Source organism: Cyprinus carpio, chromosome A3, assembly GCF_018340385.1.
Source record: "Cyprinus carpio isolate SPL01 chromosome A3, ASM1834038v1, whole genome shotgun sequence".
Classification (NCBI taxonomy): domain Eukaryota; kingdom Metazoa; phylum Chordata; class Actinopteri; order Cypriniformes; family Cyprinidae; genus Cyprinus; species Cyprinus carpio.
This window is the reverse complement of record NC_056574.1, coordinates 17,931,488-18,042,668: the sequence shown is the minus strand read 5'-3', so window position 1 is coordinate 18,042,668 and position 111,181 is coordinate 17,931,488. Positions and strand designations below refer to the sequence as shown.

The window sequence follows — 111,181 nt, the reverse complement described above, 5'->3', positions numbered from 1 at the left end:
AGGACGTTGGTAATAAAAACAATCATCCTTAAGATGTTTTCAATTTCAAAACAAGATAAACTAGTTCTCTATCAATACTATGCTTTTTTTTTCTCAGTGAAAAACGTCGTTCTTTGTGTTATGTAAATTTATTTCTAAGCCCAGCTGGCGGCGGTCCCCTTGGAAACGGTGCTGTGGTTTCCCTAGTTGAAGACCAAAGGTGTCTTAGACGTCTCAATAAAGTATTCATATTCAAGAAGGGGTAAAAGAATGAAGCGGGGATCATGGTCAATTGCATCAAGATAGGCTCGTCTTGTTAAAACAACCCAAAACCAATTCATTTGCATGCTTCTTTGCTGTTTACAAATGTGGAAAGTACTAGGCTATAGTAATCTATGTCTTCCCACATTTGCTTTCCTTCCCATGAAAAAGTCATTTTTATGTTATGCATTATTATTTGCTGGTAAGACTAATAATATCGCAAACGTGGAGGGAATGATAATGCCAGAGTGCATCGCTTTGTCTTAGAATACGCTCATTCATATGAAGTAGTCAAAACAATGTCCTTCCAAACCTGAAGGACATTAGATGTTGTTTGGACAGTAATATTCTCAACATTTCTTTGCGTTCCCTATTGACTTTCATTATATGCAAAATTTAAAAAATACCATTTTTTGTGTTCCACTGAAGAAGAAAGTATAGATTTTGGGTTAACTATCATTTTGATGTGATATGTTTTGGTTATGGAACTGTTATCCTCAAATAGTACCCTTGTTTCCTTGACTAAATATTTTGTGAGCCCACACCTAAAATGTTCCAGTTGTTTTTTGTTTTTGAAGTAAGTTGAAGCCTTGCTCTAGAAGTTCATTGGTGAGTGTGAGGACGTGAGGTAGATGGTGGTGATGTTAATACACAGAACCACAGAGAGATTGCGCGCGCTTCTGACAGGCAGTGGGGCGTGGTGTGCTGTGTGTGTGTGTGTGTGTTTGCAGTGTGTGTGTGTGTGTGTGTGTGTGTGTGTGTGTGCCTGCCTCGACCCACAGCCCAGAGCCTGCAATAACATAGGAGGAAAAAGGGGACGGAGAGGGTTCATTTGGTGGCTGGGAAGAGCGGGCGGAGGCTTGCGTTCGACCCTATTGCCTTTATCCAAACAGACGCAGACCATCCTTAGAATATTATCATGGTAAGACATTTATTTATCTGCAAATGAATCAAATCAGCCTGAAGAGAGACTAATGTGGTCTGCGAGAGAATAACCAGAACGCATCATAGCCTACTCAGTAACATTTTCAATCGCGCTATAGTTAATAATTAAACGAGGTCACTGGAGAAAAATGACGCTCCGTTTATTTTGTGAAATCAAAGATTACTTTTCGTTTATATCTTGAAATTATTGACGTATTGCTGTCATGAAGCGTATTTCCCCTCTGGTGACGAGAGGTTACCTCGTGATTCCTTATAGAATAATATCATGAAGGCATGTATATATAAAATCCACCGCCGCGCTCATTCTTGAATCTTTTTGTTGTTGGGTTTATTATGGTGGGATGAACTCGTTTGAAATACCATTATATTATTAGTTATTATTTTTTATGCATCGGTCTATGTCACTGGTGCGTGACCTTTCAAAACAAGAAATAATATTTTAAATATAGGCTATTTACCTCTATTAAAGCAATAAAACGAGCCAATCTGATGTCATGGATGAACGTTTCTTCTATTAGGCAGTAAGGTTTTCAGTAAGAACATCATTATAGTGTGTGTCCCAAAGCATAGAGAGCTGCCTCGTTTTTGAGGCATCGCATGTGTTCTTGTGGTGTTGCTTAGAAATGCTGTATACTTGAGGCAGCCACTTAGGTTTTGAGCCGCAGCCACAGTCTGCTTCTATATCTGACGCGGCGCCTCGATTCTGATTGGTTGATGCATTACTATTAGGCGCATTGTACTGTTTACTTCCATTTGATTTATTTGCGTCAGTACAAACACATCACGTGGACCATGATAGCTTTTCTCTTTCAGCCAAAGGCGTTTTCTTTCTTGTTAAAACAACAGGAAAAAAAACAAAAATCATTACAAATATATATATATATATATATATATATATATATATATATATATATATATATAGATTAAAGGTACATCTTAGTACTGTTAAAAGTATCGCTATCAGCCTGCTATAACTATATATTCAGTACCTTTTGAAAAGGTACCGCCGCAATAACAAGTGTTCGCACCTTTTCTTGGTACAGAACAATAGGGGGCCCTAACAAAGTGGAAAAATGTTCGATTGGAAGAGTTATTGTCTATCAGGGTACATTATGCTTATTGAACAGTGGATCTTTTTTTTGCTGTGTAAGTTTATCTTTCTATTTGATTTTGTATAATTGAAATTTTTTTTTCTAACAATCGACACCTGAAAAAAAAAAAAAAAAAAAAAATATATAATATATATATATATAGTTTTTTTTTTTTTTTTTTTTTTCTTGGTTATTAGGTAATTGGGTGCATCTTACATTATATAATGCTTCGCAATCATTAGTTAAGTTTGAAATTGTTAAAATTAAAAATCTCATGAAAAGTTGTGGTCACCATTTTAAGTTTTTTTGACCTTTTAAATTAAGTTTTTTACTTTCTGCTTTTTTGTCACAGTATGGGATGTTTCTGTCACTTCATGTCAAAACAACCTGTAACAGTGGAATAATCCGTATGTCTATTGTAATGGTATTTAGTATTTAATGTCCGTGTCTTTATGAAGACTTCTACAGTGTGCTACCATGAAGAAGAAGAAATACATTAAAACAGTGTGTATTGTTTCCCCCTGCAGATCATTCTCAATGGTAGTGTTTGGATCCATAATGAATGAAGGCTACATCAACCATGGGCAGTGAGAGGGCTCTATTGCGTTATTCAAACAAGAAACAACAATGCCTGCAACTACGGAACCACCATTGGGCTCATAGCATTTCTAGCATGCATTTCCTTCATTATCCTTGACATGAAGTTCCACCCAAATCAGACAGTATTAAAGACAGGAAAGAAAGGCAGTGATGCTGGACATTGGGTTTTCAGGTAAAACAATTACGAGCGTGCCAAAAACAGACAGAGTTCAAAGGGGTCGGCAATGATTACATGATCTCTACAGAAGTTGGGCCTTTAGATGTTTTTGTACTATTTATGTAAACATGTGGCAGTATAGTAAACTACATACTTGACATTATTACCTCTAATATATTCTTGTTGTTGTATTTTGTGCATGACTAAACAGGTTTCTGGGCGTTTTTGTGTGTTTGTTTGTTTCTGCTTCTTGGCCAACCAATTGGCAGGAGCACCACCACAGATGAGATGCCCTTAAACCAGGGACGCGGGATCTCGCCAGAGCCTGCCATTACCTTCTCCTTTCTTCTCCATCTTCACCTGGGTAAAGGAGCATAACTGTCTCTCAAACAGAAATGAAAAACACATCGCATTGTCATTTTATTAGAGTAACTGCCATGCTTTTTTCAAATCTAGAGCTGAAATGGCAGGATATCCAGGAAATGCCAGTCGATTTCAGTGCATTATCTCAATAAACATTAACTTGTTCTACATCATACTGGTTTCAGCCCTTAGGGGAACGTGGAACATAGAACAGAATTACTTCCTTTTCCCTTGCTGCCATGAATGAGGATGAGAATAGGTTTGGTGGCGTTGTCCTGATGGTTGTGAAAGAAACAGTGAAAAAAACCTAGACTATTTCTTACAGTTACTGTGAAAAAAGAGTGAAATGTATATCTTGTCGTGATTCTTAGTAATTGTTACATCAGTGTTTCATTAGGTTTAGAAAATACACACAAACACGCACAACCGTTTGGAATAATTTATAATTTTTATTTAATGTTTTTTATAATATTGTGTGGAAATATGATACCCTATTACCATTCAAAGATTTGAAGTTTATTTTTACATATTATATATTGTATCTTTTACTTTTATTCAGCAAGGACACATTAAACTGATCAAATGCGACTGACTACAGTAAAGACATTTATACATGTTACAAAAGATTTACAGTTTCAACACCAAATGCGTGTTCTTTTGAACTTTCTATTCATGAAAGAATACTGGCATGCTGCGTTGTAAAACTAAATGCATGAGATGAAGGTTTAGAAAGTCTTTAATCCAAAACACAGCGGTAACATTGACGTGAAACTCGAACTGGGGAAGGGTGCAAACGAAAACAAAAGTCCATGTTGTGTTGAGAGTGTTGACAAATACTAAAAAATAGTTTTTCTACAAAAAGTTCTTAAAGCAGCAACCTGTTTGTTCTAAAGACATTGATCTCATAATAAGAAATCTTTCTTGCAGCAGCAAATCATTTTTATTAAAATAATTTCTGAAGGATCTCTTGTGACACTGAAGGACTGAAGTAATGATACTGAAAAATTTCAGCTTTGCAACACAGGAATGAATTATATTTCAAATATATATTAAAACAGAAAACAGGTATTTTTAAGATGTCAGAGTGTAAGAGTAGTTCTTTTTAAAAAAAAAAAAAAGAGTTTGATATTAATGTGGGACCCATCATTTGCTTTCCTCTTGTGTATTTCAGGTTGGTTTGACTGTAAGAGCAGTGCAGAAAAGCGTCATGCTAGGGGACCGACATGAGCCTCTTCACTACAGAAGTTGTATGGATGGCAAACCCGCCCGTTACAGCCCTACACCCACCGTCACAAGCACGAGCCTTGGGCAACGACACATACCAGAGCCCACACCTTCACCGAAAACCTGGACTCCAACGCCCGCAACCTACCAGGTGCCAAGTTTTACTGAAACGGTGCCTAGCTAAAAGTCACCTGGTGTGTCAGAATCCATGTGACTGGCTGGCTGGCATCTGGTCTTCAAACTGAAGTGGTGTGACAATATTTCATAGGTAGTACCGTTCTGTGTACTTCTGTACAGAGATGCCGCGGTTACAAGATTATTTCACTTTTGTTCGGAATATTAAGTGTTTATTTATCAGATGGAATGAAACCGTTTGAGGGTTATTAGTGTTGTCTAAAAATGAAAAAGGTTATGTTGCATGTATTATATTTAGAGAGTTATGAAGTGCCATGCATTCAAAAACAATACCTTATATATTCAGTTTCCTAATGCTGTTGGGTACTGTAGTGTAAGTGCAATATCTTGAAATATGGGAATCATCAAAATGTTTTGACACATTTAAATGTTCTCCAACTAAAAGCTAGGTAGGTCTTCCTAAAAGAGGGTGGAGGTTTCACTGTAGATAAGGGTGTCTTATGCATCAAACGTGTGTTAGAAGAGGTTCTTGATTCAGTGTTTGATTATACTAAACGTGTTAAGACATAAAGCCAGATCTTTATTTTGGAAGGATTTTTGTCAGTTGTAAAGTGCATTGAATACTTTCTGACTGTATCAAAATATAAAGATTTAACTGATCCCACTAAAAGATTTCAAAACAAATAATGATTTATTTTATTTTTTTCATCAGAGCCAGTTAGTTGGCAATTTTTGGTGGAATGGAAGATTTTGCAAGGAATACAAAACATAATCATTTGAAAAAAGTTAAACTGGCATTTAAAATACTTTATGGAATGCATTTACAAACTTGGACAATGCACACCAATTTGGTATGTTTTCAGCATTAGAAAAGAAGAAGAAGTAAATACAATTACACTACCATTCAAAAGTCAGTCAAATAAGCTTGTTTTAAAAAGAATTTAATGCTTTTATTCAGCAAGGATACATTAAATTGATCAAATGTGACAGTGAAGACAATTTGTAATGTTACAAAATATTTCTATTTTGGATAACAAATGTTGTTCTTTTTGACTTTATATCCACCAGAAAATCCTGGAAAGTTATTTTAATTTATTGTTTTTTTTTGAATTCATTTTTTTCTTTTAATTTAATATTAGTTTTAGATTAATATAGTATATAAAGCAGCACAACTGTTTTCAACACTAGAGATGGTAGTAATGATGCTGAAAAATTCAACACAGGATAAAATTTTAGAATATATTAAAATACAAAAAACAGTTATTTCAAATTATAATATAATTTCACCCACGATATTACTGTTTTTAGTGTATCTTTGATCAAATAAATGCAGCCTTGTTGAGCAGAAGAAACTTAAAAAAAAAAAAAATGTTACCCAACCTCAAACTTTTTGAACAGCAGTGCATACTGCCAGTGGTTTGCAAAAATTATTTGTTTGGGACACCCTTCAGATATTCATCAGATGGCTGTTGTTTAAAAAAAAAAGCCCAATTTGAGTGACCATCATAAGTGTTTGTTTGCATATGTGGTTGATTTTGGTAATGTTTTTCTGTGTTCAGAGATAGGGCAACATACACAAATGATAGTGATTGTACTTCAGTACGTGTAAATGGAGTATGTCTGTGAAAGTGGTCAGGGTCTTGTGTTTCCTGTACTTAAACCTGCACTCCTGTTTAAAATGCCTCATGGACCAATATTATGGGAGAGTTTTGGAGTGATTCACTGAGGTATGTTTTGCTGGAATCAAAATTTGCACCTCTACAAAAAATATTATAGATGATGAAAAAGGTGTAAAATTAAAAGCCTTTTTGTTTTTCGTTCCAATTGAAGGGACAAAGTGCAAACTGTTTGACAGAAAATCTCTTTCACTTTACTTTTACTGAATGAAAATATCACCATGTTATAATATTTTTTTTTGAATATGTAGTATCTTTCGCCTTTTTGAAATGAAATATTTTTCATTTTTGTTTGATGTTTTAATGTGAGTGTATGTGTAGTTAATAGTTTTGAGTATGTGGCACAAAAGAAAGTGCTGAAGTACAAAGACTGGAACTCAAATAACTTAATCTAAGGTTGATAATGTTTGACCAGCATTTATTCTGCAGATATGTCCTGACACATTGCAAATTGTTGACTACAGGGCCATGGCACAAAACAGCAGTTCCTGAACGAGAAATGAGAAAAGGGGGCCATACTGAAGTCTCAACAGTCATCTCTGGAGGAGTGTGGAGATATATTTAAGAGGCACAAGCACAATGGTATTTAACAAAAATCTAACCAAAAAAAAATTCTTGAATTACCCATCTGTACTAATTTGGTATTTTAGATAAAACCACCTGTAGTCTGATCCCATCTGCCAACCTTTCAAAATGTGTCTCTGATTCTTCTGTAAATTTGATTTTGAAGGCAGGTGAAACGTCCTCGCACTGATTTGTGTAAAGACAATCACGTGGCCTAAAGAGTACCGAGCCATGCATTTCGTTCCCTGGCTTGATTGTTTAATTGCAAATTATTTACACAAACAAACATTCAAAAATGTTAATTAGTCAAAAATCAGTTGACAGATCACTGTAGCTTACTGTGAAATGCTATATATTAACCATTTTATTTTTCTGTTCTGTAGAGTTTGTAAACAAATGTTTTTTTGTTTTTTTTTAATTAAACGGCAGGGGCATTCTGAAATAAATAGGTTATATTTCAAAGGCAGGCAACCTTACAATTTAATTTAAAAAAAAAAAACAAATGACCATGCTAACAGCACTGGAAAAACCTGATGAAAAGATGAACTGAAGGAGTAGCTTTCAAGTAGATTAAACCTGTTTCTCTTCAAAACAGTTACTGTTCCAGTTGCACTTTTTAGGACTGATCTTTTAAAACTTTCTGAACCTGAACAATCGGAGTAAACATTACCAGTGCAGCTCAGACAACCCCTCGTCCTTTCAAGCATCTTGCCATTATCCTGGTGCAGCACCAGGTCCTGTGTCACAAGAGAGCTGTGGATGTGCATCTGCTAGCAGCTAGCTGATAATCTTGCTTATGGCCTGTAAAGAGGGGAAGTCATCATCGCCGATGTGTAGGGTTTTATGGGTGTTGAAGTCTTTCAGAGCCAGCACCTGCTTACAGGTGGGACACACTTGGCAGTCCAGCTCGAGGCTGTTGCTGGTGGTGCCTGTCTGCCAGGCTTTCTTTTTGTTTTTTTTTTTTTTTGGTTGGTTGCTTGTTGCTTTTTCTAGAGAGTTTTGGTCTCCATGGGCAGTGAGAAGCTCCTGTTGCTTGCGAGTGTCTGGTAGCAGAACCAGCAGCTCGTTGAAGACCCTGTTGAAATTCTCTCCCAACAGCTCCTGGCAGCTTTTGTAATACTGGACAGCAGGTATTAAACCCTGCTCAAGAGGAAAGAGAGGTTATTAATATCCAATACAGGACAAATATTAGAGATCAATGGAATAATATTATTATACAGGAGTAATATCAACTACCATAATATAACACTGGATAAAAAAGAGAATTGAAATGATCTAGGTACCTGTCTAAATTGGCCTGAATATTTTTTGAACTCATTGAACTTGGTTTCATCATTTTGAAGGAAATTCTTAATAGACTGAATAAGGTCCATGTTTCTCTGCTGGAAATTTTCAGGTATGAGGTAGGATCCAATAGCAGGTGTCACTCTGAAAGAAAACACAATGCTTAATAAGATAAAACACTTAAATCACTTCTTTATTTTTTACATGAAATAATGCTAAATTAATCAATTAGAATTTTAGTGAATTTTAAACAATTATCTGTTGTCAAATTTGAATATTTTTTCAAATGTTATTTATTCTTGTGATGGTAAAGCTGAATTTTCAGCATCATTACTCCAGTCTTCAGTGTCACATGATCCTTCAGAAATCATTCTAATATGCTGATTTGCTGCTTAAGAAACATTTCTTTATGTTATCTTGTAATATCTTGTATTATTATTATTATTAAATGGAAGTGTAAAGTAAAATAAATGTACATTAAATGTTCGATTTCAGCAATATTTGTATATACAGAGACCCAAAAATGGTGCAACTGAAAATATTGTTAAACAATAAGATTATCCGTACATTGTCTGGTTGTCAAATAAAGATGAACTGTAACTGTGGCTATACTGATATGACACCTGAACTTCAGGAGAACTGCCAAAAAATAAATAAAAAATAAATAAATAAATTAAAAAAAAAAATCATAAATGGTAAACTTTCATATACTTAAAATATAACAATGACTCAAACAGGGAACACCCCCCACATCACGTTCTCTAACCTATTAACAGCAGGCATTGATGATTCCTCCACATTGCTGTTGAGCGGGATGCCGGTGAATCCTGGGGGAGGTTTGCTGACAGCAGGCCCAAGGCCAGGAGGAGGAGGCGGCAGCGCACTCTGAGTGCTCTTCAATGGAAATGCACTTTTAAAGCCTGAAAACATAAGTAAGCACTTATGAGCAATGTCATTTTGGGCACTGCCTCTTTTAGGAAAGGAACCTGCTTACCAGGTGGAGGTTTTCTGGAGACAAGAGCTGGAAATTCCTCCTCCTTGGGTGGAAGAGGTTGGTCGGTTACCGGCTGCTTTAGAGGGGAAGGAATATTTTCAGGAAATGATGTACAGTACAGTGCTTCTGCTGGCTTCTCTGTGAGTCCATTTATAAAAGAGTTTGTTTTGTCTGGTGGCTTCGTCTCAGGAACATTCTCTTTGTGAGCCATTTTGGACACGGACTCGGGAGTGTGTGAGGGAGAATCCAGGGATGAAGTTGTGGCTTGCTTCTTTTTCTTATTGGTTTTGGGGTTGGGCTGAGATGAGCCACCTTTTACCGTCAACAATGTGGAGATGTCAAGCATAGTCGGTACCGTGCGGATCTCCTGAGCCGTTTTACCGGTCTGGGGGTCCTCGTCATCCGATGAGGACGGACATTTGACTTTAGGTGGAGCTTTGTGGGTTTCATTAGAGGTGAGTTTCTTTTTGCGGCGAGATGAGGAGGCAGTGAGAGGCTGAGGCACACTTCCACTGGGCGGCGGGTCACTGGCGGACAGTATGGATGAAGATACCGTAGGGGCTGTTTTGGTGGGCAGAACCACAGGTTTATTGGAAACCACCACAGGTTTGCTTCCGGCTTGAGACCAGGCTGATGTTGTGTTTGATTGAGGCTTCAGTGGTTTGATCTTGGAGACCAGTGCAGGAAAGTCCTCCTCCTGGAAGGACGAATGTTTCTTGGGTTGATTTGTGTATGCAGGCGTCATTGGAGAGGAAACAACCGAGCCAGACAAGCTTGGGAAATCATCTTCCTTCAGGGAGACAGAAGTTTGTTTGATCTTGCTGCAATGAAAGGAAGACACTGTAAAATACTGATCAGATTCAATTAAACTCAATGTTTAAAACCAGATTTTTAAGTGGTGCTTGCCCCGGATGCTGGAATGTTTTTCTTGCTGTTGCATATACCCTCCCCCATGAGCCCACTCCAAATCTCAAATCAGATAATCTGACCTGCAGAAATTACTTGGGTCGGCTCTCTGACATCATTTCCTGATTTGTTCTGCATTGTTTTGCATGTTGATTGCACCATACCACTTTGATTTGGCAGACATAATAAAAGATTATGCCAAAATATCTAAGGATTCATTTTCAAGCATTCATAGGCTCCTTTCTTTCATTAAAGGGGTCATATGATGCGATTTCAATTCTTCCTTTCTCTTTGGAGTGTTACAAGCTCTTGGTACATAAAGAAGATCTGTAAAGTTGCAAAGTCTAAAGTCTCAAATCCAAAGAGATATTTTTTATAAAAGTTAACACTCATCCACGCCCTCCTGAATCAGCTCGTTCTAACACACCCTCACATCTCTACGTCAGTATGTGAGAAAATTTACATAACACCGCCCAGATGTTCACGCAAAGAAAGAAGGCGTACCTTTTATTCTGTCTGCTGCCTCTCTCTGAGTCGCTCTGTGTTTAATTGAAGTGAAACTTTGTTTGTGCTTCCAAAAGATGACATGACTAGAAATCAGTGGTTGTGTTTCAACACTGTTCCAGAACAGCCCAACCCATATATTCCGATGTGTGCTGCACATTTTACAGAGGATGAGGACTGTTTCCTGAACCAGTAGCCTACAATGCATCTGTGGCACAACGGCTGTTTCTATAAAGCTGGGCAGTTCAAACTTTGCAGGGACAGTCTGTGCTTCTGACTCACAGCCTGAAGGTATGTTTTTTTATATTTAAATAATTTGTCGATGATTCAAACGCGAGTTCTGAGCAGTAGGCGTGTTTGTTGTTTCTCAGATCACAAATGCAGACATGGTTTTATGTTTACGCAGCGCGATACGCAACAACGTGTAAAAAGACAGATGTTCTTATAATCAGTAATTACGTCCCCACTGGATGCAACAAATGCCTCATTTGTAACGGGTTTTATTGGTTTTGTCTCGTCTAGTGGTGTCCGGATCGCGAACGAATCTTTCTATTTGACCGGATCTTCTTAGTGAACCGGTTGAACCAGTTCACCAAATCGAACTGAATTGTTTGAAACGGTTCGCGTCTCCAGTACGCATTAATCCACAAATAACTGAAGTTATTCGGCTCATAAACGTGCCTCATACTCCCTCTGACGCAAAATAAACCAATATCCCGAGTTTTTCAGGTACTCCTAACAGTACGTTGACTGAACTGCTAAAAGAGAACCGATGATGGGATGTGCATGAGCAGAGCAGCTGGACTGAGTCTCGTGCTGCTGGGACATGCATCACAGTATGTTAAGGGGCATAACATTTCCGTCACACGCTTGAGGAATTCGGTCAATCACAGCGCACTGGATAGCTGGCCAATCAGAGCACACCTTGCTTTTTTAGAGCGACGAGCTTTGTTAAAAAAAAAAAATCGACGCATTTCAGAAGGCGCACATTATATGGAAAATAATGTGTTTTTTGAACCTTAAACAGCATAAACATTGCATTACACCAAATACACAAAATATTGTTCTTTTTAGCAGCATCATATGACCCCTTTAAGATTTCAGGACAGCTGTATCAGCCTGACATTTTGAATTTATGTCCATTTAAAAACAAATCAAAACAGAGAAACATTAAAAACACTGAAAGCAGTTGTTTTGCATGTTTGTTCCACCACATGACTATGATTTGAAGGACAAAAGCTATTTTTATATGTAATAATAATGATTTTAGATTTGAGTTTACTTATATTCTATTATAAAATATATTGATTTTTGAATTAGCATTTATTTTTATATTTGTAGTTTTCATTTTAATTTTAGTCATTCTTTTATGTGATTGTCAGCTTACTAGTTTTGTGGGGGGTTTTTTATACATTTGTATTTAGCTTTAATTTAATTAACATATTTTGTTTCAGTTAGTTGCCAAGGCAACATTTCTAATTTTCATTTAAGTTTAAGTTCTTCAAATATTTACATTTTATTCCAGCTTTATTTAAATAAACAATTGCAAGACAGTTGTATCAGCCTGACATTTTTGACTTTTTTGATGCCCACCCTTTGATATAAATTTCAATACAGACATTTAAAATAAATACAAATTCACAAAGCGCTGTATTTACATGAGTGAACAAATCTTAATCAATACATCTGGACAAAATAGAGAATCAAGAATGCAAACACTAATAAAATGAAATTACATTAGCCTTCCTACATTTAAAAAAAAACAAAAAAACTAACAAACATAAAAAGTGACCCATCTTACTAAAAACAGGACAAACATACCTTTGAATAGGGGCTGGAGGTACAGCTGCCCCTAAAACTGGGAAGTCCTGAGCAGCCAAAGAAGCATTACTCTTCACTGATCGAGCTGAAATATATTCAAGCATGCAATTTCATCAACTTCCAAAATAAATAAATATATAAACATTCAATAAATTACCATATTTTTGACTGCCATACCTTGCATTTCGTTCGTCTGTTTGGCAGTGCCTCTGTTGTTTCTTATGTCATCAGGCTCCACCTTCTCTTCTTTGCGTGGCTTCTGAATACTCCTCTCTTGCACATGGCTTCTCTGTTCCTGGTGGCTGGCCATCGACGCTCGCAAAGCAGCAGCCATTTCTCGGTCCTCTTCCTCTCTGTGGACAATAACTCTCTCAGTCTTCCATGAGCTCTCTTGTATGTTCTGTTAGAATGCAGTACTGATGAAGACCTACCGATTATATCTCCAGCTCCTGACATGCTGCTGTCCTCCAGGGGCTCGTCCTCTTCCTGGTCTTCCCTGTCTGTTGAAGCGATCCACTTCCTCATAGTCATCGCCACCAACTATCAGACATAAAAAAGACATCCAAATTGGCTTGATTAAGGCATTCGGCTCCTAAACTACATCCATCTCACAGAAAGAGCAAATTCAGCTTTACCGTCATTTCGTCGCTGCTGTCTGTGTGCATAGTTGAACTGAATGTCGATTTGGCGATTCTGCCTTGCCTCGGCCCGGTTTTTGCTGTGGGCAGCAGCTTTGTGAGCCTTATAGTCAATCTCTGTGCGGAAAGCGTGAGTGAACTGCTCTGTACTGCAGCGGCCCTCCTCGCAGAGGTAATGGCTCTCTCTGAAGTGCTCACTTAGGTACTGGTAGTCACTATAGGGAAAAAATATAAGTCAATTTTAAATTAAAGTACATGGTTTAAATTGGTTTACATGCACTAATTCTAAATTACATGCTTAATTATTTCAGGTCTACACCATCCCTTCCAATCTGATTGACATGTTATTCGAAACAAGCTCAACTGGATGGATCGAGGTGTTTACATGAAAGGATTTGAGCCATCAACTAGATGTATGCAAACATAGCCACAGTGAGTTGCATCTGGAAATAAATAAATGTTAAAGGAACACTCCGACTTTTTGGGACTTTAGCTTATTCACAGTATCCCCCAGAGTTAGATAAGTTCATACATACCTTTTTTGTTTATGAGTGTTCTGTAAGTGTTATTTGACGCACCCACCGCTAGCCTAGCTTAGCAACAAAGACTGGATGCAAATGGATAAAGCATAGTAATCCCAATAAGTGACAAAATAATGCAAACATTTTCCTATTTACTGTATAGTCACAGCGTGTACAAATAACAAGGCTATATGAGACAGAGACCATTTTAATCGTATAAATACTGGGAACTATATTCTCACTAGGCGTAGGAGCACAGCACGTTAGCTACGTTACTTGGGCAGAGTGGCTACTTGGGCGGAGTGATTTAGCGCAGCACAACGAGACGCCCTGTTGAGTGGTTCCGTAAACAAAACAAACGTGACTAACTAACTAGACGTGACTCGTGATCATGGCTGACTTTGAGGAATTGTCAGGACTCAGAGGAAATTTTACTGTGTATTCAAACCAAGATCCAGAACCATATAGTTTTGAGCCAGAATACACACACGAGGAGTTACAAACTTTGGAAGCTGTAAGACAAGATGCCGAACATATTTGATGTCGAAGGGAGAATCAGAACGAACACGGACTGGTGGTGTAAATTGTGGAACATGGCAACCTATGACCAGGACAGAAACCGAGTGCCATGAATGGGACTGGGTATTGCCATTCCAATGTCAAGCTTGATGACAATCAAAATATTTGCGTCACTACCACGGAAGATTTCTCTGCCCTAATACACCCGGCAGTTGTCGTTTTTTTTTTCCCATTCATGACAACACAATAATAACAATAAAGGGGATACACGGAGCCCCTATTTCACGGTGTCACTACTACAAGGTTATATTACAATTAGCATGGCACTGTTACAGTATGGCTAATGTTAGTCATCTCAAAACATAACGGACACTTACCGCAGCAACAGGTGATCCAATTTGTCCTGTCTTTATTATCGATGGGATGGCTGTATCCCTTTAGCACACGTTTCATGGTCCGTGTGGCAACTTGCATTTTTTCAAAATGGTAGTCTACAGTAAAATGTTCAGAGCAAACGAAATACTTCGTTGATGGTGTTTACAGGTGTGTTTGGAACTATACCCAGAATAAGGCCATCGATTCATCAGGTCAGCGTTTTTTGGTGGGAATTCTATGAAACATCATAGTATTACCTGGTCTCCCCTGCTTATTGGCGCAAGCTCTTTACAATAAAGCGAACACCCATGATTGTACACTATAATTTACTATCTAATTGCTGACTCTATTACTCCAACTCTGAGCGAACTCTCTGCCCACGGCGAGTCTCGTGTGCTGCGCTAAATCACTCCGCCCAAGTAGCCACTCCGCCCAAGTAACGTTAGCTGTGCTCCTACGGCCTAGTGAGAATATAGTTCCCAGTATTTATACGATTAAAAATGGTCTCTGTCTCATATAGCCTTGTTATTTGTACACGCTGTGATTATACAGATCACAACATGTAAATAGGAAAATGTTTGCATTATTTTGTCACTTATTGGGATTACTATGCTACCATTATCCATTTACATCCAGTCTTTGTGCTAAGCTAGGCTAGCGGTGGGTGCGTCAAATAACACTTACAGAACGCACAGAAATGAAAAAGGTATGTATGGACTTATCTAACTCTGGGGGATACTGTGAATAAGCTAAAGTCCCAAAAAGTCGGAGTGTTCCTTTAATAAGTAAAAAAAGTGAACCAGAAAAGGTCTTTTACCTGTAATACTCCTGAGCTCCATCTGCATCACAGAAATGGCAGAAGAAATGATCTCGCCGCAGGTGCTTCAACAGCTCATCGTTGTCCAGGTATCGATCGTCGCAGAATTTACAAAGCGGATGCCCACGATGTGAAGTATCATCCGGGTCCCCTTGTGTTCGATGACGAGCCAGCTCTTTCCGATTGTACCACTTCCGCTCGTACGAGAATATCTGCACACAGAGCAAACTATTCACTGTAGGAATAAGGAGTGTGCAAACAAAATAATAATTTATTAAAATCAATACTCTACCTTCAGGTGCTTTGCACATAACTTGCAGCAGAAGAGTTCGTGTTGTTTTCGCATGTGTTGCTCTAATTCTTCAAATTTGGAGAACACTTTTGGTTCTGGGCATTGTGGACATTCATGCAACAAAATCTTCCTGCATTTGTTGTAAAAGATAAAAAGAGCTTGTAAAGCAATAAACTTCAAAATATTGTTGATTTTAAGCTGAAAAATAGGGCTGGGAAATCATGTCAAATTAAGAAATATCGTGAAGATTTTAATGCACTTTTCTTTTCTTTGGCAAGTAAACTGCCGAAAGATAATGTCAGAGCTGTTTACACTATCCATTTCAATGAGTTGGTTCAAAACTAATTCCACTCATCTCTTGTCAAATGTCAAAACATCTGTAAATTTTTATAGATTCAAGTATTCTCACAACATAAATGTAGTAAGTATTACAGATCATTATTATGAATTGTTACATTATTGTTAGAATACAATGTTTTGCATTTTCTCTTTTTTATTATTCAGAAAAAATGTGGGACTCCAGCCTTGATTATTTTCAACAGAATTCATCTTGTCATTTTATTCATACATTAATCCTTTTCAATCTACAATGAATGTTTAGTTCAAAAGAATACAAAACACAAACGATATATATATTGCATATTGTCGAAAGGCTCAAAAACAAAATTTTTCTCATCCCAGCTGAAATAAAAAAAGTTCCTACCTGAACTGTGCATACATCTTTCCATCCGCAAAATATATGTCATACTTCTTCTCACACTGATACTGATGAATGTGCAGAGCGGCAAAGGGTTCAGGTTTCTTTATGAAGACCACCTGGAAAATTAGAATAAATAAAAGAATGGAAGACTTCCTTACAGAGCATGAACAACGTTCTAAAAGCAAAATATGTTCAATTTTGAGGCTTGCAGATTAATGTAACTTGTGCTTCAGACACAGGCAGATCAGAGAGGACTGTCTCATCAGTCTGTCAGAGAAAGCACACGTCCAGCAGAGTCCAACGGGAGCTATCTGAAGCTGATTACATTCTGCTGAGCCTTCCCAAAATCACGTCTATCTAATTATTAAAGCACACACACACGCTTTTTGAACTCTGTTCCTGATACGTCCTCGCCTGTCATGCATGCGACCGTGAAGGAACTGGCTGTCACGGGAACGTCAGGCGATAAATCACCACTTCTACGCTAAACCAGCTCACTTATAAAACTAAAATCAAGTCTCCAAGTTTAACTACAATCAAAATGAGTCAAGAAGTCAAACAACTAGCTCAAGTTAACTTCTGAAAGATGATACACCTGAGCTAAACTCTCTCTTGACAGCTCGTCTGCACTGCTAGCGACGCGACTAGCACGGCCGCTCCCATTACAGATGGACTCGCTCGTGCACCGGGCGCGGTGTAGCGGTGTAGCGGTAGTGCTGTGTGTTTAAACGGTGCGTGAAGCGGCCGAGGCCTGCGCGAGAGGCGGCGGTACCTTGTCGAGCTGCTCCCGGCAGACGGCGCAGTATTTCTGCTCGCACAGCACCCGCATCTTGGTGGAGCAGCGGTAACACACCGGGTGATCGCACTTCCCCACCGCGAACATGTCGATGTCCTGGCAGCACAGCACACATGTGCTCTCCGCATCCTTCTTAGGGGTGTATTCCATACTGAGAGAAGGCACTGGCTGTGTGTGCTCGCGTTTTCTCGGTTTAATCCGTGTGGAATTGCAGGGCTTGTAAACGACAGCTCGGGTAGTGAGGCCGGGTGAAGCGCGCTCCTGTGTGCGTAATCGTTCGGCGCAATGCATTATGGGGACCAACATCCGTAGACAGGAAGAGCTTTTATTATGACGCACCGGACTTTTATACCGCATACCTTGCGTGAATCAAATGCTAATAATATTATAATTATATTAATATGATTGATTATTATTATAAAGATGAAGAAATTCGTAATTATATTAATATTAAAATCATGTAATTATATCAATACGATTTAATTAGATGAATTAATAGAACAATAATATGTTAAACAATATTATGCATTATTAATATAGTTGTAATGATAATAGCAATAACAATAATGTTAATTATATTAATATAAAAATATAATAATTATATCAATATGGTTTAATTAAATTATTTAAAAAACAAAAATAATTTATTAAACTATTATTTATTATACATATGACCAATCATATAATTAAACTTTTGGCCTATTTCATCTCATAAAACAATGTACAATATTATTTTTGAAATAATATATTGACTTTATACATAGTTAAAAATAATTTATAATAATTACCAAAATAATATTAATATTTTATAATATTAAATGTTCTCATCTTTGTTACTCTGTATTGTTTTACATTATTTTCCTTCGTAACACAAATTAGAGCATTCCTTAAAACTGAAACTGAACAAATAACATTTAGATTACAAGTAAATAATCACATTTTAATTTCAGTTTTTACAAAAATTGTATTATTGACTGCAGTCATCTGCTCAACCACTTATTATTGATAAAATCTTTGTTTTATCAATAACAACCCAAATTATATTGCCCCAGCTCATATACACAGTGCACGTGATACCACTAATAGTCTTCCAGCACCATAAATGCATGCACACAGTGACAAATACTCCACAAGAGTCATACATATATGTGCGATGAAACTTTATTCAATACAAAATACATAAATAGAGCATCTGCAGGTGAAATCAGTGGCAGAAAAAATATCAGAAAATATTTGTACACATAGAAATACATTTATATATGCAGACAAAAAAGCTGCGGTGACAAATAGAAACAAAATAGGGCAACTTGTTGTCAATTGCAAATATTTATTTTACCTCGACCAATCCCTTTTATGTGCAGCCATAACAAATTTGATTAGCATAATTAAAATAAGAATATTTATTTCCTTGGCTAAACAAACTTCCCTGTCCAAGTTCTACAAATATTCAAAATTCAAAAAACTATCAAGTAGTCCATACACAGGACCATACCCTTTTCTTGTTTTTTCTTAAAAAGAAAAGAAAGAAAACCCTCATTCTGTGATCGATGAAACAGTGTCAGCTAAATAGCTCAAACAGCCTTGATTTGTGAAGATCAAATCATGGTAGCATTGTTGTACTACTGTTACAGATTGCGTTTTTAATTAAAGTCACTGGATTCGACCCAGTTATCTGCTGCATTGGTATAGATGTATGGGGCAGTTTAAGGGCATAAAAGCATTAATTCTCATTCGGACAAGTAAATAACATCCCACATAAACTGTGCAATTCATTATTACATCAGCATTGGCATCAGAAATAACATCCCACAGGTGAAGCAGTAAAACAGATCAAGCTGATGGAAAGAAACATTTAAAGGCAAACAATAAAAATAAATAAAAAAAAACTGGTGTGAGGCACCAAATCAGCATTTTAATTAGGTGACATCTGAAACAGACAAAGGTGTTGTGCATTCAATAACTGAAAGCCTTGGCAGAATAGTGTAGCCTAAATAAATGATATGAAGAGTCGTCTTTAAAATAACCGCTGCAAAATTTAGAAAATGTAAACAGTTAAGACGATTCACTACACTTGTGCAGCCAGATGGTTAAAACATGTTGACTCTCCCTCAACAGATATGTTCTTCTTAAAACATCCCTTAAGGAATACAGCATTTGATCTCTTGAGGTAACGCTTACCTAAGTGCTGTGTCATTGAGACTTCCTTTGATTTTAAATCTACACAGAAATATAAAATTCAATAATATTGCTTCAGTTAGCAAATATATATGTGAGCTTTTTAAAGAGAGTGATGCAGTGCACAATAATAATGGAATGTCTGTTGTAAGTGGTGTTGTTTTCTGAACCCTAATGCTCAGTTACTCAGACAGACTGTGTGAGGTGTGAAGTGCGAGGCTGATTTATGCAGGTGCGGTCTTGAAGGCGCTCCATGCGTGGAAACAGCGGGTGAAACAGTGAGGCTCGTTGCCCTTGCGCACCAGGCGCAGTTTTCTCGGTTGCTCTGTATCCTTGGACCTCATGTGCTGAATATAGACCTGATTGAAGGGTGACACAAATGTTAAGCAGACACAAGACAGGCCAGAAGGCAAGTGTGTATGTGTGCGAAGATTAAAAACTAAGTGCAGGTGTAAAATAAAATTGCCAATCAATGTGTGACTGACCTGACAAGCCTTCAAGCTCAGTTTAATCTCCACCTGGCTTGTCTGTGTGCCTACCCACATATAAACCTGCAAAACAAGCAGACAAACAGCTCAGCAACAACAAAAATCGCTGCCAGGAGAATCTGTTTGACTGCAAGCATGAAGCTCTACCTCTTTCCCATTGTCCAAAAGCATGATGTCGTCATCGGCCAGGTCATCCTGACAGAAGTCTGAGCACTTCTCCGATACAGCAAAGTAACCCTTCTCATTGGAGCACCTGAGACAAAAGGACAAATCTATTATTACCTCAAAAGTGTAATTTATTCCTGTGATGGTAAAGCTGAGTGTTTAGCAGTCACATGAACCTTCAGAAATCATTCAAATATGCTGATTTGGTGAACAAGAAAGATTTCTTATTATAAGCAATGTCGAAATCAGTTGTGCCGTTTAATGTTTTTGTGGAAACCATGTTACCTTTTTTTTTATTCTTTGATGAGAAATTCAAAAGAAAAGCATTTTTTGAAATAGAAATCTTTTGTAACATAAATGTCTGTGCAGTCACATTTGCTGAATAAGAGCATTCATTTCTTGCTAGAAAAATACCCGACTCCAAACTTTTGAACAGTAGTGTATTTAAATAACTTGAACTGCAATGAAATACTCACCTAAACAGTCTAGCGTATTTCATGTACTCTGCGTCTTCATCATATGGCTTCTGTGAGCCGATGCCAACCCAGAAGAAATTTTCTGGCTCTTCTCCTTCATTTATCACCTGAAGAAAAGTGAAAAAAGAAAACAAATTGTAAAAAAAAAAAAAACAATCAAGATGTAATGTGCATGTTTTGATGTTTATAGACGTGGTATGAACCTGTTTGCTGTAGGTGTCGTCAAACATGTTGTTCATGATGTCCTCTGCCAGTTTAGCTTCATCTGGGTCTGCTGCTCGGCCCACCCATGTGTACACTATACCCTGGTTGTCTGTACTTTCAAATGGCACCTACACAAATAACGATTGAATCATTAACTGTTTATAAACCACTGCAAGTTATCTTTATTCCTTTATTATTACCTGACGATTTATAACACATGAATATGTTGTAGAAAGTACATTCATGTTTACCTTCAATATAAAGCAGAATTCAGAGTTGAGGTTACTGGAATCTGTGGCTATTTGAATAGTCCTAAAAATGCACCAGAAGCACCACATATGTCATTTTTATTTGATTTTAGATATAGCAGATGAAAATATGCTACCTGGACAAAACACAGTATAGTTACCTGGTGCATAGCGCACTTCCATTTGTCCTGATGTGGTATAAACTTGGCTGCACACTGTCCACTTTTAGCTTCCTCTTGCCTTTGTGGATGATGAACTTCCTCTTGAAATGTGACAAGAACTTAAGATTCTCCTGCTGCTGGGTCATCCTCACAACCTGAAATATACACAAGATGATGACGTCTTCTTAAAATAAAACGTCATGATATAACACATACATGAGGATTACACAGTCAAGGCAACAGGAGTCGCTTCAACAGAATGAGGATACATTACATAGCATGCACATTAACCATGTAAACATGTAATACCTCCAGTTTGCCTGGGAACAAGCTCTCAAACTTCTTCTGTAGGCTGAAAGTGAAGGTCAGCCAGCCCATGTTGGAGGCCTCACGGCCCTGCCAGAAGTAAACCACACACTGGAAGTCTTCTTCAGGCTGTTTGTCCTCATCGTCTCCTTCTCCTTTCTCTTTGTCTTTCTCTTGATCATCCTCATACTCCACTGGCACCCAGTACCTGAGACAGACACAAATATCCCATTTTTTCATCGAAACATGAAAGTTGTAGGTATCTAAAAAAACAATAATAGTTATTTTTAGTTAGTACAAATCAGTAACTTGCAAAAATTGACACCAGCACATTGAGGATCAGATTCAATGGAAAGGGTGTGCTGTTTTTTGTTTTTTTTTGTCTAATGCAAGGGTTCTCCACTCTGACCCTTGAGTTCCACTTTACTGTAGATTTTAGCTCTAACCCTAATCAAACAGAGCTGAATAAGCTAATCAAGGTCTTCAGGAACACTTTAAAGTGACAGGCAGGTGGGACTGATCAAGGTTGGAGCTACCCTGGTCTAATGATTTCACCTACTTAACAATCATTATTCTGTCCATCTGAGAACTGATGAACATTACAACCCAGCTGCAATTCTTGCAGTTAATTTTAGTGAAACCCTCGGACCAACCTGCAGAGAAATACGTAGCAATCCTGAGTATAAAAGTGACCAAATTCCTCCTCTGGTAAACGGGCAAACTTCTTCCCCTCCAGAACGAATCCCTCCATGCCATCCAAATCCTCGTTCCACTCCTCCATCATCTGCTCCGCCTGTCAGAGTTACAACAAACCCACAAAGATATTGATTTTTACAGAATTGTAGCAGAAAATGAAAGGTTGGGATTAAGGAGCTGTTAATTAAGGTCTTACCTCTGTGAGAGGCATTGCTGGCTGTCTAGGAAGGAACAGAGCTGTTAGGTCAGCCTTCATCTGGTCCTTCTGCTCCGCATCCTTCTTCACCTTTCCAGTCAAGCCCTCTTTTTGCTTCACACTCTCTGCATTCCTGGTATAATCCACCTTCAACACGTCATCCCAATTCTTGAACTTGGATTTGAAGACCTGTTGAGTGTAACATGGTATTGGAACATTCATTTAAAATGCAGTTTCATTTAAAAGGAGGACTGTAAATAATCTTTTATTTTGTCAGTTTTACCTGGCACTCTGTGCCCTCCAGATTACGGATGACCACAGCATGTTTTGGTCGATGGAGCATACTGCACACCTCTTGGCCCAGCTTCAATGCAGCTGCCCTCACAAGACGTGAGGACTTACGGCCAATCCAAATGAAGACGTCAGACCAGCAATCTAAGATGTAGACACCTTTAGTGTCTAAAAGACCTTGTACCTAAAAAAGCAAGACATTCCACTTGTTAAATGTATTCAGGGACGATACCATACTAATAATTAACTGATATATTAAAAAAAAAAAAATAATAAATAAATTATTGTAAAAGAACTGTCTTAATTTTTTAAAAACAAAATGTATTTATATTTTTGTCAAAACCATGTTCAGGTTTCTCTGGTTAATCCAAATTCAAAAGAATTTTTTTTTTTGATAAATTCATTGCATTCTTGCTTGCTTTTTTTTGTTAGTACCAAACATTTGAATGGTAGTGTAAATTCTAATGATTTTTAGCAGCATAAAAATTGAGTATGTAAATGACAAATCATAACGGTCTAAACTCAGCATTACCAGTCTGTGCTCTGGAACCACATCTAGTTTGAGCTTGTCCTTGTGCTCCACAGAGAGTTTGTAGTTGATCTGAGGAAGTTCAAGGTATCCCAAGCCCAAACCAACCTAACACACCAAGAAAGTACAAAATATTTTACAACAAGTGCTTTTTGGAAAGAAATGCACAACAACCAATAGACCATTCCCTGACCTTATAGAGCTTGGGTCGGACAGGAGTGAAGTCATCTGGGACATGTTTCTTGATTTCCTCCGGCTGTCCCCCAAGAATTTCCCAGAATTCTGGAGGTTCTTGATTATGCATCAAAGTTGTAATCTCTGCTTTGCTTTTTCGCTCATTTTTGTTGATCTTCTCAGCAAATAATCTATAAATAACATAAGCACTTCTACAAATCTGAACCACAAGAGGGGGGAAGACAGCTTATTTGTTTGCATCTTACCTTGCTTTTGTAGTACTAGCAAGTGTTGCATTGCCTCCTCTCCAAATAAATATTTCAAGACCAGTGTCCACCAAAAAGACAAACTTAAAATTGAAAAAAAAAAAAAAAAAAAAAAAAAAAAAAGATCAGATTGAATCACTCCCACCAAAATACATAACCGAACAAACAGCACATTAAGCTCACCGAGGATCGAGTGAGGATGCTTTCAGAGGCACAGACTCTAATCTGATGTTCTTTTTCCCATAAACCCTGTACAACCTGCCCAAAAACACAAAACAAACAGGATTAGTGCAAGTCACATCAGGGATAAGCTGGAGAGGCTGTCCTGGGTGTTGTTTTTGGTGGGGCACCTGGTTGGGTATTGAGTGTCCTCTACGGAGTAAAATCCACTGGCAGTTCCACCCTCAATATAAGAAATCTCATTGTTGAACACCTAAAATGACACATTGCAGAAAAATATAGCGGAGTATATACTGACAATGCAGAAATACATCATTTTGTGCAGGAAAACAAAAAAGTATGTTTTACTGACTGCAGTGAATTCTTCACTCTCGTCTCCCATCTCCTCTCTGATAGTCCTGCACTCAGCACCCAAATAATTACGGAGGTTGACAGCATGGATGGCAGAGCCGGCTTTCTTATCAAGGGTAGCTTCCTGCCCGATCCAGTAATAGATCTCCCAGTTCAGGGATCCATTGTCATCTAAGAACGCCTGTAGAAATGCATTACAAAGCATTCATTGAAAGTAGGGATGCAGACAAAAAAAAAAAAAAATCATGTCCATTTAACATGAAAAAAAAAAAAAAAAAAAAAAAAAAAAAAAAAAAAAAAAAAAAGTACAGGCCTGACCTTGAGAACAATGTAACAGTCTGCCTCATAGAACTTTCCGTGGAAGGCCTCGTCCACCTGGATGGGTATAAAGTTTTCTATCTGCCAAATTGTAACACCAGGGATCTGCCCCACATCCTCCAAGAAGAACTCTGAGTAATCCAGCGGAGGTTTCTCTAGTTTCTTGTCCCATCGTTTGGTTTTTAGATCAGAGGATTTCAAGTCTCCACTCTCCTAAAAGATTGTGAGACACGTGAAGACCAGGAAGGTTTTGACATGTACCATTATAAAAGTTCCACCATGAGCTCTGCTGCTCTCTTACCTCGATGGATTTGTTCTTCTCCTGAGCCACGTCTGACATTCCCTTCAGCACCTGTTTAGCCTGATCATCCTGGGCCGAGTCCTTGCGTCTCCTTAGCCTCATCTTTCTGGCCATGTGGTCTCTTGGGCTATTTCCTGCATTACACAAACATCATATTGCAATTTCAGTTGCATTACACAGTTACAGTTTGTTTTGTTACTTTAAATTCAGCATATTGAGCCAACAACAGTTAGGTATGTGCAAACAACAACAACAACAACAACAACACTCTTAGAGAGAAAAAAGAGAAACATATATTGTACCTCCACCAGCTGCTGCCACAGTGGCTGGAGATGCACCAGCCAATCGCAGTTGGTTCTGCAATGAGAAGTCTATGTTGTACCACTCAGCTGTCCTGTCCACTGGTTTAGGGGGCATTACTAGATTTGGATTCTCACGGACATCCAAAACCTAAAAAAAGAAATCAGTGTCAAAATAAATTTATTCAGCATTTATTAACTGTTTTAACATATGCATGAGTGTTTGTTGCATTACTCTTATAAGTAAGTACATTAAAAAAAAAAACAAAAAAAAAAACTATGCTAACATTTAAAAGGTCGGGGCTGGTAAGATTTTTTTAAAATGTTTTTAAAGAAGTCTATTATGCTCAGCAAGGCTCCATTTATTTAACCACAAACACAGCAAAAGTAATTTTATTAAATATTACTACAAATTAAAAGAACTGTTTCATTCTAATATGCTGATTTGGTGCTCAAGAAATATTTCTTATTAATTATCGATGTTGAAAACTGCTTAATATTTTTGTGAAAACTGTGGTTGTTCAGGATTCTTGTTATGTATAGAAGGTTCAAAAGAACAGCATTTGTTTGAAATGGGAATCTTTTGTAATATTATAAAAGGAAAATAATCTTACTGGCCCCAAACGGTGGTGTAGGTAATAAGAAGATGATTTTTTTCATTTTTAATAAAGAGTTCATACCTCAAGGTCAGTGAGGAAATGAATGGCCTCTGGTAATGTCACAAGGCGGTTCTTGTTCAAAACCAGCTTTTTCAATTTTCCACACCTGAGCAAATCAAAAAGCCACATATTATTAATATCAATATCATTTATATTGGTTTTATAAATTACGTCTTACTACCAATAAAATGTCAGTTCTCACCGGCAAAGTCCCTCAGGAACAAGCTCCAGATTATTATTTGCAGCCATGAACTCAACCAGGTTGGACAATTTTCCTACACCAGATGGAAGCCCATCAAAATCGATTTTGTTTGATTTGAGTTTCAGATTCTTCTTCTTAGGCTTATTGCAAATGGCAGACTGCATATCACATTAAACAGGGAGAAAAAAAGAGAGACAAAATTAGCAACAAGTCATCAAATATATCAATGTAAGCTAAATGACAATACTACTAATGTGATGAAGCATTTTCTCCTGCACATGCACAAAAGCACTTTCAAGGCAATGAGGGACTTACAGGCAGGGATGTGAGCTGATTCCTAGAAAGGTTGAGCGTCTCGAGTTTAGTCCACTGATCTATGCACAGTGACAGTTCAGATATCTGATTGCTGCTCAGATTTAGCCGTTTGAGATTAGCCAGTGAATACAAGCATTCTGGTACCCGAGTCAGATCATTGCAGGACAGGTCCACGTCTACACAGAAACACACAAGATTCATTAAACATGGAGCAACAGCAATTACAGATACTGATGATTGTTTTAAAGAGAGCAAAGTAACACCCCTGGATCTCTACCTGCTAGATTGGTGAGGCCCTCCAGACTTGTGGGCATATTATTTTGAGTACGCTGAGTGTTCCTTAAATGGAGGGTTTGAAGGGCCACCATAGCAGGTAACTGCCTGTTACGACAAAGGCACACAAGCGAGAAAGAGTTTATCAGAGTCAATGCTGGTAACACAATGATGTCATCTTCTTTGGCAGCGTACAAACTGCATAGACAGAAATAAATCAAATTGTAAAAACCATCTGTTTTACCTCAGCTGTGCATGCATAAGCGGATTATTATTGAGTATGAGGGTCTGCAAATGGACCAAGCGTCTCAACTGAGGAGGAAGACTGTCCAAATTATTGTCACTTAGGTCCAGGTACAGCAGATCAGTGAGGTTAATGAACAGCTGATTTGGTATGTTACCAATGCTGCAAGAAAGAGCAAACATCAGAGATGAGTATCAGATTACACATGTGTTCACAGAAATCCATTTAAATCATTATCATTCATAGTCATCCAGTAAATTACAAACACTAGGAAATGTCTTGGGGCCTTCAAATACATTTGTGGACAAAATGTGGGGGCCGTGGCGGTAGAAAGGTTGAGAACAACTGATATAGATGGATGCTGCATTGGGTCTTTTTTCAGCATCTTGCACCATGTGCATAGCATTTCTAAGATGGTGTGTGAAGTTAAAAATAGTTCAACTTTTAAAAACATGTCTCAAGATCCCTGCATTTTTTCCATTCCTTCAGTAGCACTCAGTCTAGCTATTACTGGGCACAAAAATGCATTCTTTGAGTAGGCGCCCAAACCATCCCCAAGATCTCTTCCAAAACGCCATGGTAACAGATCACAAAATTGTTATATATGTATGTATGTATGTATTTTTTTTATTTGTTTTTAATAAAAGTGTGTTTTCATGAGTAATCATTATTCCTCACTTCCGAGAACATGAGTACAAAATAGAAAGACCAACCTATTGTGACCGAGGTTTAAGACTAACATGTTCCTGGAGTTCTCCAAGTCTCGAGGGATTTCTGTTAGTTGGTTGTAGCTCAGATCCTGAACAGAAGAGGGAACAACACATCTAAACACACATAACTTTTACTATAATACAGCACACAATCTATGACAAATTCACATAGTTTCACTTTTCGAGACACAGCCCTTTTTACATAAAATTACATCATGCCTGTAATTTTGCACTTAACTGAGATACATACTTCATCCACCAAAGAGAGAAATAAACAAAGTAATTATCTACATACCAGCACAGAGAGATCATCCAGCTGAAAAATATCATCAGGAACACCAGAGTTCTTCAGGTTGTTTGCTCTGGCCACAACTGCCTACAGCCAAACAACAAGGGCAGGTTAAATGCTTGTCTGAGAGCACTGAAAATATATATAGTAGAACTGTGGAAAATATTGCGGTGTTGATTAAAAATGCAGTTCAAATATTTGGGGTAAGTAACATTTTCGAAAGATGTCTTATGCTCACCAAAGCTACATTTAAATATTTTTTAATTTGTAATTTATTCCTGAGGATTTCTAAGTAAGAATCCATCGCTTACTCAGGTGAACATTTTCATGATTCTCTGATTAATAGAAAGTCCAAAAGAACAGAATTTATTTGAAATATGTGACCCTGGACCACAAAAACAGTCTTAAGTCACTGTCTGGGGTATATTTTTAGCAATAGCCAAAAAACATTGTATGGGTCAAAATTATTGATTTTTCTTCAATTTTGAGTCATAAGTAGAACAGGTATATTTGTTTTATTACCATGAAGATATTTTGTAAATTTCCTACCATAAATACATCAAAACATAATTTTTGATTAGTAATATGCATTAAGAATTTATTTGGACAACTTCAAAGGTGATTTTCTCAGTATTTAGATTTTTTTGCATCCTCAGATTCCAGATATTACAATAATTGTATCTCCGCCAAATATTGTCCGATCCTAATAAACCATACATCAATGGGAAGCTTATTAATACAGCTTTCAGATGATGTATAATCTCGAAACGTTTACACTTAAGACTGGTTTTGTGGTCCAGGGTCACATATAATATTCTAAAACATTAAACAAAACATTTCAATAAATATTTTAGAACATTATAAATGTCCTTATTGGCACTTTTAATGCATCCTTTCTGAACAAAAGTATTTTGACCCCAAACTTTTGAGTGGTAGTTAATGTTACGTTAATATTTATATTTCCTTATGTAAAATGTAAGCAGAGGATAATGTGTTTGAAATATTTCACATTACCCTCAGGTTGGGAAGACCTGACAGTTCTCCGTGCAACGTCGTCAGGCTGTTGTGACTCACGGACAAATGTTCCTGATTTCACACAAAAGAGCAAAAAAAAGACCCAAGATTGAGCATTAGTAAGTTGACAGTCTAATTGCGAAACGTGAAATTGTGACTCAGCTGTATGATTGACAATCACCAGTTTCTGCAGGGAGGACAGTTCCTCTGGAAGATAGCAAAGCCCCGTTCTGTTCAGCTTCAGCCATCGCAAGCTGGTCATAGACTTGACATGCTCCGGAGGATAATAACCCTGTTTTGTTCAGAAGAGGTGATAGTATTATTGTATTATATAATAAGATCATGATTAGGCTTTTTGATGGATCTGCCACACTGATGTAATTTTCCAAACAGTCTTACTTGCTTCAGTCTGAAGCCTAAATTTGATCTAAAACAAGCTAAATCTGGTACAATGATGTCATTTCATTGATGTCACTTAAAAATGATGGAGTGTGTTTGCTATGGCAACAACATGAGCCTGAGCTAGAAAACTTGCATGCTGTTCACACAGTTATCTCAAGAGGAGTACATCTGCCTGAAGTGGCTTTACATAAGACCAGAGCATCGGTACACATTTACTTAAGCGAACCAACACACTTGAGAGCATGTGTAGTGTAATACCGGAACTCGTGTAAGAGAATTCTGTACTGAACATATGTAATGCTAATAAATCTTCTTTTTTATATGCATACTGATAAACTCTCCAGTCTAAAAGAAGCTGCAACATGTTTTTGAAAGCCAGTGCGTCGGCAGCGCAGTTCATTTATCGAGGCCAGACGCGGTAGAAAGTGTTACCCAACACATCTGAGTCGCTAACAAACTTCTAGTTATTTCCTTGCTGTCACACAGCTTGACTTGAGCGCGACCAATTTTGACAAGTCGCAGGCTAACGCCCAGTGTTCGTCTAAGCTAGCACAGTTAGCGCTGCTAGCTCACCATCTCAAACCGTTTTCACACGCTAACTAGCCTACATCACTTTCCTCGCTTGAGCGAATGATTTATTAACAGAACCAAATACAAATAGACGTATTAAAGCTGAATGCTTACCTTAAAGTCATTCCCACTTAGATCTACTCCCCTGATAAAGGGGAGAACTCCGGTCGCGGCCATGTCTAGTTCAGGATATGGCAGCAGTCGCAGCTTATTTCTGTTTTGGCAGCGGCGCCTGCTGGTGCATCAACACTCCCCCGTCCTCCGCTCACATGGTACAGCCCACTAACTACTCAGCGCTACCAACCACTCACAAGGTTATTTCTGTTTCGAAAACTGCTACTTAAACCCGCCCAAAACGTGCTAAGCTTCACCCTGCTGTAGTTGACTCAGACCTGACGCACTGCTGAATCATTTGCAGAGCAGACACACTGAAAGGGCCTGGGACGAAGATAGGATGGGTTAATAATGTGATGGTTGGTGGTCAGTAAATTTATTTTTATTTATTCTGGATGGAATTCGTTTTTTTGGGATTTTTCTTCTTTGTTTTGGAGGTTTGGAGTAGCATTTTATGTTATATTTATGCATTTAGCAGACTTAAAAAAAAAAAAGAGAGATTTACAAAAGCAATTATTCAAAGTGTCAACAATATATGAAAGTATATGTAATAATGCTGTAGGTCTTGAAATATGTAAACAATTTACTCATGAGGATAAATGACTACACACACAAAAAGGCGAGACACTGCAGGTGAATAGGGTAAAAAATTACATAATAGTTATCATCTTACCAAGTTAATTGATTACATTGATAATTGCAAACATTTTTTGTATTACAAGTTTTCTAAAATGTTATATTTCAATATGCAAATGAGGCATTATTTAATGAATTATGCACTAATTTGCATACATTTCTAGTACAAAAAAATCTGAACACTGGATGAAGTCAGTTCATAAATTCTTGTTTAATTTTTTTTGACATATTTGAGTCAAAAGTTTTTACAGAAGGAATTCTGGGTATCTCTTCTTGTCACTCCATAATTCAGAAAATACTTTGAACAGCTGGAAAACAATATATTTTCACCATTTTGGGGGGGAATAAAATGTTGTATATCAAGAAAATTATGTATGAACAAATCCCTCTGTAAAAACCTTCAGAATATAGACAGGAATACATATATAAAGTTCGGTGTGCGTAAGTGTCACTGAAGCTGAGATTTATGGCTCAGTGTTAGAGAAAAAACTAATTTTGAGAAAACGGCCTTTAAAAATATGTCTTGTAATTGACATCTATTGACACAAATAGATAAAGTGCTATAAAAGAAACAATTAACACTGTGTTTTGGATGTTTTCTTTCCATAAGTCTGAAAAAACACTTTATGAAAAGCCAAAAAGCCCAAAATCTAAATACTGACAGGTGCATGAAAAAACTCTGTTTTTGCCTGCAGTTTCTCCCCTTAAAATAACTATTTTCCACAATACAATTTAGTATACATATTTAAAATATACATTTGATAAGATTGATTTCATTAATATACGTATTTTTCATTTTACAAAAATTGCATGAACCATTTATTTTAATCTGCCCTGTGGACATGTGACCCGGCTCATGACATATTCCACAGGTTCTTGGCCTTTTGGCAGTGGGAGGTTTGTTTGAGGTAGTGCTGGCCTTTTTGTTCCCAGGATGTCTGGCACCATTTCCTCCAGAGAAATCTGTGGCTGAAAAAGTGACAGGAAATGGAAATTATTAGCAAAAAAGACAATATTGAAGAAATTATTGCCAGATGAAATATTTACATATCTTGGAACTCATATAAAACAATCCCTAACTGTTGTTTTCCTCCTCCACAAAATGTAGCTCAGTGGAACACAATCAAAGCCAATTGGGACATACTTGATGTTTAATATGTGACCTAGATTTTACAGCACAAACCGACATAAATAGAAACCAAGCGACTGACAAAATGGATCAAAAATTGTCGCATTTGATTTTAATATATTTTAAAATGTAATTTATTCCTGCGATGGTAAAGCTGTATTTTCAGCATCATTACTTCCGTCTTCATTGTCACATGATCCTTCAGAAATCATTTTAATGTGCTGATTTGATGCTCAAGAAACATTTCTTATTATATTATTATGTTGAAAACGGATTAATATATTAGAGGAAACCATAAAACATTTTATCTGGATTTCCTAAAGAACAGAAAGCTTCAAAAAACACCATTTATTTGCAATAGAAATCTTTTGTAACATTATAAATGTCTTTGATCACATCCTTGTTGAATTTCGTTTAAAAAAAATCTTACTGACTCCAAACATCTGAACAGCAGTCTATGTATGAATGATCCTCTTTGACATATTCTGATCATATTTTGCCCATGTATAATACTTTTTCAGAGCAAAATATCATAGACAGGCATTATACCTGGAGCCACATTTTGGTTTGCCCACCGGAAGAACCCACACTGCTGATCACGTGGTTTCCCGCAGGTGTGAAACATTCGTCCCTTGTTTGGTCCATCTTTCATGACGGTCCTGGTCACTGCAGGCTCATTACAGTTACACACAGTTTCACCATCATCACCTCCAGGTACATTGCCAAAGCCAGTTGAGGGCCTGGGAGGCTTAGAATTCTGTCTCAGGGGTCCTCTGCTCCCTCCGGTTGGTGCTTGCTCAGCCGGAAGATCAGCCCACAGGAAGAACTTACAGTCTCCTGTGTTGCACTTGTAGAACTGACGGCCTCGATTGGGACCCTCTTTGCAAACAGTGAGAAGAATGGCATTCTGACCACAGTTACACACAACGGCACTGCCCTGGGCTGAAACTGGTGGTCGTGCTGCCCGTGGAGGTGGCAGAGTGGCTGCTGGAGGTCTAACATTCTCCACACTGGATGGAGGTGCTGAGGTGGTTCTAGGTACATGATGCTGATTTGATCCAGAGCTGGTATGTGCCCGAGAGCCAGAATCTGCTTGTCCTCTTCGGATATACTTCGTGTTTAAGATGTCTTTGAGAGTCTCATCACATCCTCCGATGCATCCCACAAATTCAAGGGGCATCATAGGTGGCAAACTTCCCCTCCTGAATTTAAACTTAAGCCTGTCAAAAATTATATGAATAAAACCAAAAACAGTATTTAAAATGCCCCTCTTTATTTTGTTAATACACTACCTATATTATTGTCCATGATTTTTTTTTTTAGTGCAAATTGGTTTACATTAGATAATGCAGTACAAATCATGAACTAACAAATGAACTGATTAGCTCAAAATGTACATTGGAATGCAGTTTTTCCTATTGCTCGTGTGCCAGTTATTATCCCTCTGCATACCATAGGTTGCAGACCTCAGATCTAGGTTAATGTTATTTTATAAATATGTTTTTGTTGATAATTCATGTTCGTTCATAGTACTGAAAATATGATTTTTAAATTTAAGTTAATTTACACAACTTACACAATTAATATAGATAGAAATAAATATGAAATGCTGTAAAAGTATTTTATTTTATTCCATATTAGCTACTGCATGAACTAATGCTAACATATAAGAACCTTATTGTATAAATGTTACCAAAAATACACTACTGTTCAAATGTTTGGGGTCAGCAAGTCTCTTATTCACACCAAAGGCGTATTTATTTGATTTGAAATACAGTAAAAACAGTAATATTGTGAAATATTATTACAATTTAAAATAATTGTTCCTATTTTAATATATTTTAATATTTATTTTATTCCTTATTTTATGGCAAAGCGGAACTCTGAAAATCAGCAAGATTTTCAGAAATCATTCTAATATAATGATTTGATGCTTTAAGGAACATTTCTTCTTGTTATTAATTTTAACAGTTTTTACTGCTTACAATTTTTGTGGAAACGGTGATACATTTTTTTCAGATTCTTAATAGAATGTTCAATTGATTAATAGAAAGATCAAAAGAACGGCATTTATTTGAATTTGAATTTTTTTGTAACACTGTAATGTCTTTACTGTCACTTTTGATCAATTTATTGCATCCTTGCTGAATTAAAGTTTTTTTTTTTAAACGCAACTGACTCCAAATCTTTGAACTGTAAGTGGTTCAGAATATTAAAATGACGACAAAGCAACATAAGAACCACAATCCTTACATATGCACTGGATGTGGACGGCAAGTTGGACAAACGCTTTCATCTCTCTTGACCTCCAGAACTGTGTCTGGAAACCATACGGCTGCTTTACAAGCTGGATATCCCATGCATGAAAGAAACATCCTGCACAGTGTGATTTAAAAAGGGTGATCAAAATAAATGAATAAACTACAATCCATTTCCATTTCAGTTAGATTAACACATGTTGTCTCACCCTGTGCTGTCTTTCTTCTTCTTCAGCACCATGTCACGGTTACACTGAGGACACTTTCGCACTGGTAATGGTATCTCCATTTCTCCTTGCTCCTGTTCGGTAATCTCCTGAGCAGGCCCCAGATAATTTGACAAAGCCTCATCCAATCTGCAGAAAATATGACAAAAACACTCAATTCAAATTTGAATGTAAAATGTAATTGGCGACTACTCAGCTGTACAGCTGGAACAAACAAAAGTAGAGCTATATATCTTGTTGATCTTTGCAGTTTAAGACAAACTGAGAAGAAGTGATGCTATAGTCAGACTCACTTTTTTGCCATCCTCACGGACTCAATAAAAACAGCCTTGTATTTTGCCACATGATAACTGAGGACAGAAGTTTTGTCCTTTCTGCCCTCTGACACAAGTTTAAGGTCCGCCTCCAGCTCTGCTCTCAGGTCTGGTTTAGACATCTCATACCCCATTGAGTTATACCCTGAAACAATGTTACACTCAATTTCACACAAATCACAGGTATTAAACCATTCTTTGAAGACTTCAATACTACTAATATGCTGATTGCATTACCTTCAACGAGACCCATGCCAAGTTTTCCAGGAAGGAACCTCTGGTCAGCTATCAACCCTACATACTTGCGACTCTTTATGGTCTCAATGTGTTCAGCATGTGTTGCATCAGTACCTGCAGCAACAGCTCAAGTTAAGTGTCACATTACTAACTCTTTTTTTTTATAAATGATTTAAAATATTCAAGGTACAAAGCTGGACTGATAGGTTTCAGTACCAATGCCATGTTTCTCCATTAGCGATATCAAATCGGCCTCTGTCAGAAGCTGTGGTGGACTGGTCTGTCCTTCCACCATCTCAATCGCTGTGGGCTGGAACGTGGTGTCAGCTGTATATGATGGAATAAACTGTGCAAAAAAAAAGAGGCATATAGGCTCCAAATTACTTCTAGTGAAACTGCAGGAAAAACTGGTGTGACATAATTTCAAACAAAATCAGGCCAAAAAAATATCCACAATGCTATGGTCAAATAGTTTCTTAACTGAAAACTGAACTCTATATGTTTAGCTTTACAATGTTATGTTATGTTTTGAGCAGTATCCACCTTATTGTACCACTTGTCATAAGGGTACACTTCCAGATAATTGCGAGCAATGATCGTCAATCCACTAGCAGAGAATCTCTCTTCTGCTATTTCAATCTCGACCGTCGCCTCTTGACCCTGTGCATCTTTGGAGCAACAGGCCAGAAAGTGACGTACAATGAACTCATACAGCAGCTTTTTATTTCCCTTAAAAAAAGAGAAAGAAATATAATTAAACACCATCATGTAAGTTCGTATCAGTTATGATGGTCCTAACAGAGAGCTTGCTCACATGTAAACTGTTAGTGTATTTGATGGGGTGAATGGGAGGATGGGCCTGATCTGATTTGTTTCCATTTCGAGGTGTGGGCCCACCGCTTTCCAAAATGCGCTGAGCAAAATTTCCCCATTCCTTGTCTTGTGTCTGCTGCTGAACCAGCATGGTTAGGTTCAGGTTCTGTGGAAAAATGTTGGTCTCAGTACGAGGATAACTGATGAACCTGGAAGGAAACAGACAGGCTGATTTGTGAAGGGACACAACAGACACACTGTAGACCACAGACCTGTGGTTGAAATAACCGTTAACTTACCCTTGAGAGTACAGCTTTCTTGCGATTTTCATCGTTTTATTGGCACTTATCCCCAGGTTTCTTGAAGACAGTTTTTCAAGTTCCTGAACAAAGATGGTAAGAATAAGAATAAATTAGGTATAAATTACATTTTAAAACAGATTAAAATAGAAAACAGTTATTTAAATAGTAATATTTCACAATATTACGGGTTTTACTGTATTTTTAGCCAAATAAATGAAGCCTTGGTAAGCATAAGAGTTTTCTTTCAAAAACATTCAAAAGATGTTAACAAACTCAAATTTCTCAAATGATAGTGTATGGGTGTCATGTCGGAGTGTCCACATTCTTTTCTCTTTATTTCCAATTTTTTTAATGTAGAAAATCTGTCAAGTTCTATATTACTTACCACAGTGTCAAGGGGTAAAGGTCGGAGTTTGCTTTTTGGTTTACTTGTTACAGATATAACTTTTGCCATGGGATCCTAAAGAAAAGATTAAAATCAAGCAGAAAACTTATGATGACATAATAATGAACTACAAAGATTACATATATGTTTCGAAAAAAAATCTTAAGGTAAGCTGAAGCACACACCTTTATGCACATATGATGAAACACAAGGCATGCAGTGTGATTGAAAAGACGATGTCTTTTCCAGCTGAATTCAACCGATTCTTCTTCATTAGGCTCATGGACAACTATCAAAGAGATATTTCACATGCACACAATAAAGTGTACGTGACGACACTACAAAGCACTTGTTGCATTTGGAGTACCTTTGATTTTAAAGAAAGTTTCAGGGGTGAAGGCTTTAATGGCTTTAAACCGCTCTACCACAAAGCCAAGGGTCGGGAACTGACAACTGCCATAACTGATGAGCTGATCAGAGAGAGATTCTGGGAAAATCTTCTGCAAGCGCAATGTCTGGAACCTGGTAAATGATGCTCCTGAAGGAACACAACGTACATATGCTAAACACTGTGTAAAAGACAGCAGTTTGTGTTTAATCCTCTTTTATTTTGAAATGCCTACCGATGCGGAGATCCAGCTCCTGTCTCACATCCACCGCATCACTGACGTTGATGTCCGGCTCAGTAAGGGTCTCACAGGCTCTCCTTATGGAGTTTGGGGTGATCTCAGAGAACCGTGCACGGAAGACCTGAACATTTGGCTCCACTTCATTAAAAGATATCCCATGTTAAAACGCTGTTAGGAATATCGACAGCATCATTACGGTGAATAGCTAGAACCATGATGCACTAAACTAACCTGCTTTGCAAACACCAATGATCTCAAAGCCGATATTTTCTCCTTCTCTGTCGCAATCAGTCCAAATGACCAGAGCTTGACACTCTCTCACCTCTCTCTCCAAAGTCCTCTGGATTATGCAAATACATACGTTAAAATATAAAACACAAGCACCTTTTCAAAAAATAAATCCAGCTGAATGAATGTAAATGAATACTTTGATCGGTATAACGTTCTCAGGGCAGTACTTCTCCACCTCAGCATCAAACAAGAGGACTGGATTACAACTATGCCTGTGAAACAGACCTCGTGATAAAGTTTATATATAAACTGAATTAGTTATTATCTAAGAGATATAAAGAAATATAACTTTTTACCATTTCTGAAAAGGCCCTTTGAATTCAAGATTCAAGAGATGTCCTGATACAGATGTCATGCTTACAACCACATTCTGTGAAAAAAAAAAAACACAATCAGCAAATAAAGACTATACTTCTATGTACATCTTTCTCAGTAATTAATACAAATAGAAATAAAAATAATTACTTGACCAAACAGGTTGTATTTATACTCATATATGTAGTTGTAAACAGAGTAGCCTTCTCTCTGTCAAGAAAACAAGATTTATTATCACTGATGATGATGATCATTAAATAACAACTCGTTTGATAACTATAAGATCTGACATTACAGATCAAAGTAAAGTTAACTGTATAACAGTCAGCACTCACTCTTCTCCACCTCCCATTTGACATGATCTCTGCTATGCCCTTAGCTGCATCGTTTTTCTCAGCAACACACAGCACTTTCTTAATCTGAGTGCGCCTTATTACGCTTCCAGATACTTGCCTATAAAATCGACTGCCAATTACTCTTGATCTAAACAAAACCTTCATAACTGTGATCTAGCGGCGCGTGAGTTACACCCATAGACAGTAAAAGAAAGGTTACACCCCTAAATTACACCCCGGACATTGCATCAAAATAACAGCATAAAACCCTGAAAACCTGCAAGTTAACTGAGATACAACATATCAGCGTAAACGTAATGTCTTTGGGAAAAAAATATCTCTGTAAAAGTTTTAAATTAAGTGCGAACACAGCAGACGAATCAACTCTGAGAACTGTCATAAAAATACCAAGCAATGTGTTAGAACCTCGTTGCTGTGTTGTGTATTTTCCCAACAAAATGTAATGAACTAAAAACAAATAAGTTAAAATAGTGAATTTTCATATATATATGAAATAACGAGTCTTGTCCTACGATATGAATAATAATTTCTCCCCTTGAACAGCCACACAGCGCGTCATAAGAAATGCACTGTCTGTGTCTCACAACCTACTCAGACACCTACCTAGGCAGCATATTACGGCATCTTAAGATCTTTGCGAGTCCGCTGACTAGAAGACCCTAACTGCTGTCTAGCTAGGCAGCTTACTAGGTTTTGAAACACAGTTACTTCCTCATCAGGACCGTCACATGGGAAGGTTGCGATCGTTTAAACATGGCTGCTGCTGGAGGATGTCAGGTTATTGAGCGGCAGGAGTACATCGAAATAGCGGTGTCTTCGTTTAGATTTGTTATATAGATGCCGGATTATAAGTAGGTTTATATAAGCGGCGACGATTGATAGATGTATGAGATTTATGGCAGGTGACATCAAAGGTCTGTCAGGCAGGAGAGCATCGTCTTCAAGCTCATGTATATCAGATCGTGATCTGGCTCAGTGGACTAACCATCCGAGAGAGAGAGAGGGGGTCCTCAGTACACAACGGATTTATGATTTGTGTTTTCAGAATGATGTCTCTGTGAAGTGTTATGTTTTCGTTGATTGAGATACTGAGCATGGGAGGATGGTTTGTTATTTTTTCTGTTTTTTATCTATGAGATCATGGTTGGTGTTTGGATATGTGGTGGCTTTTACAAAGAAGATGACTTTGGGGACTCGTTCTCAGATCCGTGCTCACTTCCAGAGGAGTTTTCTGTGCCTTTGTTTGCTCAGGGGGGTTCATGCAAATCCCTACGAAGACATCCTTTGCGAAATTCTCGAAAGATTTCATACTCATCTCTGAATTTTCAGAACAGGTCGGTCCTCAGCCTTTACTCACCATTCCCAATGATCCCAAAGTGTGTGGGACATTTGACCTTAACTACTTCTCACTTCGCATCATGTCTGTGGACTACCAGGCGTCTTTTGTTGGACATCCTCCTGGCAGCAACTACCCAAAGCTCAATTTTGTGGAGGACTCAAAAGTTGTTCTGGGTGATTCCAAGGAGGGGGCGTTCGCTTACGTCCATCATCTGACGCTGTACGACTTGGAGGCGCGTGGATTTGTGCGCCCCTTTTGCATGGCCTACATTTCCGCGGATGAAAGGAAGATCATGCATCAGTTTCAAGAGCTGTCATCCGAGTTTTCCAAGGCTTCCGAATTTCTCAAGTCAGGCAACAGGAAAGCTTTTGCACATGAACTGGAAAAGAAACTGAAAGACCTAGAGTACACCAGATCGGTGCTGCACAAAGAGTCTGAGCTGCAGAAAATGAACAATGGCTGTTATTCCACACAAGCTATTGAGAAGGCGAATGAATTGGCCAATATGGAGAAGTCCATCTATGAACACAAAGATCTGCTGAGGCAAATAACATCTTATCCTTCCAGGAAAAGGAAAGATGTAGATTTTGTACAACGCGAGACAGAGAAACTGGCTGACATGAGTGTATTGGACGATACACTGAATATTAATCATTCTGACATTGCAGATAAGACTGTGGAAACCGAAAGCGATAGTAGAAAGCCCTCTTACACACCTCAGCTCATTAAGGGCAAATCTGCGAAGTGCTTTGATAAACGCTTGAAAACGATGGAAGAGCTCTGTGATTCCAACTTTTTTCACCAAACTCTAGAGCAACTAAACATAATTGAGAAGTCATTCCGGGGAGATCTGTGCTTTATTTACACTAGCCAGATTGACCGGGCTCTTCTGGTCAAACAGAGAGTTACTAATTTTCTCTTCGAGGCTGAACGCGAAGGGGAGAACGAAGGAACCTCAAAGAATGACAATATTTCTTCCAACAATCCGACAGTCCCTATTTTGAACTTATCTGGTGAGCCGCTGAGTCTCGAATCATACACAACCTGCATAGATATAGATCACATTAAGCCAGGTGTGGAGTCTATGGAAGGGCCTCCTGAGTCCAGTTTATCTGACATTACGCAGGAAACCTCAGAGGCCGCCGACACGGAGACCAAAGGGAGTTTCAGTAGCGACAAGAGCATTGAGGCTTTTGGAGGTGTCAGTCCTTCCAGTCTACAGTCAAATTACTTTGATGGTCTTGAAAGAAAGAGCAAGGTATCCATTGCATCACCATCTGAAAGTGCATCCAGCTCTGTTGCTGTCCCACAGAGGTTGACCGATGGGAATCTAGTCCCGATGGATGCAGCCTGCTGTATTGGACAGGACGGTTTCATTTTTGAGGAACCTTTACCTGAGCTCGCTCAGGAGTGCTGTGGCGACACAGTCGTGAACCAAGAACCTCTGTCTCTTCTTCAGGGAGACCCTGCCTTACAGGTGGACTACATTTTGGAAGAGTCAGTCCTTGCAGAGAGCCCAAACATGGGACTGACTTTTTCTGAACTGAACACTGGCGTTCTTTCTGAGGAGGTGGCCAAAATGAATCTCGAAGATGTCTCCGATAGTACGAGCTTTATGAGCGCCTCCACCAGTTCTGACCGTGCTGTGTCTCCGTTCACTTATGGCAGTGCGTTGACGCTAAAGCAGAAGAAGAAAGCTGGTCACAGCGCTCTTCGATTCATCAGGCAATATCCATTTGCTCAGCAAGCCATTTTCTGCCTTCTGAGTGGCCGAACGCTTGTTATTTTAGGGGTGGACGAGGGCACGGTGAGGAAGCTAGTCAATGCTTTGTTCTTTTTCGTTCCCAATCTCGGCAAGTATGGTGAAACCGTCCAGCCTTGGCTTTCATCGCCATTTCAGCTTACCGACCTGCAGAGATGGAAACTTATTGGGTTGCAGAGGTAGGTTGAGAAAAGCTGACCTGTAGTCAATCAATAACTCCATATCATAGTTTCAAAAGTGGTCAAAACCAGTTTATTTATTTTTTTTGCTTGCAGTGCTTTAAATCAGTGATCAAAAGTGCAGCATTTCATTATTTTTGGCATTTCTTCTCTTGTTTTTTTTGTTTCCAGAGCTGCCTCCCCGGCTGGATCCAGCATTCTCCACTCTTTGAATCGATACAGCCGTTACATAAGCATTTGGACTGTGACAGCAAGACCCTCCGGTGTCCACCATACAAAGGAACACTAATAAGCCAGCTGGCAGACCACAGGACTCAGATCAAACGTGGAAGTACCTACTTCCTCCATGTTCAGGGTATGTTGACTCAGCTTACAGCCAGGGCATTCCTTTACACATTCTGCCATCATATTCACCTTCCCATGGACATCAACGACCAGGGCTCGGTAACGACACGCAGGACTAATTTCTTGTTGCAGCTCGGCTACACTGTGGAGGAGAGTAAAATCATCCAGTACCTGAGTGAGCTCATCAAGCAGCATTACATTCAGGGGTCCTCGAAGGGGGGCAACCAGTCTTTTTGTTTTAATTACACCACCAGCTATTTGTACAAAATCTGATTGTGTCCACTACATGTTCAACATCGACCCCGATAAAATCAGGAGACCAAATGTACTGAATGTAATCACCTTTTTCTCTTCATGGCATTCCAGGAAACAACAGGTTGAACGTCTGGTGTTAGAAAAGGTGGTCTTTACTATTGTTTAGTGTAGAGGTTGCATATTTAAATCTATTACCAAAACGTTTTCTGTAAAATGGTTCCTCTTGTGGTTTGAGGACCTTACAAAAACTCTGAAATAAAATCAAGATTCAGCAAAAATTCACCATCGTTCAAGCACAAGTAGTCTTGGTTTGAAAGAGGCCATACAAAACAGCTCATTTAAATGTGTAGCCAAATGCTTGTTTTCATTGACAGTAAAACCACCATTCTCTAATCACCATTTAATTAATCTGGTCCTGGTATCCCATTTAATAATTAATGTTTTTGGGGTGTTTTTTTTTTTTTTCATCTTCACAAGCAAAGCAACTGTTGCTGCATGCAAATCACAAGCATAATTTTAATGCAACTAATTTATGAGGCAACAGAACAGTATTTTATAATACACATTCTCCTCAATATGCAGCCTTTATAAAATGCATTAACATTGTGTATTTAAATTAGTAGATTATTTGATGTTAATTCATGGATTGGTCAGTAATTAGCTGTATACGTGCTTGATACTTGTTTTCTGGGCTTGAAAATAATAAATACACTAAACTAATTAATAATATAGGGAAACCATGCAAATTAGCCTGAGATTTATCCTTTTTTCTGCCCTCTCTCTAGTTAGCATAAAATCTGAGGGGAAAATTGAATATTTTATATAACTGAATACAAAAATGAACAAAGGTTCAAGGCATTGTTAAACAAACAAAAATGGAGCCAACTGCCCTTCGTATTTTAACGTAATTGCGTGATAAGGTGAATGAATGTACTGCATGTAAAATGTCACATCGTGGAGAACTTAACTTTTCTGCATGTTTGAAGAACACAAAAATGTAATGATGGCAAAATATGGTGGCAAGTTATAGACACTTCCATTGTATCTCATGTGTTGTACTGTTTAGCCTTTCTAGATAAATTTCAAATGGATATAAATTGTTGTCTAAGTTGTGTGCAAGCAACGTCAGCATGAGTAACTGTGTGGATGAAGTAGCACTTCATTCTAATGGCTGTTGCACTGATGTGAAATGAATGATAATAATGGTTGTTGCCAAAATACATTGTCTGTAATCGTTATTCCCACTACTGCATGATAGCAGTTGTAGTCCAGAATTACAGATCTTGACTGCCACTGCTGTGTTTCATCACAAGTGTGTCTTAAAATTAAGTTGTGTTGGCTACCCAGTCATTATTGGCCTTTGTAACGATTTGTTAGAGACAGATTTTTCAGCATTTAATTGCAGAGTCTGTTGAATGTAAATTGAGAATAAGCCATGCCATTATGCGCACATTAACTTCTAAGAAGGTTATTTATTTTTTGCTGTATCTGAACAAATCTTGTTTGCTGTAACTGTCTTAATCATGCATTTTTGTTGCTACTTTTCATAAATCTATTTTAAGACAGTATTGTGAGCTTGTCTGGGGTAAGGTGAGGTTCACTGTTCATGCTGAAATATTTCTGAATGTTAAGTCGAGTAAATTTTGAGGGTCATCTGTGTGCTTTCAGTTGCTGCCCACTGTGAAATTTCTCTGCCTTCAATTTCATTAAATTATTTCTGATTTCGCTTTGTATTGCTTCATTTAATGGCATTATACGTACCCTATAAAGCAGTTTGTGTCTTCAGCAAAAACATACTTTCCTTTATTAAATTGTAAAAGGCACATGATTTGTAATGACTTAAACATGTAAACTTATTAGAGTAAATAGTAACAGTGAGAAGTAAATTTTGCACTTAATCAGCAAGAAAAAGATTGAGTCACATGTTCACATTTACAATATTCCAGGCTTTATTAGCACTGCATTTAGAGATTCTTTGTTGCCAGTTGGTTATTTTCTTCTCTGTTGATCTGTTTAAGTGTACAGTAAAACTTTTCATAGATTACACTGCTTATATCACAATGGGTTTAACCACAGAAATGAGAGGAAACATGACTAGAAACACTGTAAAGAAACCAATTAAAAGTCTGATCAAAAACAGACCATTTGATAATTGCAGTGGACTGCTGAGTGGTATTCAAGCCTTTGTGCCCATTAAATCAATAGAAATCTTTACCAGGAAGAGAAAATAGTCACAAAGACAGTCATTATAACTCTGGCAACCCAGGCATGGGGAACTTTCCAGCAAAGTCTTCGACTTCCTTTTGAATTACGTTTATTTTCAGTTTGTACTTCTCATTTTGAGCCAGTTCATCTTTAAACTCCTTCAAAGTTGCTTTAGGATTCATGTTTCTTTGGATCTCCAATGTCAACTCAATGCCTGAGGGCAGATACACATATTGTCAATTACAATATCAGGTATAATATTCTTTAATGTTACATTATTGCATAAAACTCACCCCGGTGAATGAACTCAGCAACCTTGCGGAAATCATCCTCCAAAAGTCCTCGAGATGTAAGAGCCGGAGACCCCAAACGAAGACCGCTGGGGCGCAAGGCGCTTTTATCACCTCATTACAAAGTTTGGAAAAAGTAACGGTGGAAAAACTTATTAGATTATTGTAATAAAATATACAAAAAAGATGTCCAACATGATCAGATTCATTGTAAAGGATTGGTCAGTTACACAGCTATTAATAATTGATTATTATTATACTATGCACCTGGGCAGGTGTTCTTGTTGCAGGCAATGGCACAAGCCTCCAGGACTTTCTCTGCTCTTCCTCCATCAGTTCCATTTGAACGCAGATCAACCAAGATGAGATGATTGTCTGAGCCGCCTAAATATAAAAACAAAAGATAAATTGAACACAGCTGCAACTGTATCCAATCTCGGTCACCCTCAGACAACAGTTTTATTTACCAATAATTTATACCTAAATCCTTAAGGAACTCACCTGTAACAACTTTGTAGCCCTTTTCCATTAGAGTGGCTGCTAAAGCCTTGCAGTTTGCCAGAACTTGCAATTGATAGGTCTTGAACTCTGGAGTCAGAGCCTGCTTCAAAGCAACAGCAACCCCTGTGCATCACATCAAACAATCAGACAAATAAATAAAAAAAACACATTGGTACTTAATTGGTAGAGAATTTTACAATTTTATGAACATTTCAATAAACAAGGCACTTATTGGGTAGAACAAATCTGAAATAAGTTTAAGGATGTCAATTGGCAGGAACATTAACAATCGATTGTCAAAACTCATTTAAATAAAGAACATATTTTGTATGTACTTTATGTTAGGTGATATTAAAGGTGTCATATAATGCGCTTTCAAGTTTCCTTTCACTTTGGAGTGTTACAAGCTGTTTGTGAATAGATAAGATGCCTAAAGTTGCAAAGACTAAAGACTCAAACCCAAAGAGATATTCTTTATAAAAGTCAAGACTCGTCCACGCCCTCCTAAAACGCCTCGTTTAAACAGGCCCCCACATGTCTATGTCACCGTGTGGGAAGATTTCCATAATGCCGCCCAAATGTTCACGCAAAGAAAGAAGGCGTAACTTTGATTCTCGCTGTAGTATTGTTGCTGCCGCCGCCTCCGTCATGTCGTGGAGACACTTTGGTTTCGTTGTGAAAGTGAAACTACTTTGTTTGGTCTTCCAAAAGAGGACACAACTAGAAAACAAGTGGTTAAGTTGTATTTACAACACTGTTCCAGAACAGTTCAACCCAAATATTCAGATGTGCGCAGTGCATTTTATGGATGACGAGGACTGTTTTCTGGAAGAGTAGCCTACAATGCCGGAGTTCTGACAAATAATGCTGACTCACAGCCTGTAAGTACGTTTTCATATTTAAAGAATTTGCCACTGATGATTCAAACACGAATTTGAGCAATGTAGAGTAGTTTGGTAGACATGGTTTTATGTTTACACGGCGCAATGCAAAGCAATGCCTAAAAAGACAGTATAAGTCATTATAATCAGTAATTATGTCCCCACTGAAAGTTATAACTCTAAATTCAGTACATACATATAACATACCTCTAGACTGGTCATAATAAAATTACAGTGTACCTGCATGCTCTCGTGGCAAGCACTGACATGACTGACGATTGGGTTGATAAAGGGCCGACAAACGAATGGTACTTGTTGTCCCGTGTTTACAGTGAATGTAATCTTTACATACAGAGAAATACTTGTGCACTCTAACATCAGATGACTGTATTTTCAGCTTCTAAATGGATGGTTACTGAACTAAATTAAATAGCAAGCTTAATCAAAATACATGTTGATTAATAAATCATGGATTAATCAGACATTCCTAGTGTAAATGCAAACTTATCTAACCTTATCTCATCTTATCTTGTCAAAACACTCGGAGGACATCAGCTCTTACCTGCAATGGCATGGTTGTGAGGGCCACCCTGTAGTCCAGGAAACACTGCCTGGTTAATCAGACTCTCCAGGTTATACAGGGTCTCCTTGCCCGTCTTTGCATCAACACTACGAACCCCTGAAATGCAAGAGTTTATCATGACAGTGCTGTCAACGGCCTAGATTTAGTATGACAGGTCAAATCACACTGAACTCACCCTTCCTGAAGAAAATGACTCCTGCCCTGCAGCCCCTCAGGGTCTTGTGGGTGGTGGTGGAAACAACGTCACTGTATTCAAACGGAGACGGAACGACTCCTGCTGCGACCAAACCACTGATGTGAGCCATGTCTGCCAGAAGATACGCGCCATTCTCATCTGCAATCTTCCTCAAGCGACTGTAGTCCAGGTTACGGGAATAACAGCTGGTGCCTCACAATGGTACACAGAAACATTACATGTGATGTTTGTCACTTCTTTTGATGTTGAAATACTTTTTTTCCCTCCAACCAGTCCATAAGAGCAGGCCAATTTGTTTGTCTGACTACTAGCAAAAAGAGGGGATGTTCAGAAAATGTTTCTGTACTGGTTTGTAATTATTTTTGCAAAATCTATTGTTTTTTCTCCAAATGATTTATGTAGCACATCGGATAGTTGAGAAAAATGCTGAATAAAAGTGTAATAAAAAAAAAAAAAAAAAAAAAAACAACAACAACATCTCACCTGTCAGATTGGGGGTGGGTTTAAAAACTTGTTGACCAACAACTAAAATTATTAAAAGATTTATTATCAGATTTCCTTAGAAACAGCACTGACCTGCAATGATTAGTTTTGGGTGGAAGAGACGAGCATTTTCCTCAAGTCTGTCATAATCAATGTATCCAGTTTCTGGATTGACCTAGATTGAAAAAATATATATAAATTGCACTTTAAAAAAAAAAAAAAATATGTATAATATACCAGCAAATTACACAACATCAATTTTCCCCATTACTTCAGTTTAGAGTTCACCACTATGTTGATTTTAATCACAAGGTCACCTTATACGGCATAGACTCAAAGAAAATGGAAGTGGCTGAGATTTTCTTTTTGTCGGTCATGAAGCCGTGGGTGAGATGGCCACCATCAGGAAGATCAAGGCCCATGATGCGCCCATGAGGTTCCACTATGGCTGTGTATACGGCAAAGTTCGCCGGTGACCCTGAGGAAACAAAGAAACATTTTTTCAAACAATGTGCGCTTGTGTTAAAGTTTCATATTGTTACATCATCTCTTACAGCAACAGTCCAGTGACACAGAAACAAACCCACCAGAGTACGGCTGAACATTCACTCCCCATTTCTCCGGGTCGAGGCCGTACACCTTGAGAGCTCGTTCCTGACACAAACGCTCCAGTTCATCTACATGCTCGGTGCCTCCATAATACCTAAAAACATGAAACAAAGTTTGACATTTTTTTAATGCATATGCACAATGTCTAAGTTCAAGTGTAAATTACACAACACTAATCCTATTGGCAAATGCAACAATGTAAAATTGTAATGTAACATCACATTAAAATCTCATTGCACAATAGTCACCTCTGACCAGGATAACCTTCAGAGTATTTGTTGTTCATGCAAGAACCCAGAGCCTCCAAAACAGCCCGACTAGTGAAGTTCTCAGAGGCAATGAGCTCTAATCCATACGTCTGCCTCTTCTTTTCCTTCTTTATTATATTAAATACCTAGTGCACACAGAAATATATTAATGCTATAAACAAACAACAAGCAATGACACAAGTATTGATTGATTAATCAAACTCCAGTTGAGCACAGCTGGGTTAAAGCGGCCTGTCACATGGCAGATCAGAGTCTAGGAGACCTGATTTCATCATAAGCCCCAGAACAAGTCAAAACAAAAGTTTTTTTTCCTCTTGCTCAGCAGAATATAATTCGTGGGTCACTGCATTGGTTCACTGATTCACAATAATACAGTCTTGAGGCTGGTTGTATATATAATCACTGACTTACCTCAGGATCATTTGTGCTCAGAGGTTCCAGCATCATCTTGTTATGAGATTCCCATGTTTTATTGTTATGGCCGTTGATCTGTGCCATAGTTGATGATCCCTAGAGAAAATAAAAATAATAAATAATAATAATAATAATAATAATAATAATAATAATAATAATAATAATAATAATAATAATATTTAAATGTTAGAAGAGCCTCATATGCAAAACATATTGTATACACTTGGTTATATAATTTGTAATAAAAGCATATTTGAGTTTGAGTTCTTTAACTTCAAAGCAGAGTATTCTTGGATCAAAAGCACAGTATAATGTTTCTTGTTCAGTATCTATTGAGTTTTGCTCAGACTGATATTCAGTTAATCAGCAATGTGGTGCACACAGCTGCAGCGTTATTAACTAACAAAAACTATTAAAATTGTTTTCTTTAATTCAAATAACGCTGAAATAACATTAATATTTCATGAAGTATTTAAAAAAAAGTTTTAAACGTTTAAAGTGCTAAAATTACTTAATCTACAATACATGAAGGTACATTTTTTTTACTAAACAAAAACGAATAAAAATGACAAAAGCACAAAACAAAATTACTAAAACACAAATTAAAATTACACGAAAACTGAAAAAAAAAAAATGTAATTAATAATGCTGTACACGTATATAAATAACCATAAATACCCCGCTGAGCTGTCAATCAAATGATGCAACTGCAGCTGCCCTCACTGAGCACGCTTCTGATAGATTACGAAACAAAACTTTGAGTAGGTTTTTTCCACGTCTTGTCCAAAACTTTACAGATAAAATTAGATTCGTAGCTATAGAGCGACACATAAACCGGAACTACTGCCTTTAGGGTTACATTTTTCCCGCGAAATACATCCTGTAACTATAAACTTACATATTAAATGACGTGTGGCTAAGGGACAAATGCTTACTTTATAAAAACTAAAACGATGTGATTCTTTGACACACAGATGTCATACAGCAATGTGAACGCGCTCTTTATGCACCGATTTGCACAATGATGAGTTAACAGATCGACATTCATCGGCTGAGAATGTGGAGCACATGCAGTCACAAGGTTTTGATTTGATCCACTAAAACTCTCCGTTACCTAAGCTTTAAACAATGTTTCTCTATATAGATGTGGTGATATGTAAAGAAAACCTTCCTTCTACTTACCTTTACAAAAGCAATGAATTCTCCGTTCCAAATTTCTGTGAAAAGTTTCTTTTAGGTACCCTCGTGTCAAAGTCCGCGAAATTTGGAGACCAATCAACGAGCCGCGGGGCGTGGCTAACCAATATCCTGCCCCGCCCACAACGAAAGGCGTGGTTTTGTTCTTTGTAGTCGGCATTTTTCTGTTAATATCTCAGATAATACATGCTACAGTCACCCTGAGCTTTTCTGGGAATTGGAGAACAAGTGTACGGTGTTGTGTCCAAAATGATAATACAAATATATGTAGTAGTAATAATAATAATACAAAAATCTATAACTAAAAATAAACTTGACAGTGTTTCTTATACATTATACATTCTAAAAATGATCTAAAAATAAATGCAGACTGTCAATACATTTAATAACTACAACATTTTGAATATAAATCAATTCAAATACAAAACTACACCTCAGTCAAAACTACTACTGAGATATATAAAACAATACAAATACAATTTTCAAAAAAAGTTCTGACATTTTATTGGTGTATGTTATTTTTTACATTATTTGAAGAAGAGAATACTATCAGAACATCACTCTAAATAACACCAGGTTCTTTACAACTGAGGACAGATTATTCCATTTTTGTTCTTACTATAATCCTTTAAACTGAGACCGCAAAGTTGACTCAGTTACATGTGTGGCAATGTGTGAATATATTAATAAATATGTATTCCTTATATCACTGAGTGAAAGCAAGCGTTAAGATTTAAGAGTGAAGCATCTGAGCTCTCACAAAGGCATTTTATTTGGACAATTCAATGCCTGCTTTCTAGGTTAATATACTCTGAAATATTCCTTTTGAATGGAACGTTGTGTTATAGCATCCCACATTCTCTTTTGGTTTGTCTTCAAGAATAACACTGTCAATATAATCATATACTGTCCACAAATGCATCAAAACATCTTAAGAATCCACTATTTGCATTATTTGAGAGACAACGTGTGTAGTCCTTTAGCTGCTGCTGCTGCTGCCTCCGCTGCTTCTTTAGCTACAGTGACAAAGAAGAAAACAGTAATAAATCTCTGATTTACAGCGAGACATTTTCACAAGTTGCTCTACAACATAAACAAATGCTGGCGATTTACCTTTACGTTCCTCTTCTTTTTTCCGCGCAGCCTCCTCGCGTTGCTTTCTAATAATGGCGAGTCGAGCGAGGTCAGCTTTAGCTTGATCTGTCTTTCCTGCTAAATGCATTTTCATATACCTCTCCTTGGCCTTTTGCTTTTCAATCTCTTCTCTGAAATATGGAAAGCAGTATATTGAAAGGGAACAGATTCACAAGTCTAGATGTCTACAAATAACAAAATGTGTCACATTAAATGAGGACAAATAATGAGAGGATATTAAGTAGCTTGAAGAAAATGTTGTTAGCTTCACTCACCCCAGTGTCTCTTACCTCTCTCTTCTGGAAAGCTGTCTGGGACCCTCGAGTTCTATGTCTGTGACTTTCTTTGTTTTTTGGGCGGCTCGATTAGGATTTTCAATCTCTATCAAACCCTCAACACCCTTCCTTTTCTGTGACAAAATGGAGATCAGTGTTGGTAGTTGTTAACTAAAACTATTACAATCATTTGCATTAACTGAAATAAAGCTAAAAGAAACTATTAAATATAAAAGGATTAGTTCACTTCCACAATAAAAATTTCCTGATATTTTACGCACCCCCATCAGTCATCCAAGATGTTCATGTCTTTCTTACTTCAGTGGAAATAGATTTAGACTTCAGTGGTGCTCAGCGGGTTAAAGGTTACAATTGCAGTTTCAGTGCAGCTTCAAAGAGCTCTACATGATCCCAGCCGAGGAGTAAGTGTCTTATCTAGAGAAACAATCGGTCATTTTCTTAAAAAAAAATTAAATTTATATACTTTTTAACCACAAATGCTCGTCTTGCACCAGCGTGACTTCATGCATTATGTAGTCACGTTGGAAAGGTCATGCGTGACGTAGGCGGAAGTATCGACCCATCTAAGCGAATGTGCAAAGAAAGTCAAATGCCCTTTACAAAAAAAAGGTAAAAACAATGATGTCAGACAGTTTTGAAGTTGGAGGAGAAAATGAGATGGAGTTTTTTGCCCTACCCTACCTTTTTGAACTGGAGTACACAGATTACATCATAAATTAATTTGCGACACACATCGCAGAGCTAGTGCAAGATGTGCATTTGTGGTTAAAAACTATGTACATTTTTATTTTTTAAGAAAATGACTAATCGTTTCGCTAGATAAGACCTTTATTCCTCGGCTAGGATCATATAGAGCCCTTTGAAGCTGCACTGAAACTGCAATTTGAACTTCAACCCATTGGCTACCACTGAAGTTCATTATATGGAGAACAATCCTGGAATGTTTTCCTCAAAAACCTTAAAGGGTTAGTTCACCCAAATATTAAAATTATGTCATTAATGACTCACCCTCTTGTCGTTCCAAACCCGTAAGACCTCCATTCATCTTCGGAACACAGTTTAAGATATTTTAGATTTAGTCCGAGAGCTTTCTGTCCCTCCATTGAAAATGTATGTACGGTATACTGTCCACGTCCAGAAAGGTAATAAAAACATTTTCAAAGTAGTCCATGTGACATCAGAGGGTCCGTTGGAATTTATTGAAGCATTGAAAATACATTTTGTTCCAAAAATAACAAAAATTACGACTTTATTACGCTTTTTCTTCTCTTCCGGGTCTGTTGTGAACGCGACTGCTGTGACTGTTGACGTACGACGCTGCTGACGTGTTCTCTTTGTTATTGGGCGCACCAGAGAAAACGTCAGCAGCGTCGTTTTTTATTATTTTTTTTTTGTACAAAATGTATTTTCGATGCTTCTATAAATTCCTCTGATGTCACATGGACTACTTTGAAGATGTTTGTATTACCTTTCTGGACGTGGACAGTATACCGTACATACATTTTCAATGGAGGGACAGAAAGCTCTCGGACTAAATCTGAAATATCTTATACTGTGTTCCGAAGATGAACGGAGGTCTTACGGGTTTGGAACGACATGAGGGTGAGTCATTAATGACATAATTTTAATATTTGGGTGAACTAACCCTTTAATTTCTTTGCGACTGAAGACAGAAAGACATGAACATGTTAGGTAAATTATCAGGAAATTTTTATTCTGGAAGTGAACTAATGCTTTAAGATTAAAAAGCTGAAGTACTACAATTAATAAAACTGAAAAAATAATAATAATAATAATAAAGCTAAATAGAAATACAAAAATACTAAAAATTACAAAAGCACATAACAAAATTACTAAAACATAAACAATTTTTATGTTTTAATACTTAAATAAATATTAATACATACTTAAAACGGTATATTATATTCAAATTAAACTGATGGAGACAAGAGATCAGTTTGTTTTCAAATTGCCATTAGTGCATTCATGCAAAAGCTCCTACAAAAACTGCACTAAATTATTTGATACAGCATCTGCTATCGCCAACTCTACATCTAAGTATCACCAACTAAACTTCATCAATTTGACGACTGTGACATTCCACATTTATAATTCCTACATTCCAAACACAGTGATTAATCAACGAGCAATGCTCTGCTGCACCCAGTAAGATTCCACATTAATTACACTGAGCAAGAGTGTATCTGACAGTCTGGCTGAATGTCTACAGTATGTACTGCCACGGCCGTCTCTGATAAATAAATCTGCAGGAGGCTCTATAAGACGGTGGATAGCTCTGCAGGAATATGGACTTGTCATCATTCTGAGAGAAAACGTACCTGAGAGCCCTCATCGTCACTGTCCTCTGAACCTGATGCTGTCAGTTTGTCCTCGCTCTGGTTGTCGTTCACTGCTGCACCTTCTTCTTCTTCATTCTACATTGTTAAATAAACCATTACCACATGCATCAATGAATTTGTTTAGCCAGTCTGACTTGGAGATGGGCGCTGAATCAGAAAGCGGTTGCAGTGAGTGGAGCTCTTGTGAATCAATCATCTTCTGCTGTGCTTCTGGAGTTATTGAGTTGTGATTATTTTGATTAAAAATCTTATTACAATTTTTTTAAAGAAATGGAACATATACACGAATGAATTGTTGACAGTGGGATCAATAACATTAAAATTAGAAAGAATTGTCAATTTCCTTTTCATGTGGACTGTTTCATCTCTTTTGCTTAAATGTTAACGCTTGCTTTCAGTGTCAACCTCATTCTTACCCATATTTCTTAAGGTTTTTCATATTTAAGTCTGATTTTGTAATACAGCTTACCTTTTTTCGCTCTTTTTCTTCTTTCATTTGAGCATCTATTTCTTCAGGACTTGTGTAGGTTCTCATGCGACCTTTATGGCCACCTTTTTTTCCTAAAATAAACAATTTTTTTAAAAAAGTAAAAAATCCCATGGGAAACCATTTTCTAATAATATTGTTCTCAGTGAAAATATCCTGTTAACACGTAATATTTTGTTTACAAGTACAATGACGTCAATCATCAGAACGGACTATGACGACAGTGTGTGAACGAGCACGAGCTCATGACGTGTGCTGCTGCCACAACATACACAACGAAATGATCTCTTACCTCCTTTAGGCATGATGAAGATTAAACCTGACTTGATATAAAAACAAAACAGTCCCAACAAAAGTGTGGTACAGTTATGATATCAGGTCGCGTATCCAACTCTGTTGATACGAAATGGCAGTAATTAATAATACGTGGTTTTATTTGGCTCGAGGGCGAAAAAGTAACTAAAACAAATACAAAATTCCACAATTAAGCTGGTACAGTCATCGATTAGCATATAGCCAGCTGGTCCATGTTCCTATATTTAAACTCAGGCACTCGATCGGACACCTAGCCTGATGCAATATGCTGGAAGAGAGAATAACATCACAATTTGAACATGATAAAACCATTGCTGACACATGAAAGAGGTGTAATGCCATCCATTTTAGTAATGGAATCTCAAATAAAATAATGCTGCGAATAATTATAAGTAAAAGGACCTCTAGCGTGACGTCATCCGCTCGGCGACAGAAATCGGGGAAGATCTTCAGCGGCTCGCTGCTGCTAAATAACCGAGAGGACCTTATATTGCTTAAATAATATAATGCCTAAGGTGAAAAGGAGTAGGAAACCACCTCCAGATGGCTGGGAGCTCATAGAGCCGACTCTCGACGAGCTGGACCAGAAAATGCGCGAAGGTTTGTTCAATACAGACCAAGTTAGCCAGAAAGCTAACAAGTCGATTGTTTATCACGGACGTTTAATTAAACTGAGTGGATGTTAGTGTGATGTAGCATTAATATGCACATGTGTGATTTGTTCTTTTAAAACAGAAAATTAGTTCAGTGTCACTATTTTTATTTATCTATTGGTTATCTATTGTTATGCATTTGCTACGATGCCGTTAACTGATGCTTTATTTTTTCTTAATTTATTTTAATTATTTTTTTTATTTCACAGTTGAAACCGAGCCACATGAGGGCAAACGTAAAGTCGAGTCCCTGTGGCCAATCTTCCGACTTCATCACCAGCGCAGCCGGTACATTTTCGACCTCTTCTACAAGAGAAAGGCCATCAGTCGAGGTGTGGTGGTGAGGTGCAGCACTGTAGGGCTGGTTTTAGTTCGACATCTGTTTACTTTCTCTGTGAGATAACTTGTTTTCATTCGCAGAGCTCTATGAATATTGCATCAAAGAGGGGTATGCAGACAAGAATCTGATTGCCAAATGGAAAAAACAGGGCTATGAAAATCTGTGCTGTCTGCGGTGCATTCAGACGCGCGACACAAACTTTGGAACAAACTGCATCTGCAGGGTCCCCAAGGGCAAGCTGGAAGTGGTAAGTTATGCAGTGTTAAAGCTGTTTCACCCTCCTGTTATGTGCAAATTTCAACCATGTTTTTTTTAATGTGTGGGGTCAAATTGATCCCAAATATTTAAGTGTATCAATAAATTAGTCAAACTGACAATATAATTTCTTTTTATTTACTTACACTTTGCCTACCCAATGTTTTAAACACATTTTTAGGACAAAACATGACTTGTTTTTTTTTTTTCATATATTTCATTTATTTGTTTCATTTACATAGAAAAAACATCGTCCTCGTTTCTGAGATGTGTTCCTCTAAATCAGTCGTATCATCCAAATTAAAACACATCATCCACAGTAAAACCGGTGAAGTTTTTGACATTGTGGGGACATTTAGGTGGTCACCATGAGGAAAACAGCTTTTTTTTGGAAATGTAAAATATGTAAACCCGACAACAAACTTTTTTTTTTATAGATGCTTGTAAAAATGTGTGTACTGTGTTTTTAAACACATTATTGTATGAAATCGTAAATAAAGGCATATGAAACTCTGAAAAGGACAAAAATTGGCCTTCATATGCAGTACAGTAATAATGTAAATTTATGCCAAGGCATAAATGATATTTACTCATTAGATATTTTGAGGCAATAGAGCCTCTCATGAGAGAGATTCATCAGGAAAAGGTAAAACACAACAGAAAATTATTCTGCATGTGTAAATTATTATTTATTTTTTTTTTTTTTTCACCAAAAGAGTGATGGGGTCAGTTTGACCCCAGGCATCTCAGAAGGTTTAATTTATTCAAAGTCCTACACTTGTTCTTTTGTTTTCTTAGGGTCGTATCATTGAGTGCACTCACTGTGGATGCAGAGGATGTTCTGGATGAGTCAAGACGGCTACAACTTACTGAACTTTGATTTGTATTTTTAATACAGTTATTGAGGTGTCATTATGATGTTGGATCTGTAAAAATGATATGATTGTGTATGCTTTGCTTTTTTTATTAAACTGTGATGTATCTTAATCATTCTGGGCACTGTATCTCTTTCTTTGAGTGTGTGCTTTTATGAAATATGTTATAAGCATGCGCTGGTAATAGAAAAGAATACTAGTAAAGAAATACGTTTGAATTAAAATGTTTTCGTTTTTTTTTTTTTTTTTTTTTTTTTTTTTTTTTTAAATAGAAAATACGTTTAGAAACACAAAAGGGTTTGACATTTAACAAAAAATACTCAATTTTATTGAGTCCTGGTGTCCTGAGCATGATAGAATCGCTATAGTATGGATTTATTTGAGAACAACAGAAAAAAGCTTCTGGTTGGTAGTTTACATCTATGAAATATAAGCCTCATTTAATACGCTTATCGTATTTTGTTATTTTCGTAACCTCAGGTCCCTCTGACACGCTTTATAGGGAGCTACATGGCGCTAGGAACTACAGCAGACCTTTTAATCAACAACCAACACACTGATCGAGATCATCCGGTCGTATTTTCTTTGTGCCTTCAAAGTTGCAATCTAACGACAAATCACTAAAGGTCGTTGACACACTTTTTAATATTAATATGACAAAATGACTCATCGTTATTTTAAAAACTGCATTCGCTCGGACGCAGAAAATCGATGCTATTGTAATCGCTCGTGCGGCCTGGAGTTCAGGGGTCACTCGTGAACAGCGCTGTGGAAGTCGACGGTTCTGCATTGAACTGTTTAGTTACAATGTTTATCTTTATCTTTACCAACTTACTCATGAGCTTACATTAAAAACTGATTTACCCATCTAATAAGTCTGCATACTTTTTCGCTATTTTGTCAACTGAGGTCTAGAATTAAACCTGACTAACGGCAAACTGATAAGTTGTTAGCCATCAAGACTTCTTTTAGTTTTCTGATTAGGTGTTATAAATATAAGAGTGTTTGCTGCTGGTAGAAATATACCAAATATACTACCAAAATGCAGGAATTAATCGCGAGTGTCGATCATATTAAGTTTGATCTAGAAATTGCTGTAGAACAACAGTTAGGCGCTCAACCATTGCCCTTTCCAGGAATGGATAGTAAGTTAATATGATCATCGATTAATATTTGTTTTAAATCTTCAGTTACAGTAGTGTTTCTGATTTATTATTTTCAATATATGAGATGAATTGCTATATAAGTATCATTTAGGACAGAGGACTTTTAATAATGACACAAAATATTATTTTTCAGAATCTGGCGCAGCTGTGTGCGAGTTCTTCATGAGAGCAGCCTGCATAAAAGGCATGTGTTTCACAAACTAGTTTAAAGATTTCATGTGTAAATCAGATTTACTGCTTTGATCAGACCCTACAGCTTTCTCTTTTGACAGGTGGAATGTGTCCTTTCAGACACATCAGTGGAGAAAAGACCGTGGTGTGCAAGCACTGGCTTAGGGGTTTATGCAAGAAAGGAGACCAGTGTGAATTTTTACATGAGTATGACATGACAAAGATGCCTGAATGTTATTTCTACTCTAAATTTGGTTAGTATTTTCATATCTATCTATCTATCTATCTATCACTCTCTACTGTACGTGTGTTCATAGTGCTGATAATTTGTGTTTTTACAGGGGAGTGCAGTAATAAAGAGTGCCCATTTTTGCACATTGACCCAGAATCTAAGATTAAAGATTGCCCGTGGTATGATAGGGGCTTTTGTAAGCATGGTAAGTCTTTTGCAATGATTTCCAGGTATTTGCATTTAGAGTAGTTGTGTAAATCAGCATGACTTTACACTGAATTTTGTTAAATTACATTATTTCTTAACAAGTATGTTTAAATGGATTGTAATAGGAAAAAATAAACTCTTTTTTCCCCCCTCACCTTCCCTTTAGGTCCGGATTGCAGGCACAGACACACAAGAAGAGTCATCTGTGTAAATTACCTTGTCGGCTTCTGTCCAGAGGGCAAGTCATGCAAATTTATGCAGTGAGTATCTGTGATTGCAATTTCTGCACATACATATTCATATGTGTGATTTAAATAAACATTTCTACATTAATTATAACCATATTAATTTTTATTTTGTAATTCCTAGCCCAAGATTTGAACTCCCTATGGGTGCAACTGAACAGCCACCATTACCACAACAGACACAGTCTCAGCAAAAGGTTTGTGGGGTTTTTATTTTTTTTTCAAAACATGTTCAATGTTTACCTTGATACTAATGTTTAATCTTAATTTTAATCTCCAGCAGCAAAACACGCAGCCCACAAACAGGTCATCACAGTCACTCATCCAGTTAACCAACACATATGTCAACAACAACCAGAGAATGCCAAATGCTGCTGGGATAGTGCACTCTAACAACAACATGGGTGGACCTCGCGGTCCTCGTCCACTGGATCAAGTTACATGTTACAAGGTGGGACACCATTTGATTTTATGCAGAAAATAATTTTTTTTTGACATACTACTATGATATTCTCAAATGTACAGTCACATTCAGTATCTGTTTGCTTTTTCCAGTGCGGTGAGAAGGGCCATTACGCAAACAAATGCACAAAAGGACACCTGGCATTTTTGAGTGGACAGTAAAGTTTTTTACAAAAAGGATCTCCAATAAACATGACAATAACTTGCAAAGTGAGATATTTTATCCCTGGTACATAAAAGAAATAGTTCACCCAAAAAAGAAAAATTGCTAAAAATGTACTCACCCTCAGGCCATTCAAGATGTAGATGAGTTTGTCTTCTTCGGGAACAGATTTGGAGGAATTTAGCATTACATCACTTGCTCACCAATGGATCCTCTGCATTGAATGGGTGCCGTCAGAATGAGAGTCCGAACGGATGATAAAAACATCACAATAATCCAAATGACTCTATCAATTACCATCTTGTGAAGTGAGAATCTGCATGTTTTTAAAAAACAAATCTGTCATTTAAAGCATTTTAACTTGAAACCATTGGTTCTGGCCAAAATACAAGTTCATAATCAGCTGACATGTTTGTTTGTAACTGTTTTGGACTATTGCTGTCACGTGGATTACTGTGATGCTTTAATCAGCTGTTTGGACTCTCATTCTGATGGCACCCATTCACTGTAGATGATCCAATGGTGATCAAGTCACGTAATGCTCAATTTCTTCAAATGTGTTCCAAAGGCTTTAGTTGAGGGACATAAATGTGGCTCTACCTCACTGTCCATGTGCCAAGTGCGTCTCAGTTACAGTACACATTGAAAACATAGAATGATTAGTAACCACCGTTTTCATACAGATTTTAGTTTCTCTTTCACATGAAACCTTACAGTCTTTTGTATTGGAGCAACAAGCACCTTGATTGCTTAAACTTTAAAGCAGTGCTGAAATTAGAGGACAATATATGAAACGTATGTTTTTAGAGAAAATGTTGTCAATTAGCAACCAAGATTATCCAAAATTGGAGAGGCAGAAAGGACATCACTTTGTAGTCTATCAAGATGCTTCATGTATATATTAAATGAAACTGATTTGTTGGGTTGTTGTGCTTGTTACAATAAAGATCAACTGGATTGATGAAACCATTATCTTGGACATGTTTTGTATATATTTCTAAGCATTACAAGTAGCACATATCAAATACATTAATGTGGTTTTATCTTTTGAAAGGTGCTTTTTACCTGAATAAAGACTTCCTCCATGTTCCCTAGTAATCTGGGCTGCGGTGTTACTGACCACTTTGTTTGCTGACTACTGAATCTGTTTTAAATCAAGTGAAACCATCCTAATGCTCGAGTCGTGACATACAAAAACTCTATTAAACCCCAATCAAATTCATAAACGTTTAATTCATCACAAGAAATGTGAACACTAATCAAGCTCTTTCACATACAGCCAACATACTGTATACTTTCAATAAAGAGTCAAAATTAAATAAACGTAAATTTTATTCTTGGTCACAAACAGAGAAAGCTGAGGTGTGATGATCACTGCTGCAGACGAGAGATTTGAGCGGCCTGGTGGTCCAGTGGGTTTCAGTGGTACTTCCTCCACCTGTCGTGCTCTGTTGGGGGACAAGAAAACACTTTTTCAGGGACACTTAATTTAGACAGCAGTACAACAGTGAAGGACACGCTACTGCTGATTATTTAACATTCAGTTTGTACTTACTGATGTGATCGTATTCCCAGAGGTAGCTCAGGGCGATGTAACCAGCGAGGAACATGGCAACTCCACCAATGCCACCTTTCTTCACATTGATGTATTTGTTGTAATATCGCTCATATCCTAAAATAATTTTTGATTGGGGAAAATATTATGCAACAGCTACAATAAAAACAAATGCAATACTGATCAAAGATATTTTTTCTAATAATATATACACTGGCGATTACCTCCACGAACACTACCAAGAAGTCCATTCGGGGTGAAGTCTCTTGTTCCAAACCATGAGGGCAGTTGTCCGAGCTTGACGTCCATAAGCCTCTTCTGGGCCAGGGCCACTAGAGGAAAAAATACATTGAATAAACACAGTTATAAATACAGACATTTCACTGGGTTTTATTTGAGGATCCCAGTAAGCTAGTTCTCCTGTGCATTCAAATGAAACCGAAAACTAACTAGTTTGTAAAAAAAAAAAAAAATTATAGCTGTATGCATTTGTTATAATGTTAAAGGATGTCACACTTCAGTCTGACACTGAAGCGTATGCAAAATAAACTCGTTTCAAATCAGACCAAACAGACACAAAATGCACCATGGTATAATGTTTGTTTGCTTTGACATATATTAGAAAAATTTTCAACACTACAACAAAACATAACTATTCAGTACCATGATGTATAGATACACAAGAACTATACTTTTCTGTATAAACACTTCCATAACATTTCATTTCATTATTTTATATTTCATTGCTACTATATAGTTGCTAGAATTATTTGGTCTTATCCTGGAGACTTTCAGCACAATGACAATATTAACCAACAAAATTAAACACTGCTGCTATAAAAGAGTTGAATGGACTCTGTCAGGCTCTATAGACTTATGTTTGGTGTCGATAGCTAACCAGCACGCTTCACTATCTCGAATACCTCAGAAAAACACTACGGAAGAATTTGCATGTACTGAAGATTTTATTCAGTCGTGACTGTAACCGATGTTACTGAAAGTCCTTGACATGACTCGCGTCTGCCCGCATCGAGGCCTTGAGCCGCACTTCGCGCAAACGACAACATTAACATTCACTCCATTCATGCCTTCAGACGCAGGAATAAATAAGAGAATGCGCTTTCTGTAAAGCCTTCCCATCCAGCAGTGAAATATATTCAACTATGCACGTCCCATTCAGCCATACCTGGTTTATCCGCCATCTTGCTCTGAACTGAACTTCAAGATGATGATGGCTGCAGCGGGGCACGCTGGGAGTGAAATGGAGTGACGTCAACGAGCAAACTGGAGGGCGGGGTTTAGAGATCACGTGGCCTCCGTAGAAGCACTCTCTCATTACTCTGGAAATACCACCGTGTATGAGAAATACATGCTGTTTGGCATTGATGGCTATCAGTATAAAGAAACAGAGAAACATTTTATATGTATGCGTTGGTTATAATGCTAAAGGATGTCACACTTCAGTCTGACACTTTTATATGTTTAATCCCTTATTACTTTTAGCAAAGTTGTATATAGGCCTACACAAAAGCAAATATTCTAATAAAATACTAGTATGTTGGTAATGAAACTATTCAGTATAAAAACGATCTCTGCATCTAAAAGGCAGCCAGAAAGTTTATCTATACAATTTGATTATTTTTATTATTATAAATTATTATTTCTTAACCTTTTTAATTTTTATACGCTTGGTACCACTGGAGGGAGACATTTGCTATATACACAGGCTTTTTTTTATCGCATAACAAGAACAGTGATATAACATAGCATAAGCCTACATATAAAGAGGATCACAGTGTTTTCAGCTATTATCAGTTACATTCATAGTAGCATCAAAGGAACAAACACAAAAAAAGAAAGAAGGGGGAAAACTACAGGGGATATCTTACAAGAAATTTCCGTAAGAAAAGTAGGCCTATTCAAAAATTCTATACAATTGTGTAACAGAGCACGTGCTATTCAATTCAAAATAATACGTCGGCTACATATTACCCCTTACATCAGAAATAAAATGGACCCAAAACTTTCCCCTAATTGCTCAAAATGCAAAATATCAGTTGGTAATTATATCCATTGTATTTGGTCTTGTCACAAAATTCAGTTGTTTTGGAAGAAAATTGCACACCACATTGGCAATATTCTGGGAATGACAATTGATGTTGATCCTTGTTCATTTATTCTAGGTCTGCCAGCGGGTACTGTTTTGAATAAATATCATAAAAGACTTTTTAGTATTTTAACTTTTGCTGCAAGAAAGAACATTTTGATGTTCTGGATAAGTGAGAAGACTCCCTCAATTAAAAAATGGCATAGCCTTGTGAAAGAGCTCATCCCAATGGAATTTTTAACATGTATGTTACATTCTTCTACAGATGTATTTAAACGGATATGGACACCTTTTTTTGACTATGTTTCTCTTACTTTGGACAATTGCTTATAATGTTCTTAAAAAAAGTTGTAATAGTTCACAACGAGAAGCCTATTCCTGTGAATGTTGTTGTATCTTCCCTTGTAACCTATTTATTTTATCTTATTAATAATTGATTTGAGAATTGTGCATTTAAGGTCTGCCTGAACTGTTTTTTTTTTTTTTTTTTTTTTTTTGGTATGCTTTGTTTGTTCTGTTGGAACAAAATGGACAAAATTTCAATAAAGGATTTTTATTATATATATATATAAAAAGTAAAAAAAAATTCTATACAATTATATTCTTTTTGCTTTTTTTATTTCTTAGATATTTTAAGTCGAGTCAAGTCAAAGTCACCTTTGTTTGTTTTGTGCTTTATACAGCACTGATTGTGTCAAAACAGCTTTACTGTGTCAACAGGAAAATAGTTTGTCAATGACGCAAGAGTGTAATTTTTCAAGCTAAAGTCAGTTCATTGATGATTCAGTGTAGTGCTTACGTTCAGTCACATACACAGACTTGTTGGTAAAACAGGTATGAGATAAATGCATCAAAACACTTCATATTTCTGGTCGTAAAGCATGTGGTCAGTACAGTTTTTATGATGTGAACATTTGCATTTATCTTTACATGCAGATCCTCTTCTCTGAGTAACAGACCAACATCCTCCTATAAGTCACTGAATACATTGTTGCAAAACTGAGTAACTGTTTTAGGGATGTCTACAGGTCCTTCTCAAAAAATTAGCATATTGTGATAAAAGTTCATTATTTTCCATAATGTAATGATAAAAATTAAACTTTCATATATTTTAGATTCATTGCACACCAACTGAAATATTTCAGGTCTTTTATTGGTTTAATACTGATGATTTTGGCATACAGCTCATGAAAATCCAAAATTCTTATATCAAAAAATTAGCATATCATGAAAAGGTTCTCTAAACGAGCTATTAACCTAATCATCTGAATCAACTAATTAACTCTAAACACCTGCAAAAGATTCCTGAGGCTTTTAAAAACTCCCAGCCTGGTTCATTACTCAAAACCGCAATCATGGGTAAGACTGCCGACCTGACTGCTGTCCAGAAGGCCATCATTGACACCCTCAAGCGAGAGGGTAAGACACAGAAAGAAATTTCTGAACGAATAGGCTGTTCCCAGAGTGCTGTATCAAGGCACCTCAGTGGGAAGTCTGTGGGAAGGAAAAAGTGTGGCAAAAAAAACGCTGCACAACGAGAAGAGGTGACCGGACCCTGAGGAAGATTGTGGAGAAGGACCGATTCCAGACCTTGGGGGACCTGCGGAAGCAGTGGACTGAGTCTGGAGTAGAAACATCCAGAGCCACCGTGCACAGGCGTGTGCTTTTGAACCAGAAACAGCAGCAGAAGCTCCTGACCTGGGCTACAGAGAAGCAGCACTGGACTGTTGCTCAGTGGTCCAAAGTACTCTTTTCGGATGAAAGCAAATTTTGCATGTCATTCGGAAATCAAGGTGCCAGAGTCTGGAGGAAGACTGGGGAGAAGGAAATGCCAAAATGCCTGAAGTCCAGTGTCAAGTACCCACAGTCAGTGATGGTCTGGGGTGCCATGTCAGCTGCTGGTGTTGGTCCACTGTGTTTTATCAAGGGCAGGGTCAATACAGCTAGCTATCAGGAGATTTTGGAGCACTTCATGCTTCCATCTGGTGAAAAGCTTTATGGAGATGAAGATTTCGTTTTTCAGCATGACCTGGCACCTGCTCACAGTGCCAAAACCACTGGTAAATGGTTTACTGACCATGGTTTTACTGTGCTCAATTGGCCTGCCAACTCTCCTGATCCTGAACCCCATAGAGAATCTGTGGGATATTGTGAAGAGAAAGTTGAGAGACGCAAGACCTAACACTCTGGATGAGCTTAAGGCCGCTATCGAAGCATCCTGGGCCTCCATAACACCTCAGCAGTGCCACAGGCTGATTGCCTCCATGCCACGCCGCATTGAAGCAGTCATTTCTGCAAAAGGATTCCCGACCAAGTATTGAGTGCATAACTGAACATAATTATTTGAAGGTTGACTTTTTTTTGTATTAAAAACACTTTTCTTTTATTGGTCGGATGGAATATGCTAATTTTTTGAGATAGGAATTTTGGGTTTTCATGAGCTGTATGCCAAAATCATCAGTATTAAAACAATAAAAGACCTGAAATATTTCAGTTGGTGTGCAATGAATCTAAAATATATGAAAGTTTAATTTTTATCATTACATTATGGAAAATAATGAACTTTTATCACAATATGCTAATTTTTTGAGAAGGACCTGTATATGTCACTGCCTTTAGATAAGATTCATTTTGCAGTATTACAAAGTGTGATGATTCATTTTATGGACTTGTGTTGCTGTCAAGATTATTTTTTTCAGAGGTTTTCAAAGTCATACAGTACAGATGACAAAAACAGCATCAGTTTTGACAGGCTCTCTCCTTAATTGAATGCCCGGAGTAAACCTTAATCCAAGTCTTGCCTATTGCTATTTTCATTTAGGTGCACATAGATCTTTCCATATGGCTGAAAACCAAAAGCTCTCTTGGCAACTGAAAGCCTTTGAGTGGATAGGTAGATCTAAGATCATGTATTTACGGTGTTTATACTTTAAACTGTAAATATTCTATACAACAAGGATTTTTTTTTTCTCATGACATTGAGTAAATGTCTGTGTAACCAAAATGAATATATGTGCATTTATTTGGGAGAATCATTGTAAGATACTATAGGCTTAAACAAATCAATCAAAATGCTGGTGCAAAACTTCCTATTGAGTAACATTCAGTAAATGAGAAAGAGAAGAGGCTGTCATGGTGATCTCATTAGAATGTATGAGAGACACACATGTGGTAGATGCATTAGACAGGAGGTCAAAGGCATAAGTGTCATTCATTACTCTGCCCTGCCATAAGAATCCCAGGCAGAATTATAATTTGGAGATTTTAATTAAGATGGTGCAGCAGTCACATCAAAGTACACATCAGTTCATAGTCTTTCAGGAGTAATACGGTCCAGCGTGCAGTTACGTTATATTGATATTCATTATTCACACATCCGCTCTGATTTTCACTAGCCATATGTTTACTCTGCAAATATTATTATTTCATTGCTGTAGGACACATTATAGTGGGGTTATCACATTTTATAATAATATTATTTCTAATCTATGTTTTCAGATAACCAGGTTTATTAGTTCATCATAATGTCTGCTAACAGATGGAAGATCAGGCCAATCTCAGTTCCAGACTCTTATTGAATAAGTTAATAATTCTTGTGATTAGGAAAATGATGTAATCGAAAGAATGTTATTGTTCTAGCTCATATATCTGCCATGTGAAGGATAGTGAATATATAAATTCCCCATGTGCCAGTGGTTTCCATCTTTCTTTCTCTGTTATTTTTTGTCTGTGTTTCATACTGAATACTACCATTATACTCACACTATTGCTGCAGGATTAGGTATGTATACTAGAATAATCTATATGTATAGGATAACCAGATTACTGCATTTGCCAAAACAAGAAGTGAACAATTGACCTTACTGCACGAAGTACTATATCCTGCAATGCAATGGGCTTCACTTGACCTGCTATTTGATGGTTGAACCACAGGTAATATCCAGTGCTATTTTAGTATCGTTGAGATACTGTAGTTGTATTTTTATATTTTGAATTAGTTTTTATTTTTAGATGTTCTGTTTTAATTTTAGTTAAAGTTTTGCTATTCTGTTGTGCGTTTCTGCCATTTTTATTAGTTTTAGATTTTTTTCTAGGTCTAAATATTCTAATAATTTTAACATCTCTTTCTTGAAAATGATTTAGACTGCCAAATGTAAATATAGATGTAATGATATTTCTACGCAATTTTTTTCTAAATTCACAATAACCCATTTTATTTTCAAGAACTCAAATGCTTAATTACATGCAAAATAATTAACTGTGAAATAATACTTTTTTAATTTACTATTTAAAAATATAACAAAATACAGTGCATGATGTGCAATGTTCACTGTGCAAGTATTGCATTCGGAACACACCCCTTGGTTTTAATCTTATAAGAGCAGTCAAGGAAGATCAGTTTACACTGATTGTATTAATAAAGTTAAGACCTTGAAGTGTGTCCAAGTAATTCTTCCTCACTGCATGTCTCACAAGCTAATTGCTTTTGACAATATATCAAAAATCTGTCTGGCAGAGACAAGACTTTTATGTTTTGTATTATTCATTCATATCTGTCATGATAACATGTATAGCATAATGATTTTTAATTTACAATATCCAATCTCATTACATTTACAGAAAATAATTGTTATAATGACCTATACTACAAATATTGCATACATAAGTTCTACGGTACAATAAATGCCACCTCCTGTAAACTCTTCACCCTCCACAATCTCAGAAATGATATTATAGTACACAGACTAACTCTATTAGACTCTGAAACATTTTCCCTGAGGCTGTTAGACTCCATAACACCCTAATACCTAATTTCAGTTCTAGGAAAATGATTTAAATTCAACCAACATTGTAATTCCCTGCAGTGTTTACGCTGTTCTGTTGAAGTCAACTTGCAAGTACATGCTGCCTCTGTTCACGAGGCCTTGGGGCACAGGTCTGTTTGGAGGCCACCTCCTGATATCATAATGAGAGTTAATGCTTAGATAATGAGACATAATAAATCAAATATGAGATAAAAAATCACAATAGCATGATGTAATGTTTCAAAAACATGAAATAAAGCTGCAATTACAAGCAGTTCACAATACACTACAAATAAGATGCTCAGACGGTACTATTTATATATGTGTGTGTGTGTGTGTATTTATATGTTTAAAATGTTCCCATTAAGTTATGAAAATATTCTGAATATTCTCTTTTTTAAAAAAATGTATTCATGGATGTGCAAATGTTCATTTCATTGTATCAGTTTGCATCCATTATAACAATGTTACTTTTGAATGTTCTTTAAACATTCTAGAACAAATAGTAACATTAAAAAATGTTAGTTGAACGTCTAATTAAAGTGTTTTTTGAAAAAAAAAAATAAAAAATTACCATGAACAATATATAAACTGTTTTAGTGCATTAAGAAGATAACTTTGTACTGAATTTGAGAGAATCTTTGTGGAATAATGTTCCCTGTTATTAATTAATACTGAAGAAGGTCTAGGAACAGATAATATTTCTAATTTCACATTATGTCAACCATTACTCACACACAGTCAAGCACTGTTGGTCTGTCAGTATATCAAATTTACATCTTCATTGACTTGTTTATGAGTGTTTGACAATAGTGGGCATATAGTTTTAATCTTGGAAATACCAAACAACTTGAATCTTTGAGCTTTGATTTATAATAGCAGTTGCTCCACAGCATGTTATGAGAGCATTTCCTCCAGTTTTTCAAGGAAGTTTGTAGCTCTTGATGTGCTACAAACTCCAGCAGTAGACACGATTAATGATAGGCCAGTGTTTGAGCCATATCTCATTACTCTCCAGCAGGTCTGGAACTTGTTCCTGCACGAATTGGTTCATCACTCCTCTCCCGCAGCAACATATGCTGAAACAGCAGCCCTAATAGTAGCACTTAACTGAATAAAAAGAGATCAACTCAAAACTCAACTGGAGGGCTCATAGATAAACTCAGGACATTGTCAGCTAAAGCTTTTTTGGTAAACCTGTCTTTTGTTATTATTTCTTTAAATTTAAACTCTTTTAATGAGGAAAGTGCACTTGTACATGATATTACAGATAATTATGTCAGGAATGGTAAACAATATATATTTATGCCAATAATGCATTGGGCGAATATGAGAGTGTTGATTTGAATGTTTATTTGACTATGAATTACTTGTTTTAATATGATTTAATGTCTTTACAAGTTTGATATGCAAGGGATTTAATGAAAAAAAAAAACATAATTAGACTTCTTAATAAATATAATATGTAAAATATACACATAACATCAATCCTGTCAAATTACACACACACACACGGTAAAGACTGCTATTATCATTTGGTTCAAAAATGCCTTTTGAGACATTTTGGACCCTCACGGTACACAGCAAAACAGAGCAGGTGATAAAGGAGGTAATGAAACAGTCCAGTCAGCTTTCTGAATGCACAAGCACAGAGGCCTTCTGGGGAAATGATATAGTGTAGTGTAGGAAATTAGATTCCCATTGGGTAAAGAGAACATCCAGACTACGAACGGTCTCATTTAACTCATGTAAGAAGGTTTCATTTTGACAGTTCCTACAGTGCTTACAAATGCAGCTCCAAAAACAAATATTTAAAAAATGATGATTAATTGATTGAATGATATTGATTTGCTTTCTCATCAATGTCAAAATCATTTTTTTTTATGTAGGATAGCCTAAATCAGTCATTCTGAATGAAACAAGATAGCAACCTTACATTGTTGAGTGGAGCTAGAAAAATATGTTGACCAATATTTCCTCTTACACTAACTATGACAGCAAAATAAAAACAAAGAAGATAAGTCAAAAACTATATTTACTGATGTATAAATGCAAACAAATTGGAACATCATCTAGGGATTCATTACTAACACATAAAAACATGACTTTTTCTTCCAGTTTTACTTTTTCCCTTTCTAAATTAGATTTGGATGAAATATTTCTGAGCTCAGTCATGCACAATTGTATTTTTTTTTTTATTGGTGAAAGCTAAATAATAAAGCATCCCTGTCTACATTTGGTGACCTTTCTTAATATTGATTGAATAGAATGCGTCAAAAGAAAATCATAAAGCTGGCATTTTCTTTTACATGGTTACAGAATGAGTGTGTGATATGCAATTTATCATAAATAAAAACAGAAAGTTAATTTCTCCTTCACACAGATGAGCCTTTATAGGGCATTTCTGCCTTAGCAGGTCATCTGACAGACGAACACTGCAGCTTCACCTTGATTTTGTTGCCTTCTCACTCTATAAGCGATGGCAGACATATATAACCTCAGCATTGTATATTATGCATGTATGTAGACCTTGCCGCTAGTACGTTCAAAATCCAACAGTGTCCTATTGATTTCTCTAAAATGCAAATAAAGCAATTTATCATATGCTCCTTCCTCATTGAGAGTTGCTGTTGGGCTTTGATCTTTCCCAATAATACTGTCTGGACATCTAATGCAAAATCAAGTTCAGGGATGAATGCTGCCCAACCATGTATTGAGGAGTACTACACTCTGATTATCCAAAAAATGTCAAGAAGCTTCAATAATGACAAAATGAACCTACTTCTACATAACTAAGTACTTGTTCTGTTGTTGTTTTCCAAAATATATTGATTAAGACTAAGTATAGACCAAAGAACATTGGTGCATGCAGTGTTTTAAGTTTATCAATCATATGAGTCATATGATGCGATTTCAAATTCTCCTTTCTCTTTTGAGTGTTACAAGCTCTTGGTGAATAAAGAAGATCTGTAAAGTTGCAAAGAATAAAGTCTCAAATCCAAAGAGATATTCACTCAAGGTCGCGGTGTGTGACACTGTTTCGCTGAGAAAGCGAAACTACTTTGTTTTTGCCTTCCAAAAGAAGACACGACTAGAAATCATGTTTATATCACATTTATAATGGGTTTTATGTTTATGAAAAACAAAAGTGAAAGTGACGTGACATACAGCGTATTGTTGTTTATAGTATTTTTGTTTTTTGATATGCATTTAACCCATCCAAAGTGCACACACACAGCAGTGAACACACATAATTGGTTTTATGTTGCTTTAAGACTCTTCTTCGGTGGTTACGGGGAGGAAGTGTGTAGCTAGTGGGTTGGTTATAGTGAGTTCGGGAAAGTGTTCAAGTTCAGCAGCATATTTCAGCCTACGTACCTGTGTTGTGTAGTTTCCTTAATCTGTTCTGAACGATCCAGCTTCCAATATTTATGTGTTGAGTTCATGACGAAAAGTAAGTGGTCACGTCGTTGTGTTTGTGTTTCTATACTGTAGAATTACAATGCATTAACATGCCCAGCGGGATGAGTGAGATGTATAGCTATAGAACAATGTTTATGCTGTAAAATACTGTAGGAAATACTAATTTAACTGATGTGAGCTTCCTGATGTTTAAATTACGTAGTAACGTTTATAACATTGAATTAAGAAGAGTTAATATCGTGCTCAGGAGACCACTTGCAGACGCTGTTGTGCAGTAGCCTTTCTGGCCAGAGGATGTCGCCATTTCTCCTTTTGTAAACCCCTTTTTTAATATAGTTTTAGATAAACTGGTCAGTGATATAGGAGGTGAAGCTATTATGTGAAGGAAGTAATATCGTCATTATGTAATTGAAGATTATGTTTAAAGGGACATAGCAATGTTTATTGATATATTTATGTCTGATGATCCTGATTTGTATTATTTGTGTGGATTTATTATTTACGTTGCATAGTAATCAGTACCTAATGGTGATTTATTTGTTTCTTATCAGACTATAATGACAATGCTGGATATTGGAATGTTCTGATGAATACTGCTGGATCTCAATACATTTAATTGAAGAAATTACATCTCCTCGTCTTCATTCCTGTGTCCTGATCGATACACCATCCTGTTTACTGGCTAAAACCCTTGATGAACTAGCCCTGCTAGAATACCTCACTAACATTGGTCCTTCGAGCCGGATAGCAGTATTCAGGATGGAGACAGATGAAGAGATGTATCCTGATGTGAGACCTAAACGTCAAATACGTCGACCTGTCAGACTTGAGGACTTTGAAGTGGACTATATGGGATATAGTCAACGAGATCAGCACCAATGGGGCCTCTCATCCACTGCCTTGGATAGGAGGGCGTTCCACACTCGGGAGGGTCCAGATCAGATGACCCCTTTCCAAACAGCCCACCCTCACTCTAGTGGCTTCCCCGGGAATGCTGCTCACCCTGAGATTCCTCAGCTAGCCCCAGATCACGCCAGAGGAGGGATTTGGATGGGCTTAGCCAGCCTGCGCGGACACCCTCATCCCATCAGAGCCCATATCTGGATTCTCGTTTCTCTGAGGAAATCAGAGCTATTCGAGAGGAGAATACTAAACTGCTGCAAACACAACAGGCCTTTCAAACGGGCATAAAGGAACTCAATGAAGCACGGCGCGAGATGAAAGAGCTACTGGAGGTAGCCCGCTCACTGAGAGCAGACCTGGCCCAAGTTAATAGCCCAACCTCAAACTATAGTAATCCCACATCTCCACAAGATGATGCTGTAGCCTCGAGGAGTTTCGCTGTTGCAGCACACTCAAAGGAAATGGAGCAGGAGGACTGGCCTGATCCTCCACCATGGCCTGAACCTGATGAGAATGTGTCAAGAGGGATGTGCAATCTCAGGGTTGAGGAACAAGGGCTAGACAGTAGACATCACGACCTTTCCCCCGAAGCTAGAGTATGTAGGCCTTGTAAGTCTCCACTGCCTCATCAGTATCCCGCTCCTACTTCCGATAAAGGGATATCACCATACCTCTCTACACGACCCTCTCAGTTGCTCACACACCCTGCCCCAGCTCAAGCACCTGTGATGCAATCAGCGCCTGCCCGAACCTACCATCCTTTAGCAGCCACTGGAGCGGTACATGGCATGCCACCACCTAATCAGTTAATGCAGCCGCCAGGGAATGAACAAGTGTATCGAGGGCCCCAACCCACAATCCCAAAGTTCATTCACCCGGATCCCAGTGAATTTGCACGGCTTCGCATAGCTCTAGAAAACTTACTCCCATCTACTGCTACAGAACTCTTCAAGTATCAAATACTTGTGGATCATTTAAAGCTGGAGGAAGCTAAGCTTATAGCTGATGCTTATCTAAACTCGCCAACACCTTATAGTGACACTATGTCAGCCCTCCATGACAACTTTGGTCATCCTCATCAACTTGCCTTAAAGAAGATAGCAAGTGTTCTAGAAACCCCCGAAGTAAGGCGTGGTGATACTATGGCATTCCAGAAGTTCTCCCTCCAGATACAATCTTTAGTGGGCTTGTTGCGGACTCTGGGTCCTGAAGGGGAAATTGAACTCAACTGTGGCTCACATGTTGCTCGTCTGCTGAGTAAGCTCCCTCCGGAACAGCGAGCTGATTTCCGTCGACATCAGTTCAAGCAGTTAGGGGCGACCCACACTCTACATGATTTGGCAGAATGGCTCCGCTATGAATCATGGTGTCAGGGCTTCGACAGTCAGGCTACTGGACGCAGCATAAAGGAAAGGCAGAATGCGAAGACTGATGGTCGTCCTGGAAGACAAACGGTGACCGTCCTACATGGAGCTGGTGAGTCAAGAGAGACAGCATCTTTGTACCACAAAGAGAGTTCAACCAGCAGAGGGGCCAAGAGTAAAGCTTACTGTGCCTACTGTGAGAGTACTGAGCATTATCTTAGTCAATGCAGTGCGGTCACCAAACTCTCCAAAGACCAGCTTAAAGAGTGGATACGGGTTAACAAGCGGTGCTGGCGCTGTGCACGAACTCACCAAGCCGCTCAGTGCACATTGAAGAAACCTTGCAACATCTGTCAGGGAAAACACCTACTGGCTCTTCACGAAATAAATACAAGAGCAGAGAGGGGCAATAAAGATGTAGCTGTTAAAGAAGAGAGCTGCTTAACCAGCTCTGCGGCTGACTCGCTCTACCTGGACAGACCTGGAGCTGGGAATCGAGTCATGTTAAAGGTCGTCCCTGTGCTTGTACATTATGAGGACCGGACACTTGATACCTTTGCGATCCTCGATGATGGGTCAGAGAGGACCATGTTGTTGCCAGCAGCAGCTAAGTTTCTTGGCATAAAGGGCACTCCTGAAGCGCTTCCTTTGCGTACAGTCCGACAGGACATCCAGATCCTCCATGGCCACACGGTGTCTTTCCGTGTCTCACCAGCTGCAAACCCTCACACCAGCTATAAGATCAATGGTGCCTTCACGGCTGGTCGCCTCAGCCTAGCACAGCACACTTACCCCATTGACCGTCTGAAGAGGAAATACAAATATCTAAGTGGCATTCCCCTACCTGCCTTAAGAGATGCTCAGCCTACACTCCTTGTAGGCTCCGATAACCCTCAGCTGATAACACCTGTCGAACCAGTCAGGCTTGGTCCACGAGGTGGCCCAGCCGCAGTCCGTACCAGGCTCGGGTGGACTCTTCAAGGCCCTACCCCATTCAGGGGGTGGCCAATTCAACCTGCACAGTGTCTGTTTACTTCATCTGCGCCACCAATGGATGAGCTTTACAAGCATGTTGAGAGGCTCTGGCAAGTAGACACTGTACCTTACCGACATGAAAGAGAGGTGACTCGGTCAAAGCAGGATCAGCAGGCTGTAGCATTGCTTGAAGCCAAGACGGTCCGTACTAATGTAGATGGAATTCTTAGGTACGCCACACCATTGTTGCGCCATCCGAGCATGCCACCTTTGCACTCGCCAAAGGATCAGTTATGCCCATGTTACGTAGTACTGAGAGGCGACTCTGAAAGGACCCTAAACTAGCAGATGCGTACAAGATGGAAATGCAGAAGCTCATAGAAACAGGTGCTGTGAGGGAAGTCACTGAGGAGACCTCTACCAAAGAGGGATGGTACATCTCACATCATCTCATCAGCCACAACGGAAAGAACCGCCTGGTCTTTAACTGCTCTCACCAGTACCTCGGGCAGACCCTGAACCAGTACCTGCTACCTGGCCCTACCCTTGGTGCCCCCTTGCTGGGAGTCTTATTGAGATTTCGTGAACATCCCATAGCTGTTAGTGGAGACATCAAGGGGATGTTTCATCAAGTCCGCCTCATCCCTGAAGATCGCCGCCTTCTAAGGTTCCTGTGGCGGGACCTGAAGGTGGAAGAAACCCCAAGAACATTTGAGTGGCAAGTTTTGCCTTTCGGCACAACCTGTAGCCCGTGCTGTGCGACATATGCCCTGCAGCGCCATGTTGTTGACCACTGCCAGCCGGACGATGACCTGAGATTCTCGGTTGAGAACTGCTTTTACGTAGATAACTGCCTGCAGAGCGTGGGTACGCCGGGTGAAGCTAAACTGCTGGTGGATCGCCTCAGGGATCTTCTGATTTCTGCAGGTTTTGAGTTGCGTCAATGGGCTTGCAACAATCCAGGCGTCCTGAGTCATTTGCCTCAAGAGGCCAGATCTGAAAGCCTGGACCTGTGGATGGCACAGGATAAGTCCAATCCTCTGGAGTCAACACTCGGTCTCAGCTGGAATTGGGCAACCGACTCCTTGGGCTACAAACATAGGCCTGTGTCTTACGAGGTACCAACTCTGAGGAACATTTACAGAGTTCTAGCTACTCAATATGATCCCTTGGGTTACATGTTACCTTTCTCCACTCGAGCGAAGCTCATCATCAGGCAGCTGTGGGATAAGAAGCGAGGTTGGGATGACTCTAACTTACCCGCCGAACTCCTGCAAGCCTGGTCCACCTGGGAGGCTGAACTGGAGTCCTTACCTCTCCTCACATTTCCACGTGCATATGTTCCGGCGGACGCCAACCTTGAGGGTGCTACCCGTGAGGTGCACATCTTCGCAGATGCGTCTGAGCAGGCTTATGGAGCTGTAGCCTACATGAGAACCGAGGACAGGGAAGGCCAGATCCACCTGTCTTTCATCCTTGCTCGTTCACGAGTAGCTCCAAGACGTCTGCATTCTATCCCACGCCTGGAGCTTTGTGGAGCTCTGGTTGCAGCACAGCTGGCTCATGTCCTTGAGAGGGAACTAAGCTTGACAGTGGCTCGAACTGTGTTGTGGTCAGACTCCACTACAGTCCTAACCTGGCTACACTCCCAATCTTGCCGCTACAAGGTCTTCGTAGGCGCCAGAATAGCTGAGATACAGGAGTTAACAGAAAAGTGCACTTGGCGCTATGTGGACTCAGCGAACAATCCTGCTGATGATCTGACGAGAGGGAAGACCCTGGAGGCCCTAATAGATCCCAACCGATGGTCTCAAGGACCTCCCTTCCTTCTCCAGAACCCAGCCACCTGGCCAGAAAGACCCAGCACTGAGCCATTTGAGGACAATGTGGAACTCCGGAAGACCACCTTCTGTGGAGTAACGATTACCTCACCAATGTCAATCAGCAGGGATGACAAGGTGTACCAAACCTGGCAGGAGCTTATAGATGCCACTGCTCTAGAAATCCTAGGACCAAACCCTTCAAGTTCACCACCTAATGCTGAAGAGTACCAACAGGCAGAGATGATTGTTCTCCAGCGAGCCCAACAACAGTCATTTCCAGAGGACTACAAACTCCTTGCAGCCGGGAAACCTGTCTCACCTGGGAGTCGATTACTCACCTTGGCTCCGGAGTTAGATAAATCCACGGACCTCATACGAGTAGGAGGTCGGTTACGACGTTTGGAAGGTCAAGATGATTTGACATTGCACCCTGTAGTTCTGGATGCCTCACACCCGGTTACACGCTTGCTTATCCAAAGGTTTGATAGCAACCTGCTCCATCCTGGTCCAGAGCGGGTCTTTGCAGAGATGCGGCGGTCGTTCTGGATAATCCATGGAAGGGAGGCAATTCGCAGACATCAGCGTTCTTGTGCCGAATGTCAGCGCTGGAGAGCTCAGCCTTCCATTCCCCGAATGGCGGACCTTCCCGTTGCTCGTCTCCGATTACACAAACCCGCCTTCCATTCCACTGGCGTGGATTGTTTTGGACCCATGTTTGTGAAGATGGGCAGACGCCAGGAGAAACGCTGGGGGATAATATTTAAGTGTTTAACAACCAGGGCGGTACACTTGGATCTCCTCAGAAATATGGACGCGGATGCTTACTTGATGGCCCTAAGACGGTTCATCGCCAGAAGGGGGACACCTGCAGAGTTGTTGTCAGACCAGGGGACCAACTTCAGAGGAGGAGAACGGGAACTTAGAGAGGCTTTTGCCAGTATGGAGCCAACTTTGCGGAAACGACTCGCGTGTCAGAGGATTAAGTTTCAGTTTAACCCCCCAGCAGCTCCACACTTTGGTGGAGTGTGGGAGAGAGAGGTCCGCTCCGTCAAGTCTGCACTTTACACCTGTGTGGGGGCACAACCTGTTCATGAAGATGTCCTTCTCACCGTTCTCCTGGAAGTTGAGGCAATACTCAACTCTAAACCATTGGGTTATGTATCTGCCGACATTGCAGATATCGACCCTGTGACGCCTAATAGTCTGCTTATGGGGCGGCCCGATGGATCTCTACCCCAAGTGGTCTATCCTGAGACGGAGCTCCTGAGTCGCAGACGCTGGAGGCATTCACAAGTTCTTGCCGACCAATTCTGGTTCAGATTCATCAGAGAATATCTCCCTGGGCTGCAGACCAGACAGAAATGGCACTCCACCTCTCCTGAACTACTGGATAAGGCTGTTGTCATGCTGGTGGACCCGCAGCTACCTCGAGCCATGTGGCCCATTGGACATGTAACCAAGGTCCACCGCAGCGACGATGGATGCATTAGATCCGCTGATGTGGACATCAGAGGACATGTGTACACACGACCAGTAGCTCGGTTGGTGATGTTGCCAGCTCTCCCGTCGGGGGAGGATGATGCCTCGGTGAGCCCCCCTCAGCCTGACTGATGAGCCTTTAATGGAGCAAATGTGCTTGCACATTTGGGGGCGGGTGTGTAATGGGGTGTTAGTTTTTTGTGTGGATGGTGATTTAGTAATTTTATTCGGTGGTTACGGGGAGGAAGTGTGTAGCTAGTGGGTTGGTTATAGTGAGTTCGGGAAAGTGTTCAAGTTCAGCAGCATATTTCAGCCTACGTACCTGTGTTGTGTAGTTTCCTTAATCTGTTCTGAACGATCCAGCTTCCAATATTTATGTGTTGAGTTCATGACGAAAAGTAAGTGGTCACGTCGTTGTGTTTGTGTTTCTATACTGTAGAATTACAATGCATTAACATGCCCAGCGGGATGAGTGAGATGTATAGCTATAGAACAATGTTTATGCTGTAAAATACTGTAGGAAATACTAATTTAACTGATGTGAGCTTCCTGATGTTTAAATTACGTAGTAAAGTTTATAACATTGAATTAAGAAGAGTTAATATCGTGTTCAGGAGACCACTTGCAGACGCTGTTGTGCAGTAGCCTTTCTGGCCAGAGGATGTCGCCATTTGTCCTTCTGTAAACCCCTTTTTTAATATAGTTTTAGATAAACTGGTCAGTGATATAGGAGGTGAAGCTATTATGTGAAGGAAGTAATATCGTCATTATGTAATTGAAGATTATGTTTAAAGGGACATAGCAATGTTTATTGATATATTTATATTTGATGATCCTGATTTGTATTATTTGTGTGGATTTATTATTTACGTTGCATAGTAATCAGTACCTAATGGTGATTTATTTGTTTCTTATCAGACTATAATGACAATGCTGGATATTGGAATGTTCTGATGAATACTGCTGGATCTCAATACAGTTAATTGAAGAAATTACATCTCCTCGTCTTCATTCCTGTGTCCTGATCGATACACCATCCTGTTTACTGGCTAAAACCCTTGATGAACTAGCCCTGCTAGAATACCTCACTAACAGACGCGTTTCAGAAGGCGGGGCATAGAGGAGAAATAATAATGTACAGTATGTGGAAAATAATGTGTTTGTTTTTTTGTTTTTGTTTTTACCTTAAACCGCATAAACACATTTCATTACACCAAATACACAAAATAATGTTCTTTTTAGCAGCATCATATGACCCCTTTAGAACACAGACCAAAATAAAAACAGTAATAATGTGATGTATTATTACAATTTAACTGTTTTTCTATTTGAATATATTTCAAAATATAATTTATTCCTGTGATGGCAAAGCTGAATTTTCAGCAGTCATTACTCCAGTTTTCAGTGTCACATGACCCTTGAGAAATCACTCTAATATGCTGATTTGCTGCTCAAGAAAAAAATCTTATTATCAATGTTGAAAACAGTCATGCTGCTTAATATTTTGTAAAACCGTGATTTTTTTTTTCAGGTTTCTTTGATGAAACAAAAGTTCAAAAGAGGAATATGTGAAACAGAGATGTTCGTAAATGTAAAAGCATTTACTTTGTTTAATTTTAATTTAATTTATTATATTTCGCAATAATTAAAGCGGAATTCGGCAATTGGCCAATCAGAATGAAGTATTCTACAGGCCCATATTTCCCATATTTAAATTATATAACTAATTTAAATAGTAATTTTAGGTTTTTCTAAAACGTTTAAACTGTGACACTGCATGATAATCATTGATTAGGTTTGCATTTGTTATTCATAGCAATATGGAAATAAGTGCACCAATGCAGGTTTCCTTTAAAGCGACAATGAAAGCGGGTTGGCGTAGCAGACAGCTGGAGGCTTTAGCAGTGAGTGTGTGTGGGAGGGAGAATGACAGCCGCTCTGTGCCTCTTCTCTTCACCTTGTGCAGGAAGATATTTACACCGGAGAACCCAAACAACACCACACGTATGATCAGAATGCTTTTTATGTAAAGAAGGGTTGTGGTTACATGGAGTAACATGCCAACAAGGGAGGAAAGACACATTTAATTATTCGGGGGTAAGATTTAACCTGTTGTCTTTCTGAAGACTGTATCGCTTTTGTCTCTTAAAATGATGCATGCGCGCTGCTAGATGAATAATGGAAACATATGCGATTTGATTACATGACTGGCTTTTACAAGTCCTGTGAGAACAACAAAGCATCCCTACAGATAGCAGAACATTACGTGAGATTTTCTCGCAGGGATGGTGTGTTTTGAAAAGAAGAAATTGATTAAATTCCCTCGAAAAAAAGCGTGTTAACATCTATACAGCTGCTTTTTGCCTTACTGCTAATTAAACGTGTTAATATGTTGCTTGTTTATTATTATTATTATTATTTTTACATCATTTAGATTTAGAGTAATTCCGTCCTATTCCGTCCTAAACTTTTGTTAAACGCATCACAACATTGCGCTCAAGCATCAGGTCCTCTTAATGTTCCTCTTACATCCTTCATCTGCATTCATCAGCCCATGCTGGCTCCGTGCATCATTAAGGAAAGCTTTTATACATGTTATTATATTTTATAAAATATTTTAAATATATTTACTTTCTTTCTAGAGCATATTATAATTGTAATCTATAGAAAATGACTGTAAAATGAGTGTGACAGATCTTGACAGTTCATGGCTCAGCAGCAGGTGTGCTTTTTATTTGCATGTCTCAGCACTGTTTACATACAATATCTTAGTTAAACAACATCAGCCACTATGATAATATAGGCTACATGACAGCTTTGTGAATATGTTTGTGTCTGGCTACAAACTCTTACTGTGTAAATGATTGACAGTGAACTATTCCATTTGGTTCATACATCACTCACTCAATGCAACACGGTTGGGTAAGGCACAAAATGTGCCCGACCACTAGTCAGTGACGTAACACTGATATCAAAGATTGCTTTTCTTTTGAAGCAGTCATGCACTGCCAGCCCCAGCCTCTTCAAAGGATGCATTGGCAGATTTCCAAGATGAGGAAAATTTCAATATCATGTCCAACTGTGGCATCTTGGCTAAGGCTCTTCTCACTGGAAGCGCCTGATTTGCATTAAGAATATAGATTCATTGTAGATTATCTGATTGTTCTTTCCTAAAATAGACCACACAGGGATGCAGTAAATCCCTTGACAATGCATTACTAATGATGCACGCAAATGTATGCAAATAAAGTAAAAAAGGATATTACTTGCACAGAGGCATACAGCATATAGCCAAAAGTGAAATGTCACATGGCATGGCTTGAGGTTGCTCTTCATCAGCAAACTAGAAGAATTTGTCATGATGCTCATGATGAGTGTGTTGAACTATATAAACTACAGAGATACATGCGAATTAAAAGATAAAATAGGCTTATGAAAACATCTTTAAACATCAACGTTTTAAGATTGTTCAGCCCATCATTATTTCCTGTGATTAAGTTAATACAGAGTGTTGTTATGGACTATGTTAAAAAGTGCTAAATATATTTGAATAATTATAAATATATTTGAATAATATTATATATATATATATATATATATATATATATATATATATATATATATATATATATATATATATATGTTATATATATATATATATAATTTTTTTTTCTATGATGAAAACACTTTAAAATGATGTAATGGATGTAATGTGTTGTGTAAGTTGCTGACAAACATTCATCATTTTCGTCCTCTTACAGATCAGATTTCTGACACTGTTAAAGAAGGCCTTTTCAGACATTCCAGGCCGAAAGAGAGACTATGGGCTCAAAAGGAGTAGAGAGACGTAAACAGGCCACCCCTGGCCAGACTCCCGAGGGCAATGTGGTGATGAGCTTTAGTTTCGAGAGCTATCAGCTGGAGGAAGAGGACTGTCAGGTGAAAGACATCTCAGATAAAGGAGTGCTGGCCCTTTCAGAACCTGGTGAGTTTCTGCTGCATATGATGTGCCTCAATGTAACTACAAAATGTCATTTGAGACACTATTTCGTATATATGTTGTGCTTGTACAAATACAGATTTTGGTTTGGCAAAAGACTCAGCTTGGTTTAAAAGGTTACAATGCTTGGCATGTGCTAGCCAGGTCTAATCATGTTAGATGGAGAGTCTGTTGTCCCCTCACGTTGCCTGGTTACAAAGGTCCTGCTTATTAAATCAGTGGAGTAGGAGAACATACACATTGATCTTTAGAGTTTGCTAGGCTCTTCTAGCTATGCATATAGATATATTCTATGTTTGATGTATGTGTTTCATTTTTAAGCATGATTTCATTTCTCCCATCTTTTAAATTAGGTATGTAGTGTTAAAGTACTAAAGCCGTACAACCAATAGGAAGCCAGCAAGAGGTACAGAAGTGTGTCCATCAATCAGTTCCTCATCCAGAAAGAGAGAAAGAGCAAAATGTCAAATTACTCATACATATGCATAAGTATACTTCAAAGAGACAGCACACAGGCTGAGAGACAAATATTTAAAATGCACATATTTTGAAATGTCATACAAATAAAACACGAACAGGACTTTTGTTTATAACTTGTGCATACAAATTGTGTGGTTTCTGTGCATAGCGTTTGAAGAACCTATTCCAGATGACCGTTACCATGGGATCTATTTTGCCATGCTCCTGGCTGGAGTGGGCTTCCTGCTGCCTTACAATAGCTTCATTACAGATGTTGACTACCTGCATCATAAATTTGAAGGTACTCCATTATATTTATGGACTCCATATTTTAGCTAGCATTAAAATTAAACAAATTATGGTTGAAATATCTGTTAATAATCGTGAGTTTTAAAACATGTTTTAATTGTGTTTTCATGGTTATTGTCATGGTTTCATGGTTATTGAATATATATTCTGGCCACCAAAGGTCATTTTCTCTCTGTCTTCTGTGTCTTTCAGGAACATCCATTGTGTTTGACATGGGTTTAACATATATACTTGTGGCCTTAGTGGCTGTGATCCTAAACAATGTCCTGATGGAGATGCTGAGCCTGCACACCAGGATCACTGTGGGTGAGTGTGTTTATTTAGAGCAGACTGACACGCACACAGACAGTAAAGCACAAAGCGATGGGGGAGGACCTGACAGAGCTGCTGGCCTGAGGGGAGAGGGAGGAGCGCCGACAGTCTGACAGCTGCATCGCTCATTTCAACCTGAGGAATAACACTCACTAAATACTGCTAAATACACACTAAGAGGATGGCTCACATATAACCGAAACAGCAGATAAACACAGAAAAATTGCATTTATGACTATAGCGAATGTCTTATAACACACAGCCCTAAACCCTTCACTACCGGCCTTCAATAACTGTAATCTGAAAGGCAGCAAACAGAGAAAATATGTCAGGCTTTTAAAGGGATATTTCACCCAAAAATAGCAATTCTGTCATCATTTACTCACCCTCATGCTGACCTACGGTATATGACTTTCTTTCTTCTGTGGTAAATCCAAATGGATTTCTACACCATATAGCAGGGAGAGAAATGTTGTTTAATTTGGTTCTTGAGGACCTGCAAAAACTGACTACACGTGTAGTGCTGGGCAACATAATTCTGTGATCATTTGAAAAATATTTTCTGTACAATATAAGATATTGGAGTCCAGCGTTGTTTTGGACCTCATTATGGGTTATATTATATGGACAAAAACAATTTATAAAAATATCTTCTTTTATGTCCCATTGGTTCTTTTATTCCCATACAGGTTTGAAACGACATGAAGGAAAACGATACCTCCCTAAACCCTCCAAAAACAAATCAAATACAAATAATATAAATATACATACATATATATATATATATATTATAGGATATTGCTTGCAAACACATTAAATTTTTTTTTTTTTAAAGAATGTACTATTTCAGTCTTCAGTGTTACTTTTATTTTCTTTCTACTTATTTGTGAAATCTTCTAGAGATTTCTGAGTGAAAATTGTTTCAAATGAAATCCTACACCAATCCTGCAGACTTTTTTCAGTGCATAGATTTTTTCTTAGTTCTGCTATCTCAAATTTATTTACATCCAAGTTCATCTCTTGCAGGTTACCTCTTTGCACTCGGACCTCTGCTTTTTGTCACCATTTTTGATGTGTGGCTGGAGAGGTTCACCACAAAGCAGTCGTACGTCATCAATCTGATGTCTATGGGTACTGTGGCCTTTGGATGTACAGGTATTTGTTAATACTTTTCTTTCCAAAGCCATCATGACTGCAGAAGTGTGTTGGGAGTGACTGTCCTTCTTTCAGGCTCACATTGTGTTGTCAACCATTTCCAGCCATAACAGTTTTTTACCCTATTGTGTTTCCAGTGCAGCAGTCCAGTTTCTATGGATACATGGGGATGCTTCCCAAGCGCTACACACAGGGCGTGATGACCGGAGAGAGTAAGAGGCTTTGAGTCATCAGATCATGAAAATCCATGATGTTTAGGTAAACTTGGTGTTCCTGTGGCTCAGTGGTGGAGCATTGCGTTAGCAGTGCAAAAGGTTGTGGGTTTGATTCCAAGGGAACACACATACTGGTAAAAAAAAAAAATTTATAGCCTGAATGTATTGTAAGTCACTTCGGATAAAAGTATCTGCTAAATGCATAAATGAAACTTCCAAAACAAGATTCTTATTCTTTGTTTTTTTCCTGTATAGGCACAGCAGGAGTGATCATTTCACTCAGCCGTATCTTCACCAAACTACTGATCAAAAATGAGAGGAAGAACACCATCATCTTCTTCATCATTTCCATCTGTATGGTGCTACTGTGTTTTATCCTGCACATAGTTGTGCGAAGGACACGCTTTGTCCAGTACTACATGGGTCTGGCCCGACAGGGCCTGTCCCACGCCAAAGACCACTCACAGAACGGAACCCAGTACCAGGTCCACCATGATGTCATTACAGAAGAAGTAAGATTTGTAAGTTTTGCATGCCAAATGTGAGAAGGGCATATCATGATGAACATATTTATGGATTTTCTCCAATAGTAATTCCATAATTTTTCTGAAGAGCCAATTGTCATTTTCACCGCATCTCAAAAAATCAACATTCTTCTAAAATATCTAATATGTTCAGCAGAAAAATCAAAAAAAGTATTTTATGAATTCTGTTGCATTCAGTTAAATAACTTTTTTTGTTGCATAAATTGACAAAATTACAGCTTGATTGGCAATACTGCACAATATAAATATAATTATAAAAAAATTATATTTATTAAACATTATTATTATTTCTATTAATTATATAATATACAAACTTGATTCCAAAAAAGTTGGGACACTGTACAAATTGTGAATAAAAACAGAATGCAATGATGTGGAAGTTTCAAATTTCAATATTTTATTCAAAATACAACATAGATGACATATCAAATGTTTAAACTGAGAAAATGTATCATTTTAAGTGAAAAATAAGTTGATTTTAAATTTCATGGCATCAACACATCTCAAAAAAGTTGGGACAAGGCCACTGTGTGGCATCCCCTCTTCTTTTTATAACAGTCTGCAAACTGACCTAATAAGTTGCGAATTGGTCCTCCAGCTGTTCCTTATATGTACATTTAACTTTTGCGGCCTCTTATTGCTACCTGTCCCATTTTTTTTGGAATGTGTAGCTCTCATGAAATCCAAAATGAGCCAATATTTGGCATGATATTTCAAAATGTCTCACTTTCAACATTTGATGTGTTATCTATATTCTATTGTGAATAAAATATAAGTTTTTTTTACTCACAATTTGTACAGTGTCCCAACTTTTTTGGAATCGGGTTTGTACAAATAAAAAATATATAACATATAATACATAATTAATGTATATTTGAAAAAATACAAAATGCAACTATATAATATATAAATATGAAAATACGTTATACAAGAATAACGTGTCAATATTTTTTATAAATAGTTACACATTTCTGTGAATTTTCATTCCATGACACTGTCTCCTTGTACACTAATTATTCTAACACTGAAAGTCTGGACCAAGGGTAAAACAATGAAATCTATACCTGAAAAATATCCAAAATAGAAATTCAGCACAAGTTTCCTAGAAGATGAGCAGTACTTAACAAGAGTTACCCAGTCATATGTCTCAGGTATCTAGAATAGTAAATGTGCTCTAGCTGTCTCATACTTTTGATTTATGTTGCCCAGCACTACACGTGTAGTCAGTTTTTGCAGGTCCTCAAGAACGCTGTGCAAATTAAACAACATTTCTCTCCCTGCTATATGGTGTAGAAATCCATTTGGAATTAAATAAATCACTAGCATTATCATGCACTGTTGGAAATGTGTGATGAACTTCTTTGGAATGTAGAATCATAAAGCTCTCTTTAATTTAGCTGGACTGTGAAAAGACCGTTTTAGTTACGCATACTCAGCTGTGCTTTTTTTAAATTCTTCCATAACTCCACTTCATTTGTGCCGGTCAGTGCTCTGGATGACTGAGAAGGTCACAGGGAGAGCATGATTTAAGTGCTCACTCAGATGCAGGCAGTTTGAGTGGAGTAATATATGAAAGCACTTCAGATAAACCTCATGTTTTTGCTGTGGCTGATAGACTAAGCACTCAGCTGTTCCTCCTCTCAATATTTCTTCATCTTTGTCCAGAAATTCATAGGTTATCAAAGTCATAGAAAAGCTATCATGGCTTTTTTCTTTAGCTGTTGGAGAAATGAGATTAACCACTATACAAGTTCATCCAACTTCTGTGAAGCCCAAAAATGTGAAAAGTGTCCATTAGGGGTATTTTATTAGAATGGGTTCAGCTTCAATTTATGGTGAAAAAAATAATAAAATCCATCAGCATCAAGTACAACTTCCTTTAAGATTTTTTTGACCAAGGACTGGACGGATGTAGCTAATCTTTAATCTAGCAAAGACACAATTCCTCAAAATGAGATTCTTATTGTTCATTTTTGCCTGTTTATTTTTTATTTATTTAATGCTAGTCTATGCTGGAGCTTATGATACTCTGAGGGTGTATTTCTCCTGAACAGTTCCCCGTCTGTGCTTCCGTGAGACCTGAATGCTCTTGTTTTATTCTCAGCAAATTAAGGAGAGTGGTTTTACTAGCTCAGCCAGACACTTAATCAAGTAATGGCCCTCCTCAAACAGGCCCTGCAGAACTGCTAGTTCATCAAGAAAAGCATTACAATATCTGAATGCACTGCACGCTCTTACAAAGTCGCAGGGACCTGCTTGATACGGTCACTTGTTCTGATGTGATGTGTTATTTTTTATTACATCAAATGTCTTAGTGAATGCAAGGTGTTTTTTCTATATTTAACTGAAAATATATTGATGGTCACTCCTCTGTCCTGTACGGATATAATGTATTCAGTATGAATTGTTCAGATGTCCTGTCTGTTTTCAGGTAATGGCGCAGTGGGCTCTTCCCCAACTGAAGACGGCTCCACAGATTTTGCTGGAGGAAACACTTACGTAAGGTTTGATGTGCCCAAACCAAAGATTAAACAGAGCTGTCCAGGCATCAAAGGTGTGATCTCATGTTAATCCTCATTAACAAAGAAATTATGATTTAACATTGCATCAATACTACAAAGCTAGCTGATACAGATAAATCAATCATCGTTTTCATGTTATGGCCAAAAAATGATGATATGGTTGATATTTTCTATTCTAAAAATTACTATTTTGTCTACATAAAAAAAAATAAAAAATTAATGCTACATGTGAAAAAGATAATGCTTCGGTATAAAAAATATTCATTATGAGATCTGCAAAAGAATATATTAATGTTATTAAATTATTTGTGTTTTGTGTTTATTTGTAAATAATTAATAAGTTACCATGTATTCCTAAATAATCAAGTCTTTGTATGAAGTTTTTGAAAGGGTCTCCTATCATCATGTATTTTATCATTTGATACAGTAACAATATTAATATAGTGAAATATTATCAATTAAATATTTTATATTTTATATTACATAATTTGTGTTCTATGTAATATATCTTAAAATGCAGTTCATTCCTATGGCGGCAAAGCTGAATTTTCAGCATCATTACTCCAGTCTTCAGTGTCGTACAGAAATTAATAAAAATTTTGAATTATTATCAATGTTAAAATGATTCATCTTTTTCTTTGATGAATATAAGGTTTAAAAGAACACATTTATTTAAAATTGATTTGATTGTAACAATATTAAACTTTTTAATGTTACTTTTGATGCATCCTTGCTGAAGTATTCCTTTTTTTTACTTCTGTATTTATTTATTTATTTAAGGATCTAATTTTCATGTTATTGGTTAACGAGCAGTGACCCCTTCTGTTGCAGGCATGATCCTGCATCGTTATGTGGTAGCCCGTGTGATCTGGACATACATGCTGTCTATTGCTGTTACTTACTTCATCACGCTGTGTCTTTTTCCTGGACTGGAGTCGGAGATCAGGAATGTCACACTGGGGGAATGGCTGCCCATCCTGATCATGGCCATCTTCAACATATCCGACTTTGTGGGCAAAGTATGTTCACTGACATAATGGCATTACAGATTATGTCATCGTCTACATTCCTTGAAGTAATTTGACACCTAATCTTGTCTCTCCATGTGTCTAGATCTTGGCAGCCGTGCCATATGAATGGAACGGAACCCATCTTCTCTTCTGCTCGTGTGTGCGAGTAGTTTTCATCCCCCTGTTCATTATGTGTGTGTATCCGGCTCAGAAGCCCACCTTCAGCCACCCGGCATGGCCTTGCATCTTCTCTCTCCTCATGGGCATCACTAATGGCTATTTTGGCAGTGTTCCCATGATTCATGCTGCAGGCAAGGTGGCACCTGAGCAGAGGGAACTAGCAGGTAAATCTATCACCCCATTTAGATTCATAGAGTATAAATGCACAAGTCTATGCAGATGATCAGATGCTTGCATGTAAGCCTAAACCTTCAGAAGGATGCATTTATAATCTCTTCTCTAGAGATGCAGTCATTAAGTTCTTGTGATTTGTTTTTCCCACAGGGAACATAATGACTGTGTCCTACATGTCTGGACTGATGTTGGGCTCTGTGGTCGCCTATGCTGCCTACAGTTTTACTGCTTCAGGCTCCAGCCTCCACTCAGAGACTGGCTATAACTTTACCCAGGGGTACTAGTACCTTAGTCCAAGCCAAAAAAACATATCTGTTCCTGTCATCAATCTCATCAGGTGGCACCTTTGCCACTCTGTGTAGCAACTCTGCAGTTCCCATAAATCAGACCTCTACTGCAGGCTTCTTTTTGCCCACCTGCAATGCTGTGTGCCTGTGAATGTAGTCAAATGGATGAAGAAACAAGCTTTGACACTGTAGAGAGTTATATATGTGTGCTTAGTTGTGTTGCCTCTTCTTGTTCTCTGAGAGTGCTTTTTTCATGTTGCCAAAAGTTATTTGGCGTGATAAAGATGTCAAACGTTATCTGTGTGGTGATAAAGCCGGAGTGAATACGTTTGATGTTTCTCCTTATTTAATTTCTGACTCCACCTTCTGTGGTGCTGTATATGGTATGACAGACGAACATGAACATTTATGAGTATATTCTGACAGGTCTGATGAACTGTACTGAATAAGGGTCATTTATGTCTGGATGCATGTAAAAGAGATTTGCTGAAAAGAAAACCGTAATCTTTTGAATGCAATATGGATACTGGACCTTTTTGCTAAAGCTAAATGAATGTAAACATCTCTAAATAAATCCTATGAAGTTATCTTCATTTAGGGTGTAACTATTAGGTCTATTTTAAAACTGCTGTAATAAAACCAGAAATCCATTTTCAATTGACATGATTCTTACATGATTACACCACTTGCCGACAGCTGTTTTTTTAAGTTGTATGACTGGATAACAACCCCCCACCCTCCCCCTTTTCAGAGCCTAGGGCTGTCAGACAGACATACAAAATTTCTCAAGACTTACTTCAGTGATTTCAGTTAGTGAGGACATTTTGTGCATTTTGTTTTCTCTAAATGGTAATAGGTAAAAGTAACATATACCAGACAGCAGATGGCGCTGCTGCACAACGTTTTCTTTAGACTAGTATCAGTCCAGTGGTCTTGACAAACAATGCTTTTTATAGTATTTTATTTTGTGTAGCTAGAGGCACAAACAGAGAGAGCTAGTGAATGTATAGCCAGTGTACATGTGCTTTATTTCTGTTTACAAATAAATATGATTAAACACAAATGATAAGTTAACATTTACACCTCAAACTGCAGTTCATATTATGCAAAATGCTGGCCACATCCTCGGACTAAGGCAGAGCAGATGATTCACCCAGTTTTAATGGAAGAAGATTCTGAAGATGCTCTGTACTGCGGCGATATGCTGTTATGAGGAGGAAACATGCGGGGATGGTGGGCTAATCAGCAAACACCAAAATCCATCAAAGCACCAGACAATTTACAGCTACTGTGAGAATAGCAATGCAATAGGCAATCAAATTCTAGGCAGTCGATCCCTTTCTGCCTGGATAGCAGGCACCACAGGATTTCCTCCTAATTTATCGGACCTATTCTTAGTTAATAAATTCGTAGAAAAATTGCTGGGTTGGTATAAGCCCTCATCCAGTTATTTTTCCTGAATATAATGACAGCATCACATAATTGCATGCAGCAGGAAAAGCTTATTTTCATACTTTTAAAATATTTTAGTCACTAGATTTGCAGTACTTTTACTATATGGACAGTCACCCTGGGGCAACCTGAGGCTGCTCAAGGGCATGATGGTGATGGGAGATCCCAGTCCCTCTCCAGTTCATGAATTGACACTACTGGGGTTTCAGATAGAAACCCTTAATGTTTTATTGATAGGTATTGTAGAGAAAAGACAAGATATAATATGGACACGAGAATTGGCAGATAAAATGAACCGGGCTTTAACTTGTGTCACACATATGGACACATATGTGCATTAACCATTAACCTGTTCATTAAATGTGCATAGACATATGAAATGATTTCTGTTCAAATCATGTAATAAAATATATCACTATATAATATATATATATATATATATATATATATATATAATAATATATATATATATATATATATATATATAATGCATTAAATACTAGGCTATAGCTTCCAGTTATTTAGTTACTTTAGTCTTTGAAGTATTAATATTTTGATAATTAGATTAAAAAGTTAAACAGAAAAAAAAAACTTTGTATTTTTTTGTAATTTTTGTATATTTTTAAATGCTGTTGCCTCAGTCTGTGAAATATAAAATATCTATATGTATATTTAAATAGTCTCATATTATGGGATATTATGCAATTATACAACAATTTGAATTTCCCTCAAGTATAAAATAACAAGAATTTCTCATGTGTGAGGATATTTCTTTTATCATTTTCCCACACACCCTTGTTTTCACAAAACCACCTGAGAAGAGTACTGTGGAACCATTATGTATAGTAGAGTTGTAACCATGCTGGCCTAATTAACTCCATAGAGAATTAAAATAGTGTGTAGTCTTGGTCACAATGAGGCTTCTAATTTTGGTCTAGCCGCTGGAGGGTTTCTGGTGTCTAATAGTACAGTTCCTGAACATTTTTCACTTTGCTCTAGTTCTCTGGCGCTGTATTTTGAGCAGCCTCCAAAACTAGAGAGGATATGGATCAACTCGGTGAAAGTTAAATGGGCCAGGATGTGCCAACTGACATCCAATTCATCACTGGGAATCATCTTCTATCTTTTGTTATAATCCCACTTTGCTTGCTGTCCTCTAAACTGGATATACACCAACAGAACATTGTCAAACAGGGAACTTTATGGTTGTTTGGACTGACATTGAGTGGTTATCCGGCTTAATGGCTACTCATATACTCCCGGTTTCACAGACAAGGCTTAAGCCTAGTCCTAGACTAAAATGCATGTCTGAGCTGTTTTTACTGAAATAAACTTTCAATGGCATTGTTTTTTCTCAAGATGCACATCATTTAATCTTTTTCTAAGGAACATTTATAAAAGATACTTAAATGTCCTGACTGAACTATGGCCTAAACCTGGCTTAGTCTAAGCAATGAAATTTTGTAATGTTGTGTCTTTTATTTCACTTTTGATAAATTTAATGCACCCTTGCTAAAGTATTAATTTCTTTAAAAAAAACAGTCCATCATATTATATTTATACTGTATATATAACTTCAGTGATTATAATAAAGTCAAAGAAGTACTCTTAAAGGGGTGGTTCATTGTGATTTCACTTTTTTAACATTAGTTAGTGTGTAATGTTGCTGTTAATGTTGCTCTCTCAGCTCAGCTCCAACAATGAACTGTTCCAATTATACACTTATTTTCAAATAGCTATGAGAAGTGGTAAACATGGGCTCAAACTGATAAGCGATATTAACGACGCTGTTGTTTACAATACAACCGGCGCTCATGCCGCTGAGGTCAGGGGCTGGACGTTTAGATGCACACTAGAGGCGGTTTAGCAAATCACAACACACTGGGCTAGCTAACCAATCAGAGCCCATCGCCTATTTCTGAGGGAGGGGCTTCATAAAATAAAGAAATGATCAGGGTGTTTCTCAGAGAAGGGACAGAGCAGTAAAGGTAAATTATTTGAAAAATAATGCATTTTTTTAATAAACGAAGCATTAACACATGTTAGACTGCACCCCATAAACACAATCAAGCCTAGAAAAAAAACACTGAACCACCCCTTTAAGGAGGTTAATTTTCACTGTTTCTGTTTGAAAGAAGAGAGTGTCCAAGGTGTGTGAGAGACATGAAATTGGGTCGGTTTCAGACAGCCTTGCCATGGATGATGGTGAATATTAGGAAATACCTGACTGCTGAATGCCACAACTGACCAATCAGAGTAAAGTATTCCAAAGAGCAGTGAAATAACTCATTTCTTAATCACACTGTTACAGTTTAGAATCTCCTGTCCCCCTTAATTTTTATTTTTAGTCATAGTTCTGTTGTCCCTGTGTTGAACAACTATCTAGTTTATTATGTTTCTTAGATAAACCCAGCATTATCTCTAAATATGCTTCTTAAGAGTTCTTCGCTTGGGGAAGTATGGGATTTTCATTGTGTTCCCATGCAGGCTCCGGTGGAATATTCTTGTTCTTTGTAGCGAGCTTCAGCGAGTCAAGGACATCGCCAAGGTTGCATTCATACACATTCTCTGACACACATACTTGCAGCTGCACAGTATCTGATAGCTGTTTAGTACAAGTGTCAGCACACTCAAGCAAATACTAGATGTGTATGTGTTACTTTCAGTCAGGGACACAATGGAGTTATTTTGCTTGAAGGTTAAACTCATGAAAAAGACATGTGAATGGTTTAAACTGTATGTCAGAGCGAGAGTCTCAGTCGTGACAGACATACTGATTACAAGGAGGTGCACTCTCAAGGAATGGAGCAGATCGTGAGCATCATACCATCGTACTACAATTTTTCCCTCTGTGAGACCTCTAATCGAGACAGTGTTGAATGTTTAATGACATGCCAGACACTGTGGCCCCAATGTTATGACTTATGCCTTTTTAGCCAGCAAGTGTACTGACAATTCCCATTTTATACAGGCAGATTTCTATTGATCATCATATAACAACTAATTATTAATTATTAATATTTATTATGTTTTATTTTTGTTGGATTTTTTTTGGTTTATTGATTTACACCAAATTTATTCTGCATTGCAATAAAACAGAATTTTTACTAGCATGTATAATTCTAAACTATGTACATTGCTGGTGATGAGTCTGTAATAAGACAGTACGTCAGTATTGTGACAAATTATAACATAAAATTGCAATTGCAACATAAAGTTCACTCAAATTCCCAAGAATTCTGTCATACTCACCCTCATGTTATTCCAAGTCCAGGTAACTTAAAAGATCCAGATCTTGTAAAGAGATGTGAGTGTTTTATATGATAAACTGATTTAATTAAGAGATTTTTCTTTTTAGATCTTAACAATAATCAACACACATACTTGGACTAAACTGCTCGATATGGATTCGCCATTAGATGTTTTGGTAACCATACATACCTCATTTGTCCATTCATCATTCATGCCACATCATATGGTTAGGTACACACAGAAAAGTAGATCTGGCTGTGGGTAGTGTGAAAGTTACTCATGAGCACCCTTATGAATGTTAAAATGACGAATGGGACACCCCATGGTCTTGTGGACTAAATGGACATGCACACGCGGCGGCCATTGTAAGTCCGAAAGTGAACATGAAGTGTGCCATGTGGGACAGGGCCATAGATATATATGGGCAGAGATTAGCTGCGTCTGAAATTGTATACTTCCCTACTATATAGTATGTGTAAAACAGTATGTGAGCCGATTAGTATGTCCGAATTCCTAGAAGTACCCGGATGATATACTTCCAGTGTAATTCTGAAATGTGCATGGACACTTTACTATCCCATGAGGCCACAGGAGAGGATATTTGAATGGAAATGAAGGAAAACTGGTGGGTCATGTGACAGTAGCACCAAGGTGGATGTAGTACGTCTGGATTTCATTCATACTACCCTCATTCATACAATATAGAACATATTTTTTAACAGTCGTGAAATAAATTTGAATTCAAATGTAGTACCTACCTAATTTCGGATGCACATTTGTCACTATTGGGAGATGAGAGGGTCTACATCATATATATGTATAGGTATATTCCTTATTAGTGGCTGTTTCTATGGGCTGTTATACATAAGCTGTCCACCATACTGGAATATCAACACTGGTCCATGAATATGCGAGAGTAGTTATACGCATGTGTGAACAATATATATCTACAGTAAACTTCAGTAGATGCTTTTGCTAAACACAATACAACAAGACATAGCCATTAGCTATAAGGCAAATGTACTGAAATATTGAGTTAATAGATATTAAAAACACAAACCAACACATTCGTACCTGTGAAAGTTTATTCAGCTTCTTCAGGAATTTAAATTTAGGTTGTTTTTTTTTTTTTACAACCAGATGCTGTGCAATATTGTTGCATTTTTATTGTGAGTGACAACATAGACCATTTCATGATGGTGGACGCATCTAAGTGCTTGGAGCAATTGAATGAGGAATCAACCTATTCATATCTATGGTTTACCGTATTACTTACTATTGGAGAAAGCGTAACGGTCAACTTGGATTACGTGTACCTTGATAACCAATCAAATTATTCAAATCAGTCATTTAATTTCAATTAGAGTTCTGCCACACTCAGTCACCATTTAGGGAAACCATAGGAACAGGGGCGGCATTTCCGTATGGCAAAGTATGGCACTTGCCATACCCTAGCCCAGTCAGGTGTGCCATAAAAAATTATCCAAACTTCATATCTCTATTATAATTCGTTATTATTATTTTAAATCAGAGGGTTTTACAAATATTTAACCTATGATAAGTATTAAAAAGAGCATGTCAGTAAAACTTTGCAACGCCATTGGATCCTCAAGCTCTCAGCGAAACCTCGTAACTTCCCCCCACCTCTACTCAGATTGACGTGCCGTGCACAGCTTGGAGGAGAAAGATCTCCGCTTTTTCGCAATGCAAGGGTAAATAAATAACTGGTGTTGTTTGAATAGTACAGCATTTTCTTTACTCAAACACTATCTGTAAAGGCTAATGTTTTTTTGTGTTTGAAGACTGGAGTAGTAGGTTATTTGCCATCTAGCCAATATACTTTTGTACGTTTTAAATATAAGCGCTTAATCGTTTATATCATGAAATTTTGGCCAATTGTATTAAACAACAAGAAAAACTAAGAACCCATATAGCAACAATAAACGTAAATGTTGATGAAAGTGTATAATGCGATGCACTTGCCTCAGATGCGGCCGTTCTATTGACAGACAAAACACAGATCTCCTCATTCGCCGTCTAATAATTTGTTGAGTCAATTATTTGCTTATATTTATTTTATTAATGTGTGTTATTTAATTTATTTTGTTTATTGTTTTTATTTACATATTTATTGTTTAGTGTAAAACATGCTGAAGATTAGCCGATAGGCTGTCGATTCATTAAATGTTAAGCTGTTTCCTCAAAAAAAGCTGTTTATTCTGCGTAGTGAAGCCTCCATTGACATCCATTCAAACAAAATGGCCTCTGGTCCCCTTCCCTGCGTACTGCCAAAGCAGAAGCGTTAGCAGTAGTTGTTATGCTTTTTTGGCTTAAGGTTGCAGGCTTGCCTTCCAGTGGCTTTGATATGGGCGCTCATCCAGAGATTGTCTTACTATAGGGAGATGAGAGGGTCTGTATTACTTACTTTTGGAGAAAGCATAACGGCTAACTTGGATCACGTGTCCCTTAATAACCAATCACATTACAGCCTTGACATCACTGATTTTCAGTCAGAGTTGTGCGACACTCAATCGCAGTTTACTATAGGAATGAATAGGAAGTACCGTAAGCCGAATCCCACCTGTCGCAAAAAGTCAGTGACTTCTCTTATAAAATGGCATTTTATTTCGAGGTAAACTCTAAAAACAGGCATGCTTAAGAGAGCTGCGGCCAGTGGGCCTGTTTCGGGAAGAGCCGGCTGGCTTGACTTCTTAGTGGCCGATGGGCTTGAGTGAGCTGCAGCCGGTGGGCTTGACAACCACGCGGTGAAGCATGCAGCGGTTTCCATGCCATGGGGGAAAAATGGAAAAAAATAAAGAAAACACTTTCATAAACAGTAAACAAACACTGGGAGAAGGGGCACCGCTTACTGTCTTGGTCCGGTATTCTGTCATCCATGCCTACTGTGCTGGAGTCAGGAGATGCGGGGACATAGGAGATTGTAATTAACATAGTGTTTTGTTGAGATGAGAAACAGGGAAGTAGGAGTTTCAATTGGGTGATAGAAATTTTTTGGTACGGGAAACGAGGGGCAGAACACACTTTAAATACACTGAACCTAATGGGACACACCTGTGAACAATGGAACAGAAAGAGCAAATGATCCAAATGATAACACAATCAGGACAGGAACAGGAAGACCAAATAAGGAAATAAACAAAACATGGAGCACGTGGGGGAAAGACAGACACACACAGACACAGAACAGAGTCTGACAAGAATGTTCTATTTGGAGTCATGTAATAATTACATCTTCTCTACTACTATTGAGGCATACTCTCCATTGTTTTTGGATATTGTAGAGGTGTCTGGTCTTTATTTCCTGTCCCAGATTTCTTGCCACTTTTTCGACTGAGACTGCACTACTGTCAGTCATGGAAGCCCTGCGGATTGCAAAAGCGGATTCCAAATCATCAGTTCTTATTCTGCTGGATCTATCTGCTGCTTTTGACACTGTCAATCATCAGATCCTCCTGTCTGCCCTCTCATCACTGGGCATCACAGGGATTCCACTTTGCTGGTTTGAATCCTATCACACTGGTAGGTCTTTCAGGGTAGTTTGGGGAAGGGAGGTCTCCAAAGCACATCAACTTGTCACCGGGGTTCCTCAGGGATCAGTTCTTGGACCCCTCCTCTTCTCTACATACACGACATCACCGGGTCCCATCATACAGGCACATGGCTTCTCCTACCATTGCTATGCTGATGACACACAGCTCTATCTTTCATTTCAACCAGATGATCCACCAGTAGCTGCACGGATCTTAGGCTGCCTGGCGGACATCTCGGCATGGATGAAAGAATATCACCTACAGCTCAACCTGGCAAAGACTGAGCTTCTTGTCTTCCCTGCCACTCCAACTATACATTATGATTTCTCCATCCATCTAGGTTCTTCTACAAGCACCCCATCAACTTCAGTCAGAAATCTTGTAACCTTTGATGACCAGCTGACCTTCAAAGACCACATTGCAAAGACTGCTCCATCTTGCAGGTTTCCATTGCACAATATCAGAAAGATCAGACCCTTTCTAACAGAGCATGCTGCACAACTTCTTGTCCAGGCCCTTGTCATTTCTAGGCTGGACTACTGCAATGGTCTTCTGGCTGGACTTCCATCAAGCACAATGAAACCTCTACAAATGATTCAGAATGCAGCGGCTAGACTGGTCTTCAACGAGCCCAAAAGAGCCCATGTTACACCTTTCTTTATCTCCTTGCACTGGCTACCGGTTGCGGCTCAAAGTTCAAGACATTGATGCTTGCATATAGAACAGCCACAGGCTCAGCAGCCGCCTACTTCCACTCACTACTACGAATCTATATCCCCTCCAGAAGTCTGAGATACGCTAGTGAGTGACGCCTCGTGGTACCATCACAGAGAGGCTCAAAATCACTTTCCAGAACATTCTCATTCACCATTCCTGGCTGGTGGAATGATCTTCCCACCCCTATCCAGAATGCAGAATCCCTGACAATTTTCAAGCGACAGCTTTCAAAGCTACTTGACTTCATCATAAAAAAACAAAACAAAAAAACAATCGTCTTTCTCTTTGTTTATTCCTTCTCTTTCTAATTGTGCTTATTTGACCAATGTGTAAAACTTGGTATTACAAGCACTTCCTGTTTCTGTTTGCCTCTTTAAGAAGAATCGCTTTATGTATCCCCCAATTGTAAGTCGCTTTGGATAAAAGCGTCTACAAAATGACTAAATGTAAATGTATTTCTGCTTTACTCAATGGAATTTGTACTTCAACAGCCATATGTTACATTGCCTGTTTGGCCAGTTTGTCGACTATTTAATTACCTTGTACTCCCACATGTGCAGGTACTCATACGAACCTCAGGACTATACCCATTTTCTGTATTCTAAGCAGATTTGTAAGTATCTCATATATTAATTTTTGTCTTGTTGTTGACTGCCCACTTAATAAATTATTTAAAGCTAGAGTTTCTGAACAAATAACTGGTTTTATTGGCTTAAAGGATTAGTTCACTTCCAGAATACAAATTTCCTGATAATTTACTCACCCCCATGTCATCCAAGATGTTCATGCCTTTCTGTCATCAGCCGCAAAGAAATTGTTTTTGAGGAAAACATTCCAGAATTTTTCTCCATATAATGTTATTGAAAACATTCCAGGATTTTGAAGGTCCAAATTGCAGATTCAATGCAGCTTCAAATGGCTCTACATGATCCCAGCCGAGGAATAAGGGTTTTATTTAGCAAAATGATCTGTCAATGAAGTAAAAAAAAAAAAAAAAAAAAAAAAAAAAAAAAATATATATATATATATTATATATATATATATATATATATATATATATATATATATATATATATATATATATATAGTTTTTAACCACAAAAACTCGTCTTGTAAGCTGTTCACACTCTTGGACTTGGAACTATTGTTCTATGCATGCCTAAACATAGCACCTAATGAATCTGATATGGTCAGGTGCTACAAGTTGTAGTTCTCAGAAAACTCCTAGTTCACAAGTTGTAATTACGAGTTCTACGAGGATGTGAACACTTTTTACATGTTGGAATCTCATAATCATGGTAATTATGATATGGCATGAACACCCCTTTGCACCAGCTCGACTTCACACATTACATAGTTATGTTGGAAAGGTCACGTGTGATGTAGGCGGAGGTACCAACCCATTATTTACTAAGCGATTGTGCAAAGAAAGTCAAATGCCCTTTATAAAAAAAATTTAAAAAAAAAGGTAAAACAAATGATGTTGGATGATTTCGAAGTTGGAGGAGAAAATGATGAGGTGTTTTTTTTCACTAGTATACTTTTTTTGTGTGGTGTAGTAAAGTCGAATAGCTAACTGCGCGTGATCTTTTCAACGTGATTACGTCATGCGTGAATTTTCGATGCACATCGTGGGGCTAGTGCAAGAGGAGCATTTGTGGTTAAAAAGTATATAATTTTTTTTTTAAGAAAATGACCGATCATTTAGCTGTAAAAGACCCTTACCACATTGACCTCCATTTAAGTCCATTATATAAAAAAATGACATACTGTACAGTTGCTTTACTATGCTGTAGGACACAAATTCTAATTTTCCATGCTGGTCAGGACAAGTAGTATGCAAATTGGGATGCAATAACAGTCTATAAGGATAATTTTCGACTCGGCCAGCAGATGGGGTGCTCATGTTGTAGGTTCTGTTCTATAGCAGCACATTCATTTCCACATTGGCTCGTTTTAAGTTATCATACAGTTAAGGCTCTTGTAATAGCCACTTGTGGGTGTCTGAATTACCATGACCCAGTTAATGGCAGGGATATAGGGACTGTAATGAGCAGAATGGGAAGGTTACATTTGACACAGCTGCTCCAGACAGTGCTAAGATTAGGACTTACTGTGAAGGTGCTAAAGTGGCTACAGTAGATAACTCGTAGAGCAGGAGAAACACTGGGAAGGACAGATGCAGCTGAAACTGAAGACAAAAACACATTGTTTAAGAACACAACATCATCCTGTTCTACACAAGCTTAATGTATCATGTTATCAGATAGGTTTTCCCTGCTGAATAGACCAGTTTAACATGAATTTCCATGCTGGTCCAGGCTTATTCATGCTGGTTCTTGCTTATCTAAAACCAGAATCTTATGCGAGGGACATACTTGACTCTTGAGATACTTGATTATTTATTAATTTCAGGATTTATTTTAAAATGAAAGTAATATAAATCATCTTGTCTGAATCATGAAAGAAATATGCACAGATCAAGCCAAAACAATATGTGATGGTGGATTTTGATGTGAAAGGATAACAGGGATGGAGTTTTTTACTGTAAAAAAAGTAATATTATGGATAGATTACTCATTTTTTATCAACTTTTTGAAGTTAAAAATGTCTAAATTATTGATTTGTTTATGACATGCAGCTTTCCGCTTCAAAAGATGTTAATTGATGTTCTGGAGTGGTGTGGATTACTTGTGGATTATTGTGATGTCTTTATCAGCTGTTTGGACTCTCATTCTGATGGCACCCGTTCACTGCAGAGGAAAGTGATGTAATGCTAAATTTCTCCAAATCTGTAGCGATGAAGAAACAAAATCATCTACATCTTGAATGGCCTGAAGGTGAGTAAATGTTAAGCAAATCTTCATTTTGGGGTGAACTATTCTTTAATATATGCCAAAAAAATGATTTACCCATGATTAAAACGGAATTGTAAAGCAATTTTCAAGAATTTCAAATTAATTGTTGCTTCAGAGATATTCCAGAATGTGACTGACATTGCTTTTTTGCTCTTTGATTTCACAGTGACAGAAGTAACAGAGGAATCACCCTAGAGACCAACTGCTGGTTCTGTTTTCTTTTCTCTTCTTTGTCCTTTTTCTCTCAAAGCGTCACATCCTGTCTTTTATTACTTCTGGATTAGGAGATAAGCGCAGGCAAAAGATCCACTTTGAGCGGCAAATGCAATTAGGATTATGATTGTTATGTATGGTCCTGAATACAAATAGAGTGTCATAATTATAATTCAGGTCTCATTCATGCATTTGCATCCTAAACCCCTTTTACAGTTAAAACGGTAAAACCTTGAGATTTGGGATATCATTTATTAACTTTTTTTATATAACACAAGGCATTAGCTGTAGTTAACAGGCTTATTGTGAAAACCCAGGATTGTATGGGATTATGCATTTACTTTTATAGGGCTTCAGTGGCAGGTTATGGATTGGATTATGATTTGACAGAAAGAGACTGAGGTACAGATTAGTATGACCTCAATTTTCACTCACACATGCGCTTAATATGGGATTGAAATTCAGATCAGGTGCTTTTACAGGGAGCTTTTTATTTTTATTTTTTTTTTTTAATCTGGGCCAGGGACATTACTGAATGAAGGCATAGGTGTCTGCAGCATTACTGACCATGTCCATGATCCCTCAAGTTCTGTAGGACAACCTTTTTATTTTTCATCTACTGATGGTACTTAATATTTTCAAGACAATTTTGTTGTACCACAACCATATGAAATGTGTTCCCTCGAGAAAAAGAAAATTGGTTTCCCATCAGCTCTCAATATATGGTCGTTCTCCATTTTACAGCTACCCAGCATGACTCCACTGAAATGGCTGCTGGTAGGATTACTGCATTGTGTCGAAAAGGAGAGCATTTAACCTTGTGACGTCACTTTTGGAAAGCCAGAATTCAATGAAAGTCTTTTTATGAATTGAAGCTGTGCTGTAACTCTTCTCCAGCCAGGCTTCACAGTTGGGTACAAGTGCGTTTTATTGTTCTATAAACCTGGTTTGTCAGGACAACCACTGTTCTCCTGTTCCACTAACATCTTTCACAGTGTTAATGCTTTGAAACCGACTGCACTATGTATTGTAGGAAAACTCGTATTTAATTTCTATTGAAGGAGTCAGTGAATAACTTCAGCCGCTGAGGTAACAATTGGGCTGTTTTATTAGAAACTACTCTCCAGACAAAGGGAAAGTGATCTGGTTATTGAAACATTCTAAGACCAACATCGAATATTTTACATAAGAATATTTATAAAATGTATATTTGCAGTCATTATAAACTTTCCCTTAATCAGAAAGGGAAAGTTTGATGAAATTCCTTAGGGATTTTTTTCTACAGGGATTTTATTCGAACAATTATTGTAAAAACAGCAGTGATTTATATCTTGACAAATGCTCTGCAAAGACCATTTCAAAAGAAGACAGCCAAGTCATGGGACTATTTAGATAATGCTGTTTTACTGAAAACAGCTATACGGCACAGCAATTCAGAGAGCATCGGATCTTGTCATGCGAATTTCAGGGTGAGTTTCAATATACAAGCCACATTTACTGTCACTATAAAGCACCCCCAAGGATGTCTGGGATGCCTGTAAAAAATTGCATCCATCAATGCTCCACTCAAGCAATCACAACTCCGGGGAAACTGTTTGACAGCAAGGACATGGGTGTGGATTTTTGTAATAAAACATGTTGATTGAATCTGTGCAAAATTATATATATATATATATATATATATATATATATATATATATATATATAATATATGTATATATATATATATATATATATAAACATTAAAATGTCTTACAGCAAGGTTTGTGTTTTCCATGCTCCCTGGGTTCTGCTCTGTTAAAGGCCATGAAGGATGGGCTGGTATGACCCAGATTTGCAGACAGCTGTTTCTATGTATTTGGAGACACCCCAGAGAGTACAGGAGATGGAGCCATTAGAAATTAAAAGGAAACAAAGTGTGATCAGCTTTGCTGGGCTTGAAACAGCAGCATATATGTTTTGCTCCTCTCTACCAATCCTCTATACAGTTTTATAATTTTATTCTCCCCACACAGCTGGGTATCTCGCTTTGGAGAAGGGGGTGCTGGTAACAGCTTATTTGGTCTGAGCCAGAAAGCTCATAAGGCAAAATGAGTAATGAAGGTTTCACCCATCTGGTATGACTAACATTTTAGAGACATTACATCCTCAGAGGAATAACAGTGCTTGCATCTAGCATTCAAAGATTGTAGGGCTGCTTCAAGATGTTCATGAAAGTCAGTCCCTACAGACTTGAGTTGCAATTAGATAATGCGTGGCACAAGTCTAGAACTACACTGGGCTGAAGGTCGTTGAAATTTGTGGTTAGCGTTCACCACACATGCTACATTTTTAGTGAGAACATTTTTTTCCAGCTGACATATTTACTACCACAGCCCAACAAAACTGATGCGAGTTTGATATTTTTTTGTACAATTTCTTTAAACTAGTTCAATTAGAAGTTAATACTGAGTAAACTGTAAAAAATATAACATTGTAGCAACATTTACATTTTTATAGATTGACTTTAAATTTAGTAAAATGTAACAAAAGTAAAAGTAACATATATGTTAACTAAAATAATGTTAATATACCAAATTTTATGATATGCTGACAACAGGTGGTAAAGTGAAAGCCACATGATGAATAAAGTTCATCACAAAAGTTCATTTACACAATCTGAAGTAAAGACTAATATATAGAAACCGCAGTGTCCTCCTAACAAATACACCATCATGGTAACACACATAACATTAAAATAATGGAATAAACATTAATTTACCAACATGAGATGTAACATAACATGCAACAGTCTTGTACCATTAAAAGTATGATAATTATTTTTCAATGTAACTTACATCTTAGACAATATTGACAGTTGACAGTGCATTTTGAAAGTGAAAAAAGTGAAAGTGACGTGACATACAGCCAAGAATGGTGACCCATACTCAGAATTCGTGCTCTGCATTTAACCCATCCAAAGTGCACACACACACACACCATGAACACACACCTGGAGCAGTGGGCAGCCATTTATGCTGCGGCACCCGGGGGTTTAGTGCCTTGCTCAAGGACACCTCAGTCGTAGTATTGCCGGCCAAAGACTCGAACCCACAACCTTAGGGTTAGGAGTCAAACTCTCTAACCACTAGGCCACGAGTTCCCCATTTTTGCTTCGTCATTGAAAATAGTTATAAGCTAAGCTACTGTACAATAAAATGAACTGTTGAGTCTGACACTGTACCTTAAAGGGGTCCTATTATGCTCTTTCACAAGGTCTTGATTTTGTTTTGGGGTGTACTAGAACAGGCTCTCATACTAGGTTGTTCGAAAAACATATTTTTCACGTATTTTACATTATTACAACACCTCTCTCCCCAGTCTGGCATGAACGGCTCGAATTGTTCCTGCATCAAATAAAGCCTTCTGAAATACGAAATGTGCTGTGACTGGTTAGCTGGGCCAGTGTGTGTTGTGATTGGAAGCACTCGGTGCCTCATCGGGAAATGTCATGCCCCTTACCATAGCCACCTGCTGCGAGCTTCAGTTTAAATATTGCGTCAAAATCAAATCAATTTGAGCGCGATTTAAACCCAGATGATTGTAACCAATATATTGCGTTATGTTTTGGTAAATTTGGGGTGTATTTGAAATTGTGTTATTGTTAGGTGGGTTGTATTGTGCAGCACAACCAGGTCTCGTCCCATTCGTCAATCTTTTGGATGTCACAAATCCCGGAAAATATGTGTTGTAGTCCAAACGAGTCGTTCGTTGTAGTTTTTGAAAAGTGATTTCTGTTAAATAAAACATCTCCTTTTGAATTGGACTTTGAGCTTTGTAACTTTGCAGATATTTTTTATGCTGAAACAGCAACATTACAGACTAACTACAGTTGAAAAAGTGGAAAAGCATATTAGCACCCCTTTAATATAGTGCACCATTAAGGGGACTGCCATTTGTAGTGGTATATTATCCAGTGCACTCATTCAATCCCATAATGCACCTCAACAACAAATGATGTACACTTACCTACTGTACTGTAAGTGAAACGCTAAAAAACAGATGGCATCTGCAGCACTTCCTGCTTAGTATCCAAATGGGGTCACTTTTTAGTCATTGATGGAGTAATGTAAGGAATAGGGAATGAGAATATAAAGGCGATTTCAGATCCACCCTTTTTTTTTTTTGAAAAAATAAATTCAATGACTGATTTAGGTCGTGCATGTTTTCTCAATAGTCTCCTTTAACCTTTCCTGTCAGATGTTAAACAGACATTGAGAAAATGTCTTTAAGCTGTGTATGATTTAATCACTTTAATTCCTGAATGAATAAGTATTTTGGTTCATATACGACAGGCCTACTAGTCCTTGTGAAGTAACGTGTAACTTCCTGAAAGAGTTCCCTGGTTTTCTAGAGCACACAAACAAAAAGTACTGAGAAAAGTCTCTGTGTTTTCTGTTGGAAATTGTATCAGAACTTTTGAAGGAACAAAACTAACGGTTGTAGGATATAATAAGGTAAGATATGTTATTATACAACTTAATCATATATAAGTTATCATGAGTAATACGACCCAAGAGACTTCATAAAAGCCAGCGTGATTTCAACATACTCTGCAATGCCATCATCACTCAGGAAACCATCCGAAAGTGTTGTTAGCAACATGCACATATTTCCTGAGCATTAGCCCGACACCGTCAGCTGGATATAGATCATCGACAATGACAGTTTCATTAAAGCCTTTCAAACATTTGTCTCTCATTCTTGTAATATGAAGTCGCTTTTGTGCCAAAGCGGCAAAGCTTCTCTCTCATCTGCGTGCACTTGTCTGCTTTGTGGAGTGACAGGAGCAGCTGCATCTGGGCGCCTTTTCAGAGGAGGAAGACGATACTCATGATGTCATGATTAAAAGAATGCTTAAAAGAGCAAGTGTAACTGTAAAGTATTGTTTGGCATGCTAAGTCGTGGCTCCGGGGGTGAGCTGTGGTTTTCATGCCCAGAAATGGCATGCATGTTGTGGTTGATAGAGGCTGACACGCCCGCACTCCAGAGGCCTCAGATTCACCGACTACGCAAACCGCACACGGGTAGATGAAAATGCTGTGTGGGTGCATTCAGAATAAGACAGTGCACATTAACAGGAGTTTGTTTTTGTCACTCTGCGCTATTTTTGCACAATCGCTGGCAAACTTCAAAGCCACTTCCACCCTGTATTTTTGCACACGGGTGAAATGCGGGTGGTGCTTTGTTAACATTCTCAGAGCCGTTTTATTGCATAAAAACGAATGAAGGTTACATTATTTTATTCCAGCAGCTGCTGGAACATTATGATAACTGTGCTTTAGTAAAGACTAACTTCGGTTGTAGTTGATTTTAAAGGTTTGTACAGCAATGTACAGTATTTGCTTTATTGCCTACTTGTATTAAGCCATCATCCTCTTTCTTCTGTCAAGCTTTATATGCATATATGTCAATATTTCACGACACATTTCCCAAACCCCAAAAACAATAACCTTGATCGTGGTCAGAAGCAATGAAATACTGAACCCGTTTGGATACACTTGAAATTTTTCAAATCCATGCAGGTTCACAGAAATTTAGGCATCCATCATCCTGGTCATAGTTTCCAAGAGATCAATAATGCAAAATGACACTTTTTATATGCAGGCTCAAAGCGAAAGCCTTCCATTTTCTGTGTGATTTATTTCTGTGTTAGAAGCTGTCACCTTCCATCACCGCAGCTTTTATCACTAAATAAAAAGCTGTGCTATAAATCGCAGGCATCGTGGGTCATTGTATCACAATGCAGAGACGCTCACGCTGTGCCACAGCAATCCTGCTCTTCATCTGACCAATTTATTCAAAGCATCAGGCCTTTATTTAACACGGGAGAGGTCAGATGACCTTCCTAGGTAGGTGCGCCTGGGTTAATGGCAAACAGCTGAAGCACAACACATTGTATTTCCCAGAATTCACATCCAGCTACACTTACCATCCAGCTCTGAGTCACCTTCATGCACATAAAGACTATTTCGACTCTAAGATAAACATCGGTAGGACAAAATCAATATTGTGTTTTTGTTGCTTGGTGTCTTAAAATATTTGTGGCACAATCTTTGATTACATCACTTGAAAACAACATAATGAGTGTGCTGATTGTCCTTTGTACCTTATGTTTATCATTTTATCTCTTATACTGTAGCTTGAGGATGAACTAAAATAAAGTTCACGTCTGTTAATTTAATTTATGCACTGCTCTTTCATTACTACCAAGCATTTATAATCATTGGCATTTATAATTAGTCATTTAATGTTAATAGGTTTCCATAAACTGTTTATTTACGATACCAGGCTGCCGTGTATTAGACTATGTATTGACACAAAAAGCAAATACATCAAACAAAATGATTTCTATTGTATGTGATTGATGACATGTAGCAAAATGAGAGCAAATGAGCAAAACTGATGGAGTCTAATAACAAAGCAGAAAATGACTGTCATTTTTCCCTCTTCTATGGATCAATAGGCGTACAATGAGTTCTGAAAATGTCATATGAGGGTTTTGTTCCACTGCTCGTTTGTCACGGCTCTCGTAACGCAAATAAAATCTTTTTTGGACTGCAGATGACTACCAGCCGATAGACACTTTAATTGCATCTCATGCTCCTTTTTAGGGTCTCTATGCTGTTATTACGCTGCTCTTCTCAACCACAGTCACTGCTACAGTCAGAAGTCCTATGCCTGAAATCGTGAGTGTGGGAAGCTATAGCAATGGCATGCAAGATATTTACACAGCAGTGACACTGGAGTGCACAAGTAAGTTTAAAAGCAACAACAAAATGTTTTTGGTAAACTGAATCATAAACATGTAAATGTAATGACCATTGTAAATGGTATAGAAATGTAATTAAACACCATATTATAAGACAACCTCATATTTTTGTATGAAATCCATATGAGCAGTAGTGGCAGAGCTTGTTGGCACCTGTGCATAACTGAAAACTTCAGAAATATTTCACTTCTGGGTTATAATTGGGTTTGTGATCATGTTAATGCAAATTAAATGACAGATCTGGCACTACACTGACTTTTTTTTTTTTACCATTTTGAAGTAAAATGTTCTGAATGTTAATTAAATGGGGTTGATTTGGGTGAATACTTAATGGGGGTTGGTTTAAGAACACAACTCTTCATATTTGAATTTAAAATTTAAAACTATAGATTTATAAAAATAAATAAGTATAAATAGCGCAATAAAATAAAACAACTGAGTTACAGATATTACAATAAATAGTGTTACAACTCTCCTGATATCCCGTTTAATACCTGTAAAGAGATAATTGATGGAAAATAGGCAAAATTGCTCATGACATTTAATTACTACAGCTATTTTTCCCCAATTAATATTTCTATATATATTCCAAAGCCATGTGCACTTAATCGACTGTGGTTACAGAGCACCCATGACACCCACTGAAACTCCACCACAGATGAGAAACTGAGATAAACCATGTTTTTCTGCATGCATCTATTTACTATTATGTTGTTCCCATGACTTTTTAATAGGAAGTTTTCAACAATCGCCGGCCTCAAAATTCAGTGCCAGCTTTGTGCTATTTAAAGACGGTGGGAACAACAAAGTGTACGTACATTCTGATTCTGTGTAATTTTCATCATATTCTCTCTGTACCCAGCAGCTGTTTAAAAGCAACAAGAGCTGCACACTTTTCCCCATCACCGCGGATAAAGCAAATCAATTTCCAATATCACCGAAACATGCAGTCCAGACGTTAAAAGATCCAATAACATAAAAGAGACTGAAATCAGAAGCACTGGGACATAAATATGCACTGATTATATTCTACAATCTCATCTATAATCCACATCAGCAAGCGTGTAATCAGCCTGTCTTTCTGTGGAGTTGGTTAAATAAATAAAGGAATGACTTTAAAATGATATTATTCTCAACTCCGAAGCCTTAAAGAACTCTTTTGATATTAAGGTTTAATTGCAGCTCTGATGTGAATCTGACTTGCGTTTGCATGAGGGCCTTATTTCCCCATGCTGAGGACAGAGTGTCATGTGTGCAAACTCAGCCAAAGCTCAAGGGGAGAAGATGTGGTTTTATTTTGTTCTGTGGAAAAAATTTTATTTTGAGTGTGACTTTTGGGGAAGAGGTGTGTGTAGGATGTGGGAGAAAAAAAAGAGCGGGAAGGTCACTGGAGGTCAGATGTGCAGGGTTATTGGAGGAGAGCTCATGATATCTCTGTGTGTAGTTGGGCTCTGGCTGAAACGTCTGAAGCATTGCCCTTTTGAAAGACTGTATCTCGACTACTGAGGTACACTGCTGGTTTGTGATGAACCCAGGGCTACTACAAAGCCTGAGTTAATTAAAAATGTCAAATGCTCTCCCACCCGCATTGAAAACCCCCTCAATAGGGTCTGATTTGAACTGCGTTTAATTTTCCATTGAAATAAGTTTCATTTCCTGAAAGCTCTCTCTTCTCCGAGTCTGACAGACACTCTGTGTTAAGTCCCTGATTGGATTTCACTGTAAAAGTTTAAGCCACAACAAAAATTTTATTCACAATGTTTCTTCCAGAGGAAGATTAAGGTTTTAAAAATAGATTTGCTGTAGTCCTTGTATTAAAAACTGGAAACTAAGAAATATTTTGTAAAATAACTGCAGAATTCTCAGTTACAGATGAATACCTTTCTTTTAATAGACAGCATGTTAAGTATGTTTTTACAGTTTTGATTCTTTTCTGGATTTTTTTTCTCTATCAGAGTGCTGAAAGTGAGTGATGACACTTACTCAGCACATGCAGAGTAATGTTATTTCTGTGGCTGAGGAAAGGAAGTGTATTTTTCTTTAAAAAAAACTTGTTTATGAATGTCCCAAAAATGTGGTCTAAAGTTTTGATAACTCTGAATTCAAACAATATGAATGTAGACCTGCCAACATGTACGCATTTTGACCTCAAAGTGCGCTGGTACGAACTACGCAAAAATCTAGTGAGGCCCGTCCACGCGCAGTATTCAAAACAAGCAACAGAAAAAGATGAAGAGTTCAACCAATCAGAGCGTTTTTTGTTTGTTTTGCATTTAAATAATTTCTGCGTTTTATTCCTAGTAACCTATAATTTATAGGTTCAGTTCAATGTGGCTCGCGCTCGCCCCGTCAGATGCTCTGACAGAAAGCTGCGTGTGAGGCTGACAGAAACGCGCCGTTTAATGTGTTTGAGATGTGCTGTTTTTTTCCTTAATGCATAACTTACATTTCACAGGTATATTCTCCGTCTATAAATGTAAAAAAAAAAAAAAAAAAAAAAAAAAAAAAAAAAAACTGTCAGAAGTGTCATTTTGCTGTCAGAAGTGCATGAGCTTTTGCTTTAGCGATCCTCCGCTAAACTCCACAGATTAGAACTAGCGCCGCCGCGCGCATGCGCGCCAAACAGACAGAGCTCAATGATATTTGACCGGCAGATATTTGACAAAGCGCAATAACTCTGACTAAAATATACATTTTGCTAAAATATTTGTAGTTGGACAATAAATGTGACATATGTATGATTTTAAACCTACAAGTAAGTGTATTTGTATTGTTGAAATATATGTAGTTTGTAATTGGGTGTGAAAAATAGCCTTTTAACTCAATTAGTCTGTGCTTTTAATTGTTTTCAATTTTAATTTAGTAACTTTAACTTCTGCTTTATAACTTTAACTTCTAATATATATATATTAGATTGCAATGTTACAATGTAATGTGATTTTAACCCTTTTTTACACGTAAAATATTCCTACATGCTTACATTCACTTTATTTGTTTCATACAAATACAAATTACCGAGATATATATGCTACCGGATACCGCAAATCAGCCAAAAAATACAGAGATATGAATTTTTTGCTCATATTGTCCAGCCCTATAGAGTGTACTGGAGTTTTAATTAAAGTGTACTGGAGTTTTTTCCTTTTTTAAAATAGCACAAAATAAATAAATAAATGGCAAAAATGAACTAAACAGTAACGGTAAACCGTAAAAAACAGTTAAACTGTAAACTGTTTACCCAAAAGGTTGGCAGGTCTGTGAATGGCAGATACCTAGACTGCCACTAGTTATAAAACACAACAATTAACAAAAAAAAATTATAATGATCATTTAAACAAAACGTAGTTTAAACACATATTAGTCCTCCTGAGAGATAAAAGAATAAAACCATATGAAAAATTTAAAAAACTTAGTAATATTAAAAATTATTATAGCAATATTTTACACCTTACAAGCATATACACAGATACAGTGGATTATTTTCATATTATTTTAATAATTTTATATTTTTCTATTACAGTTGCCCCAACAACTGTTTAAATAACCCAATATTATCTTCTCATTATAGGTCTGTTGAAGCTACACTTTCTTTTCACATATGACATGTTAGCAGTTAAATATAAGTAGTCTGTGGGTTAAAAAATATATTTAAAAAATATATTATCTTGCCTATTAATTTCCTTTCAGATTAAAAAGAAAACTATCGTTAGATCTAGTGAAATGTGCACCATGAATATCACATCTCACTGTATGATTTGATGTGGAATCTTTTTTTGTGCATTTAGGGCTACACTGAGTAGTCTGGTCTAGTGGCTGCGCTCTGGTCACTGACAGACAGGGGAGAGAACAGCCTAACAAAAGGCAAACAAACTCATGAATAGAAGAGCAATGAATATACGTGACGGTGTAAAGTGGGTTGGGACACGTTGGCTGGAATGTGAATATCCTGGGGTACATTTGATCCAGCGCCCATAGCAGACAGTGCATGATGAATGTTGCCCCAAGAGAATTAAAAGCTGTCATAGAAGCGTCCCACCATACTGAGATTAAGCCCCAGAAGGGCTCGAAATCCTGGGAAGGTCTCTGAGTGCTGTGGCAGGTTGTCTCACTCGCCTGCCAAGCGCTGAGCTGTCACCGCCTATAAGACCGAAGGCACAGGAAGGCAGAAAGCTACATTCCCTGAGGA

The 111,181-nt window shown here is 37.8% G+C and overlaps 10 protein-coding genes and 1 long non-coding RNA gene across 13 annotated transcripts; 5 read left to right on the top strand and 6 right to left on the bottom strand.

Moving 5' to 3' along the window:
- Window positions 1-6,832: 6,832 nt before the first annotated feature.
- Window positions 6,833-17,470, bottom strand: LOC109058734 (E3 ubiquitin-protein ligase ZNF598-like). Its single transcript, XM_042721400.1, has 12 exons — window positions 17,139-17,470; window positions 16,370-16,482; window positions 15,667-15,796; window positions 15,375-15,586; window positions 13,140-13,357; window positions 12,936-13,044; window positions 12,682-12,857; window positions 12,505-12,589; window positions 9,274-10,094; window positions 9,046-9,199; window positions 8,279-8,423; window positions 6,833-8,135 (listed from the first exon to the last, which is right to left on the bottom strand). Exons 1-12 carry the CDS (start codon window positions 17,466-17,468, stop codon window positions 7,773-7,775), a joined length of 2,856 nt encoding a protein of 951 aa, XP_042577334.1. The 5' UTR covers window positions 17,469-17,470; the 3' UTR covers window positions 6,833-7,772.
- A 1,002-nt stretch (window positions 17,471-18,472) lies between these two features.
- Window positions 18,473-29,932, bottom strand: LOC109047786 (protein flightless-1 homolog). Its single transcript, XM_042721398.1, has 30 exons — window positions 29,779-29,932; window positions 28,874-28,984; window positions 28,693-28,764; window positions 27,685-27,765; window positions 27,393-27,478; window positions 26,680-26,841; window positions 26,440-26,543; window positions 26,163-26,338; window positions 25,848-26,005; window positions 25,667-25,751; window positions 24,990-25,137; window positions 24,688-24,821; window positions 24,387-24,599; window positions 24,070-24,249; window positions 23,888-23,970; window positions 23,721-23,795; window positions 23,538-23,621; window positions 23,291-23,462; window positions 23,101-23,205; window positions 22,561-22,752; window positions 22,278-22,466; window positions 22,039-22,178; window positions 21,389-21,593; window positions 21,080-21,234; window positions 20,922-20,982; window positions 20,670-20,798; window positions 20,467-20,573; window positions 19,973-20,078; window positions 19,823-19,888; window positions 18,473-19,696 (listed from the first exon to the last, which is right to left on the bottom strand). Exons 1-30 carry the CDS (start codon window positions 29,839-29,841, stop codon window positions 19,562-19,564), a joined length of 3,777 nt encoding a protein of 1,258 aa, XP_042577332.1. The 5' UTR covers window positions 29,842-29,932; the 3' UTR covers window positions 18,473-19,561.
- Window positions 29,933-31,095: 1,163 nt separating this feature from the next.
- On the bottom strand, window positions 31,096-38,622 carry LOC109113422 (DNA topoisomerase 3-alpha-like). Its single transcript, XM_042721392.1, is given in 20 exon segments — window positions 31,096-31,258; window positions 31,260-31,383; window positions 32,093-32,763; window positions 33,797-33,919; window positions 34,011-34,157; window positions 34,322-34,487; window positions 34,580-34,693; window positions 34,796-34,925; window positions 35,123-35,308; window positions 35,394-35,601; window positions 35,692-35,774; window positions 36,080-36,154; window positions 36,265-36,368; window positions 36,447-36,617; window positions 36,703-36,846; window positions 36,940-37,048; window positions 37,136-37,211; window positions 37,296-37,369; window positions 37,465-37,524; window positions 37,650-38,622. Coding segments are annotated over 20 exon segments (2,955 nt in total). The 5' UTR covers window positions 37,815-38,622; the 3' UTR covers window positions 31,096-31,233.
- A 188-nt stretch (window positions 38,623-38,810) lies between these two features.
- smcr8a (Smith-Magenis syndrome chromosome region, candidate 8a) lies at window positions 38,811-43,275 on the top strand. Its single transcript, XM_019065388.2, is given in 4 exon segments — window positions 38,811-38,930; window positions 38,933-40,950; window positions 41,122-41,183; window positions 41,186-43,275. Coding segments are annotated over 4 exon segments (2,583 nt in total). The 3' UTR covers window positions 41,569-43,275.
- A 200-nt stretch (window positions 43,276-43,475) lies between these two features.
- Window positions 43,476-49,304, bottom strand: LOC109113413 (serine hydroxymethyltransferase, cytosolic-like). 2 transcript variants are annotated; one of them, XM_042721361.1, is made up of 12 exons: window positions 49,164-49,304; window positions 47,979-48,077; window positions 47,547-47,692; window positions 47,277-47,392; window positions 47,007-47,167; window positions 46,783-46,864; window positions 46,186-46,398; window positions 45,990-46,106; window positions 44,547-44,669; window positions 44,313-44,429; window positions 44,049-44,159; window positions 43,476-43,969 (listed from the first exon to the last, which is right to left on the bottom strand). In XM_042721361.1, exons 2-12 carry the CDS (start codon window positions 48,063-48,065, stop codon window positions 43,797-43,799), a joined length of 1,446 nt encoding a protein of 481 aa, XP_042577295.1. In that variant the 5' UTR covers window positions 48,066-48,077; window positions 49,164-49,304; the 3' UTR covers window positions 43,476-43,796. The 2 variants fall into 2 exon arrangements, with proteins under 2 accessions (XP_042577295.1, XP_042577300.1); XM_042721366.1 differs by lacking the exon at window positions 49,164-49,304 and adding an exon at window positions 48,660-48,772.
- A 361-nt stretch (window positions 49,305-49,665) lies between these two features.
- On the bottom strand, window positions 49,666-54,165 carry LOC109047764 (28 kDa heat- and acid-stable phosphoprotein-like). Its single transcript, XM_019065422.2, has 6 exons — window positions 53,748-54,165; window positions 53,438-53,529; window positions 52,948-53,043; window positions 50,603-50,721; window positions 50,292-50,443; window positions 49,666-50,194 (listed from the first exon to the last, which is right to left on the bottom strand). The coding sequence occupies exons 1-6, from the start codon at window positions 53,758-53,760 to the stop codon at window positions 50,130-50,132; spliced, it is 537 nt and encodes a 178-aa protein (XP_018920967.1). The 5' UTR covers window positions 53,761-54,165; the 3' UTR covers window positions 49,666-50,129.
- A 5-nt stretch (window positions 54,166-54,170) lies between these two features.
- LOC109047768 (protein BUD31 homolog) lies at window positions 54,171-56,005 on the top strand. The gene is made up of 4 exons (XM_019065433.1): window positions 54,171-54,370; window positions 54,633-54,755; window positions 54,844-55,010; window positions 55,817-56,005. The coding sequence occupies exons 1-4, from the start codon at window positions 54,277-54,279 to the stop codon at window positions 55,865-55,867; spliced, it is 435 nt and encodes a 144-aa protein (XP_018920978.1). The 5' UTR covers window positions 54,171-54,276; the 3' UTR covers window positions 55,868-56,005.
- A 141-nt stretch (window positions 56,006-56,146) lies between these two features.
- On the top strand, window positions 56,147-59,509 carry LOC109047726 (cleavage and polyadenylation specificity factor subunit 4). 2 transcript variants are annotated; one of them, XM_042721376.1, is made up of 8 exons: window positions 56,147-57,038; window positions 57,193-57,243; window positions 57,332-57,484; window positions 57,572-57,667; window positions 57,836-57,929; window positions 58,039-58,111; window positions 58,198-58,365; window positions 58,470-59,509. In XM_042721376.1, the coding sequence occupies exons 1-8, from the start codon at window positions 56,936-56,938 to the stop codon at window positions 58,536-58,538; spliced, it is 807 nt and encodes a 268-aa protein (XP_042577310.1). In that variant the 5' UTR covers window positions 56,147-56,935; the 3' UTR covers window positions 58,539-59,509. The 2 variants fall into 2 exon arrangements, with proteins under 2 accessions (XP_042577310.1, XP_018956467.2); XM_019100922.2 differs by having other exon boundaries at window positions 56,417-57,038; window positions 58,195-58,365.
- A 344-nt stretch (window positions 59,510-59,853) lies between these two features.
- Window positions 59,854-61,417, bottom strand: LOC109047776 (ATP synthase subunit f, mitochondrial-like). The gene is made up of 4 exons (XM_042721387.1): window positions 61,281-61,417; window positions 60,319-60,426; window positions 60,095-60,211; window positions 59,854-59,987 (listed from the first exon to the last, which is right to left on the bottom strand). The coding sequence occupies exons 1-4, from the start codon at window positions 61,294-61,296 to the stop codon at window positions 59,959-59,961; spliced, it is 270 nt and encodes an 89-aa protein (XP_042577321.1). The 5' UTR covers window positions 61,297-61,417; the 3' UTR covers window positions 59,854-59,958.
- Window positions 61,418-77,235: 15,818 nt separating this feature from the next.
- LOC122136769 lies at window positions 77,236-77,961 on the top strand. Its single transcript, XR_006154361.1, has 2 exons — window positions 77,236-77,371; window positions 77,892-77,961. It is a non-coding gene; the product is annotated as an uncharacterized LOC122136769 (long non-coding RNA).
- Window positions 77,962-78,846: 885 nt separating this feature from the next.
- On the top strand, window positions 78,847-88,791 carry LOC109094046 (equilibrative nucleoside transporter 4-like). Its single transcript, XM_042721352.1, has 11 exons — window positions 78,847-79,070; window positions 80,735-80,958; window positions 81,602-81,733; window positions 81,934-82,047; window positions 83,080-83,208; window positions 83,346-83,420; window positions 83,679-83,945; window positions 86,400-86,522; window positions 87,322-87,509; window positions 87,604-87,844; window positions 88,005-88,791. Exons 2-11 carry the CDS (start codon window positions 80,796-80,798, stop codon window positions 88,136-88,138), a joined length of 1,566 nt encoding a protein of 521 aa, XP_042577286.1. The 5' UTR covers window positions 78,847-79,070; window positions 80,735-80,795; the 3' UTR covers window positions 88,139-88,791.
- The last annotated feature ends 22,390 nt before the right edge of the window (window positions 88,792-111,181 follow it).

Bases quoted from the DNA above. Each gene is read 5' to 3' on its own strand.
- LOC109047776 (XM_042721387.1), bottom strand. The intron at 60,212-60,318 runs GTAATCGCCAGT...AAATTATTTTAG, and splicing joins TCTTGGTAGTGTTCGTGGAG to GATATGAGCGATATTACAAC. The intron at 59,988-60,094 runs GTAAGTACAAAC...GTCCCCCAACAG, and splicing joins CTGGGAATACGATCACATCA to AGCACGACAGGTGGAGGAAG.
- LOC109113413 (XM_042721361.1), bottom strand. From the start codon at position 48,065: ATGGCACAGATCAACGGCCATAACAATAAAACATGGGAATCTCATAAC. The intron at 47,168-47,276 runs GTGGGTTTGTTT...TTGTTTCCTCAG, and splicing joins GAATGTTCAGCCGTACTCTG to GGTCACCGGCGAACTTTGCC. The intron at 43,970-44,048 runs GTGAGTTTTATG...ATCTGCCCTCAG, and splicing joins TGCTGAGTTCATTCACCGGG to GCATTGAGTTGACATTGGAG.
- LOC109047768 (XM_019065433.1), top strand. From the start codon at position 54,277: ATGCCTAAGGTGAAAAGGAGTAGGAAACCACCTCCAGATGGCTGGGAG. The intron at 54,371-54,632 runs GTTTGTTCAATA...TTTATTTCACAG, and splicing joins GGACCAGAAAATGCGCGAAG to TTGAAACCGAGCCACATGAG. The intron at 54,756-54,843 runs GTGTGGTGGTGA...TTTCATTCGCAG, and splicing joins GAGAAAGGCCATCAGTCGAG to AGCTCTATGAATATTGCATC.
- LOC109094046 (XM_042721352.1), top strand. From the start codon at position 80,796: ATGGGCTCAAAAGGAGTAGAGAGACGTAAACAGGCCACCCCTGGCCAG. The intron at 82,048-83,079 runs GTGAGTGTGTTT...CATCTCTTGCAG, and splicing joins GCACACCAGGATCACTGTGG to GTTACCTCTTTGCACTCGGA. The intron at 86,523-87,321 runs GTGTGATCTCAT...CTTCTGTTGCAG, and splicing joins GAGCTGTCCAGGCATCAAAG to GCATGATCCTGCATCGTTAT.
- LOC109047726 (XM_019100922.2), top strand. From the start codon at position 56,936: ATGCAGGAATTAATCGCGAGTGTCGATCATATTAAGTTTGATCTAGAA. The intron at 57,668-57,835 runs GTAAGTCTTTTG...CCTTCCCTTTAG, and splicing joins TAGGGGCTTTTGTAAGCATG to GTCCGGATTGCAGGCACAGA. The intron at 58,112-58,194 runs GTTTGTGGGGTT...TTTAATCTCCAG, and splicing joins AGACACAGTCTCAGCAAAAG to CAGCAAAACACGCAGCCCAC.
- LOC109047786 (XM_042721398.1), bottom strand. From the start codon at position 29,841: ATGGCCGCGACCGGAGTTCTCCCCTTTATCAGGGGAGTAGATCTAAGT. The intron at 22,467-22,560 runs GTAAAACTGACA...TACACTCAACAG, and splicing joins TGGAGGGCACAGAGTGCCAG to GTCTTCAAATCCAAGTTCAA. The intron at 19,889-19,972 runs GTAGAGCTTCAT...CTTGTTTTGCAG, and splicing joins TTTTGGACAATGGGAAAGAG to GTTTATATGTGGGTAGGCAC.
- LOC109058734 (XM_042721400.1), bottom strand. From the start codon at position 17,468: ATGTTGGTCCCCATAATGCATTGCGCCGAACGATTACGCACACAGGAG. The intron at 12,858-12,935 runs GTAGGTCTTCAT...TATTGTCCACAG, and splicing joins AGGAGCTGGAGATATAATCG to AGAGGAAGAGGACCGAGAAA. The intron at 8,424-9,045 runs GTTAGAGAACGT...GTTTTCTTTCAG, and splicing joins TCAATGCCTGCTGTTAATAG to AGTGACACCTGCTATTGGAT.
- LOC109047764 (XM_019065422.2), bottom strand. The intron at 53,044-53,437 runs GTAAGCTGTATT...TTAACAATGTAG, and splicing joins AAGAAAAAGAGCGAAAAAAG to AATGAAGAAGAAGAAGGTGC. The intron at 50,444-50,602 runs GTAAGAGACACT...TCCATATTTCAG, and splicing joins CAGCTTTCCAGAAGAGAGAG to AGAAGAGATTGAAAAGCAAA.